Source organism: Callorhinus ursinus, unplaced genomic scaffold, assembly GCF_003265705.2.
Source record: "Callorhinus ursinus isolate GAN/ISIS: 27379988/994484 unplaced genomic scaffold, GSC_fseal_2.0 scaffold25, whole genome shotgun sequence".
Classification (NCBI taxonomy): Eukaryota; Metazoa; Chordata; class Mammalia; order Carnivora; family Otariidae; genus Callorhinus; species Callorhinus ursinus.
This window is the reverse complement of record NW_027397087.1, coordinates 11,918,016-12,032,321: the sequence shown is the minus strand read 5'-3', so window position 1 is coordinate 12,032,321 and position 114,306 is coordinate 11,918,016. Positions and strand designations below refer to the sequence as shown.

Sequence of the window (114,306 nt, the reverse complement as noted above, 5' to 3'; positions counted from 1 at the left end):
AAAGAAAGAAAGAAAGAAAGAAAGAAAGAAAGAAAGAAAGAAAGAAAGAAAGAAAGAAAGAAAGAAAGAAAGAAAGAAAGAAAAGAAAAATCCTCAAGAGAATTAACATTTATTGCCTGTATCAACTTAGGGAAGACTCAGCTAATGTGAAGGCAAATGACCTTCTTAGGAGGTCCTGTTTCTTACCATCCATAGAACCAGCAAATTCAGCACACGGGTGGGATAACATGATGAGGAGAATAAGCACAGCCAGCACTAGGAGCTTACGACAGAGTGTGTGAGAAGTCAAGTCAATTTCCATTTATTCAATCAATGCATGGATGAAGACTAGCAGATGGGAAGCCAGCCAAGGGACTCAAGGTTAAAATGTATACATTATGCAGACAATAATTCACAAGTTTTGGGCTGTTTCAAAGTGTCTGAACTAGAAGTTTCTCAAATCCATTGCTAAGCTAGGAATTCTATATACTAAGTTCATAAACATATAAGTGGGAGGCTGGGGTGGAGGGAGACTGCACGTCTCCAGAATGGTCATCCTTCATGTTTATGTGTAGAGGATGATCTGCTTCTTGGCTAACTTGATGTTAAGGATCTTTTTCACCCATTTGGTCAGTATCCAAGATGGCAGGCCGAACTGATTAGACCAGACTAACTCCTAGGGCCAGACGAAAACGAGCCAAAGTGCAGGGAAATTATCAAATTTAAAGGAAAGCAGATTCAAAATGGCTATTTTTAAATGTGGCACATCATTTTTGAAGGCTAAGGGGAAAAAATCAGGTTAGGGAAGGAGAGTAGGAGTACAGAGGAATACGCTGCTATTAGAAATTCCAACAAAATAACAGGATACCCATCCCCCCAAAAAATTTGAAGAAAGACCCAACTGGTCTCCCTGCTTTTGCCCCTGTGCTCCTACAATCTATTCTCAACACAGAATCCAGGTAATTCTATTAAACACAAATCGGATCATGCCCCTCATCTCTTCTAAACCTTCCAGTGACTTCTGACATCATTCAGAGTAATTGCCAAATCCTGTAGGGCCCCCCAAGCTATTTAAATGGTGAGAACCAGAACAGAATTCTCCACAGGACATTTCCCCCTTTTTGGCTCTCCAGTATCTGTACCTCCTTCCCAGCTAGGGGAAATCCTCTCTGCCCATATGGTTCTTAGAAGGAGGCAGGGCTACAGCCGTGAAAAAGGGACTGTTCCCTGTCCCCACTCTCCAACCAACAGAGCAATCACATGACCCAGGCTAGGCCAGTCTGGTCTGTATTTCTTTATTATTCCCTCAAGATTCAAAGATGGAGGGGTGCCTGGGTGGCTCAGATTGTTGGGCATCTGCCTTTGGCTCAGGTCATGATACCAGCGTCCTGGGAAGCCTGCTTGTCCCTCTCCCACTCCCCCTGCTTGTGTTCATGCTCTCGCTCTCTCTCTCTCTCTCTCTCAAATAAATAAATAAAATCCTTAAAAAAAAAAAAAGATTCAAAGACGGAAACCATTTGCAGTGATAGAATCAAGGATGCAGTGGTTGTCACGTTGTATATGGTGGCAGCACCCCCACCAACAGCAAGCTATCCATCTTCAGTGGTGCCACGGTAGCATCTCAACCAGACTGTTCTTGTGCATGACCCTGGTACATTCTTGCCTGCTGAGCTTTCTTTGGGTCCTGCCCATTTTCTGAGGCTAGTTCTATGACCTCTTCTCTGATTCTGAGAGTTGCTACGACCTTCCAATAAATTCCTTTTCTGTTTAGGTTAGCCAGAGTTGTTGTTTAAACAACTCTGTTTCTGTTGTTTCTGTTCAGAGTTTCTGTTGTTTAAACCCAAGACTCATGACAGGTAAAATAAGCTTTGTTGCACATCGATCTTTGAATATACAAGGGAAAGGCTAAAGTCTAGTAGGGTGTGCAGAAAGCCAGCTGGCTCTGAATAAAGTAGACAGAATTGAGTTTCTTGGGGCACCCAAGGAGAGGTGGCCTGGGATGCAATCTTGAAGGAGAGGGGAGTCTGAGCAGCAGGGCTGAGGAACCCATGAAAGAAAGGGATTAGGAAAACAATTCCAATGAGCAACAAGAGGAAAGGCAAAGGAAAGTGAAATGATAAAAGCTTAATCTAAATAGCCTTACTCTTAAGGCCCCTGGGTGGCTCAGTCAGTTAAGCTTCTGCCTTTGGCTCAGGTCATGATCTCAGGGTCCTGGGGTCGAGCTTCACATGGGGCTCCCTGCTCAGCAAGGAGTCTGCTTCTCCCTCTCCCTCTGCTTGCCCTCTCTCTCTCTCTGTCAAATAAATAAAATATTTTTAAAAAATTATAAATAAAAAAAATAAACAGCCTCATTCTTTAGAATCCCACCACCTGCCCTGCATCTTATCTGCCCATAGTTCCTTTTCTTACTGGAACTGCTCAGTGAAAGTCAGCAGCTCCAAAGCTTTGGGTGAGATGTCATTTGCTACAGCTGAATTAAAAAAAAAAAAAAAAAATCTCTTTTTAATCAATACCTAGGTAAACCTGACTTAAGGAAAAAAAATGCAGTGGAATATAGGGCATGTATTCTGCTTCTACAGGACTATCGATGGGCTTTGTCATTTGGTTGAGTAATTGATGTATTTTATCGCTTCTGGCCATTATTCAGAGATCGATTTACTGAAAAATGAAACTTTGGAATGGTCAACAAAGAATGCTGCATTTATGAGGTGAGTATTGATAGGAACTGTGTGAGTCCCTGTGCTATTCAAGTCTCGTGCCCTGCATCCCTCTCTGGCCCTGTCTCTGTCCCTCAGTGACTTCTCCTGGGCTCTTCTCCATGTCCCTGCTTCCTTCCGTCTGTGTGTGTCTGTCTACCTCTGCCTGGTTCTGCTTTGTTAGTTCCTCACCTCATGTTCAAAAAGGCTTTATTGCGTCTCACAAATAGCAAGATAACATAGATTCAAAGTAGTTAAGAAAGGGAAAAAAAAGGAAAGAAAGACACAAACTCGGGTCAGAAATGAAACTAATACGAAATTGCATACTATGAAGCCCTGCTGACCAGCAACGGTGCCATCAATTTTATCCACGCTCTCCAGCAGTCACTTCAAAGATGTAAATACAATTGGTGTCCATAAGATAAAATTATACCAACTGCTCAGGCTTCCAAAATCTGCATAGTAACATAATTTATGAAAATGATGCATCACAATGACACAATTTGTCAGAAAATCCCTCCACCTCACAAATGGCCCCGCCACACTTAATAAGCAGAAATAACTGGCAGAGAGTTCACTCACCTTCCTTAGCTGGAAGAGCCGGTTTCCCAGTGTGCTTGATGAGAGTATTGCTTCACACAGCAGGTAATAAATTTGCAGAATTCATTACCCCCAGGAGGAGGTGCAGGCAGGAAATAGAAATGGATTTTAAAAGGATTGGTCAAATTTATAAGTGGTGAAGCCATCAATGGTTCTTATTTTGTTTGCATTTAATAATATTTGATACTGTGATCAACCCCATCCCCCTATCTGCTATCCTAAAATGCATCCTTACAGCTCCTTAACCTTTCTCTCCAGTGAGATTTCTGATGCTATATATAATACTTGATATATATTGACTTATATACAGAAATACTCTATTTTTATTTTTTGTTAGTAGAAATATATTTCAAATTTCAGTAACTTTGTTCAAATATAGATATTTTCACTGTCTCCACATTTTCAGTATATTTTATAACATAACTCAACACATAACTAAATTAATAATTACAATGCTGTAGTCCCAACAAATACCCTGCTTTAGAACAAATTAATTATGTTTTAACAACCCAACTGAAGTAAACCTGGCCTTGGGAACATTTTGGAAACTTTCTTATTGTTCAAGGCCCAAAAGGGAGTGAGGAAGGTAATTAGAGTTGGATTAAGCTCAACTGACACTTTGCATGGGCGGGTAGGTTAAGTCTCTGCTGTGTCCTGTAGACGTGGGTGCCTCTCTATCCCACGATCCTGCGGGCCTGAAAGAAGGGAAATACATGGTCAGTCTTTGCAAGAAACCAGCACACCTCTGCTATGACTGCTCTAAGGATCACCCATCAGTGTGCAGTGTGGCACTTCTGGGAACCAGGCACTCTTCAGCCACACCCGGACATCGGACATCCGTTCAAAAGGCTCTGAGCAGAACAATGGGAGACAGGACTCTGCTGTGCGCTTCAGGTCACTTTCTTCTCTTCAATTTGGGGAAATTCTGGAGTAATTCTGGGGAAATTCTAACCAAATCCTTGAGTAAGCTGGGAAAAGGTAACCGGAAGCCACAACCTCATTGGTTTTTGAGGGAAAGGACTTCTGGGTGCCCAGGGAAGGAATCGGTTTCAGGGTATGTTATTTATACCAGGAGGGACTGAGGCCCACATTGACGGGGTTCTTTGGCCCTCCTGAATGGGATGATTTTTGGAGGTGGGAATGAGTGTAGTAAACAGTTTTGCAGCAATAAAAGTATGCTTTTTTGATGTGTTGGGATTTTCTGTAGCTGTCACTAACATAGCAGAGACAGGTCTCATGACCTAGATACAAGCCAGGATAAAAAGAGTCCGGTACTGTCCTGTTGTACCTGCCCATTAGTTTCGCTGGGAATTGCTCTGAGCCCCATTAAATTGGAATATCACCTTGGACAAATTCCTTAGCTCTTCCACGTCTTCCTTATCCATAAAATCAGGCAGTTAGGCTAGGTTATCTTGAAGGTCCCCTCCAGCTCCAAGCTCCTGTCTCTCTGGCCTGGGCTCATGGTTCTGCTGGTATAAATGACAGTACTAAGGGTGCTCCTGCCTACTACCTGTTAAATTTGCATGATGCTCCTAAGTACAATTTTTCTCCGAGTGGCAAGAAAGCAATGCTCATCTCACCAGAATATTCCTGAAGAAATGTAAAAGTTAAGTTTCTACACACTAACATTTGTACTGAGCAAGAAGTGTTTGAGGTTTTTAGGACCTAGTAGAAGAGAGTTGGGAAAGCAAATGCAGGCTACTAACTTTCTTTCTCTTCAAAACGAAGATGGGGGGGCCCCTGGGTGGCTCAGTCATTAAGCGTCTGCCTTCGGCTCAGGTCATGATCCCAGGGTCCTGGGATCAAGTCCCACATCGGGCTCCCTGCTCGGTGGGAAGCCTGCTTCTCCTGCTCCCGCTCCCCCTGCTTGTGTTCCTGCTCTCACTATCTTTCTCTCTCTCTCTCTCTCTCCATCAAATAAATAAATAAAATCTTTTAATAAATAAATAAATAAATAAATAAATAAAATGAAGATGAGGGGCACCTGGGTGGTTCAGTCGGTTAAGCAATGACTCTTGGTTTCAGCTCAGGTCACAATCTCCGGGTGGTGAGATAGAGCCAGCCCCACATCAGGCTCTGTGCTCAGCCTGGAGTCTGCTTGTCCCTCTCCCTCTGCTCCTCCCCTCACTCTCTCACCCTCAAAATAAATGAATAAAATCTTTAAAAAAATAAATAAAATAAAATAAAACAAAGGGACATCGGGTTAGCTCAGTTGGTTAAGCATCTGTCTTAGGCTCAGGTCATGACCTCGGGGTCCTGGGATCCAGCCTGGTGTCAGGTTCAGGCTCCCTGCTCAGCGGGAAGTCTGCTTCTCACTCTCCCTCTACCTCTGCCCCCCTCTCCCCACTCATGCCCTCTCTCAAATAAATAAAATCTTCCCCCCAAAAAATAAAATAATAAAATTTTAAAAAATGAATAGGACACCTATCCCAAGATGGGGTAAGGATCAAATGAAACCATATTTAGCCACCGCAGTGTCCTGTGTAAATAATGCTATGGTGAGCAATATCATGAGGTGGCCATGATTACCTTTGCACAGAAGAAAAAACTAAGGTTCAGAGAGGTGAAGAAAATTCTCCAAGGTTACGTAACTGACATGGTAGACTGGCTTTTTTTTTTCTTTCTTTTTTTTTTTTTTTGGTACACTGGCTTTTAAACACACAAATATTTGACTCCAAATCTCATGCTCTTAACCCAGTATCTATATGAATTTTTGGCTTTGCAGTCCTCAGTGTGTGTGTGCTTTGTAGTCAGACAGACAGAGATGTAAACAAGTGATGACTAGCACACACAAGCAATGACTCTAGACAACTGAACTCATTTTGCTGGGTCTTGGCTTCCTCATCTGTGAGGATTAAAAGAGACTATATATATACATATAAAGCACCTAACACATAGTACTTTATAACATGGTAGATATTCGACAGATGGTGGTTTTTATCCTGAAATTGTACGTCCCTAAAACAAACCCTGAGAAAAGGGTTTGGATGCAGTAGTTTATTTGGGAGGTGATCCTCAGAAGTACAAATAAGGAGGTGGGCAAAGCAAGACAGGGAAGCGAGAAGGGTCAATAAAGGATGTATTAGTGGCTCAAGCCCATCTAGGCTGTCTGAGAGGGGCACCTGGGTGGCTCAGTTGGTTAAGCTTCTGCCTTCGGCTCAGGTCATGATCCCAAGGTCTTGGGATTGAGCCCAACATCGGGCTCCCTGCTCAGTGGAGAGCCTGCTTCTCCCTCTGCCCCTCCCCCCACTCATTCTCATTTGCTCTCTCTCAAATAAATAAATAAAATCTTAAAAAAAAAAAAAGTAGACTGAGAAAATGTGGGAAAGCCAGCTCAGAATTATCCCATTAAAGCGGTGGTTCTCAGACTTGAGGACACAGAAAAATCTCCTGGAGGACTTGTTAATACAGATTGCTGAGCTCCATTCTCAGAGTTTCCCATTCCGTAGGTTTGGGATGGGGTCCAAGAATTTGCATTTCTAACAAGTTCCCAGATGATACTGATATTGTTAGTCCAGGGGCCACACTTTGAGAACCACTACACTAAAAGATGGGAGGCTCGGGGGCAGGGGGGCAGGCATCAAGCCACTGACTTGTCCCCTATTGTTTGAGACGTTCCATTGTTTGAGAATGAATCTATCACACACATATTTCCAGGTTGACCTACAGAGCTGAAGCAAATTTGAGCAGCACCAAAGCAAGTTTTCAGGCACAGCAAAAGAGAAATAGGTGCTACAAGTAAGAAGCCACTGTGTCCCATAGAAGTTGATGATCCCAAGTAAGATGAGGGGTAGAGGCAGGGCATCAATAGTATCTGCTATACTTTCACTTCATTATTGTTGCTGCATTTGTGGTCATTATTAGTCTCTAAACTGAAAGACTATGGTCTCAAGGTCACTGGTGGAGAAATCTCTGAACCCAGGGGCTATAAAGGTGGAAAACTCCCTCACCCTGAGCCTGATAACAGCCATGAATGACTCTTCCGGGTCAGTAATTTCTTCATAGAATCAAAGAAATGAGGAGGAGAGGAGTGAAGCAAGGCTGAGCAATTATCAGTGAGTGACTGCAATGACAAGGAGACCCACTGTGACCCAACACAGCCTTCTGACCCCACTGAGGCACTTCCAGGCTACAAAGAGGACACATTTTACATGCAAATCATGCAGAGCTCAGTGCTCTCCCACATGCTCTTTGTGCCCTGTGGAGAAAACGGCTAACACTGGTGATAAAACGGGACTGCTCCATTATCCTGTTCCACATGTACGTTTAATTGTTAACATTGCAATAGCTTTAACTGCAAATAAGCACAATCTCATTGCCCATCAATTGTTTGATGGGAGGAAAACAGGCAATTTGGATATGATTCTGAGATGAGAAACATCATTATTATCTTTTCGTATGAGGTTTTGTTTTCCTTCTTCACTTCCCTCACCCTCTCCTCAGTGATTATATTTTTCCACAAATTCAACATCAAAATACTACAGCCAATACAAAATATTCCAGCATTCATCTGAGTCCTGAGGGTTTCATTTACTAATTCCAGATATCTGTAGTAGCATTTTTTTTCTTTTCTCAAAATACTTTATATCTCTTAATCCATTCATCCTCATAACAGTGACTTGAGCTTGGGGAGTTGGAGTACTATTTGCAAATGAGGAAACTGAGGCACAGAATAGCAAAGTGACTTGTCCAGAAACTGACTGGCAGTGATAGAGCTGATTCACACTAAACTGCAGAGTGTTGCATTCGATTTTGTTCATGCTGTTAGAAAATCTTTGGATATATTAATCAATGAATATAGAGAATTCCTCATAGTTCCTCTTCCCTTTATTCAAGCTAGTAGCAGAGCTCTGCTCAATGGCCCAAGGAAGGTATGTAGTTCAAAAAATAAATTATCCCTGGAGAATTCCACAAGTTCCCAGAAGAAGTAGGAAGGAAAGTAGAAGAGCAGAGATGGGGTGTCAGAAAGGTGTGTGTAGCAGAAACATAAAAGAATAAAAAACAAAAACAACAAAACATGGAGGGAGAAGACTCCCCCCAGACTAGAAAAGGACTCCCTGAAATTCAAGAAGAGTGAAAGAGAGAGCTGTTTGCTAAATCAGCAGGGATCCAGACTCCCACTTCCTGGCATTGCAGCCAGGGAGGAAGCAACATGCTAAGAAGTGCTGTGGGTACATGACACCCTATGTACGGACCCTGTACTCACAAAGGTTTTCACAGCCCCAGCATATTCAGGAAGCAACAGTGTCCCAACACTTGAAAGGATCATGAGGACAAAGGCATAGGATGTCTCAGCTTAGAGGCAGATGGCCAACCATTAGAGGTCCCCCAAATTCTCCTTATGTCCCAAACATGGCACTGAGTAAGACCTGAAACACTGAACCAAATCCATGAGGCAGAGGCCAGGGGTGGGGGGCAGTGTAAAGGGGGAATTCTCAGAATGGTTGAGTATTAATTACCTAGCAGAGGAAGAATGACTGAATTACACAATATAAAGTGATACTTCACACACCTGGAATTTGGGGCTAAGCTTCAAATCTGTTATGGTATCTGTTATTGCTTTGGTACCAGCAACATTCTTGAACCAGGGAGAGTTTTAGGGAAAAGAAGTGAAGAGGCACCAGGGTGGCTCAGTCAGTTAAGCCTCCAACTCTTGATTTAGGCTCAGGTTATGATCTCAGGGTTGTGAGATCAAGTCCTGAATTCGGTTACATGCTGGGTTTGGAGCCTGCTTAAGATCCTCTCTCCCTCTCCCTCTCCCTCTACCCCTCCCCTGCCCACATGCATGCATACTCTCTCTCTATCTCTCTAAAAAAAAAAAAGATAAAGAAGTGAAGATTTCTCTGACTCTTCTATCCCAAAATGCTGGTGCCCCCTCCAGGTCTTTCCTCTGCTGCCTCCTGGTTCCATGGCTGCATCTTCCTGGATGTTTGCTCAAGATACACCTTCCACTACCACCATCCAAACACCACCATGTAGGACCAACTGGATTATCTAATAGTCATTTTCAGTCTTCTCCCCACCCAAACCCTAGGAGATATAACACACAAACTTCCATCAGAAGTAGTTGATCACTCTGCAGAAATTCTCAGATAAGGATGTAGGAAAGGAGAAATGTAGGGATCTAAATAGAGAGGAACAGTGGTAAGGTATGAGCTACTAAACCCATCCAAAATGGAAATGGGTTTGAACACTACCACCCCAATACAGTACAGAAAGACATCTTCAAACTCTAGACATGGCCGTTGGAGTGCTGTAGACATATGAGCCAGGCAGGACAAAAGGTTTAGAACTACTGCATTAAGTCATAAAGCTTTGGAACTATGGAAAGCCAGGAAAACAGAATAGATCCCAACTCTACCATTTACATCTGTGTGACTTAGGATGAGAGTCACAGATAATTGTGCTCTCACACAGTAATACTAACATTAGCAGCAGCAGCATCTCATCATCATCATCATCTCAACTACATCATACTACTACTTGCAGCTAGTACTTGCTGGCAACTTCTCATGGAACAGATATTATTTTAAGTGCCTATAAGCTGCACACAAACTGTTTGTAGTATCATTTTGATCACTAGGATCTAACCACGGAGAGGTTAAATGGCTTGCCCAGCAAGATAGTCAGTTGCAAACACAGACAGCAAACCCCGTAGTGTGAAGTGATAGCTCCGAACCACATGCTATACTGTGTAGAGAGATGTGTGGAGGATTACAGGAGACAATCCAGGACCACGTTACATATATTAGAAAGCCAAGCAAAGGGGATATAATCATGGGAAAACCAAGTTCCTTCCCAATCCATGGAGTGCTAGTCAGGGTTCTTGGTTGCAAATATGTATCCTATCCCTGCAAACCTAAGCAGAAAGAGAATTTACCCAAAGGATATTGAGTGACTGAGAGTCACAGAAGGCCTGGTAAACAAGACTAGGGTGAACACTAAGGGCAGTGAGCTATAGTGAGAACCCTGCCATAGGAACAATCCACTCAGGACCCACCAGCAGCACTTGTTGGCCCCAACCATTGACCAGGGCTCATCAAGCTTTGCCACCCCAGACACTCCCTGCCATGCTGCCTGACTAACCTAGTCACGGCCACCAGGAATAATGTCTTTGTCTGACACACACCACCCACACCCCACTTTCTGCCTCTCCTTCAAGTTCTAAGGGCTCATTCAAAAGCAGTTGATCGGCCACACTTAGGTCACAGGCTCACTTCATATCTTGCTTGAGATCTGTAGCTGTCAGCTATTGCCACAATAATGCTGTATAACAAAGCACCCCAAAACCCAAGAGCTTATAGCAACAAGCATTTACTTTCCTGGCTCCCTACAGTTCAGCTGGAGTAGCTCTGCTTCAGACTGCAGATCAGTCAGGGTGAGGTCTGCTCCATGAGTTTCTCATCCTCCTTGGACCAGAGGCTATATGGCGCATGTTTTTCTCGTGTACAATATCATCAGTGCAAGTGCATAAGCTGAAATACATGATGCCTCTTGAGGCCCTGGCTTTAAACAAGCATACTCTGCCACGTCCACAGATATTCCATTCACCAAAGCAAGTCACAAAGTTGTATGACCAGTCCCAGCATCAATAGGGAAATACACTCTCCCCACTTTAATGGAAGAGACTACAAAGTCACATGATAAAGGGCATGGATGTACATAATTCTAACACAAAAAGGTGTAGTGTATTGTGAATTCACTCTACCACATGGGCCAAAAAGAAGGAATGTGCTTCTGTTCCCCAAGGAGTAGAAAGGGTGTTCACCTTCTACTCAGCCAAGATCAAGCAAATCCACTACTCATTCCAGGGAAGGAGCCTTCCAGAGACAAGGTGACCAGACTAAGAAACCTCAGAAATGAGAAATCCTCTCACTTCACACGGTGAGTTATAATCTCAACACAAGGTCCAGTTTAGGGTCAAAATTTTATTGCAAGTTTTTGAAGATGTGGACTTATTCAGCATGTCTCAGCCTGTGATACCCATCAATTGTGTTATTTCCCTGGGCGATTCTTTTTTTCAATTTTTATTAGAAATGACAGCTCTTTTATTAAAAAAGCAGGAAATATTATATTGAAGAAAAATACAAACAGCAGTAATCAGGTGTTAAAGGGTATGGAAAGTTCTATCTTGTGATAGAAAACTAACTATATCTTTAGAGGATTTGTGGTTTGAATGGTTTATTAAATCTGACACCAGGCCTACAATTACCACCAATTATTTGGTCATAGTGTCAGTTCCATTTAAAGTGAGAAAGATAGTGATGGCAACAGCTTATTTTTAATAACTGATTTCAGAGAAAACCATTTTATGGCCCATTGCTACTTCTTCACCTCCTGATCTCCAAATAAAAGACCTGTACCTGTGGGGTTACTGGCATGAACCCCAACCCAGGAAAGCAGTCACAAGATGCTATTATGGGCTGACAGTAAGTTATATATTCACTCCACTGCTCATGCATCCTACAAACACAGAGGTGCACCCATCCGGTGCTCACCCCTGCAGTAAATTCCTCCTAAACAGGCTGCATTCAACTGAAATGCTGAATCTGAAAAAATCCCACCACGTTACTAAGAGGGCCTTCATCCTCAGAACAGGAAGAGACTTCATAGTGTCTTGTGTTGTGGTGCTTATGTATGAGGAAATGCATCCTTCCAGGTCTACGAATCCACCCCCTCTTTACTCGTTTAATAAAGAATTGGGTGTGTTTATTTGGCTGCTTATCTTGAAAGCTATGATCTTTGGGATGAACAAATGGCTCTCAAATCCCAGGAATGCTAGCAGGTCAGCATCTTACCCCTCACATGTTAGCCCCTGCCAGCAGGGGAGTATAATTCCAAATACAAAGTTGCCCAATTTAAATGAAGTCACTTTTTTAAAATCCACATCTCTTGGGGCGCCTGGGTGGCTCAGTCGTTAAGCATCTGCCTTCAGCTCGGGTCATGATCCCAGGGCCCTGGGATGGAGCCCCGCATCGGGCTCCCTGCTCAGCAGGAAGCCTGCTTCTCCCTCCCCCACTCCCCCTGCTTGTGTTCCCTCTCTCTCTGTGTCTCTGTCAAATAAATAAAATCTTTAAAAATAATAATAATAATAAAAATAAAATAAAATAAATAAAATCCACATTTCTTTCTATTTTAAGATACAATCTCCCACAAATTGCATTAAATGTATGTAATTTAGGGACTAAGTATTTTATACTTTATGTACTTCTACTTCTAGGCACTCGTGTTTGTTACTATGTTCAAACCACCCCCCCCCCATCCCACGCACTCACCCAAACACCCAACCACCAAGTTTTTGCTTGACTTGGCTTCAGTTTTTCCCCTACTCCCTTAACTTACTTTTATGATTCTGGAATCAAAACCACAGCAACAACAAAAACCCAGAAAGCGTAAATTTAAGAAGTTTTAACCATCCAATCTACCAAGGTGACTGGATAAATAAGGTGTCGAGATTCAATTTTGACATAAGGAGTGACTACTGGTAAGAGACTCGACTGAGGTCATCTTTTCCAAACGTTGTCAGTTGTGATGGAGTGGGAGAGAAAGGAGAGATGAGGGAAGGAGGAGGATATTGGGGAGAAGTCTGTATATTCTTACTTAAACAGACAAGCAAACAAAGACTGAGAGGACCTTTAAACCTTTTGGTAAAGGCTTCTCACTTGAGGCAACACATGTCATCGTCTGTCTAAAGCCCCGAGCCTCTCTTCAGTGTGAACACAGCTGCTTCAGAAGACAGAGACTGAAATAGAAAACCAGCAATGGTGATGAAATGTGACAACTTGCTTGAGAAAAGACATGTTTGACATGTTTTCCAAGTGGATGTTTCTAAAATTTATGGCAGTTTCAGACAAGATTTCCAAAGAAATCCTTTCTCTTACTCATTTCAAGCCTCTGAATCTGTAATACCCTTATCACTGCTACAGAGAGGCACCAAAGAAAGTTTCTTCCCCACCGGTTTCACAAATTACATTTCAGTCTTCAGATGTGTCTCTCCTTGGCAAACTCAGGTATCTCTCGCACATCGCTCTCTCTCATCTTCCCCAGCATTGTAGGTAAATTACTTGCTTCCTCAAGACTCAGTTTTCTCATCTGTGCAATGAAGAGGTTCTGCTAAACAATCTGTAATGCCCTTCCACGTGTAACATCCGGGGACCCCAATTTTACCACCAACCTGAAAGCATTTGAAGGGTTCGTTGCATCCATAATAGTGGGAAGAGGGACCTTCTAGAACATGAAGAGAAAAAACAAAGATATGGTTTTTTAAAAGATTTTATTTATTTATTTGACAGATTGAGAGAGAGAACACAAGCAGGGGGGGCAGCAGAGGGGCAGGGAGAAGCAGGCTCTCTGCTGAGCAGGGATCCCGAAGTGGGGCTCGATCCCAGGACCCAGGGATCATGACCTTGCCAAAGGCAGCCGCTTAACCAACTGAGCCACCAAGGCGCCCCCAAAGAGATATTTTAAAACAAGGATTGAGCTTCTAGTAATAGCCAAGTAAACATCCTGCTCCATGTAGAATAAACCCTCTACATAATCCACATGGAATAAGCCCTCCACAGATAGATATTATGAAATATGAACATATACAAGAAGCAGTTACATGGAGGCACAAGAGAGTGAAGGAAAGTAGATTCCAGTGAGGAGTCCATGCATGAGAGAGGACATTACATGGAATAAGTACTCCATTTTGCTGCTTCTCTCATAACCTGAAGGGAGGCTCAGTTAGCATATACAGAGCATCAAGCATGGGTGGAAAACTGCCATTTCTGGCCTAGGGAATCAGAGTACTGAGTCCAGGGTAACGGCAGTCATTGGATAAAGGAAAAATTTGGGGAGGAAAAGAACCAGAAAGGGAATACTCAAATTCTGCATCCCCACATGTCTGGCTGACTCTTGAGCCATGTATGCAAGGAGCAGGCTCAAAGTACCTCAGCTAAAGGTAAAAGATTAGAACCGAGCTGAGTGTGGAACTGGAGAAAAGCAGAGTTTGGAGTTCATATCTAATCAAGTTTACTAGAATGAAGAAAACATGACTCATTAGAGGAAATGAACAACAACATTCAAAATCTCTACAATATGACATTCATAAGGTACATGATACAATCCAAAATTACTCAAAATACAACAAATGAGACAAATGGAGAGCCTCCGCACAACAGACTGAGGTTGGAGAGGAAAGCTATGATATTTACTTTCTTATCTCCCTTCCTGTGAGGTCTGGCTATGTCGGGCCATCCCATAATACTTTAAATTATCCACTCCCTTCATATCCCTCAATCCCAAGAGCCATTTTATTTATCTAAAGTTTGTATTCAATGAACTATTCATTTCAGGTGATAATAAGGGATTCTTTTCACCACCTCATGCCCTGAGCGCCCAGAAGACCATCTCCTAATATAAAGGGATTTTCACCAACTTTTGCCCCCAAATAGCAAGGCTGGATCCATCACCTTCCCTTGAGGAATGGTTGCTTACAGTCTGCTCCCAGTAGCAGTATTGTACCACCAAGATTCTTGATTGCAAACCACAGAATCAAATTCTGGCTGATCAAAAAGAAAAGACATTTACAGGAAAGAACCAAGTAGTTCAGAAAAGTAAGAAGGAGACAACTTCTGCTTCCAGCCATGGGACAGTAACAAGAAACCCACTTTAAAGATAAAGACACTGAAGTTAAAATCAGAGGATGGAAAAATATACCATGCAAACACTAAGCATAAAAAAGCTAGAGTGATCATGTGGCTACATAGCATGTAGGCAGCCATCTGCAAGCCAAGAAGGACTTGTAACTTCCAGCCTCCAAACTGTGAGAAAATAAATTTCTGTTATTTCAGCCAGAAAAAAAAAAAAAGAAATTTAAGATGATGACAGTAGAGCATTAAACAAAGCATAGAATCCTCTGTGACTACACAGGTCACACACCCACAGAGCACATCTATAAAGGGGCACACCATGAAGGCACATGTCCACAAAGGCTACTTGTAAATCATCGAAGCCATCCTGCACAAGGAAAATCCTGTACATATAAGTTGGGGGCTTTTATTATAATATTCTTTGTGTCACTGTATAGCACTTCTGATGGTATTTCTCTTTGTGTGTTTCAGAATGCTTCAAAAGACCGACCCATGCCATTTTTTGGTAATTTTATTGAGGCATTGTTGAAGTCAACTAAACTGCATATATTTTAAGTCTAAAACTTGGCAATTTTCAATATATACATCCACCCAAGAAACCATCACCACAATAAAGATAACACATACTTCTCTCATCCCCTCATAACAAAAAGCAAGACTATATCTATCTATCTATCTATATTTTATATAGATTTTATAGTTTATGTTTTATATATATTTTATATGGATAGATAGATACATGTATGATAAACACATATAGATAGATATATACATATATATATGTAAAATCACGGTAAGGAGGAAGATTCCCAATATAATGACAAGTGGAAAACAGGATCCAAACCCATCTAGAAATTATGATACCAAATTAAAAAAAAAAAAGGAGACAGTGTTAAGGTATGAGGTTTTTTATTTACTTCTTTTTAATTTTTTCTGTTTTCCAAAAATATCTAGAAGTAATGCATGTTATTTTTGTAATCAGACAAAATGTAGTTAACTAAAAAGATATTTCTACTAACAAACTTACAATACAATGATAAGAAGCAAGACCCTTATGAAAAGGGAGGAAAAAAGGTAAATAGCATATTTTCATGGATGTGCCATACTTGAATCAACAAGGAGTTATTGATCCTTTGACACATGCCAGGCAGTATTCTGGATCTTGGGGACATAATGACAGAAGAATTTGTCTTCAGAGACCTTACCTCTGCTAAGATAGTGAAACTTTGGGTTGGAGTATAGAATTGGGAGGGAAGGGACAGTGGCTGGAATATGGCTGTCCACAATGGCATTTGATGCAAGTTATCAGTGTTATCAGTGTTTATGGTGTGCATAAGAGCTGAGAGCAGTGGACTGGAGGGAGCATGTGCTGAGACTCTGCCTCATGTTGCAAAAAATCCGAAGAATTGGAAATGTTGTCAGCATTATTGCTGCTCTGGGATCTAAACCCAAAGTGTTAGATCTGCATACAGTATGAAAAAACAGGAGACCAAGCTAATAGAAAGTCTTACAAAATGAGTACTGTACATAGTAGCTGGCAGGGGGTTGGGGGGAAGGGTGGGGAAGGGAGGCAGACAGGATTAAATTTATGTGCCTCTCACATAATAGGTGTTCAACATATTTGATATTGATTTAAAAAGCAAATAAACTAAACCTATTATACTGGTTTAAAAAAAAAAAAGATAGTAAGTACAACTGTTATCCTAGGACTGATGTCCTACAAATGTGATTAGTTACCTGAAACCTTTTTTTAACACCATAAATTAGATATATTTTTTATAAAAATTATAGGCTACAGAACCTTTATGGCAAAAGCATCAGGAAGAAATTAAGCAATGAGTCACAGCACCATGTAAAGACAATCAACCAGAACCAATTCTCAAGCTTCTGTTGGGGTGGTATTCACAGTATGTGATAGCTGGGTCAGTCCCCTTTGAATAAGAGCCATGCACTAAGTCCTAATCACCTTTCCCAAATGCCTGTTGGCAGGACCCAGATCAGCCTAGCATCAAGTGCTACTGTGTTATGTTAAACAGCTGACGCAGAGAAGGCCTGAGGTAATGAGGGTAGGTTGGGGCTTTAATGAAAGGAAGGAGATGTGACCGTCATCCATCTTGGGTGCTGCACATCACTTTCTGTCTCTAACTCAAGCAACCAATGACACAAGAGATCTACCTCCAACTGAAAAGATGCTTAAATAAATCTATAACTACACTGAACACAAAACTCCACAGGTTTCCTTTCTATGTTATGTGAGGTCTGTTTTCAATCTGGCTTTACACTGTTAACAAAAAAAATTCCACAAATATAGACTTTTTGAAAACAATGTCAGTTGAAAATATTCTCAGTCAGCTCTATATTTTTTAAAGAAGATATATTTTTTAAATCTTGAGTGATTTTATTTAAAATACAGCATAGACATATTATACCTCTGGAGCCAAACCAACTGAGTTTAAAGTCCAATTAAAAGTACATGCAGGAGTGCGACCAGAGACTGGGAAGATGGGATTGATTGACTGCTTTTCTCTGGGGGCTGAGGAATGGGGCCCCGAGTTGTTGGCTCCTCCAGCCGGAGATTGGGAGGCCGCCATTTTCACTCTTGGCCTCCAAAGCTGTACGGAGAGCTTACAGGGAAAAAAAGCTCCCGAGGGAAAACCTGAGAAGATTACTTAGCCTGCCCTCGGCAAGGGGGGTGCAATTCCACCTCCTGCAAAGACATCTGAGAACCTCTGTGACAGGCCCCTCCCCCAGAAGATCAGCAACAATAGCCAGCCAAGAACAAATTTACCGATCAATGAGAACGGCAGAACTCCAGCACCAGGGGAATACAGCACATAGAATTCATGGCTTTTTTCCACCTGATTCCTTAGTCTTTCAAAGCTTTTTTTCAACTTTTTTTTAAATTTTTCTTTTTCCCTTTTTCAACCAACATCTTATCAATCCCTTTTTCAAAAAATCTTTTCTATTTTTCATTTTTAGAATCATATTCTATCCCTTCATGGCAGTTAACCTTATTTTTGGTACATATATAAGTTGTTCTCTCTTTAAAATTTTGGGATACAGTTTCTTCTAACAGACCAAAATATACCCTAAATCTCTAGTGTATGGCTTTGTTCTAGTCCCCTGCCTAATCACATTCTCTCCCATTTATTATTTTTTTAAATCCTCTTCTGTCTTTTTTCAACCAACTTCTTAACAATTCCTTTATAGAATCTTTTATAATTTTCATCTTTACAGACATATTCCATCCCTGCACCGTATTTACCCTTGTTTTTGTACATATATAAGGTTTTCTTTCTTTAAAATTTTGGGAGGCACTTTCTTCTAACAGACCAAAATATACCCAAAATCTAGTGTGTGGCACTGATCTATGCACCAGCCTGATCATATTTGATCATATTCTGTTTTTTTGTTTGTTTGTTTGTCTTTATCTTTTTCTTTTTTCTTTCTTTCCCTTTCTTTTGCCCCAATTTCAGGTCTCTTCTGATTTGTTTAGTGTATATTTTTCTGGGGTCGTCGTTACCCTGTTAGCATTTTGTTCTCTCATTCATCTATTCTCCTCTGGACAAAATGACAAGATGGAAAAAATCACCTCAGAAAAAGGAACAAGAGGCAGTACCAACTGCCAGGGACCTATTCAATATGGACATTAGTAAGATGTCAGAACTAAAGTTCAGAATGACGATTTTAAAGATACTAGCTGGGCTTGAAAAAAGCATGGAAGATATTAGAGAAACCCTTTCTGGAGAAATAAAAGAACTAAAATCTAACCAAGTCAAAATCAAAAAGGCTATTAATGAGGTTCAATCAAAAATGGAGGCTCTAACTGCTAGGATAAATGAGGCAGAAGAGAGAATTAGTGACAGAGAAGACCAAATGATAGAAAATAAAGAAGCTGAGAAAAAAAGAGATAAACAACTACGGGATCACGAGGGCAGAATTTGAGAGATAAGTGATACCATAAGACGAAACAATATTAGAATAATTGGGATCCCAGAAGAAGAAGAAAGAGAGAGGGGGGCAGAAGGTATATTGGAGCAAATTATAGCAGAGAACTTCCCTAATGTGGGGAAGGAAACAGGCATCAAAATCCAGGAGGCACAGAGAACCCCCCTCAAAATCAATAATAATAGGTCAACATCCCGACATCTAAGAGTAAAGCTTACGAGTCTCAGAGACAAAGAGAAAATCCTGAAAGCAGCTCAGGACAAGAGATCTGTAACCTACAATGGTATAAACATTAGATTGGCAACAGACCTATCCACACAGACCTGGCAGGCCAGAAAGGACTGGCAAGATATATTCAGAGCACTAAATGAGAAAAATATGCAGCCAAGAATACAATATCCAGCTAGGTTGTCATTGAAAATAGAAGGAGAGATTAAAAAGCTTCCAGGACAAACAAAAACTAAAGGAATTTGCAAACATGAAACCAGCCCTCCAAGAAATATTGAAAGGGGTCCTCTAAACAAAGAAAGAGTCTAAAAGCAACATAGACCAGAAAGGAACACAGACAATATACAGTAACAGTCACCTTACAGGCAATACAATGGCACTAAGTTCATATCTTTCAATAGTTACCCTGAATGTAAAGGGGCTAAATGCCCCAATCAAAAGACACAGGCTATCAGATTGGATAAAAAAACAAGACCCACCAATATGCTGTCTGCAAGAGACTCAGTTTAGACCCAAAGACATCTCCAAATTGAAAGTGAGGGGGTAAAAAGCCATTTACCATGCTCATGGACACCAAAAGAAAGCTGGGGTGGCAATCCTTAGATCAGACAAATTAGATTTTAAACCAAAGACTATAATAAGAGATGAGGAAGGACGCTATATCCTACCTAAAGGGTCTATTCAACAAGAAGACCTAACAATGATAAATATCTATGCCCCTAACATGGGAGCAGCCAATTATATAAGGCAATTAATAACAAAATCAAAGAAACCCATCAACAACAATACAATAATAGTGGGAGACTTTAACACCCACCTCACTGAAATGGACAGATCATCTAAGCAAAAGATCAACAAGGAAATAAAGACTTTAAATGACACACTGGACCAAATGGACTTCACAGATCTATTCAGAACATTCCATCCCAAAGCAACGGAATACACATTCTTCTCTAGTGCCCATGGAACATTCTCCAGAATAGATCACATCCTAGGTCACAAATCAGGTCTCAACCGGTAACAAAAGATTGGGATCATTCCCTGCATATTTTCAGACCACAATGCTTTGAAACTAGAACTCAATCACAAGAGGAAAGTGGGAAAGAACTCAAATACATGGAAGCTAAAGAGCATCCTACTAAAGAATGAATGGTCAACCAGGAAATTAAAGAAGAATTTAAACAACTCATGGAAATAAATGAAAGTGAAAACACAACTGTTCAAAATCTTTGGGATGCAGCAAAGGCAGTCCTAAGAGGAAAGTATATAGCAATACAAGCCTTTCTCAAGAAACAAGACAGATCTCAAATACACAGCCTAACCCTACACCTAAAGGAGCTGGAGAAAGAACAGCAAATAAAGCCTAAACCCAGCAAGAGAAGAGAAATAATAAAGATCAGAGCAGAAATCAATGAAATAGAAACCAAAAGAACAGAACAGATCAACGAAACTAGGAGCTGGTTCTTTGAACAAGATTGATAAACCCCTGGCCAGACTTATCAAAAAGAAAAGAGAAATGACCCAAATCAACAAAATCATGAATGAAAGAGGAGAGATCACAACCAACATCAAAGAAATACAAACAATTATAGGAACATATTATGAGCAACTCTATGCCAGCAAATTAGACAATCTGGAAGAAATGGATGCATTCCTAGAGATGTATAAACTACCAAAACTGAACGAGGAAGAAATAGAAAATCTGAACAGACCTATAACCAGTAAGAAAATTGAAGCAGTCATCAAAAATCTCCCAACAAACAAAAGCCCAGGGCCAGATGGCTTCCCAGGGGAATTCTACCAAACATTTCAAGAAGAATTAATACCTATTCTTCTGAAACTGTTCCAAAAAATAGAAATGGATGGAAAACTTCCAAACTTGTTTTATGAGGCCACCATTACCTTGATCCCAAAACCAGACAAAGATCCCATCAAAAAGGAGAATTACAGACCAATATCCTTGATGAACATGGATGCAAAAATTCTCACGAAAATACTAGCCAATAGGATCCAACAGTACATTAAAAGGATTATTCATCATGACCAAGTGGGATTTATCCCTGGGCTGCAAGGCTGGTTCAACACCCGCAAATCAATCAATGTGATACATTAGTAAAAGAAAGAACAAGAACCATATGATCCTCTCAATAGATGCAGAAAAAGCATTTCACAAAGTACAGCATCCTTTGTTGATCAAAACTCTTCAGAGTATAGGGATACAGGGTACATACCTCAATATCATAAAAGCCATATATGAAAAACCCACAGCAAATACTCTCAATGGGGAAAAACTGAGAGCTTTCACTCTAAGGTCAGGAACACGGCAGGGATGTCCACTATCACCACTGCTATTCAACATAGTATTAGAAGTCCTAGCCACAGCAATCAGACAACAAAAAGAAATGAAAGGCATCCAAATCGGCAAAGAAGAAGTCAAACTTTCACTCTTTGCAGATGATATGATACTTTATGTGGAAAACCCAAAACACTCCACCCCAAAACTGCTAGAACTCATACAGGAATTCAGTAAAGTGGCAGGATATAAAATCAATGCACAGAAATCAGTGGCATTCCTATACACCAACAACAAGACAGAAGAAAGAGAAATTAAGGAGTCCATCCCATTTACAATTGCACCCAAAACCATAAGATACCCAGGAATAAATCTAACCAAAGAGGCAAAGAATCTGTACTCAGAAAACTATAAAATACTCATGCAAGAAATTGAGGAAGACACAAAGAAATGGAAAAACGTTCCATGCTCATGGATTGGAAGAACACATATTGTGAAGATGTCAATGCTACCTAGAGCAATCTACACATTCAATGCAATCCTTATCAAAATACCATCCACTTTTTTCAAAGACATGAAACAAATAATCCTAAAATTTGTATGGAACCAGAAAAGACCTGGAATAGCCAGAGGAATGTTGAAAAAGAAAAGCAAAGCTGGCGGCATCACAATTCCGGACTTCCAGCTCTATTACAAAGCTGTCATCATCAAGATAGTATGGTACTGGCATAAAAACAGACACATAGATCAATGGAACAGAATCGAGAGCCCAGAAATGGACCCTCAACTCTATGGTCAACTCATCTTTGACAAAGCAGGAAAGAATGTCCAATGGAAAAAAGACAGTCTCTTCAACAAATGGTGTTGGGAAAATTGGACAGCCACGTGCAGAAGGAAATTGAACCATTTCCTTACACCACACACAAAAATAGACTCAAATGGTTGAAATACCTAAACGTGAGACAGGAGTCCATCAAAATCGTAAAGGAGAACACAGGCAGCAACCTCATCAACCTCAGCCACAGCAACTTCTTCCTAGAAACATCACCAAAGGCAAGAGAAGCAAGGGCAAAAATGAACTACTGGGACTTCAACAAGATCAAAAGCTTTTGCACAGCAAAAGAAACAGTCCACAAAACCAAAAGACAACCATCAGAATGGGAAAAGATATTTGCAAATGACATATCAGATAAAGGGCTAGTATCCAAAATCTATAAAGAACTTATCAAACTCAACACCTAAAGAACAAATGATCCAATCAAGAAATGGGCAGAAGACATGAACAGACATTTTTCCAAAGAAGACATCCAGATGGCCAACAGACACATGAAAAAGTGCTCAACATCGGGGCGCCTGGGTGGCTCAGTTGGTTAAGCAACTGCCTTCAGCTCAGGTCATGATCCTGGAGTCCTGGGATCGAGTCCTACATCGGGCTCCCTGCTCAGGAGGGAGTCTGCTTCTCCCTCTGACTCTCCTCCCTCTCACGCTCTCTGTCTCTCATTCTCTCTCTCTCAAATAAATAAATAAAATCTTTTTTAAAAAAAGTGCTCAACATCGCTCAGCATCAGGGAAATCCAAATCAAAAGCTCAATGAGATACCACCTCACACCAGTCAGAATGGCTAAAAGTAACAAGTCAGGAAACGACAGATGTTGGCGGGGATGTGGAGAAAGCGGAGCCCTCCTACACTGTTGGTGGGAATGCAAGCTGGTGCAACCACTCTGGAAAACAGTATGGAGGTTCCTCAAAAAGTTGAAAATAGAGCTATCATATGACCCAGCAATTGCATTACTGGGTATTTACCCTAAAGATACAAACGTAGGGATCTGAAGGGGTATGTGAACCCCGATGTTTATAACAGCAATGTCCACAATAGCCAAACTATGGAAAGAGCCAGGATGTCCATGAACAGATGAATGGATAAAGAAGATGTGGTATAACTACTGGGTATTTACCCCAAAGATACAAATGTAGGGATCCGAAGGGGTACGTGCACCCTAATGTTTATAGCAGCAATGTCCACAATAGCCAAACTGTGGAAAGAGCCAAGATGTCCATCAACAGATGAATGGATAAAGAAGATGTGGTATATATACACAATGGAATATTATGCAGCCATCAAAAGGAATGAGATCTTGCCACTTGCAACGACGTGAATGGAACTGGAGGGTGTTATGCTGAGTGAAATAAGTCAATCAGAGAAAGGCATGTATCATATGACCTCACTGATATGAGGAATTCTTAATCTCAGGAAACAAACTGAGGGTTGCTGGAGTGGTGGGGGGTGGGAGGGATTGGGTGGCTGGGTGATAGACATTGGGTAGGGTATGTGCTATGGTGAGTGCTGTGAATTGTACAAGACTGTTGAATCACAGATCTGTCCTTCTGAAACAAATAATGCAACATATGTTAAGAAAAAAGAAAAAGAAGAAGATAGCAGGAGGGGAAGAATGAAGGGGAGTAAGTTGGAGGGGGAGATGAACCATGAGAGACGATGGACTCTGAAAAACAAACGGAGGGTTCTAGAGGGGAGGGGGTGGGGGGATGGCTTAGCCTGGTGATGGGTATTAAAGAGGGCACATTCTGTGTGGAGCACTGGGTGTTATGCACAAACAATGAATCATGGAACACTACATCAAGAACTAATGATGTAATGTATGGTGATTAACATAACAATAAAAAAATTTTTAAAAAAGATATGGTATATATATACAATGGAATATTATGCAGCCATCAAAAAAACGAAATCTTGCCATTTCCAACGACATGGATGGAAATGGAGGGTATTATGCTGAGCGAAATAAGTCAATCAGAGAAAGACATTTATCATATGACCTCACTGATATAAGGAATTCTTAATCTCAGAAAATAAACTGAGGGTTGCTGGAGTGGTGGGGGGTGGAAGGGATGGGGTGGCTGGGTGATGGAGATTGGGGAGAGTATGTGCTATGGTGAGCATTGTGAATTGTGTAAGACTGTTGAATCATAGACCTGTACCTCTGAAACAAATAATACATATGTTAAAAAAAAAAAAAGAAGAAGAAGATAGCAGGAAAGGAAAATGAAGGGGGGGAAATCGGAGTGGGAAATGAACCATGAGAGACTATGGACACTGAGAAACAAACTGAGGGTTCTAGAGGGGAGGGGGTGGGGGGATGGGTTAGCCTGGTGATGGGTATTAAAGAGGGTAAGTACTGCATGGAGCACTGGGTGTTATATGCAAACGTTCCATGAATCATGGAACGCTACATCAAAAAATATATATGTCTATATATAAATATAGAGAGATATATATATTAATAAAGTGGGAAAAAAAGTAGGTGCAAACCTGGGGAATTGCTGACCACTCTGACTCAGAGTCCTCAACTAAAAAAATGAGAAGAGTGATAGTAACTTCCTCATGGGGCTGTTATGAGGACTAAATGAGTGAATACCCTTCAAGTTCCTGGTACATAGTAGGCACTTTCTTAATATTGCCTAGAATTCTTATCATTTATGTGTTATAGGATTTTTAAACAGATTTAAACTACTTCTACTCATAGGTAATAGAGACAGTAATCTATGATAAAATTTAAGAGATCTTTAAAAACCCATTGCCCTCAAAATATATATTTATTTAAAAACATTTATATAAGTGAATATGATATGGCCTTGCCCTTGAGAAACCAATCTACAAAAATAACTATAATATTAATAGGATATGTTTATTAACAAAAAGAAAGAAAATATACAAATTTTCTCTTATCATCCATTGGTGCAGTATACCGGGCATTTGAAACTTAGGGAAGACAAGCAAAACTACAAGGACAATGAGATTAGGTAGTTATTGTCAAGGTGCATTGATGTTCCTCAGAAATAAACTAGATGCTAAGGAAAATTAACAAGCAATAGGAAATCAAGTGTGAAAGCCAGAGGACTGCTTTGGTAGCACAAAGAAGTCCTTATCTCCTGCAGAGTAATGAAAGAGAAAACCAATGTTCAAGGCCAGGATTTAATGGTCCAAGTGCCTGAACTCCAAAAAAGGTCAAATGCCCAACAATGGTGGGTCTATTATACCAAGGTCAGGGCAAGGTCTCTCTACCTACTTGAGAAAACCTGGTAACTGACATGCACTGAAGACATCTGGCAGAATGTCCCGAAGATTTTGACTCCCTAGACTCCTCTGAATTTTCTGAGCCAACAGAATGGCCCATCCCCTATTGAGAACTAGTATTACCCTTTCCACCTTATCCTGGAAGACAGTGCAAAGACCTCTTCCCAAGAAGGCAGTAAGATCTGCTTCACCTACCCTCCTTGCCGCTAGGCCTATCACAACATAACCCAGCTGGAAATACGCTGGGCCTGATAAGGAAAGAAAGGGATGATGCCTTCAAGAAAGCTGCAGCCCAAATATACTACCATGTACCAGCATGTACATATGTGATATGTGCATACAGGACTGGATTCTGAGAGTGTTTAATCAAGGTGACTGGAACTCAAATTAAAATAGAAAAGTGCTAAAAATAAACTCAAAATGTATGCTGGGTGATGTGGAACATTTTTTCATGTGTCTGTTGGCCATTTGTATGGAGAAATGTCTGTTCATGTCTTCTGCCCATTTCTCTGCAGACCTAAATGTGAGACAAGAATCCATCAAAATCCTAGAGGAGAACACAGGCAGCAACCTCTTCAACCTCGGCCACAGCAACTTCTTGTTAGACGTGTCCCCAAAGGCAAGGGAAACAAAAGCAAAAATGAACTATTGGGACTTCATCTAGATAAAAAGCTTCTGCACAGCAAAGGAAACAGTCAACAAAACTAAAAGGCAGGGGGGCCTGGGTGGCTCAGTCCGTTAAGTGACTGCCTTCGGCTCGGGTCATGATCCCAGGGTCCTGGGATTGAGCCCCCCATCGGGCTCTCTGTTCAGTGGGGAGCCTGCTTCTCCCTCTCCCTCTGCCTGCTGCTTCCCCTTCTTGTGCTCTCTCTCTCTGTGTCAAATAAATAAATAAAATCTTTAAAAAAAAAACTAAAAGGCAATCTATGGAGTGGGAGAAGATATTTGCAAATGACATGTCAGATAAAGGGCTAGTATCCAAGATTTATAAAGAACTTATCAAAATCAACACCCCCCCAAAAAAAACAAAGAATATTGTCAAGAAATGGGCAGAAGACATGAACAGACATTTCTCCATACAAATGGCCAACAGACACATGAAAAAATGTTCCACATCACCCAGCATCAGGGAAATACAAATCAAAACCACAATGAGATACCACCTCATACCAATCAGAATGGCTAAAATTAACAAGAGAGGAAACAAATGTTGGTGAGGATGTGGAGAAAGGGGAACCCTTTTATACTGTTGGTGAGAATGCAAGCTGGTGCAGCCACTCTGGAAAATAGTATGGAGGTTCCTCAAGAAGTTACAAATAGGAGCACCTGGGTGGCTCAGTCATTAAGCATCGGCCTTTGGCTCAGGTCATGATCCCAGGGTCCTGGGATTGAGTCCCACATCGGGCTCCCTGCTCCATGGGAAGCCCGCTTCTCCCTCTCCCACTCTCCCTGCTTGTGTTCCCTCTCTTGCTGTGTCTCTCTGTCAAATAAATAAATAAAATCTTTAAAAAAAAAAAAAAAGAAGTTACAAATAGAGCTACCCTATGACCCAGCAATTGTACTACTAGGTATTTACCCCAAAGATACAAATGTAATGATCCAAAGGGGCATCTGCACAGCAATGTCCACAACAGCCAAACTGGGGAAAGAGCCCAGATGTCCATTGACAGATGAATGAATAAGGAAGATGTGGTGTATATATATATACAATGGAATATTACTCAGCCATCAGAAAGGGTGAATATTTACCATTTACATCGATGTGGATGGAAATGGAGGGTATTATGCTAAATGAAATAAGTCAATCAGAGAAAGACTATTATCATATGATTTCACTCATATGTGGAATATAAGAAACAGCACAGAGGATCATAGGGTAAGGGAGGGAAAACTGAAGGGGAAATCATCAGAGAGGGAAAAAAACCATGAGAGACTCCTAACTATAGGAAACAAACAGGGTTGCTGGAGGGGAGGCCAGTGGGGGGACAGGGTCATTGGGTGATGAGCATTAAGTAGGGCACGTGATGTGATGAGCGTGCTGCTATATGCAACTGATAAATTACAGAACACTACATCTGAAACTAATGATGTACTATATGTTGGCTAATTGAATTTAAATAAAAAATTTTAAAGAAATAAATTTTAAAAAATAGGAAAGTGTTAATCAACTTGGAAGTGGTCTCCAAGGATACAGAATTTAACCCTTAACAAGGACCCCAAAAGACAGTGTGAACTTGCTGTGAAAATGGCTCCTAGAACAGTAAAAAAAAAAATGGTGGTGATCCCTGAACAAAGTTGCAATACCAGGATTATCATGGCACATGGTGCAGGAAGGGATTTAAAGACTCACTGAAATGGCCAAGCTGAAATGGAGATACTATGTATGGCCAGAAGACCTACTCAAAGATTGTGTTGCATAGAAAGGCCCAGAGGACCTACCATTTGCCAAAACTGTAAAGAATGAGGTGGAGAGAGGGGCACCAGCACTAAAATGTTCAGTTATGTTGGTCCTCCATAGGCCACAAGTAATGGTAGGCAAGACTGTTATGGACTTGGCTCCTTAATAGCAATGGGGATGATGGGGCCCCAAAACAATAGAGAACAAATGGTAGATGTAAGCAGCTCAAAGCCCGAGGATTGCAGTCATGGTGATGAATGGCAGGGCTGGCACAGCAGTCAAGAAGCCTGAACTGCAGAGAGTTATACAGATGGTTAATAGAATACCAAATACCTAAAGGCAAAATAGATGGGTACTACTAAGTTTATATCAGCAGAAGAAATCAAGGATGAATGACCGGGACACTGAATACAGTCTCCTCAACAAAAAGCATGATCCCTTATGGAGTTTCCAGATTTGAACCAATTTTCAGATCCAGAACCCACTGACTGAAGAGGCTGCTTAATACCCAGGAGGAAGGACTTGGTAATATCACAGCAGTATAAACTATAATGATTGCTCCAACTCCTCCCTCAAAGGGACCTATGACCATTTATTTGGGTAAATGTACACTGGAGAAAGGGAAACAGCCAGGACTATCGAACATAGGGTTTGAGGACCTAAGCTGATACCTGAAGACCTGAAATATTATCATGGACCCTTATTAGAGTAGGGAAAAATGGGAAACAGGTAATAAATGGAGACATAGCCAGGATCTGGCTTACAGTAGGTTCATTGCCCCACAGATTAACCTGGTGGTGATTTCTCCAGTGCTAAATTTATAGTTAGCAATTGGCATTACCCAATACAGAGGGGGAGGTTGGGCAGGGAAGGCGGAAATTAGTGCTTTCTCAAAGATCTAAAGGATCATGTGGTAGTTGCCCCCATAATATCTCCATTTAATTCACCACTCCAGCCCCTACAGAAACTAGATAGATCCTAGATTAATGTAAACCAGAGGTCAGCAAACATGTTCTATAAAGGGCCAAATACTAAACATTTTAGGCTTTGTGGGTCATACAGTCTCTGTCACAATTCAATTCTCCCATTGTGATGTGAAAGTAGTTACAGACAACATGTGAGTAAGTGTGGCTATGTGTTCCAATAAAACTTTATTTATAAAAACAGGCAGCAGGTCACACGTGGCCCACAGGCTATAGTTTGCTAACCCCTGATGTAGACTACCACAAGCTCTACCAAATAGTAGCCCAGCTGGAACCATATATCAGATGTGATATCTGCTAGAACAAATTAGCATGGCATCAGGTACATGGTATACGGCTATTGATTTGATTTGATGAATGGATCAGAAAAGAGAATCAGAAACATTTTGCATTTGTGTGAGAAAGATGTTATTTATTTATAGTTTTCCCTCAGGACGATGTTAACTCTCTGTACTTTGTCATACTACAATCCAAAAAGATCTGAATCATCTGAACATCCCATACAATATTGATCCATCACACTGATAATATCATGCTGATTGTATTAGATACACAAGAGGTAGCTATCACTTAGACTTCGTAAGACACGCACATTTCAGAGGGTGGGAGATTAACCCTATGAAGATTCATAAATTGATTCATAAAGTGGGGTCACCACTTTAGTAAAAAATTTAGGGTCTAGAGAACAGGACCACACTGGACATCCCCTCCAATAATTTATTTAAAAATAAAGTATTGCCTCCTGTACTTCTTACCACAAAAAAAAAAAAAAAGGAAAATACATGCTGAGCCCTTTCAGATTCTGGAAGCCATATGTTCTGCACCTGCACTATCCAGTACAGTGGCCATTAGCCACACGAGGCTACTTAAGCTTAAATTTAAATTAAATTAAATTAAGTTAGAATTTCAATTCCTCGGTCGCATTAGCCACATTGCAAGTTCTCAATAGCTACATGTACCCAGTGGCTACCATACTGAAAACACAGATATCAGATATTTCCACCAGTGCATAAAGTTCTACTGGAAAGCACTGTACACCTACAAATAAGGACTATCGTTCTGATCCGTACACCTGGTGACCAAAGAGCAGCCAGCTTTCGGTGAAGCCCAGAGCAGGAAAGAGTTCAACAGGTTTAAGCTGCAGTGAAATAGCCCTGCCACTTAGGCCATACAATCCAGCAGACCCTGTGATAACACAGATAGCAATGGTGGGCAAAACATTTCTTGTTGGAGTTTGTAGCAAACTCCAATGAGAGAATCACAGTGTGGGTCCCTGGGATTCTAAAGCTAGGTTATATCATCTGAACTAGAGGTTACTGGTGAGATTAGACTTGGGATATGAACTGGGAAGGGGTGCTGTTAAAACAATGGTGGGTGCCATAGTCTGGGGTTCTAGAGCAAGGCCATGCTGTCTGCCCTAGAGAATTAGGTGCTATTTGGAAAACAACTCCTGGCATGCTACAGTGCCCTGGAAGAACCAGAAAACCTCTTGATCCTGCTCGTGATCATTCCCAGATGTACCACTTTCATAATACAGTAGATAGCGAGGCCCACCTGGTCATATGTGTTGGTAGATCTGATGGAACCTAACCCATGATTGGCAAATCCGAATGCATAGTCACTTGGTATTTCATGGTAAGACATTTCTTCTGTGCCAGGATTAGGAGTAGGTTCATGATCACAAAATCCATTGATCACATCCTATTCCATAATACCCAGAGCTGCAGGCCTGATAGAGTGTTGGATAAGCGTACAAAAGTCACAGAGAAAGTGTCATCTCAGAAGCAATGCCCTGACAGAATGAGATGCCATCCTCCAGGACACAGTACAGACATTAAATGAAATATCATGACATGACACTGTCTTCAGTGGAAAGAATACGTGGGTCTGGGAACCAGAAGATTGAAGTAAAAATAACTCCACTTACCATTACTCCCAATGACCGAATTAAAAAATTTGTGTTTCCTATCCCCACAACTCTGTGTCCCACAAGGATTAAGATGTGGTCCCCAGAGAAGAAATGTCTACCAGAGGACTAGCAAAATCCCCACTGAGCTATAAGCTGCTGCCTGGTCCCTTTGGGTCCAGGCAGAAGAGGAGTCTCCATCTTAACAAAGCAATTATCCCTGTTCATGAGAATAAGGTAGGACTATTGTTACAAAATAGGGGCAAGGAGGAATATGGGTGGCATTCATGTAATTCATTTGGATACCTCTTGGTCCTCCCTTGCCCAATTATGACCATAAATGAACACATACAACAACCCCTGCCTGAGAAGGGCATAGTTACCAAGGTCTCAGACCCCCAAGAGACAGGTTCAAGCCACTGCTTAAGCCCCTGAGGCTAGCAGACCTGGTCAGTGAAGGTGAGAGAAATCTGCAATGGACAATATTAGAAGGAAACTAATATCAATTGCAGCCCCAAGACCAATTGCAACAGCAGAAGCTATAGCTCCTCCCACTAACCTCCCTCTTCTAAGTTTTATATCATGAGGAGAGTCCCACTGGTATTCTGGGGGAACTTCTTCCCCAAAATATATGAAGAAGTGGAGCCAAGGAGACTGTGGACTGTGGTAGACCAGAGACGCACCACATAGATCCCTCTTCAGGGAAGGACTTGCTACCCAACTTCAGGGACAGCAGGGATCTTTCAGGCGTGCCTCAGTTATAGAGAGCTGCCTGGCTAAGGTCATGTCCTTCTCCAGTGACTGAGTGAGATAGGGGTACAAAGGCTCAGCCATTTCAACCCAACACAGAACAACCCTGATGGGCAATACTCACTCCAGAGCTCCCCAGTGAGCTGGCTGAGTCTTTGTCAGACCTGCACCATAGTTCACTTTCTCCCTCTGCCCAATCCTGCTTCTTCCCCTTTCCTTTCTCAGGTGTTGATCCCCAATAAGCATCTTGCAACCCAAATTCCATCTTAGTGTCTGTTTCTAAAGAACCCAACCCACAACTGTGTGACTGTGTGTTTGTAGGAGCCCAGGCAGGTAGTACAACCCAGCTGGATGTAATAGTAATAATATAGAAAAAATACCTTCCCCTTGCCCCTCCAAGAGTATCCTGAAAAACTGTTCCCGAGCTAACATGTACATCATTCCAAAAGTCACTTTCTTCAGTGGTCAATGACTATCCCAGGCTGTCGGACCACCAGTGTCAATGGCAAGTATGCCCACATCACCACAGACCTTTTGGTACTGGTCAGGTACAACACCGAATCAGTATCATGTGGCATCAAGAACAGCAACAGCAAATAAGTCAGTGAGAGAAAGATGAATACCATATGATTTCACTCATATGTGGAATTTAAGAAACAAAACAGATGAACAAAGAAAAAAAGAGACAAAAAAACAGACTCAACTCTACAGAACAAACCGCTGGTTACCAGAAGGGAGATGAGTTAGGGGAGGAGTGAAATAGGAGAAGGGGACTAAAAGTGCACTTATCCTGATGAGCCCTGAGTAATGTATACAATGTTGAATCACTATATTGTACACCTGAAACCAGTATAACACTGTATGTTTACTCTACTGGAGTTAAAAGTAAAAGAAAAGAACAGCGACAGCCAAGAGAATGGAACTGTTCACCTGACTACTCAGAATCTCCAGTCCTTTTCCATGGCAGGACAGTGACCAAGACGGAGTCTGAGAGTTAAGCAAATACCCTTGGGGTTTTTTTTTAACTTCATGTGTGAGCTCAAACTCTGAGATAAGAAAGAAGGAGAGAGAAATGAATGTAAGATATTCTGTATATTGGAGCCACAAGTTAATTTGACTAGAATAATGAGGTAATATGAACTCATACCTCTAAACTGATAGAACAAAACATACTGAGTACAACTACGAAATGAAAAAAGCAGATTATAGAATAGTATGCATAGTGTGAGCCCACTATTTATGAAATATATATCAATACGTTCATTTTTAAAAAAAAGAGGAGAAGGCCAAGATGTTGTTAGCAGTGGTTATGACAGAATGGCGGGGTTTTATTGCATTATTCCCCTTATCTGTATTGTCTGAACTCTCTGATGAGTTTATATTTTGGTAACAAGGAAAAAAAGTTGTTTTTTCAAATTTACTGAAGTGGTAAACCTGTTTTCCCCCAACAGCTTTAATTTTTTTTTTTTTGAAAAAAGAGTGGTGTGTGTTCTTTTCCTAAGAAATATGAACATTCTCCTTTCAGTTAGAACAGGACTGCCAGGTTGGAGGCCATTCCCGATGTCAATCTACAAAGCAGTCTAGAAATGCAGGAAATAAGCCATGGAACATTTTAATTGCTTTCATGACCCTGATTACAGAAAGGAGACATCTCCTTTGTGATTTCTGCTTCGGAGAGGAAGGTGTTATGGCCAAGGGCTGAGAAGCTCACAGAATCCCTCACCCCTTTCCCTGAGTATTATTAAAGAGAAGGTATCACACTGAGCAATTGTGAGCATAAATATGGTAACCTTCATCTACTCTGTGAGCTCATCTAGTCCAAAAGACCATCCCTTCTGCAAGATCACTAATGGCTGTCCAAGCAATGCCAGCTTGAACATCTCTAGAATGAGGAAATCAACCCCTATTGGCAGTCCCACTTAGGTAGACTGTAGGTACTTTGAGCCCAAACTAAATTTACCGCCTTTTCTCCCCCAAACGGTGCATTTTTTATTTGTTCTATTGTTGCCACTGCCCTGACTCCCAGCCTACTAGACTGTGAGCAGATCACTCACCCTGTCTCATTTCTCTGTAATACCAGTGCCTAGAACAATGTAGATAATATAGTAGTTGCTCGATACATGCTGCGGAATTACTGTTGAATGAATAACAGCTGCCCCAAAGATTTTCTTTAAAAATCCAAGTCCCTTGGCAAGCTTTTGTTTTGATCTGTTCAATTTCTGCTGCCCTTCCTTTGATTGTGACCCTGTGCTATCTTGGAAGCAGTTGGTTTCTGTCAATTTTCTTTTGCTAATTATCTCAGTGCCCACAACCAAGGTCATCTATTTCCAGGAGCCTGTGGGATGTCAACATTCTACATATAGTCATATTCCTCGGTTAACCCTCCTAAATAAGATTTGGCAGAAAAAGGCATTTTTGAAATTTAAGGGTGAAAGAGTAGCTCCATACAAGAAAAGCTCAGTAATTTGAACTAAGTGCAGAGAAGGTCAGTCTGACAGGGAAAAGAACAAATTATAAAAACTTTTTTTTTTTAATAGAGAGTGACTGGTCTCATGTATAGGAGGGTTACAGACCAAATTCAAAATGTACCTTTAAAAAAAATTAATGGTATATTATGGTTGGAAAGAGAGAGGAAAAGGCAAACGCAACCCGAGGCAGAAAGAAGCAACTGGGCTCAAGCTAGGACACAGGCCCCTGGGAAAAAGCCACCCATTAAGAATGCAACCTCTCTGTAGATGCTGTTGGACTATCTAGAAAGATGAGAGGAAGCTGAGGAAATCTGAGGGAGGGAAGGTCAGCCATGTTTTGACCTGACCTGAAGTGATGACCAAGAATGCCACAGAGGCAGCATTCCAGGTGAGGCGGACATCACACACGGCCGTGGTGAGGAAAGAGGACTGACAGTGAGCTGTGAGCATCGACTTGACATCTAATGCAGGCCTCCGTGCTGTGCCCCGTGCTTGAAGGACCATACATGCCATACAAGTTTCAGGCATAGGACCTATGTGGCTCACCTAGGCCTCAATCCATGTGAGGACAAATCCCATCTCTCCTGAAATCCGGAAAGAACTAAACCAGACCCTATGGCAGCACATGATAGGACAGCATGTGACATCGAAGATACAGTCCGACCATGGAAACCAGGACTTTGGGGCCCAGTGGAAACCGTCATGGAGGACATGGATCTCCCGTATTGTAGGATGGGTAGGATTTGGTTAGAAAGAGAACTGGAGGGAAGCAGGTTCAGTGGGAGAACAGTGTGAACACAACCCAGAAGTGAGGAGGGGTGTGGACCGGGTGGTGGATGACAGCTGAGGGGATGCTGAAGGCTCGGTGCAGGGAACTGGAGGGTCAGAGAACCGAGCTGCTGAGGCGGGAGGGGATCGGTATATAGTTCCTGGGTACCAGGCACTGCTCACAGCAGCAGGCAGACAGCTGTGAACGAGACAAACAAGGAACTCAGGCACCCCACGGCCACCACTGGGTAGCAGACATCTTATTGAAAAACTGGTAGTGAGATGAAAAGCACACATAAAAAAAAGAGGAGAGATCCAAAGAAATCTACCTCACCCCGCAAAACCCACAAGTTTTATCCAGCCAATACTGGCCAGAGGAAGGGAAGTGGTTACATAAACTGGTGAAAACAACCAGCTCTGCACTTCTTTCCAACTCTGAGTAACCTGGCAAGATAGGTGAATCCCAACGAAACAAAAGAGGAGGTGAAAGTGGAAAAGAGCCTCCAAAATAATTATGTCACTTTCAAGAGGCCACCAAATCAGAATAAACATACTATTGATTCTTTGAGAAGTGCTGACTCATGCCTTAAATTATATTTTTATTTACTTATAAAATAATGTGTCAAACACTGGCAAATCAATCTAGTTTCTAGGAAGAGAATTTCAAATTGAATGTTTTCTCATTTGCATGGAAAAGCTTATCATAGGGCAAACTAAGTTGAGAAAAATCAGAGGTTTTTAAACACCTTTCTTCCTATTTATTCCTTCTCTTCTTACCAAAATTAAAAAGGGTTCATCTCAATTTTCGCTGCAAATATTATTTTAGAGAGCTACCACCAAGTGTAAACATCTTCATTCACTTTCCTTTAAACTGCACTATTTTATTGAATAAATTATTCAGTGTCAGGGACCTAGACAAGGGACCACATTACTCTGAAAGAAGTTGAAATATGGTATTAGAGCCTGGCAAGCTGTCATGGCAAATTGGGCATGACCTACCATCCCTACTCCCACCCTAGCCCCTACCAAACTCCTTCAGCTTCTGTGACCGAATCATAAGTCTGGAAAACTCAATTTGGTAAGTGTGGGAAGACAGATCTTAATTGAAAAGTTCATTTCTAATAAAATGCGAGGTGGTAAAAGGTTGGGCTGGCAGGGTAGATCATTTGAGTCTTTATTAATAACATCAATTCATTTTAATTCAGTGAAGCACATAATTGGCATCAAGCTTTTCAAGTTCACCACACATTCCTGTGCCCGGAATCCCTAATATTAAAAAAAAAAAAAAAACTTTTCTTATTTAGTAATAGATGTTCTAATAATTTGCATTTTAACAAGAGGTTACTTGTAGCTGGCTTATACTAATTATAAGTATGTTGAGTTTTACTAAAGCCAGTGGTACCCACCGGCCAGTGACAAATCTTTCTTAAGTCTTAACTGGAATTCCCTGTAATTATTCTGCAGTCAGCTAAGACTCTAGCAACGAGATGAATGAGGCCCCTTGAGATTACTGCACCTTGAATAATCACAGGCGGTCGGCGGGGTCAATTACTGTTTTAGTTTGTTCAGCAGCTGCAGCATGTAAATCCGTTTACTAGGAGCTTAGAGAAAGTCGTGAGAGCATTAGTTTCATTGCCTTTATCTCTGCAACTGCAGTCATTCTGTGATGCAAGACCCTAAGGGCGCAAAGGACCATCTCCATGGGAAGTGCGGGGCGTTTGCAGAAGGGCTGTGTTTTTGAGAAGGAAACCAAAGAAAACTTTCTCTTAGTCACAGTATGAAAGAGAGGCGGAATTGCTGGCTTAGTGAAAAGGACTTAGGACTGAGAGCCCAGAGACAGAGTTCCCTAATCCTCCTTGGCAAGATAACCAACCAGCCAACCACACCAAGACGAGCTTCTTCTGGGGCCTTGTACTGTCACGTAATTCTCTACAGCAAGAAATACGACGCAGAGTAGCAAAGGAAAAAAGTCAAGAATCGAAAGCAAGAGGGAGAAGGGAGAAGAAGCCCTACCGTGAAAGTAAAAAACGGGAATAAGGAACCCAGGAAGCTCTTGTCAGTGTAAAACCGAACACACCATCGCCTTCGTTTGAACTGAATAAATGTGCACAATGTTTCTGGCTTCATTTAATCATAACTTATTAACACCTACTGGATGTTACTGAGGTTGCAAAGATAACTAAGAATAGCCACTGCCCTCATTTGTGCAAGCTCATAGACAAAAAAGACATACGCAAAGAACAATATTAGTGAACGAACGATGTGGTTAATTGTCGCTCATTCAAATAAGGTTCAAAATTTTGCAAGATTCAGGAAGTCAACTTTAGAACTCAGAGGAGTCTAAGCCTGGCTGTGCATTAGAATTAGAACACAAACCTTTTTTGAAAATATAGATGCCTGGATTCCAATCCAAACTTCAGAAGCTATATATATATTTTGAAGATTTTATTTATTTCTTGAGAGAGTGCGCACACAAGGCGGTGGGGAGGGGCAGAGGGAGAGAGAGAGCATCTCAAGCAGTCTCCCCGCTGAGTGTGGAGCCCGACTCAGGAGCTGAAATCAAGAGTTGGATGCTCAACTCACTGAGCCACCCAGGCACCTTCAGAAGCTTATGGACATATGGACAAGCTTCAGAAGGACATATGCTATTTGCATTACGAGGCTTGTGTAGAGTGGGGTGGGGGTGCAGGTCCTAGCAAGAAAAGAAGCTGGAAAAGGAGCAAAGGAAAAAAAAAAAAAAACAGCTTTTTTTCATGGGGTCCCTTTAGTTTCCCTGTCCCCATTCTAACATTCACAGGCCCTTGTGTGAAGCCTATTTCAATCACCTCCAAATGAGTATCTCAACACCCCCACTCCCACCCTTTCTGTCAACCCTCTGTCCTGCCATGGCCAGAAAAATGTGTCAAAGGCAGAGAGCTCCGATAATGCACCTTCTCCCTCCATAACAATTGCCAATCAAATTAGATGTGCATTTGTTTCCTCTTTTTCACGTAAAGCCTTCCATATTGTGGTCTTCCCACCTACCTTTCCAGCCCCTTCTTTCCCACCATCCCCCTGTAGCTACAGCTTCCTGCTTCTGCATCTTTTCTCATGCCACGCCCTCTACCCAGAAGCCTTTCCCCATAATTTCTGGTTAAACTCCTGCCCATCTGTGATACTGTGATTTATAAGAAATCTGAATGACCAAAATTTCTATTTCTCATGTGTATTTCACCTTCCTCCACAGTTTCTGGCTCACAATTCCCAAAACCCTTGGAATTTCCTATGACAAGGGCACTAAAGATGTCTTTTGTTATGTTAATGAGATGGCTTTTGGAAAGCCCTTAGATAACCGAAGAATGGGGGGCTGGTTTGCCAGGAGAAATGACCAGGTGATTCAAATGTTTGAAGTTTCAGTCCTACTTCCTGCCTATGAAGAGAGAGGCTGGATTTTGAATCAGCCAATGGCCAGTGACTTAGTCAATCGTAACTTTAATGGAGCCTCCATCAAAACCCAAATGGACTGGGTTCAGAGAGCTTCCAGGATGGTGAACACTTGGAGGTGTGGGGAGAATGGCCCACGTGGAAAGCTCCACACCCTTTCCCTGTACCTGGCCCAATGTATCTCATCTGGCTGTTGAATCATACTCCCTATTGTATCCTTCAATAAACTGGTAAATGTTAACTGTTGCCCTGAGTTTCTGTGAGATGCTCTAGCATATTAATCAAACCTAAGGGAGGGGGAGTCATTGGAACCTCCAATCTATAATTGGTCAGAAGCCCAGGTTACAGCCTAGGGCTTGCAACTGGTGTCTGCAGTAGAGGGTGGAGGGCAGTCTTGTATGACTGAGCCCTTAACCTGTGGAATCTGATGTCATCTTGGGATAGAGTGTCAGAATTGCGTTGAATGCTCAGACACTCTACTGGCTTCCGAGCATTATTTGGTATTGTATGTGGGGGAACTCCCCTGCCCCTCCCCTGCCCATGTTGGAATGGGGGCTGGGAACCTTAAAAGACCATCCCATAAAAAATCACCATAAATACCTCTTCCTTATTGAGCCTTTCATAATGCCATTCACCGCCCCCCCAATTGTATCTCCTTCACCTGAGTTCAAAGTCATTCACTTGTCACACTTGCCTTTCTTAGAGTACATTTTGCATTGTTTTTGTGCTTATATCCTATTACCTGTGCCCACCCCCAAATCCCAAGCCCTTTGAGATCAGGAATCATATTCTACTCATCTTTGGGCTCTGTTCCTCCTCTCTCCTAAGCCCTGTTTCCCTAGCATGTACCACAAATGTCTCCTATCAATTAGCTGCTCAACAAACGTGTGTTAAATGTAATTAAATTTTGTGGGTCAGGCAGAGAACAAGAGCCACAATTGTCTGAATTTTATGGTAACTTGGGCCAAAGTGAAGTAAGAGGCCTGAAATGACATTTGCCTTCCCTCCTGGATGTAGCACGTATGTGAGTAACTTTGGTGTCATCCAAAACTCCCCTCGTGATTGTCATTACTTGTTTTATGTCCAGCCTTCCGCTAGAATATAAGCACCGTGAGGGCAGGTACCCTGCTTTATCTGATTCGACTCTGTATTCCTAGTGCATAGTGCTCAGCATATAGTAGGTGCTCAAAAAAGAGAACTGAATTAAACTGAACTGAATCTTATCTACTCTGATCCAACCAAATGGAATCTAGAGGGAGGAGGCTGGTAGGTAATGGGGTACAGCCTTGCACTACATCTCAGTCAGCTGACTCCGGTCAAGAGAGGGGCCCAAAATAAAGAAAGGGGCATGGTCTTCCTAAGAAAAATTCCTTAATAGGAAATGACCCAAGCAGCTGAAGCATTGCCTTGGGGCCACAGCTGGCAGGGGGGAAAAGCATGCAGGCTAACATTTCCTTAAAGGAACCAGGTGGAGACAAGTAATGTTTTGCTGAAGGAAGTTCCACCCTCAAGCCCTTCTGTCTTTTCACTTTTGCTTAAAATAGTTTTAAATGAAGGACTGCAGTCTAATCTTGCAATTCCATAACAATTAATTAAGAGAAGAGCTAATCTTTGCAGGAAGCTGAATAAACCATTACTCATTTGGTAAAATTTAAAGGTCACTAAGAAGGCTCCCCCCCAAAAAAAAACTCAGAAATATATTTTCTGATACTAATTATTCCTGTTTCCCACACATTAATTAGGTGACTTCTCTGGACTGCAGAATGAGATGTCACCCAGTCCTGCTTTGCCCTATTACAGATGAACAAAATCTGTGGCTGCCTTCGAATGCCAACACCCTACCCTGAGAGATCCATTCCAACACCCTACCCTGAGAGATCCATTCCAACACCCTACCCTGAGAGATCCATTCCAACACCCTACCATGAGAGATCCATTCCAACACCCTACCATGAGAGATCCATTCCAACACCCTACCCTGAGAGATCCATTCCAACACCCTACCATGAAAGATCCATTTCTTTTGGTTTGGAAGGCATCTTGTTCTAAAGAGATCATTTTAAAATGCCAATGGCCCTGGAAAGGGTTGTGTTATTGTTTTTGTTTGTCTCTGCAAAGTTTTCTGAATCCAGTTGAGAGGGAGGAGTGTAGAAACAGGAAAGTTAGAAGGTAGATTATCCGAAACAAGAGAGATGCTTGAGAGAACCAGGGGTGGAGGAAGAGATGCTGACAAAAAAGAGATCATGAGTTGTTAATGATTGCCTTTGTTTCTGCAATTTCCCTTATAGCTGGGACAACAAGGAAACTTCTCAGAATCAGTATGACTTTCTGTAAGGAAAGTAGTTTCAAGGAACCTATTACTTTTTTTAAAGGTAGCAACAAAATAACCTTCTTCAACTTGTGGCAAAAGCCTTTTCAAAAAATTAGTATCTTCTAGAGATTAAAGTTTATAGACAAATAGATTAGTGGGACACACAGATACATACATATAGGAACATTTATTTAAAATAAAGGTGGCCCTGGGGCACCTGGCTGGCTTAGTCGGTAGAAGATGCGACACTTGATCTTGGGGTAGTGAGTTTGAGGCCCATGGTTGGGTGTGGAGTTTACTTTAAAAAAATAAAAAATAAAAACTTTGAAAAAGAATAATAAGAAAGGTGGCACTGCAGAGCAATGGGGAAAGGACAATATTGTCACCAAAGGATGACAATGGAATGTCCATATGAAAACATAAAATTCGACTCCTACTTCATTCTATGTAAAACTCAAATCCAGATAGATTGTAAGCCTAAATGTGAAAGACAAAACAAACAGCAACAGAAAAACTTTTAAAAGAGGATACAGGGGCGCCTGGGTGGCTCAGCTGCTAAGCGTCTGCCTTCAGCTCAGGTCATGATCCCAGGGTCCTGGGATCGAGCCCCGCATCGGGCTCCCTGCTCGGTGGGAAGCCTGCTTCTCCCTCTCCTACTCTCTCTGCTTGTGTTCCCTCTCTCGCTGTGTCTCTCTCTGTCAAATAAACAAAATCTATAAATAAATAAATAAATAAATAAATAAATAAGGATATAGGAGATTCTTGTTAATCCAAGTCAGGAAAAGTTTTCTTAAAAAGAACACAAAAAACATATACTATAAAAGGAGCAAAGATGGGCTTGATACAGTTGACTATCTTTGAATTAAGAACTTAGAGCCATGCAAAGACACTACACAAGAGTATCAAAACAAATCAAAGAGTGGGTAAATATATTTGCAACACATTTCAACAAAGGGCCCTATCCAGAACGCAAAAGTAACTCCCACAAATCAGATTTTTTAAAGGCAGACAGCCAGAAGAAAACTGGTCAAGAGATTTGAACAAGCACACCTGAAGACAGAATATCCAGACAGCAAGAATAAACACATGAAGAGGTATTCAACGTCAACGACATTGTTATTGAAGAAATACAAAATAAAACCACAATAAAATACCAATGTGCCCACCAAGGTAGATACTTTTTTTAATGCCAAGCATGAAAGAGAATGTGAAACAAACAGGAACTCTCCTGTACTGTAGGTGGGAGTGTCCGTTAGAATAACCATCTATGAAGGGCACGATCTACTAAAGACAAACATACACATTCCTTCTAAGCCAGCAAGTCCACTCCTAGGTGTATACCCGACAGAAATGTGCACACACACACCAAGAAAGCATGCACACTTAATGATAATAGCAACACTATTCTTAAGAGTCCAAATGATAATGACCTAAGTTGTCCACAAACAGTAAAATTAAGTATATATTTATATAATGAAATAACAGACAATGAAAATAAGTGAACTATGTCTATGTTAAATTATATGGTTGAATCTCACAAATACTGATTTTTAAAACACAGAGACAAAAGAATACATGCCCACAGATCCATTTATATAAAAATCAAAAACAGGCAAATCTAAAGTTTAACATTAAAAGTCTAGATGTCAGTTATCTTTGGGGAGAGGCAAGGTTGATGGTTGAGGGGGACACGAGGGGAAGGCTTCCAGGGGCTGGCACTGTTGTTTTATGAGCTGGCTGGTGACTAAACATGAATGTTTATGATGTCCACTTAGCTCAACTGTCCACTTAGATTTTGTAGACTTTTCTATATGTCGTACTTAACAATAAAAAATGTTTAAGTGACTATCCTTTAACCCAGCAATTTTACTTCCAAAAATTTAACAAAAAAAATGTAACCTAAAGTTGACGTAAGGTGTAAAAAGATATTCATTGCAGTGTTATTGATATGGCAAAAAGTTGGAAACAATCTAAAGATTCAACAATAGGATACTGGATCAATAAATTAGACAATATCTCCCTAGTGGGTATGACACATCTATTAAAATTGTTGCTGTGGATCTGTATTTGTTCATGTGGAAAGATGTCAGGTTATACTAAGCGAAGAAAATGGTTTATAGAATAGTATAGGTAATCTAATTCTAACTTTGGAAATACATGCATAGAAAATTATGGTAAAACAATCCATATATTAATAGTTATTATCTCTAGGTAGAATTTCAATCACTGCTTTCCTAATTTTTCTGCAAACAAAGATTACTATAGTCATGAATAATAATAGCTACATGTATTGAACAGTAACTGTGTGACAAATAGTGAGAAAGATATAAAACATAGTTTTCTTATTTAATCCTCACAAAAACCCAGGAAGATAAGTACAATTATCTGCATTTTGCAGCTAAGGAGACTGAAGAGATGTAAATATACAAAATCAGATAACAGAAAGTGGTCCAAGTCTTTAGCCAGAGCTTGTCTGGGTCACAGCAAACCCTCTACTCCACCACATCACACAGTAAGCTTGTATTAAGAGTAAGTTTCATAATCAGAATTTGAACCTGAGTCTCTTCATTCTGTTTCAAAGCAAGAATTTCTACAAGTTCATAAAGGAGCACTCATAAACCAGCTACAAAAATAAAACCTTCATAGATGCTAGATGTGATGTAAATAGGAAGCAATAATGCTACCATTTATTAATGATGGCCATCTGCAAAGTACTTCCAAGTAGGATCTCATTTTAACCTCCTTTAACCTCATTATCCTATCCACCTTCCAATTTGCCTTGGCCGACAGAGTATTAAGCAATCAGGGCTTGAAAAGCGCTTTTGTGTCTCTGCTTGCTGTCCTTGCCCTCTGTTGTCACCATGAGACCATGCTAAAGCTAGCCTGCTGGTGGATGAAAGACAGGTGGGGCACAGCTTGTCACCCCAGTCAACCCAGATGAGGCCACCTGAGATTAGCCAGTAGCCAGTCAACATCCAGCTGAGTGATCAAGCCCAGTCAAGATCAGTAGAACGGCCTCAGGAACATCCATGTGACTCCAGACACATGAACAATAAATATTCTAGGACCCTGAGGTTTTTGTGCTTATTTGTTATGCAGCATTATTGTAGCAAAAGCTAACTGATAAAACCTCTGGGAGGTCAATAGTATTATGATTGTTCCTATTTTACATGGGAAGAAACTAAGGTTCAGAAAAGTCACACAGCTAGTAAGTGGTGGAGCCAGGATTTGAACCCAGGTCTGTCTTAACCCAGAGGAACTGCCTTTATATACAACATATATTCCCTCTACAAATGCACTCCCAGGTATAATTTTAAATGGAGCTCCAGTAACGTGTGTGTGCATGTGTACATACGTGCCCACAAGTCTTTCTCCACAGCTGCTCACGCACTAAAAATTTAAAATTTGGAAGCAGTATTTCTGATTAATATCTGAGCCACATTGAGCACTTTTAAAAAGCTGACTGATCATAGTCCTTGTAGTTTAAACCAACGATTCTGTGCATGAGGACTCTCGTATCTTTTTTTTCTCTCTCTCTCTTATACTCTCTCATCTGTAGTCCACAGGCATTTAATTTCTCACAGATGCCCTCAGTGCTGACATGTATCGCAATATTAATTTGTGTGCTTCAAAGATTTATCCTAAAAATGCTGATGACACCAATAGAAGATGTAAAATCTGACCTTCACTTACACAATGATTGGCATTGACTATAATTCCTTATGAGATTTCACATAATCAACATGCTGATGTGTGCAGCTAAAGTACATAATCAGTTGTTCTATATCAAAAATCACCTTGCAGTTGGGGAAAGGAAACAAATTTTCATATTATATGGTCAGGAGAAACAGGTATTAGATATACAGCCAACTTTCGGGGTGCCTGGATGGCTCAGTTGGTTGAGCGTCCAACTCTTGATTTCGGCTCAGGTCATGATACCAGGGTCATGGGATCGCGCCCCACGTTGGGCTCCACGCTCAGTGCAATGTCTCCTTGTCCCTCTCCCTCTGCTTCTCCCCCCATTGTCTCTCTCTCTCTCTCTCTCTAATAAATAAATAAATAAAATCTTATTAAAAAAAGATTGGCTCAGTCGGTTAAGCGGCTGCCTTCAGCTCAGGTCATGATCCTGGAGTCCCGGGATCGAGTCCCACATCAGCCTCCCTGCTCCGCGGGGAGCCTGCTTCTCCCTCTGCCTGCTGCTCTCCTGCTTGTGCTCTCTCTCTGACAAATAAATAAATAAAATCTTTAAAAAAAAAAGATATACAGCCAACTTTCAATAGTCTGTGTTAAAAATATATAGGGATAAGAAGTGGATAAATGATATATCCACCTGAAGTTTTGCTTCCTCACCAGAAATCTTCAATACATAGGGATCAAACAGCAGCAGGCTCGCAGGTGGTTTGAGACTGGGGGCCATGAACTTAGATTCTCCCCTCCAGAGGAAAGCATAGCACGTGGACAAGTAACGAGAGGGGTGTGTGGAGATGTGACCTCCAGTCCCAACCCCACCTGAGACTGATGGGTGTGGCAGACACCTTCCTTTGCTTCCCAGACCTCTCCTACCCTCCCCCAACCTACTTGGTGCTGGAAGGTTGCCAAGTATAGACTTCCTCACCTCTGGCTTCCAGTTGGGATTGCTGGGGAGAGAGCTCTGGCAACAAATCAGTGGGTGGGAGGGAGGAGAGGGAAACAGAAATATTCGTTCCTCTAGCTTTCCACCTGCAGCGTCAAAAAAGGGGTGGCTGGATCCCTCCACAAATGTCTCCGTTCTTTTCAAGTGGCCCCTTCACACATCCCTCCCTATCTCAGGGTTCTGCTAATCGCTTCAGAACATTCAGACCTCTATAGCTCTAGAATCCGCATTTCCTCTTAGAATTTTTCCCTACACCATGTGCAAACCTTTGTAAGTGATCTCTTCATTAAACCTCCCTTGAATTATCCTGCTTTAAGTGAGCTAGGACTGATCCATTCTGGGACCTTTGGCACATACTCTCACTGGTGTCATCTTCCCAATCTACAGAATGAAGACAATCCCCCCTTTTACGGAGAGTGGGCAGATTTTTCTTTTTTAAGATCTTAATGCCAACATCCTTGATTTGTTTTGTTTTGGGTTTTTTAAAGATTTTATTTATTTATTTGTTTGAGAGAGAGAGTGAGCAAGAGAGAGAGCATGAGCGGGGGACGGGGAGCAAAGGCAGAGGGAGAAGCAGGCTCCCTACGGAGCAGGGAGCCGGACGCAGGACTCAATTCCAGGACCCTGGAATCATGACCTGAGCCGAAGGCAGATGCTTAACCGACTGAGCCACCCAGGTGTCCCAATGTCAACATCTCTGAAAGCGTTAAGTGCTATAGAATGTAAAGATATTATGACATCAAGTCAAGTTGACATCTTAAAGCCTTATTGGGTTTATAGAAAAGAACTGTATGTCAGAAATAGGAGGAGAGATGGAGGTGTGTAAAGTATCTGATTAAACATAGGGTATGATGTGAAGAAAAAAAAAAAAGACGGAGGGATGAGAAGAACAGATATTGGACTTCCTTTGAGCTATGAGCCTTGGTAGGACCGGTTCTGAGAGTGAATCAGATGTCCGACCCACCTTCTTGTTTTCTGCTCCTCTTCTTTATCATCTCCCACTTGGCGCCCAGTCAGGAAAGCCTTTGCTTTGTTGAAAATTAAGGTATGTTAAACTTGCTGACATAAAAGGTGAATATACTTGATGGGAGAGAATCTGGATGAGAAGTGAAAACTTCGCTGGTATCAACACTTATTGACATCATGCCCCAGAGTTCCCCCTGGCTCTCTTGCCTGACCTAAGGACCTGGTCTGTGTCCCTAAAATTGTGCCCAACTGGGCCTTTCATATTATGTTAACTGATACTGTAAATTTTTAATAACATTTGTTTATTCATTCAGCCTCATTTATTAGATACCCACAGTGTGATAGGGGCTCTCCTAGGCAGGGGTGAACAAGAAAGACAAGGTTCCTTTTCTCTTAGAGTGTATATTCTAGTGCCGTAGTCCCATGGGATATGTATAATTTTAAAAGAAAGTCTTAGATAAAATAAAAGCACACACACTGATTTACAGTATCTTTTACATATATGCACAAACATAAAGGACTAATGATTATTCACAAATAGAATTTCAGATCACTAAATCAAACCCCAAAGGCCTCATTCTCCCACCTCATCCCACCCCACCCCCCATACAGAGAAGACAGACTGTGTGACCTTTGATAAATATCACCACCTCTCTGTTCCCTAATAAATGACAGACCCAGCACTAGATTCCAGGCCTCCTGAATCCCACCATGCTTCATCCTTGAGAGCTGATTTCTCTTGTCACTCTTGTGGCAGCTGGGAGACCACCTTACCATCTCGGAGAGTCATCTCTCTCATCATTGCTGTCGGAGCACTCCTACCTGTCTCTATCCCTAGCAAGCGATGGCTTGCTCTCCTCCTCAACGCTCCCCAGGGAAGCTTCTCAGGACTACCGGACCAAGCTGGGAGCGCCCCCCCCCCCCCCCCATCAGGCGCATCTGCAGTAACCCTTCCCCCCCCCACTGGCACTGCTCATCATTCACAGGTCCTAGTTCCTGACTGTCCTGCCCCACTAGATGTCTCTAAGGTCCCCGAACACGTCTCTCTCCTGTGCCCAGCAGATGGCAGGCCTGCTAAAAGCGTCTGTGAAGAAATGTAACTCTTATTTAATTTATAAAGGAAAAGGGTGAGAAAACTGGGGTGTGTTCACAGAATTTTACATGAAAGAAAACTCTTAAGAATGAGGCAGTTCTACACCTTCATGTTTTAAGTAAAAATAAATGTGATCATGTTTCTGAATAAAAGAAAACAGAAGGCTACCCTCTCTGCTCTTGCTGAGGAAGGCACCACATCCTCCTTCCCTCTCTTTTCTCCATCCCCTCGGACATCAATCCCCTCTCTTGTGCCAATACTAATTAACACAAAACAGTCCCTTTCCTTCCCTTCATCCAGAGCAGAGAAGAAAAGGTGTCTCCCAGCCTAGGAAAAAGCAATTTCCTCAACGAATCTACTCACGTGGGAGAAGAACAGAGGAGTGAAAGGGAGGAAGCCTTTCCCCTCCAAGGCCAACGACTGCACGGTCCTCGGGGTGGAGGAAGGACTAGGGAAAAGCACAGATGGTACCCTGGCAGTTCGATGAATTAATGTGATTGCATCCCAGGAACGTTTCAAGTGAGATATTCATGTAATTCATGCAGATTCAGAAATAATTGAGGTTCATGTTTCCAGGATAAAGTCATGGCATTTTGCTTTTACTTGAACTACCCCCATAAAGGGTCATTCTTATTATTCTGTATTCAATTATTCATAACCACACGCTCGTGGATTTTAGAACCATAAAAGGTCAGCCCTCTTTGATTCTGCAATTGTTTTCCTCTGAAGCCGGGAAGCGGCGCATGAATATGCACACGCACACCATCCTGACACTTCCCTCACTGTTCATTAACAGTGTGTTCACTGTATATTTCAAAGTCAAACAAATAATACCTGCCATGAACATGAATTTTTAATATCTCCTATATTTCATTTTAAATGAAATGTCAAAATGATGGGAAATATTTCCATGGAAGTTTGGAAAGGGCAGCGTCACACCAGCGCTGCCTTGCGAGATCCAGCACCGGTGTGAAAACATCGCGGAAGCAGGTCCACTACCGCTGGAATCAGATTTATTTTTATTTTTTTTATTTTTTTTTTTTTTGGTATTTTACTGCCTTTGTCATTCCTGGGAAATGTCAACGTGAAATCTGTTTGCCGTGTCAATATGCTTTGGGGACTGAGGGGACCCACTATCCTCTTTTCATCTGAAAATGGACACCGTTTGTTTACAGCCTGTTCAATTCCCTGCTTTTTGGTTCAAACTACGTTTTATTTGTGTGTGATGTTCCGCTTGGCATATGTACCATTGGTCCCTCTTCGTTCTTTGAACGCTACTGCCCATTCTCAATGGCAGGGAAATCAAACGGCTCTGACCTCCCTTTTCTCTAAAACCCTTCATCAGGGGGCGCCTGGGTGGCTCAGTTGGTTAAGGACTGCCTTCGGCTCAGGTCGTGATCCTGGAGTCCCGGGATCGAGTCCCGCATCGGGGTCCCCGCTCGGCAGGGAGTCCGCTTCTCCCTCTGACCCTCTCCCCTCTCGTGCTCTCTCTCTATCTCATTCTCTCTCTCAAATAAATAAATAAAATCTTAAAAAAAATAAAACCCTTCATCAGAATTTCTTAATTTCAATCTCCCATCTACCCTCCCAGAAATAGCCTATTTCTTTCTCTAGAAACTGTTCCCTGGAGATTGGCACAGGTCAAGGGCAGAATGCAGCTGAGCTGGGGTAAGGGAATGAGGGCTCACAGTGGCAAGAAATGACCAGCAAAGTGTCTCAACCTCAACACTACTGATATTTGGGGGCCGGATAATTCTTTGCTGTGGGGCTGTCCTTGTGCATTATAGGAGGGTTAGCAGCATCGCTGGCTTCTACCCACTAGATGCCAACCGCACGCACCCTCTTTCAGTTCAGACAACCAAAAAGGTCTCCAGATATGCCGAAAGTGCCCAGGAGTGGGGTTGGAGCGGGCGGAGGCAAATTCCCCACACCCACTGTAAGCCGCAGATCTACAAGTACAACCACAACTGATTGTTTTCCCCTCTCCGCATTAAAGACGGCAGGTGCCCCAGGAGCTCCAGCAAATTGCACCAGTACTAAAATCTGATATCCTGAGAAGCAGAGGTTTTCTAGAGATTTGGCCAGGTAGACATGGCCTGAGACTATGACTGTGACCCTCTACCACCCCCACCCTTTTGGACAAAAGCAATTTTCTGGTCTCCAACCTAATAACACATATCCTATCATATAAGAGGCTATTTTAACCTATTTATGTGACCCTACCCTACCACTGCCCCATCCTCTAAAGAAGACTCCGGCCTGTCCATCATCCGGCTCTTCTGCCTGACTCATGGGGGAAGTGGTAGGGTAGAGTGGGATAAGCGCAAGGAAATCGGGAATGACAATTTGTGTCCTCTTCGTGCTGTTCAAGACAGACAAGCAAAGGACCTAAGTGAGGGTCTTGGTTGTGTGAATCATGTCTTTTCACCCCCCAAAAAAACTAGCTACTCTAAACTTAACCACATGGGTTATGGATTTTATAATTATTCTATCTTTATTTGGATGGAATTTAATTTATGCAAAGAATCTTTGGAAAATGTTATCTCAGATGGAGTAGAAGAGATACTGTAAACCCCATTTTACTGATCAGGAAACTGAGTCCCAAAGAAGTCAAAGAACACCCATACATAAACTCCAGCACCCTTGTGTCCCATTTCCAAGTCTGCTTAAAACACCACCTGTGAGCCAAACGTTTCTTGGCACACAGAAACCAAACATTTTCTGAGCTTGTGATATCTTTTTTGTGCTTTTTAATTAGTCTATTTATAATATATATTAAAGAAGTATGTCTAATGTGTCGGAAAAGTTATCATCTCCATAAGGAGAGAAGATTCGGTCTCAATAGCCTCGGTTTACCCATTAGTAAATTCCTTCACGGGACAATATGGTGGAGAACCTGCTGCCATTCCAATGGGCAGACTTACAAGAGAGGGCCAGGCTGGAGGGATGTGGTGATGAGTGGTGCTGGGATCCTGTGCCACACCTGGGTCTCCAAACATCAACACTTCACAGGAGAAGGCCTGGGGGGTATGAACCAGTGGGATAGAAAAGAAGGTTCTATAGCAGCTTGTTTTGTTTTGTCAAAGCTTCAGTGAGCTCACTCTACAACTGTGACTTTCAGGTGCAAAATTAAAATTGAAAAAAAAAAATGCACAGACTCCCTCCCCTCAACACACATTCCCAAAAGGGAAGAGGGATGGGCAAGAATATCATTTTCAAATTATTCCACTACCGTGCGTTGCTTTCTGAGAATTAAACAGAGGTTCTAGTTCATCCTCTGCAACCGACCTTGATCAAATCACATCTTGCATACACTCTATAGATGAGATTTAGAAAAGGTAATGCCCATCCCAGTTGTCTCACGGGGAGGGAATGCAAATTAACGTCAGATGTAAAAGTGCTTGCAAATGGGAAGGTATTTTATAAAGCATAACGACATTGCCAAGTGAATGAGGAACTGACTTCCAGAGGAAAGGAGGGTGATGCTAGGTTTGACCAGTAGAGTGGGCTGAATAGTGCCCCCAAATCCAAGAGCACCAAGGACCTCCGAATGTGACCTTATTTGGAAAGCAATTCTTCACAGACATAATTCAGGTAAGGCTGGAGATGAGATCACACTGGATTAGAGTGTGCCCTGAATCCAACGAGAATGTCCCAGTCAGAACCAGAAGGGACACAGAGACACAGAGGAGAAAGTGGTGTGAAGAGGGAGGTGGGGATTGAAGTGACCCATGTACAAGCCAGACAACACCAAAGACTGGGTGTAAGCCCCAGAACAAGGAGGAAGCCTGGGCCGTTTCTCCCTCAGAGCCTCCGGAAGGAATCAGCCCCACAGCAAGTGGATTTCTCACGTCTGCCCTCCTCGACTATGAGAGAATGCAGTTCCACCATTTTAAGCTTCTAGCCTGTGGGAACATGAATGGAAGCCCGAAGAAACTAACTAACACAGCCCCCTCGTGTCTAAGGGACTTGGACTTTAATGTTCCCTCTGATTTGGGCCAGACCAGCCCCAGCCTCACAGTGTGTGTTGGGGGTAGCCACTAACAAACCCTACACCCCCTACGATCAGGGTGAGACATACATGAAGAAGGCTTGCTCTGTCAGCCCAGCATGGAATGCAATTAAAGAACCCAAGTAAACAGCTGTCTAAGGATGCTGCATGTTTCAGTGCAAACCCGGGCTTGGAGGAAGGGTTTCCCTTTCCACTTTCTAACTTCTAGATCGCCGGCATGTGGGAGTCCTCCCTTAACCCTAAGCGTACCAGACCAAGGGGTCCACAGGGAGACTCCACAGGCCCAGTAGAAGACTTAGGCTGCCAGCGGAATCCTAATTGTATACACTGCTGCACATCACCCCACCCCTGCACGGGTACCTTTAGGAATGCTTGGGACAAATCTACAAGGGCGTGTGTGCACATTCTTCCCCACGCAACTCCGCCACGATAGGTAGCTATGAGATGTTTCTGTTCCCTAATAACAGGGCCTCGCACAGAAAGGGTGAAATGAGATCTATTCTGCATGAGAAGTCGGTGCAAAAGGTAGAAAGGCGTAATGTTCACTTAGCAACTAGTCTCTGCAGGGAACTTTGCACATGGGCCCCCCTAGTACCTAGAACATAGCAGGAGGTCTGTGGTAACAGAACCACATAAAGGAGAAACACTGACAGACCAGGGCTGGAGAGGAGGGTTGGGAAGCACAGTGGCAGGAGCAGGAACCATGGAAATTGTACATGGAGGGAGAGAAGCATGAGTACCACAGACAGCAGGACAGTGAAGCCGATGGTAAAAGAAGACAATGATGAAAAAAAGTCAAGAGACCCAAAGAATCCTGTGTCGTCAAAGCCGCAAGGGGACTGGTCCAAGTTCACTTAATGAGAACCTGAATGATTAAATGTTCATCAACAAGGAAAATTAAAATCTTCCACTCTTCTAAGAACAAAAGTCTCCTTCCTGACTTCATGATTTAAAGAACAGCTCCACTGGGAGGCAGTCAGCGGCCACCCATCCCGCATAGCCCATAGGGACAGATGCCATTTAGCGGGACAGCTAGGCACAGGCAATGACTGGCTACCTGGTCTCAGAGAATGTGGAAGACAGAGCTGTGTCCACAGGGATTCCTGATCTGTTCCTAAGGACTTCTCTTATAAATCTCCCTACCCAATATTGTGTTTTGGCAATATTTTTGATCACCAAACAAACTACACTTGCTAGGTCATGGATTACTTTGCTTCCCCCATTTTCCTATTAATTATTGATATACCTTAGAATCACACACAGCTTCTGATCAGTGTTGGATAGTCACTGTTCCCACACTCAAGCAACAGAATCCTAGGCAAAAGCAAAGAGGAATGTGTTCCTGCCAGTCCATACAGCCATTTCAGAGAGCAATGCATGATTTCTGGCTTTCAGAGATTTAAAAAAAAAAAAATGTTCATAGAGTCCCAACACAATAACATCGACCTCTAGGTCAAAAGAGCCTCGGCTGGAAACCACTAACTATGATTTTGTCTAGAAGCTGCTTGACCCCTGGTAAACGTATAGAGGGGTTCCCTCCAATCCCCAGTTTCTATGGCTTTTTCCCTTTCTCTCATCTCCCTACCAACCCTCCTGTGGATATCTAATATCTCCCACCACGTCAGAACTCTGTTCACTCATTCTTTTCCCTTTTTGATAACATTATTACATAGGTCAGATAATACTACAGAATAGTACAAGAGAGACTCAAATTCTTAAAACTGGATATGATTATTTTCTATATCATAATCATATTTTTTCCATTGTAGTAATTATAGACAGTGCCTCAGTATTCAGGTACAAGGAATGTCACATTTGTTTTTCTCAAGGTTAGTCCAAGTCCAGTATTACCTTCCAGAGCTCTCTATTCTCCTTTGGTTGGTTCAAGGCCCCCAGGAACTTACACAGCTCAGAAAGAAAGCCCCTTCCTCTTTCTCTCTGGGCAAGAAGGACCCTGGCGTCCGTTCTGGCTGCCTTCCCTGCCCTTGCTCTTCTCTGCCTCTGGGTGGTGCTGTCGAGCCTTCTTCAGACACGGTGGTCCCTGCAGCTTTGCTTAAGCAGATGCCAGCCCGCTCCATTTCCTCCGCAAGAAGCAATCCGGGCTCTAAATACCACCCCAATCAGTTGTCAACCCTTTCAGAGCCCAAGCACTCATCCTCTGAGACCCTGCTGCCTCGAAAGTGATATGCCAGCAGGAGTCCAGCACCCCCCCCCCCCCACCCATTCTTGTAGGACTTGCTCCTCCTCTCCCAGGGGTGCCTCTTCATCCCCCTGAAACCAAAGTGTCATGCCATTACCTTAATAAGACTGTAGGAACACAGAGGCCTGTTCACCCCTGTGAGGATCAAGGGTTGAAGAGGGGAAGAGGAGGCTGGCGAGCAAGGAGGGATTTCCCTCCACTTCGACCTAACGAAGTATCCACAGACATCATGGCTTCACGCAACAACAGTGAAAAGAAAACTGACGTTGTTTTCAGCAGGTCACACATACACACACACACACACACACACACACACACACACACACACACTGGGTATGGACATCCTACTGCCCCAACTTCATAATTTCAAGTGAAATTATTAATATATTTTCCAATTATAAATATATATTCACTGTAGGAATTTAGAAAATAGAAAAAATTAAAATAGTCTCATGTAACTATGGATTCAATAAGATAAGAAGGCATAGATTAGTATAAAGAAGATCAAAATGGGATTTTCCATTCAGAACATGCTAAGGAGATTGCCCCCAGACAGCAAAAGGACTGCTAAGAATCCTGTGTAGGATTATAGTCCCTCATCCATAATTCTGACTTCCAAAACCAGGATCTTTTCTTCAATTCATTGGGCATCAAAACCTGACCTGACTAACATGGGGCTATTTATACTCTTTATCTTATTTAGTGTGAATATTTGTATTTTGCTATAGAAATATTGATGCTTTTGAAATTATTAGATGCTTTCCCAGATGGGACTGAAAGTATTCCATAATACATGTATTTCCAAAATTCTAAGAATTCTGAATTCTGAAATCTATTTGCCCTAGTTTTGGGAAAAGAGATTGTAAGCCTACAATATCCCAGTCTTTAAGGAAGAATTAGGACTAAAACACTCATTTCTTCACGATCTTAAGCAGGATATTGTTTTAACATTGGGTCATCTCAAAAGGGTTAAAATTTAAAACATTAAAATGCAAGCCTTTTTTCTTTTTTTTTAAACAATGTGTTTTATTAAGATTTTATTCATTTATTTGAGAGAGAGAGAGAGAATGAGAGAAAGAGAGGGAGAGCACGTGAGAGGGGGGAGGGTCAGAGGGAGAAGCAGACTCCCGGCTGGGCAGGCAGCCCGATGCGGGACTCGGTCCCGGGACTCCAGGATCATGACCTGAGCCGAAGGCAGTGGCTTAACGGACTGAGCCACCCAGGCGCCCAAAATGCAAGCCTTTATTTCACCAAGATCTGTGCACTATAAGCATTCTTCTCTCGTCTCTAAGCTCCTCTTACCTCTGGGGAATCTTGGGGTGAGATTCAGGGACAGGAGGAGGGTGGAGGTTTGAAAATCAGGAATGGAGTCAAGGTTAAAGACATCATTTTTTTTTTAAGTTCAATAGCTATTTTTTTACGGTCACAAATAGATATGAATATCACTACAGCAACCAAATGGCTATACCAAAATGTCATGAGCCCCATGAAAGAAAGAAGGAAATCTTTATAGCTACTAAAGGGGAAATTGTAGCTGCTCCCAGGAGGTCTAAGACCTCGGAGAGATAAATGGCACCCAGGAGTCTGGCCAATGAAACACCGTAAGCCCATAGGTCAGAACTGGAAAGCTACAGGTCTGCTTTGTTTACATGGCACAGCATTGATCCTCATGGCTTTATTTTGTTTTGTTTAATGTGAGTAGCTTGCCACCATTAAAATTTGGAAGTTTTCACATAAATACCTTTGTATCTGTCTTCTTGTGAGAAATCTAAAGACCTGGCAACATTGGGCCCATGTTCAGGCATGGCAAAAATTGTCTTGAGCTCAAGACAAGCCATTGCCCCATTTTAAGCAGACATGATCTCCCCATTTCAGCACAGTCCCCATATTCTCCTGGGAGCTGCACGTGGTCCCTGCCAGCATTTGGAAGTGAGACCCGTGCTCTGGCCACCACCTCTGGGGTACCTGCCGGGAATTCTGCGACGTACCAGTGACACGCTGGGGTTACACATGGCCATGACAGGGACAAGCTAGTCTTTCTCTGCAGGGGGGACACTGGCAATCTTGCTCTAAAGCACATGTTTGAGCAATAATGACTAGTAAAATGACCCAGGGAAATCACAAAAGGAAGCACTGAGCAGAACTGGGAAGTCAGTGTGGGGTTTTGCATGAGTAAAATAGTGATGTTGGGGAGCGGTGGATGCAGGTACTCTTAGCTGAAAAAAACCTTAGGGAACTACTAATATAATTATTTTCACTAATTGGAAGTTTGTTGCTCTTCTCCCAGCCAGACACAAACATCCCTAATATTTATAGTATACCTACTAAATACAGGTGATTTATATATGTTGCCTTATTTACTATTTACAACATCCCTGGGAGGCAGGTACGTCAAGTTTAGAAATGAAGAAACTGAGCCCTACAGGTTTTTAATAACTTTACTCAAGGACACCAGCTTGTAATTGTTACAACTGAGATTAAAACTTGGGTTTTTATGACCCCCCAAATAATTCACTTCCCATTATACCACTAGGCCAAAAGCAAATGTTTTTATCTTTGCCCACCAAGAAAGTAATCCTCAATTAAGACATCTTCATTGTTTCCTCTCTCCTCTTAATAAAAATTACTCGCAGTACCTGACATGGGCCAGTCATACTTTGGTATCATTTAAAGTCATTTTGGAGTCTTAATGGAAACTGAAAGATTTTTCACCCAAACAAAAGGAAATTAATAGAGAAGAAGAGCCCTTCCTGGTGTCACTGAAGTCACATTAGCCTTTGTTAACCATACTTAGGTCATTGCCAAGCTTGCAAATATGATCTGGGAGGCATGCTTGGGGGCCACGTGTCAGTTTTCTCTATTAAGCCCTGATCAGGGCAATCACAACCTCCTGGCAAGGAGGCAGTCTGGAGAAGGATAAAGCATTGATTTTCCAGGCAGTACAAAAGTCTCTGGCACCCAGGTCCCTACCGCATGATCTCAGAAAACCCAATTATTAATATGAGCCTATGAACATCATTTTGTTTTGATTAGATTTCACTTTAATTTAGATTTTGTTAAAGCCACAAGGGAGTACAGAAACAGTCTCATGAAATAAACCAGTCAGTCTCAGTTTTATTTCTCATGTTTGCAAGCCAGGATTGTTGGCAAATCTTATCAGTCAGGCGGCAAATTACCAGGAACTGCATTAAAAATGTGTATAGTCATTTTCATTTTTGAAAGATTCAAGACTATAAATAATTAAATGCATTAGACATCTGTTATTTATGAGCTGAAATGACAGTTTTAATTTAGTTCTTCATTTAGCTGAGCCTGACGTATTGTGACTCTAAAGGAAAACACAGGAAATATCTAAAAATGACATTTTTCTAAGTCCGCAGTGACCATAGGTACAGATCAAAGCCTGGTTATTTTCACTTCCCTTCAAGACCTGTCAAGACACAATCTTCGTCCGTGACCTTGTGTTGTCTATCCTCGGGAATTCTGATTGGCTGGCAGACCAGCCCCGCACCTGCTAGCTTCACAGTGTAAATCAGGCAGCTTAGTAGGAGCTGTGAATGGGCTCCTAGTTAATTATACATGGGGAACTAAGTCACCAGATCAGATCTGCGGTCCACTTCAGGGAGATGCCGAAGAATTCAAACCCCATGCCTTTGCCTTTCCCTATACTAGACATGTTATTTGGGTTTCCCAAAGATGTGCAAAACTCATGGATTATGGAAAGGAAGAGGCAAGAAACAGATGCAGGAGTCGTGATTTGGAAGCCAAGGGACAATATGTTAATAATTAAGATGCACTGCAGTCACTAACTATAGTCAGAAAATGATGGAATCGTTTTTGGAAATGTAGGCTCCCTAATCACACAGCTCCACAAACACGTCAGCCACGTGCCCTGTGACAAGATACCCTCGGATTCCTGGCTCAGAGGAGGTGCAATTTTCTGCAGCTTGGAGCATTCCAGAATTGCCGTGAATCCTGAGGTGACCCCGCCGAGAGTGATGGGGAATCACAACACCCTGGCCTCTGCCAGAGTCACTGGAAATGTGACAGGTCACATTACCCATGCTCAGCCAGCTAAGAAGTGTGCCGTTTGATTGAGCACATTAAGCACTGGCCACAGGCTACAGTTTGGAAATTACTGAATATTTAATGTTAGCTTACTGACTGCAATCCATAGATTGACTGATTTGCAGTTTGTCGATTTTAAACTGTTTGCCTTGTGAGTTTTTGTCTATGTGTTTGTGTTTCATGTGTGTGATGCTTAAAGCACTAGGACTCCAGTTGGAAAAGACCAGCACAGAAGTGGGCGAATTCTGAGTGCCCAAAAGTGCTTAACAGACTGACATGGATGTATGATTTCAGGATCATTTGCAACACCATATTCTCTTTGGGGAAAGGTAGATTAAAGTGTTGCTTTTTTCCAATATACAAAATATAAAGCAGGGAGCAAACGAATGCTTTTCAGCTGATATACTACACAGAGGTGACAACCCCCCTGGCTCCCCAGTCCTGCAAGTTTCCAGACTCCCAGTTGGGACCACTTTGCCCTTCCTCGGGCACTGAGGCAGACCCTGAAGTCAGAGAAACGGAAGGACCACTGGGGCTCAGGGACTCACATCTGTGGAGCCAGGGGGTGCACCTGCCCCAACCTTATATCCCAGATCCAGTACCAGAAATTCTTCTTGCCTTGCTTCGTACAACAAAAACCTGCCTTATCTGCCAGTGTCCGCGTTGTTCCCCGGAACTCCAGAATCCTTGCCTCCTTCTCCTCGAGGTCCTCTGGGAGCTGGAATGAGCCTTACTTGTTCCCTAGAAACTAGTGTCTTATCCTTTAAACCTACTGCCAATAATGAGGTCAGACTCTTGTCATGCACCAGCCTGGATACCTGCCATGACCCTCCCGAGGCTCCCCAAGCCACCAGCCAGGACAGCTACCCGATTGTCTCTGCCAAAACCCCCCAGGGTCTGCTTCGACTCCCTTCCTCCTCACCGGCTCTACCCAGCTGGGTCTCCCAGCCTCCAGGGCTCGTCCCTTCTCACAATGGCTTCTCAGATCTGATAACTAGGCATTTAGCTTTTCCCTCTGCTCCATCCAACAAGCCTGACTGACAGCTTTTCAGGGATTTCTGACTTCCCCAGCTGCTAATCCTGCTCCTCACCCAGCTCTGTATTCCCCTGTTCAAATTAATCTAGGCAGGAGCTGATTTGGCTTGTAATGTGAGGTTAATTACAGAAGTGATAACATTTCTAAATAAAAATGAGCTACTCAATTTTAAAAATCCAAATTAAAATTAAACCAGAAGGAAATCGTTTCTGGTTACAAACCACAACCCCAGTTCCCCGCTCTTGTGAGCACGTCTGCCAGGGACAACTTGTCCTTTTCAGCAGGGCCCCTTCATGGATGTCCAACCCGAGCAGTCACTGGGGGCCCTGCCCACAGAAGGACCCTGTGCTTTGGTTTAACGCTCTGCTGTTCTTGCCTAGAGATTCTTGTCTTTGAACTTGTGTTTTGGAAGTGAAGCCCCAATGGGACAATGGAGCATGCATAAGGGCAGAGGCGATGTGCTTGATCTACATATTCTGTCATTCCTTGCCACCCCATCAGCACAGAGCATTCTTGATGCCCCATGAACATGGAGTTTGTGTGGACCCATGATGCATCGATGAGACTCAAAGTGACTACAAGGTACATGTTATGTCTACAACTGAGTATATGGGGGCACTGACAGCCCCCAGAAGCCACACTTTTCATTCAAACCAGAACTTGCTTTGAACACAGAAAGAAGACAAGGGTGTTCCTAAGAAAGAGGAATGACCAAGGAACCTTATCACATCCTTCCTTATTAATGTTACTTGTGTTCCTACCAGTAACTTCCAACTACTCCCACTGAAAATAATGACATAAAAGAAAAAGGGAAAGAAAGGACAACCCACAGTTCCCTTCTTCTCGGTCCCTCCTTATGACTTAGTAAGGAAGAAGTAGACTATGTTGGTAGAATGTGCACATATCACAAAGTGAGTGAAAACAGTTGAGTTAGTTTCATGTGGTGTTCGCCCTGTTCTGGTCAGGATAAAATACATATGCATGTATTTTGCATGAAATACAAATTGTGTAATTGTGGTGATTCTACATATGAGTTGAATGCTCTTATATTTGCATTTAAAACTGGCTTTGCATAATATGAAGCTGAACAGTAAAATCTGTGCTAATAATCCCAAATTTCCATTTTGGCTTGACTTAAAAAGACATTCAACAGCAAATAAAAATCATCATAACATATTTTAAAAATAAAAATAAATCATCACGACAAGTTGTGAGAGAGGCCACTGGAGAAAAGAAAAAGCTTTCTATTTTGGTACTTTTAACATCACTCTTTCCTGCTTTTCGAACAAAGGGCCTCACACTTTAATTCTGCACCAGGTCCTGCCAATTATATGGCTAGGGGCAGGCTAACTGGGCAGGCAGGGAGGACCCTCCTTCCGCAGCTTAGACTGGCAAGAGGGCAGCGCGGGGGCCCCTACTTCTCCAAGCCTGCATGTTCATCTCTGTGTTTGCATCCTCCTTCTGGGACACCAGTGCTGTGGCTCTTCGGCCCCAGGGTTGAGTTCCAACTCTCACCTGATGGACTGACCTTGAGTTCTGTGTGGCTGACTCTGCTGTGTGTGGCACAATTTTGACCACTGTGCCCAGGCCACCAACACATGAGGCCTGGGCCCCATACCACCTCTCCATCTCTATCCACCAGGATATTTCTGCTCAGCCACTTAACTCTGCCCCTCCATATCCTCCATCTTACCAACCTCCCTCTGTACTTCTGCGTCCCCCAGCAGTCTGGTCTTGTCACCAGGGTCCTCTGTCCAAGCAGCAGGGCAAGGTCTTGGCCACATGAAGCCCCTTTACTGGTTCAACTACCCTCTTAGGTTTCCTATCACCAGGGATATACTCCTTGGGACTGCCTGGTTCTCTATCAAACTGCTAACCCCTGCAGATGATTAGTGCAGGGGCCAGGGGAACAGTGCTGTCTGGGGCCAGTAACCATCACAGAAGGAGGCGAGCCGCACTCCAGCCTCAGAGCTCCCTCAAATGTTACTTGGTTGTCTCTGACAAAACCAAAGTCCAGTCATTCAAGAGAGCTTCCATCAGAGGTTCTCTACCCTTCGTTCATTACAACAACCTGAGGAGATTTTAATAAAAACCGACGCTGGGCTCCCATCCCAAGTTCTAGTTGAACTGGTCTGGGGTCAGGCCCAACATCATCATCAAAGGACTCGGACAATACAGAGATCCAGCCGTAAAATAAATTGCTGAACTGAGGTTAAAGAGTAGAGCTAGGAAAGGAAGACAGGACCACCTGGTTACCTCAAGATCACTGCCTGTTTCCACCTCTCGCGTGGCTCTGGGTGAATCACTCATGTCACTGAACATCACTCTTTCCTGTGCAAAACAGAAATCATTTCCTATATTCCTGCCATTGATGCTATAAAACAGGATTAGAACAATAATACATTCCTCACATGTGCCTAGTAGTTTACAGTTTCACTCATTCTTTCACAGTTATCAGACCCTATGATAATCGGGGCACACTTGGGAGACACTGCGTGATGCTATGGACTGAATGTTTGTGTCCCCCACCAAAATTCATATGTTGAAATGTAATCCCCAATGTGATGGTATTTGGAAGTGGGACCTTTGGGAGGCAATTAGGTCATGACAGCTCCACCCTTATAAAAGAGACTCCGGAGAGATTTCTTGCCCCTTCTGCATTGTGAGGTTATAGCACCACCATCTACAAAACAGGAAATCAGGCCTCACCAGACACCAAAAAAGTGCCGGCGCCTGGATCTTGGACTTCCTACCCAATTTATGGCCACCCAGTCTGTGGTATTCCGTTAGAGCAGCCTGAACAAATTCGAACAGGTAGGAACATGGGAAGCATGTAAACCCGGTTAGTGTCAGAAGCCACAGGCTGGTGTATTTTACTCCATCTCTGAAAACTTCTCCAGTGTGACAAATACTTTGATAAATGAATATGTTAGTAAGACACAAACCCAAACTTATCAGCAACATTCTCGATTATTCCTGTTACCTATTTTTTAAATTTATCCACTTATTTATACATAGACTTTCTATCAAAGTTTAATGATCCCTTCAGTGGGTGAACTGCCTGATCCTGTTCTTTCATTTAAAATATCTCAGTCAGGAACTTTAAGGAGACAGGTTTTGAAAGTGTAAAAAAAGCCTACCTTGTCACTGGGTTCTCACTTTTTTCTTTTTCGTTTCCCTCTTCCTCCCTCCCCTACTTCTCTCTCGCTTCGGCCTTCTTTCCGTCCACTTCATCTTCCCTGAGGGACTCACATTAGAAGAGACTTTTCGCAAGGTGTCTAGTCCGATTCCGTGGCTGATCCCAGTCTCGCATGACTCTGCTGAACATGACAAGCCGTCCACCTCCTGAGGCAATCCTGTCACCTGGTCTCCTCAGGCGCCATGAGAAGCCTCAGACTGTACAATGTCAGCATTCCCCTGCAGCCCCGGACACTTTCTTCCATAAGGACAACTGGCTTCCAGCGCACCTATAACAGCCCATTGGATATCTAGGGAAACGTTTCCTGTTTCTTCTCACCCCTTTCTTACTAAACATTGTGCCTTCAAAAGGACAGTGGTTTTCCTCGATGTTCTCAACTGTCATTTTCGTATGGCCATCACATGGGCAGCTGAGGGTCATTCTCTGCAGCCTGCCTGATCCCGGGCTACTTCTTGAAGTTGGTTGCAGGTGGTGTCAGGTGGTTGAGCCTGGAAATCGAAAACGATGGCAATGAGGGCAGGCCTGGGCCTTGGCAGGCAGTTTATGGGATCAAGAAGAACGTTTTCCTCTCAGAGGTGGAGCATCTCTCATCAGCCCAGACTGCCCTGGGGCCATTCCCTTTTATACCTGCATTTGAAAATGCAAAATGTTATCAGAAAAGGCCACAAGAAGGATATTTGCTTTTCTTGCTGTGCCTTTTTCCTAATTCTTTCACACACACACACACACACACACACACACACACACACACACATTCCAGACCAACACACTCTCTATATCTCTTTACAATTTTTCCTCCTCAACTTCTCTATTCCTTTTCCTTCCCATCTCTCTCCTTCCTACAATAATCACTGAATTTAATAAAACCTAAGTATATACATTGTCATGAATTGGTAAGATACCTTAAGATAATTAATTGTAGTCATTGAGGAAAATAAAAACACTCACCTGTATCAGGATGCACTTTTTTTTAACAGATTATTTTTTAGAGCAGATTTAGGTTCACAGAAAAAAATGAATGAAAGGTACAGAGAGTTCCATATAGCCCCTGCCTGCACACACGCAAGAGATGCCCCCATTATCAACATCTCCTACCAGAGAGGTACATTTTACAGCTGATGAACCTACACTGACACACTATCATCCCCCAAAGTCATTAATTTACCTTCGGAATTTTTTTTGGAATTATATATTCTATGGGCTCTGACGAATGTACAATGACAGGTATCCACCAGTATAGTATCATACAGAATAGTTTCACTGTCCTAAAAATCTTTTGTTTTCCATCTCTGCATCCCACCCTCCCCAGTAACCCCCAGTAACCACTGATCATTCCACAGTCTCCAAAACTTTTGCCTTTTCAAAAATGTCACATAGTTGGAATCATACAGTATATAGACTTTTTAGATTGGCTTTTTTTACTTAGTAATATGCATTTATGTTTCCTCCATGTCTTTTCATGCCTTGCTAGCTCATTGCTTTTTTGAACTAAATAATTTTCCATTGTCTAGATGTACCACAGTTTGTTTATTCATTTACTTACCTAAGGACAAACTGGTTGCTTCCAAGTTTGGGCAATTATGAATACAGCTGCTATAAACATCCATATGCAGGTTTTTGTGTGGATATAAGTTTTCAACTCCTTTGGATAAATACCAAGGAGCAGAATTGCTGAATCATCCAGTAAGAGTACATGTAGTTTTCTACAAAATACCAAATTGTCTTCCAAATTCACTGGACCATTTTGAATACCTACCAGTAAAGAATGAGAGTACCCATTGCTTGACATCTTTGCCAGCATGTGGTGTTGACAGTGTTCTGAATTTTGGTCATTCTAATAGGCTTGTAGTGTTATCTCATTATTGTTTTAATTTGCATTTCCCTAATGGCACATAATGTGAAGCATCTTTTCATATGCTTATTTGCCATCCATATATCTTCCTTGGCGAGGTGTCTGTTCAGGTTTTTTGCCGATTTTTTAATTGGGTTGTTCATTTTCTTATTGTTGAGTTTTAAGAGTTCTTTGTACATTTGGTTAGTAATCCTTTATCAGATATATCTTTTGCAAATATTTTCTACCACTCTGTGGGCTTGGCTTTTCATTATCCTGACAGTGTCTTTTACAGAGCAGAGGTTTTTTATTTTAATGAAGTCCAGCTTATCAATTCTTTCATTGATCATGTCTTGGTTGTATCTAAAAGTCATTACCAAACACAAGATCATCTAGATTTTCTCCTATGTTATCTTGTAGGACTTTTATAATTCTGTGGTTTATATGTACGTCTACGATATGTTTTGAGTTAACTTTTGTGAAGAGTATAAGGTCTATGTCTAGATTCTTTTCTTTTTTTTTGCATGTGGATGTCCAATTGTTCCAACATCACTTGTTGAAAAGATGATCTTTACCCCATTGTATTGCCTTTGCTCCTTTGTCAAAGATCAGTTGATTATATATGTGTGCGTCTATTTCTGGGCTCTCTGTTCTGTTCCATTGATCTATTTGTCTATTCTTTTATCAGTACACCACTGTCTTGATTACTGTAGCTTTATAATACATCTTGAAGTCAACCTCTGACTTTGTTCTTTTCCTTCAATATTGAGTTGGCTATCCTGGCTCTTTTGCTTCTCCATATAAACTTTAGAATCAGATTGTCAATATCCACAAAATAACTTGCTGGGATTTTGATTGAGGCTCCATTGAATCTATAGATCAAGTTGGGAAGAACTGGCAATATTGAGTCTTCCTATCCATGAACATAAACTATCTCTCCATTATTTCATTCTTTTTTGACATATATCATCAGAGTTTTGTCATTTTCCTTATATAGATCTTATATCTATTTTGTTAGATTTATATCTAAGTATTTCATTTGGGGGTGCTAATATAAATGGTATTGTGTGTTTAATTTCAAATTCCTCTTGTTCATTGCTGGTATAAAGAAAAGCAATTGACTCTTATATATTAAATACAAACCTTGTATCCTACAACCTTGCTATCACTTACTAGTTCCAGGTTTTTTTGTTTGTTTGGTATGGGTCTTGACCTATGGATAGTGATGCTATTGGTTAGAAATGCCTGGGGTTACTCACCTGGGCCCTGCATCTCCTTTTAGAACCAATGTAGTGGTTGGACTGGTCCTTGCGGTTTTTATTATGATTGCAAGACACCCTCAGCAATAACTGTCAGGAAATGTTGAATGACAACGTTATAATTCCTAAGGCCGGGAGAGTACACAGCACACCTGGGCCTGCACAGTGAGGTCATGGGTAGAGAAAGAGAGTGTGGACCCTGGGTTCTGTTTTTATTGGGGTGGAGAGTGAAGGCCTGGGGTTTCACGACTTCCCTCCTTATTGGTGAATTTAACATAGGGGTGGGAATCAACACATGAGAAGGGAAAAACAGAAGGCCAAATGGTATGTTATCTAAGTCAACCAGCAGTCTCTAAAACAAAATGAAACTGGGGGGTGGGAGAGGAGGGGTGGTCTGACTCTATCTGGTCCTGTGGCTGGCAGTGTGTTTATTCGAGGTAGCCAGCGCCATCTTTGAAGTGGATGCCTTAATAATCAAAAGCTTAAGTCAGGCACTTGCATAACAATTAAAAAAAAAAAAACACTGTCAGGCACTTATATTTGTCAGCCCTTTCAGATTTTCTATATAAACAATCATATCATATTCAAACAAAGACAGTTTTATTTCTTTTCCAACAATATACTTTTGGGGGGTGTCTCATTGCATTAGCGAGGACTCCCAATACAATGTTGAAAAGGAGTGATAAGAGGAGACATCCTTGCTTTGTTCCTAATTTAGAGGGAAAGCTTTGAGTTTCTCCCCATTGAGTATTATGTTAACTATAGGTTTTTGCAGATATTATTTATCAAGTTGAGGAAATTCCCCTTTATTCCTCATACACTGAGTTCTTATCATAAATGGATGTAAAATTTTGTCAAATACTTTTTCTGCACCTATCAATGTGATTATGTGATTTTTCTTCTTTAGCCTGTTGATGTGATGGATTACATTAATTGATTTTCAAATATTGAACAAGACTTGCATACCTGGGATAAATCCCACTTGGTTGTGGCATATAATTCTTTTTATACATTGTTTAATTTGATTTTTTGGTATTTTGTTGAGGATTTTTGCATCTACATTCATGACAGATACTGATTTATCATTTTCTTTTCTCCATAATGTCCTTGTCTGGTTTTGGTTTTAGGATAATGCTGGCCTCAGAATAATTTAGGAAGTATTTCCTATGCTTGTATCTTCTGAAAGAGATTATAGAGAATTGGTTATAATTTTGTCCTTAAATGTTTGGTAGAATTCACCATGTGGGCCTGATAGTTTCTATTTTAGAAGTTTATTAATGATTGATTTAATTTCTTTAATAGATACAGGCCTTTGGGGATTGTCTATTCCTTGTGTGAGTTTTAGCAGAGGGTGTCTTTCAAGGAATTGGTCTGTTTCATCTAGGTTATCAAATTTGTGGGCATAAAGTTGTTCATATTCCTTTATTATGGAATCTTGTAGTGATGTCCCCTCTTTCACTTCTGATATTAGTAATTTGTGTCCTCTCTCTTTTTGTTAGTTAGCCTAGCTATAGGCTTATCAATTTTATTGACCTTTTTTCAAAGAACCACTTTTTGGTTTTGTTGATTTTCTCTATTGATTTCCTATCTTCAATTTCTTTGACTTCTGCTCTAACTTTTATTATTTCCTTTCTTCTTCTTACTTTGGATTTAATTTATTCTGCTTTTCCTAGTTTCCTAAGATGAAAGCTTAGATGATTAATTTTAGATCTTTCTTCTTTTCTAATATATGCATTCAATGCTATAAATTTCTCTCTAAGCACTGCTTTCACTGAATCCCACAAATTGTCATAAGTTTTGTCTTCATTTTGTTTAGTTCAAAATATTTTTTTAATCTCTTGGGATTTCTTCTTTGACTCATGCGTTCTTTAGAAGCGTGTTGTTTAATAACATATGTTAAAAAAAAAAAAAAAGAAGATAGTAGGAAGGGAAAAATGAAGGAGGGGAAATCAGAGGGGGAGACGAACCATGACAGACTATGGACTCTGAGAAACAAACAGGGTTCTAGAGGGGAGTGGGTGGGGGGATGGGTTAGCCTGGTGATGGGTACTAAAGAAGGCACGTACTGAATGGAGCACTGGGTGTTACACGCAAACAATGAATCATGGAACACTACATCAAAAACTAATGATGTAATGTATGGTGATTAACATAACATAATAAAATTTAAAAAATACATGGATGTTTAAATGTTCAGGTAATTTTCTATATGATTGATGGATCAATTAATCTAAATCAATAAAAGCAGCATTCTGCATGTAAAAAAAAAAGAAAGAAGTGTGTTGTTTAATCTTTGAGGATTTTCCAGCTATTTTCTGTTGATTTCTAGTTTAATGCCATTGTGTCTGAGAGCAGACATTGTATGACTTTTACTCATTTAAATTTGTTAAGGTGTGTCTTCTGATCCAGAATGTGGTCCACTTTGGTGGATGTTCCAGGTGAACTTGAGAAGAGTGTGTATTCTGCTGTTATGGAACGAAGTATTCAACAGATGTCAATTATATCCAGTTGATTTGGGGCCCTACTGAGTTCAGCTATGTCCTTAGTGATTCCTGCCTGCTGGATCTGTCCATTTCTGATAGGGAGGCATTGAAGTCTCCAACTATAATAGTGGGTTTATCTGTTTTTCCTTGCAGTTCTATCAGTTTTTGCCTCAGATATTTTGACTCTCTGTTGTCAGGTGCACACACATTAAGGATTGTTACATCTCCTTGGAGAATTGACCCCTTTTTCATTATGTAATGACCCTGTATCCCTGATAACTTTATTTTTTCTGAAGTCTGCTGTAATGGATCCACTCTTTAAAAAAAAAGTATCATAGCATGACAAGCAAGACCTCCCCTTGGTATTGGCACTTGAGTAGTGACTTGATAAGCGCTCTAATCATGGTGAATGACCAGGACATATGCACACCCTCACAACACAGCACGAAGAGTCAGTTTCATTTTGTAAACCATAGAGTGTTGTGCATTTTAAATATCTATGGACAGACCTGAATCTGCTGACCAATTCAGTCTGTTCTTTCTAAATGGCTAGAGCAAGGATTTTGTATTCCTTCATTCCCTCCCATCTTAGTTACAAAACATGAAGGCAATCCCTCATGGCACAGTCCTTTAGTTCCTACTAAAGACACAAGCTCACCTGAGGTGAACAATGGGCTCCATCTGGGCAAAACAAGAGTTCTGGATGCTTGACTGTTCCTAGCACACTGTACGTATTAATAAGTATAGACTTTGGAGTCACAGACAACCATGTTATATGACCTTAGATAGCCTGAGTTTTCTCATCTGTAAAATGAGAGAGGAAGGAGAAAGGGGGAATACAAAAATATACTTCTTCATAGCTTGTTGTGAGAATTAAATGAGGTATAGTACGTGAAATATCTCATATACCCTGGTACTTAGTAAATGCTCAGAAAATGGCAGGGAAGTATCTCCCTAAAATTATTCACTAATTACTAAATGGAGACTAGTAACTTCACAGTAGAAAAACCTGAGACACCATCTTACCAAGTGATCAATGTTAATATTGCCAGTAATGAGACAATCTGACATCAAGTGCCTCCTGATGCGATGCATTTCTATTATATTCCTGCCAAAAATGTATAATTGAATCTAATTATGAAGAAACATCAGACAAATCCAAATTGAAGGACATTCTACAAAGTAACTGGCCTGTACTCTTCAAAAATGTCAGGGTCATAAAAGACAAAGGTTGAAGGACTGTCCCTGATTAAAGGACTAAGAAGACATGACAACGAAATGCAATGCATGATCCTGTGTTAAATTCTAGACCAGAGAAAATAATAGCCATAAGAGACATTAGGACAGTTGGTGAGGTTTGAATATGGGGTGTGTATTAGATCACAGTATTACTGCAATGTTAAACTTTCGGAATTTGATCACTGTGCTGAGTTATGTGACGGAATATCCTTATTAGGAAATCTATGCTGCAGGGGCGCCTGGGTGGCTCAGTCGATTAAGTGGCTGCCTTTGGCCCAGGTCATGATCCCAGGGTCCTGGGATTGAGCCCCTCATTGGGCTCCCTGCTCAGCAGGAAGCCTGCCGCTCCACTGCTTGTACTCTCTCTCTCTCTGACAAATAAATAAATAAAATCTTAAAAAAAAAAAGGAAATCTATGCTGCAATTATTTAGAGGTAAAGGGACATCATGTCTGCAGCTTACTACCAATTGGTTCAGAAAAATAATCATTTTATCTAGGTAGGTAGATTGAGAAAGAGACAGAGAAAGCCAGTGTGGTAAAATTCTAACACCCGGCGCATCTGGGTGAAGTATAGACAGGAGTCCTTTGTGCAACTTTCTGTTCTGTGGATTATAACTTTCCTGTATGTTTGAAATTATTTCTTTTTTTTTTTTTAAAGATTTTATTTATTTGACAGAGAGAGAGACAGCGAGAGCAGGAACACAAGCAGGTGGAGTGGAAGAGGGAGAAGCAGGCTTCCCGCTGAGCAGGGAGCCCGATGTGGGACTCGATCCCAGGACCCTGGGATCATGACCTGAGCTGAAGGCAGACGCTTAACGACTGAGCCACCCAGGCGCCCTGAAATTATTTCAAAATAAAAAGGTTTTAATGGCATGGAAGATTATTTTTCATTGCTATTTGGAAAAAGAAATCAAGGTACACTGCCACTCTCTCAAGAGGAGGAAGATCCTTTGGTAAGGGTTTTCTAACCTCAGTAGACTCTTACCACAGAAACACAGTGTCTGAGGAATCCCACCCAAAGCAACGCTCTGAGATTTGTCCTGGCAAAGCACTTCCCTCGGTTAGTGGTCCTCCAGGTGTGTACACACACACACACACACACACACACACACACACACACACACACACACACCTGGGGAGCTGGAACCATACCCCAAACCAGATCTAGAATCAAGATGTCCAGGGTGGGGCCCCTCCCACCTCCATTCACCCAACAAGTTCCTACAAATACAAGGAAAACAACATAAAGATGCAACTTCCTCCAGAGCAAGCAGCCAAGAATCATGGTGGTTTTATTTATTCCCCTTTTGGTCTATCAGCATCTGAAGAACCAGAGTTTTATATTATCTGTCTGACAGGTACTATGCTAGATCCTAGCAGACTCATAGCGGGACCTCAGGAGGTAACATGAAGAGTTGCTCTCTTTTGAGTAGCATATATACATTAGACAGTTTAAGTTTTACCTTATTAAACAAATCATAACAATCCTTCAAATCAGATATTATTATTCTCATTTTATAGATAATGAAACTGAGGCTCTGGAGAGTAAGTGATGTGCCCCAGGTCATATGCTAGTAAGCAATAATGCCAAAACTTGAGCTCAGATCCATCTAATTCCCAAGTCTTTGCCATTTCTATGTTCCCCTTCTAGGATGTCTCATGTTTGTTTAGCAGATATACTCAAAGGCAACATCTTTGACAGCTCTTTTGTTACATAATTCCCAACCCTTTCAAGCAATTAACAAGTTCTGGGAGAAGCTTGTATATTTCCTTAGCACTGACATCAGAAACAATCTGTGGATGTGGACAGAGTAGATAGCCCTGGGCACCAAGGCTGAGTGTCCCCGGGCATAATCCCTGCCTAAACCTGCACTTCACACAACCGAGCAGAGGAGAGAGTACATGATAGATGGCTTCTGAACTTCCTAGTGTGTAGATCTCAAATGGCAGGGGACGGTGAGTGTCCTAAAATGCCCAAAACCATGTGGAAATTCATGGCATCTCACGTAGAACTTATATGTGCTCCAAGTCTTCCTGTGGGTTGCAAAATAAGTAGGCCATACTTGATAGTGAAGGTAACTTCATAATGTTGGGAGCTTTGGGGAAAAAAATCATTATTCTCAACGTGCTTCTGACGCTTGTCTGTAAACATTTTATCACCTCAGAACTCCGGCGATACAAGGCCGTGGCTGATGCTGTGAAGGTTGTTGACTATCAGAATCTCATGAGTGCTAAATGTGAGGCAGTAAAGCTGTCCAAAGATTAATTCGCACCTGTGGCAAAGAATATTCTTGTACCAGGCAGTAGCTTGTAATTCTAAAAATACTAAGGTGGAAAGGCAAGATTGAACACTCTGGCACAGCCTTCTAACAGCTACACTTCAGTGAAGGTGAACAAGTGTGTCTGCATTCATTATCCATTGCCGTGTTCTTTAAAAATGCACACTGTTGTCTCATGGCTTCTGTGGGTCAGGAACCCAAGAGTAGTTTAGCTGAGTCCCCTGGCTCAGGGTCCCTCACAGGCTGCAGTCACAATGGGAAGACGACCACGTCCAGGCTCCCTCACACGGGTGTTGGCAGGATTCGGTTCCTTGAGGGCTGAAGGACTAAGGGCCTCAGCTCCTCACCCACTGTTGACTAGAGGCCTCCCTCCCTTAGTTACTTGCTATGTGGGCGTCGCCATGGGGCAGCTCACAACAGGGCAGCTGGCTTCCCTCAGAGCAAGCAAGCAAGAGAGCCCAAAGGGGGAGCAAGAGGGAAGCCACTCTTTGTAACCTGAGCTCAAATGTGCCACGCCATCACCCTTGCTCATCTATCATTATTCTATCAGTCAGAAGCGAATCACCTGGTCCAGCCCACACTCAAGGGGAGGCGATTACCCAAGGGCCTGAATGCTAGGACTTGGGGGTCACTGGAAACCAGCTTAGAAGCTGCCTACCCCAATGTCATTGGACTTGGTACAACAGAAGCATTCAGGTCAGGCTTTAGATTGACTCCTTCCCACCCTCACCCTATAAACAGCCGCCCCCACTCAGCCCTGAATGATGCACGAGTTACTAGCAGGACCTATTCCAGAAGGTGGGCTTTTGTTTTTGTTGAAACAACACTGTTGTTTCCACCTTGTCATATTCCCTGAAAACCTCTGCTTCATCTTAATAGAGTAATACCATGGAAAACCACACACACATTTAGAGTGAGCAGACACACACATACAAATGACAAATGTTCTCATTTTTTTTTTTGAAGGTAGACTGAGTAACATCCTTAAAGAATTAACCTCATAAAAGTGGTGAAAAAGAAAAGGCCCTTTAAGTATCAGACAAGAGACCTGAGTTCAAGTGTTGCCTTCGACGGGGAGTCACTTAACCTTTCCTCACCTACCAAAAGAAAGAGAGAAAGAAAAAGGCATCCATACAGCTCCTTTCCTAAGAGAATTCTCACAACTCCTCCTTTAGGGGTCTGCCATGCTGTAACTTATAAGAAATATATATATTTGGGCATTCAGATGACCAAAATTTATTTCTCATATATATCTGTTCTTCATCCACAGTTTCTTGCTCACAGCTGCCAAAACCCTTGGAATTTCCTAAGTTTAAAGAGTGACAAAGGCATCTCTTGTTATGTTAATGAGGTGACTTTTGGACCCCACCTAAGGATCAGACATCTGAACTTTAAGTCCCTATCCCCTCACCCACCTCCTGCTCCAGCCCCAGCAGGGGAGAGGGCCTGGAGGTTGACTCAACTGCTAATGGCCAATGAATTAATCAGTCGTGACTATGTAGTAAAACCTCCATAAAACCCCAAGAAGATAAGAGTTTGGAGACCTTCCAGGTTGGTGAATGCAGGGAGGTCCTGCCCTTTCCCCGTATTGTCCGACGGGCTGTCCCTGAGTATGTATCTTCCCTCAGGCTGTCCCTGAGTATATATCTTTTTTTTTTTAAGATTTTATTTATTTGACAGAGAGAGACACAGCGAGAGAGGGAACACAAGCAGGGGGAGTGGGAGAGGGAGCAGCAGGCTTCCCGCGGAGCAGGGAGCCCGATGCGGGGCTCGATCCCAGAACCCCAGGATCATGACCTGAGCCGAAGGCAGACGCTTAACCGACTGAGCCACTCAGGCGCCCAGTATATATCCTTTTCTACTAAATTAGTAATCTAGAAAGTAAAATGTTTCTCTGAGTTGTGTGAGCCACTCTAACAAATTAATCAAACCTGAGGAAAGGGTCTTGGGAATCTGAGTTATAACCAGTCAGTTGGAAGCACGGGTGACAACCTTGGCTTGTGACTGGCATCTGAAGTAGGGGGGTGGGGGAGCAGTCTTGTAGGCCTGAGCCCTCAAACTAGGGATTCTGATGCCATCTCCGGGTAAATACTGTCAGAATTGAATTGAATTATAGGACACCCAGCTGGTCTTGGAGAATTGCTTGGCGTGTAGGGAATCTCTCTCCACACATTGGAAATCAGTCTCAGAACACCAAAAGAGGGCCCAACATCAAAAGAGGTCATTTGCCCTATTTTCACACCCCAGGACACCCAGAAACCCTGTCGGCCAATCACTTCTGTCTCTGCATTCAAATTCCCACAGTAGCCAAAGGTGGGTTTTTTCCTCATGGATATGATTTTAATTTATTGATGATTAAACTGAGGCACTAAGCGATTCAATACCTTGTAGGACCACACAGTAGCAGGGACCAGGCTACCAATAACCCCAAGAAGTGTGCTCTGAAGTGTCAGGCCTCTTATAAAATGACAGTTAGGGACAAGGAATTCCAAATGTGGATATAGAGCAATCTCATTATTAATGAATATTCTGAAATTAAAGCTGACTTCTAAAGAAATTGGTTCTATTTTTAAAATAATACATCCAGTGATGCCTGGGTGGCTCAGTTGGTTAAGCGTCTGCCTTCAGCTCAGGTCATGATCCCAGGGTCCTGGGATCGAGCCCCATGTCGGGCTCCCTGCTCGGCGGGAAGCCCGTTTCTCTCTCTCTCCCTCTGTCGCTCCCCCTGCTTGTGCTCGCACTCTCTCTCTGACAAATAAATAAATAAATAAAATCTTTTAAAACATACATAAATAAATAAATAAAAACATACATCATATACAATCACCACCATACCATTTAGCTTGTGTGTGTGAAAATTAATAAAGGGAAACCCCACTACAATGGAGTCGGTAAAATAACTGGAAACCGGTCGGGGTTCTTTTTTTTTAAGACTTTATTTATTTATTCTAGTGAGAAAGAGAGAGAGTGCACATGCGTGTGTTTGCGGATGTGGGTAGAGGGGTGGAGGGGGAGGGAGAGGGAAAGGAAGAGAATCTCCGCTGAGCCAAGAGCGGGACACAGGGCTCCATTTCATGACCTGAGACCATGCGTCAAGACCAAGAGTCGGATGCTACACCTACTGAGCCACCCAGGAGCCCTTGGAAGTTTTATTTTTAAGGTAAACATCACTCGGTGACCTGTATGGGGATCCAGGGAGGACCCCCAACACCTCTGAGACTGGTGAGCAAACAGGGGCCAGTACCCACAGAGCCCATTGGGCTCAGTGCATTCTCACCAACCCCGGGGTTTGAGGGTACGTTTTTCTCCTGGATTTTGAGTTCCACACTTTGTGTTTGAGCTTTTCAGGCTTTATTCAGAATCTGTTTTAAGGCCTGGGTTTTTGTTTTTCTCTCTGAGAGTGCTCATTTGGCCTTCAGTCCAGCTCCTTTTCAGAATCTGCCTGTTCCTGATGGAAATGTGCAGGCCCAAGGGCACGTGGATTAGGTGACCGACTCCTGGTTTCACCTCAGGTCGTGATCTCAGAGTTGTGAGATCGAGCCCACCACTGGGCTCTGTGCCGGGCATGGAATCTGCTTGAAGATTCTTTCCCTCTGCCCCTGACCCCCCCTCAAATAAATAAATAAATATTTTTTAAAAAAGAGGGGCGCCTGGGTGGCTCAGATGGTTAAGCGTCTGCCTTCGGCTCAGGTCATGATCCCAGGGTCCTGGGATCGAGTCCTGCCTCGGGCTCCCTGCTCGGCGGGGAGCCTGCTTCTCCCTCTGCCTCTGCCTCTCTCTCTCTCTGACTCTCATGAATAAATAAATAACACATTTAAAAAAAAAAAAAAGGAAGGAAGGAAGGAAGAAAGAAATGTGCAGGCCTTAAGTCTGAGTCCTGTTTGGAACTGGACTCTTCCTATTGAACTGTGCTAGCCTTTAGTCTGACTCCCTTTTTAGAACCAGACGATTCCTGTTGGAACTGTGCCAGTTTGAGCTATGCGGGCCTTTGGTCTGACTCCCTTTTGGGACTGGACTCTTCCTTTGGAACTGTGCCAGCCTTCAGTCTGATTCCTCTGGAACCAGGCTATTCCTACTGGACCTGTGCTGGCCTTGAGTCTGATTCCTTCTGGAACCAGGCTGCTCCTGAAAAACCTCTAAGCAACAGGATCCCTGTTATGAAAATACTTTGAGGGTGTACCTCCCCACTGGGACTCTGGCTGCTTTTATGTTTAAAATCTATAATCCCTCCACATGCACACTTATAAATAAATGGACTGCCTTAGCCAAAAGTAACCCAGAACTTCAATGGCCATTCTGTGGAACTTTGAATCTCCCCAAACTTGTTTTATTCAAAATTAAAAGAAAGCCATGGCTCCTTAAACAAAAAAAGAAAAAAAGAAAAAGAAAACAGAATGGGATGCCTATTTTAGAAGGTACGTTGAGGTTTCCAGATGGTTTCAGGATTCTAGGTTTGTGTCTTTGCAAAGTACTTTGTCTAAATTAACTAATGTAAATAACAAAAAAAAGTCAAAATGTCCCCTGAGGCTTCTTTTCCCCTCCCCCATCTTCTCTGTCTACAGACACGTGGGGGCCCCCTTGTGCTCAGAGCCCGCCTCTGGTGCCACTTTCCTCAATTCTTTCTACTGATCTTTCCTTCTCCTCCAAATCTTTCCCCACGCCTTCCTCTCCTGAATCTATTAAAACCTGCCTCTTTATTTTTTTTTAAAGATTTTATTTATTTATTTGACAGAGAGAGACACAGTGAGAGCAGGAACACAAGCAGGGAGAGTGGGAGAGGGAGAAGCAGGCTTCCCGCCGAGCAAGGAGCCCGATGCGGGGCTCGATCCCAGGACCCAGGGTTCTGGGATCATGACCTGAGCCAAAGGCAGATGCTTAACGACTGAGCCACCCAGGCGCCCCAAAACCCGCCTCTTTAAAGTTAAGTCTTCTGAGAGTCTAAATAAACCTCAAGTTCCTTATGTTCCCCAGACTAAGGTCGAATTATGAGCCATAGTTAAAGTGTATCCTAAAGTGAATGAGGACCCCCGTAAGTTTGCTGAAGAATTTAACATAGTTATTCAAACTTACCAACCTGGTTTCTCAGGTTTATATCATATAAGTCCGCATGCCTGTTGGTGAGGACCAGGCCAAACAGTGGGTGAAATTAGCCAGAAGAGAACATCCCAAAAGGAATTTACAGAAACAGAGCCCTAACTTTTGGCAAGATGCTAGAAAATGCACTGGAAATCTCAACCAAGCAATAATAATCGCTTTACCCTAAGCCTGTTGATCGGAACAAAATTCAGGCTTGCACACAAAAGCCTGATGAATCTGTTCATGATTATTACCATCAACCTCAAATTATCTTTTAAGAACATTCTGGTCTTCCTTGAATGTTGAATCCAGCTGGTAGCACAGAACTCTATGTTTATTAACAAGCTGAACCTGTATCTTTGTCTTTTAGTTAAAAGAACCAGGATGGAATGGGAAATTATGTCCACTCCAAATTCAATTAATTAAAATCAGCTAACTCGCACCCTAGATGAGTCACCTAGAGGAAAGACTGCTAAAATTTTCAATATTCAAACTCCAGCAAATGAAGGCCCCTAAACAAAATCAGAAACCTAGTTTCTGCTATTATTGCAATGAAGCAGGACGTTGGTGGGAAAAAAAATAAAAGATAGTTAGAAATGTAAGCACTCCAGGTGCCTTCAGCCCTCTAGCCAACCTCTCCAATGTCCTCCTCATTCCCAATGACGGGGCTTCCAGGAACTACCGGGGCTCTTCCCAATCCTTTCTCTTACTTGGCTCCGACAAACCATGCTCCACATTGGGAATGAATATCTCTCTGTCCTTGTTGACAAGGGAACTACACTCTCCGTGTTTAACCCCACTGCTATAAAGCAGCCCCTTTGTCAAGAGTACAAAAACAGTTTCAACAATAGTGAGGGTCTTCAATAAGCCTCAACAGACTCCTGTCTCTAGGCCTATTCTATTTTATCTAGGCCCTTTGAGAAATACACATGCCTTCTCCTTAGTTCCTCTGCCCCTCTTCATTTACTGAGCCAAGATTTCTTAGTAAAGTATCATGTTGGAACTTCTCCCAAAAGGAGGAAGCAATTCTAGAATTTGACGGTAGTAACCAAAATAGCCCACAAGGGGAAATAAATGACCTTCAGCATCTTTTCTATGTTCTGACTCTGATGGCACGCACTATAGCTGAGTCTGGGGGTACTGATCATTTATTCCTGTTGGATCAGCTACCATCCTCCTTATGGGCAAAATCCTCAGCTCCTATTGGCAGAATTCACAACATACCTACCATCAAGATTCAAATAGATCCCTCAAAACCTCTTCCCATAATTAATCAATGCCCTACAAGTAAAGAAGCCCATAAGAGACAATTGGAAGGCTCAGGGCCTTATTATCCCCTATACTAATCTCTATAACACCCATATTTTACCTGTGAGGAAACCCAATGTCCATGGATGGACCCCTTGGCAATAAATAATATTGTTATCCTTTGGCATCCCTGTTGTTTCTAACCCCATATGCTACTGACATCCACGCCCACTGAAGGCAAATTTTCCCCGTAATTAATCTATGCAGTGCATTCTTAGTATTCCAGTTGATGAGGATAGCCAGCATCTTTTTGCTTTCACATGGGAAGAACGGTAATACACCAGGACAGTAATGCCCCAGGGCTAAACAGAGAGTCCTTCTTACTTTTCACAAAGCTTAAAGGCTCACTTGGATGGTAAAAGTTTTCTGCAGGCTCTACCTTGTTAAAATATGTAGATGATTACCTTCTCTGCTCCCCTTCTCAAACCTCTTCACAGAAAGATAGCATCCACCTATTAAAACTTTTGGCCTTAAGGGGGAGACGAACCAAGAGAGACGATGGACTCTAAAAAACAAACTGAGGGTTCTAGAGGGGAGGGGAGTGGGAGGATGGGTTAGCCTGGTGATGGGTATTAAAGAGGGCACATTCTGCATGGAGCACTGGGTGTTATGCACAAACAATGAATCATGGAACACTACATCAAAAACTAATGATGTAATGTATGGTGATTAACATAACAATAAAAAATTATTTAAAAAAAAAAACCAAAAAACTTTTGGCCTTAAAGGACATAAAATCTCCAGAGAAAAATTGCAATTTGCCCAAACTCAGGCTCACCTGATCTCTGAACAAAGACTGGATTTGGATCCGGGTAGGCTTCATGGAATCCTGAATTTCCCCAAACCTAAAACTAAGCACCAATTATGAGGCTTCCTTGGACTGACTGGCTACTGTCAAAATTGGGTTCCAAACTTCTCTCATATGACTCAACCTTTATATGCCTTACTAAAAAAAAAACTTAACCCTATTATTTGGGAAGAGGGGCATAATATAGCCTTTGAGACTTTTAAGAAAAGCCTAACAAAGTCCCTTGCCCTTAGGCATTCTAATTATCAACTTCCCTTTTCCCTCTTTGTATGTGAAGGGAAGGAAATGCCCTTGGAGTGCTCACCCAAAAACAGGGAAACCATCATTGGCCAACAACCAGACCCTGTAGCATAGGGATACCCCTTGCCTCAGAGCCCTTCCTGCCGCTGTTCTTTTAGTTCAGGCCACTGAAGAAATAATCATGGGGTCCCCTTTAACCATCCTTGTACCCCACACAATAGAAGCCCCCCTAAATTCTCATCATACTCAATACTTCACAGTCAGTCGCCCCACATTCTATAAAATCCTTCTGTTAACTCCTTATATAACTCTCATTTCAATAACCTTAACCCTGCCATCCTTCTGCCCTCCTTCAGAGATGAAACCCCTTATAACTGTTTAAGACTGACAGATCACCTTTTGACTCCTTGTGACAATTTACAGGAAACTCCTCTAACCAATGCAGATTTGTCATGATTTACTGATGGTTCTTATTTAAAGGATAAAAATGGTAAATATCAGGCTGGATATGCTACTACAATTCCCTCTGAAGTCATTGGGACAGCACCTTCACCTCTGGCTGCTTCAGCCCAACAAGCTCTTATATGCCTTGGGGCATATAACATCCAGGCCGTCCAGAGGGATAAGCCTCTCCCTCTGCCTGCGGCTCCCCCTGCTTGTTCTCTCTCTCTCTCTCTATCTCTTTGTCAAATACTTTAAAAAAAGAAGAAGAAGAAGAAGAAGAGAACAGAACAGAAAAGATACCTCCAGACTCTTCGACCTCACTGGAAAGGTCCTTATCAGGAGCTGCAAACCAACCCTTGTGCCCCCAAATTCCAGGGAAGAGACTCCCAGATTCACATGACACTTCTAAAGAAGGCACCATGCCCTGACTGGACCTGCACGTAATCTGGTGACCTGAACGTAAAGATTTCCTGGAATTGAAGCAGATGACATCTGATGAGACATCTATGTCTGATGTCTGGACCAGGCCTGTATACCTTTTTCTCACTGTTGCTTCTCTATTCCTTTTTTTTTTAAATATTTTATTTATTTATTTGTCAGAGAGATAGAGCGTGAGAGCACAAGCAGAGGGAGCAGCTGAGGGAGAGAGAAGCAGGCTCTCTGCTGAGCAGGAAGCCCAGTGTGGGACTCGATCCCAGGACCCTGAGATCATGACCTGAGCTGAAGGCAGATGCTTAAGAGACTGAGCCACCCAGGTGTCCTGCTTCTCTCTTCTATGAGAAGACAATGCCCCTGTCTGCATTTCCTAAGCCCTTGCACAAGGGGGAAACGTCCTCTTCTTTTGATTTTGACCTTTCAGAAACAGGTCTCCTTATGTATGACCCCAGGACAGGTCAATTTTCACTTGCATTATCTAAAGGGTTAGAGGGTTCAGGATTCATAAAAGTTCTTTTTTCAATTTAAACGATTAACTGATATTGGATTCTTATTCAAATTCATGATCTCTGAATTTACAACTTTACAGACTGTATTATTTGATAACATTTGTTTTCAAAACAATTCTTTTGAGATAACAGTATTTTTCTTTACTGTATCTTTGAAGTTTTGCTATTCTTGCAAGAAGTTCAATAACTATTGCTTCATGTTTATACTTGTACTGTAACTTCCCAGATGTGTTTGGTTATTTCATTCAGTGCTCTCTCGCAGTATTTCACCACTTCGCCTCATGGCGACTTTCAGAGCTTCCAAGAAGCATGCGTGACCCCAGGTTTGCCTTCACAGGGAGAAATCTTTCTTCCCTAAGCCCAAGTAAGTGCCAGTAGGTATTTTCAGTTGGTCACTTCCAGATGTAGGGTCCCAGTTTAGAACCAACACACAGTTCAGAACTGTCATGTTACTTTCAACACTGTACCTACTGTCTATCGATCGCTTGTAAAAAGGATGTACCCAATACGGTGATGGTGGCTAGACACTCCCAACCGGTTGAAGATATAGACTTCAAATGGGAAGTACCTGAGAGTTCTCTCTCCTAGCCTTCCTCGTTTTTCAAATGTGCCCTGAAGTGGTTTCCAACTGCTATGAATTTTCCCTCTGACCGAGGACATGACAACCAGAAAAGGTCCTTCCCGGCACTAAACCACTAAATATAAATAAAGATCAGCAGTACTTTCAAAGGAAGATCTTGATCAAAAAGGGGAAATGTGAAAATTAGTAAAGGGCAACCTTAATAAACTGGAGTCAGGAAGTTCGGCAGAGGGAGTTCTCGTGCTCTACCACTTGTCCTCGATTACAAATCCAACAGGAAGACACAGACTTTGCACGTGGATAGTGCTTTACTATCCGGGTAAGAAGAAGAAAGGATTTTCTCTTGCCCCGGCAACAGCCTGACCAATGAGAGACAGTCACAATTCAGCCAATGAAAAACCACTATACTTCCAGCTCCCACTTTACTCCAATGAACTTTCTCTTTAGAACAGCCTTCCCAACTTCCCAGGTTCCTCCCCTTTGTCCTCTGGACTTGCCTATGGTTTTTTTCAGTAACTTCCTTGTCCCAGGTTGAAATTCTCTGCTATTCCCAAATAAACCCCTCTTTTGCTGGTAAAATAACTGGAAGTTTTGTTTTTAAGGTTTACAGGTGTGACTTTGGATAAATTACTTAACTTTCTCAAACTCAGTTTGTTCATGGTAAAATGTGGGAAAGAATTGACTGGCAATTTGTTGTTGGAGTATTAATTAGATTGAATATCTAAGGTGCCTGTCATGGTACATGCTAAAACATTGTATCTGTATTTATAATATATTTTATAATTATATTTTTATTATAATTATTAGTTCTCTTGACTGGCTCATAAAGAAAAATCCATGTAGTCTGTTTGAGTGATGGAATTAAACTTTGGGGCCATATCAGACAGACAATAATTTCTCTACTCAGATGAGCATCTATCTGTTCTTCTTTCAAGGACCAAAGAGTTAATCTGGAAACATTTGGGATTTGTCCCCAGGAGCTTCCAAAGGCTAAGGAGCCTAGAACCCCATTAAGGCTTTCCCCTGCTATTCAAAAGGAGAGCATTCTTATGAAATCTTTCGTAAGCTGAAATGCCATAAAGTGAAGAAACTATTACCATTAGTTTATATGGAAAAGTTTTCGAGCATTCCCAGACCCCCTCCCCCCAAAAAATAACCTCTCATAGACTTTTCTGATACCTTAGAACACATCTTGCTAGTGGATGCACAAAATAAACTGAGATAAAGCACAGACGCCCCCAGACACAATTCAAAACTCTGACAGCTTGATGCTGAGATGTTTACAGGGTGTTGTTTTTAGAAACTAGAATTCCCCCTCCCTTAGTATAGGTAACCTTGATAACCTTTCTATTTCTCTAAATTCTGTACGTCCTCTCTGTTTGTCACCCAACTCCCAGATGCATATTTTATGTTTTCTCGGGCAACTAAATATAATTTCACTCATTAATTTTTTCTCTTAATCTTTATATGTAATACTTAGAATATATCTCCAAGTCTTCCACATTACTTTTATTTTATAGCAAAGAACCTTCTGATAATGAAAGTATGAGCTGTGCTCATCACAGTGCCTGGCATAACATTTTCAATGAATGTTGGCATTAGTGTGGCTGCACCAACAAGAGCTAGCTAATATTTATTGAGAACGAATTCTGTGCCAGGCACTGTCAGCCAAAGGCTTTTTTGTGGGGCTGGATTATCTAGGATCAATGTATTTACTAGGACATTTTTAAACCACTTAATTGGTATTCAAATTGATGGTCCAGATTCTTCCTCACAAAAACAGGTGCCGGCTGGTGCACCGGACGCGGAGATGTTCCTGTGGAGGGTATACTTTAGAAAAGCTCTTGCAATCTCATTACTCCCAGCAGCCTCACACATAAAATTTTTGATAGCTGACAGTTTAACACATCGAACCAGAAACAAATCATCATCATTAAGCATCGCTGATAGGCCATCCACTAAGCAGATGTGCGAGAAGTTGTGTTGTAATTACCTACGGAAGAGTTGTCAGCACCTATTGCCCCAGAAAAGTTTTTCAAGCACACAGGAGTATTTTATATCTATTGTCCAATATGCCAGGAACCAAAGGTACTTTAACAGCAGTATGAGCAATCCAACTCTCTGTAATAACCTCTTTGGTGCCCTGAGTCTCAAATCAGTACCTCTCCCAATTACTCTTGAGGCCTAAAGTTTCACTGTTCATCGGTGGTTGCAACCATATTTCTGATCCATCAAAACTTGGGAATGGATGTTAAATAGCCCACCTCCCTGCCTCTTTATTCCCCTTAAGAATAGTACTAAAAGCCCGGTGCTTATATTACCCATGTATGCAGAGTCCTTCACACTAAAACCTTGGAATGGGATACACCATACTAATTCATCCAAAGGCAAACCAATCCCTCTCAACATTTCCCGCATTTCTGTTCCTCCCCCTAACACTAGCAGGGCCTTCCTCTTTGCCCCAGTGACCCACAATCCCCATCCTAGGCTCAAATAACTGCACATTTTTCTTTCACACTTCCTTCGACCCCCTGCAACTCTACTCCCCCCCTCCCCAGGGAGTCAAGCCTTCACTTCTCTCCCATCATGTTCAAATCAGAAGACAGGTTCTTTGAGTCCATCTGCCACTCATCCTCCACATCTTGTCCCATTCCACTTCATCTTCTCCTTCGCCATGCTCTCCAAGGAAGACCACTGTTTCCCCTACTCACTCTAACTCAGACCCAGAAGGAAGGACCCACATACTCCTCCTTCTGCAGTCTCCTTCACCAGCTCCACTCATATCCTCTCGAAACAATAATTCCTCCCTCTTCCCTTCCCTTCCCTGACCTCAGGGACTTTCCAACCTTGTTTCCATCCTTGTAGCCAATATCCCCTTCCATCATCCTCAGAGATGTGAACATCATTCATGCTCTTTAAACACCCAGTAGCCTTACCCCCTTCCTTCAAACGAACACCCTCATGCACTGTGTGAGCATGACCTGCTTTATCTCCACAACATCAAGGTAAGTGCTGTTGCTCTGAAAGTTCCATCTGACTGCTACCTCTCCCCTAGGAGCCCAGGTCCCTCTCCCACTGAGCCTGCTCTTTGCCCTCATGCAAGCATTTCAGTCGAATTATCTACTCAACCAGCACCCGCTGGACTAGCCAGTCCCCAAGCTCAACCACTTCACTCTGGTTCTACTGATACCCCAGGATTTGACTGCTCTTGACCTTCCACCCACCTGCCTATTCACACACCTGGGGGACCCTCCACTGGAAGAGAATCAGTATGAAAGCGTGATGGTACCAGGCTGTTAGCATTATGCAAAGTCAGACAGTTCAACCACACCGGGCACTGACTTGGGGTGAAGTGTTGAGTGGCTGGACTATTCCCCAGCCCTCAGCTGCATCCAATTGTTTTCAACCTACTCATTCTTGGTCCCACCCTCTAATGCTCAGAAGATGATCTCAATTCCTATTTCACTGAATAGAGCTACTTTTTTAAAAAATAGTTTCCTGGGGCGCCTGGGCGGCTCAATCAGTTAAGCGTCTGCCTTCAGCTCAGGTCATGATCCCAAGGTCCCGGAATCGAGCCCCACATCGGGCTCCCTGCTCAGCGGGGAGTCTGCTTCTCCCTCTGCCCCCTCACCCTGCTCATGCTCTCTCTCACTTTCTCTGTCTCTCAAATAAATAAATATTTTTTTATAAAGTCTTTTAAAAAAATTAAAATAAAAAATTGTTTCCAATGAGATATAATTGACAGTTAACATTGTATTAGTTTTAGGTTCATGACATGATGATTTGATATGTGCCTACACTGCAAAAGGATCACCACAATAAGTTTAGTAAATATCCATCAACTCATATAGTTACAAATTTTTTTCTTGTGATTAGAAATGTTAAGATCTACTCTCTTAGCAACTTCCAAACATACAATACAATGTTATTAACTATAGTCACCATGCTATACATTACATCTCCAGAATATATTTATCTCATAACTGGAAGTTTGTACTTTTTGACCACCTTCACTCATTTCACCCACCAATCTGTTCCCTGTTTCTCTGAGTTTGGTACTTTATATTTGACAGAAAAGTGAGCTCATGCAGTATTTGTCTTTCTCTATCCGACTTGTTTCACTTAGCCTAATGCCCTCAAGGTCCATCCATGTTGTCCCAAATGGCAAAATTTCATTCTTTTTTATGGTATGAAAGAATTCATCCTTTTTTATGTGGTGTGTATATATATATATATATATATATATATTCTTTATCCATTAATCCATCAATGGACACTTAGGTTGTTTCCATATCTTAGAAAATGTGAATAATACTACAATAAATATTGGGGTGCATATATCCTTTCAAGATAATAATTTCTTTTCCTTCAGATATATACTCAGAAGTAGAATTGATGGATAATATGGTATAACTATTTTTAATTATTTGAGGAATGTCCATACTATTTTCTTGGCTGCACCAATTCCCACCAACAGTACACAAAAGTTCCCTTCTCTCCACATCTTCAACAACACTTGTCGTTTTTTGTCTTTTTAATAATAGCTATTCTAACAGGTGTGAGGTGGTATCTCATTGTGGTTTTGATTTGCATTTCCCTGATGATGAGTGATGTTGAGCACCTTTTGATGTACCTGTTGACCATCTGTCTGTCTAAGTAGAGCTAATTTAACTCTTCCTCCCATCCACCCTCATCTCTCTCCACCCCTACCACCTGTGGAATTACTTTCCCATATGGTTTTGGCCCAAGATGTTTGCATAGTTTGGACTGTTGCTTGTGCCCTACCACAACCCCAGATGGTTGAGTTACAGAGCAACTGCCGTAACATTACTGCAAAAGAAAGTGTTAAAGGCAGGAAGTGCAACATGCCAGGCAAAAAGTCAAGGGTATCTCATACCTATGCTGCCTTTTTTCATCTTGCCAAAAATCTCCCTCCTACTACAACAGGAGATACCCCAGCACAGGGACCCAGGCCTACCACGGGAATTTGTAATAGATAGATATTATTTTTGTGGTTGTGAGATATTTGTCTATCAGGCAAACATTCTGGGTCTATTACAAAGCCTTTTAGCTTTTTCCTTTGTTATTATTGCTAAGAATTTTGTTGTTGTCTTGATTTGTGCTAATTTAAATTTTCCTTTCCTTTACTCTTACTTTATTATCTAGGCCTTTCAGTTCAAGCTTCTTTTATTTTCTTTTTAAAATACTTTCTCTTGGGGGCCTGGGTCGTTCAGTCAGTTAAGCATCTGTCTTTGGCTCAGGTCATGATCCCAGGGTCCTAGGATGGAGCCCCACATTGGGTTCCCTGCTCAGTGGGGAGTCTGCCTCTCCCTCTCCCTCTGCCCCTCCCCCCTTTCTCGCTGTATCTCAAATAAATAAAATCTTTTAAAAAAATTTTTTTTCTCTTAATCCTCTCTGTTAAAGTATTAATACTCAAAAGAGCATTCTTAACTCCTTATCTTGTACTTAAGCTCCAAACCCATCGGCTTTTATGTTTTTAACATTTTTATAGCGTGTCTTTCCATTTTTAGTCTGTCATTCTCTCAATATTTTATCTTTTACTTTGATGTATTTACCCTTTCACCTTGACCTTGTTGATTTATGTTATTGTATCTTTTATCTTAAATCTTATTTATCTCATCATTATTAATTCTTAATTTTTATTTTTTAAATTTTATTCATAGCTTGCTACTTTTATTTTTTAACTTCAACCTAATTTTGGCTTTTTTTTTTTTTTTTGCTCCTCTCACTTTCTTTCAATGATTCTGTCTGTTCTTTTATTTCCTTTATCTTAAGACTTATTTAATTTATCTCTCATGACTATTCTAAATCTTTTTTTTAAAGATTTTATTTATTTATTTGAGAGAGAGAATGAGATAGAGAGCACGAGAGGGAAGAGGGTCAGAGGGAGAAGCAGACTCCCCGCCGAGCAGGGAGCCCGATGCGGGACTCATCCAGGGACTCCAGGATCGTGACCTGAGCCGAAGGCAGTCGCTTAACCAACTGAGCCACCCAGGTGCCCCGACTATTCTAAATCTTAAGGTTTTATCCGTATTTGGCTTTTATTCTCTTCAAATATTTATTCTACTCTTTTTCTTTCAACTTTCTCTTACCAAGCCTCAATGTTTTTATTTTAATATTATCTTAGCCTTCTATTCTGCTTTTATTATTTCACTTAAGTTTTCTCTGTTTTCTCTCTTTCTTCTCCTATATTTTTATTTATTTTATGACTTGGTTTAAAATCACCAGCAGGAGTAGTAGTGAGAGAAAAACCCTACTTCCCTCAGGCAGGAATTGGAAAGCTTCTCCCCCAGGGAGTCCTCCTTGCAGCTGCCCCCAGACCCCATATCTCATGGATCCCCCAGCCATTTTAAGGAGACTTGAGAAACCCTCCCTCTAACTCTCTCCAAGGCTAACAGTCTCTGAGTGGTTGGGGGTGGGGCGGTGGGCATGATGAGTTTACTCAAGGGCATTGCTTCCTGACATTGAATGTTCTCCCGCATATACATATTTTTTGAATCCGTGTTGAGCCTGCCTCAGCCTACGTCGAGGCATTTTGAAAGAAACAGCCCTATGAAAACAGACAATGGGGGTTGCTGAGTTGAGGGCCCATAAGAGGATCATTTTCCTGAGCTTGGCATCAAGAATAGGAACAGTGATACCAGTTCCCCTCTCTTGTATGAACTGCTCACCTTTCCCTCATTGTGTTGGCTACTAGAAGTCTTAATGCCAAATGTGTGGCCTACGCCAGGCAAGTTCCCAGAACCTGAGGGCAGGCCCTGTGCACACTAACCTCCCACCCATTTCATCCTCCCTTTCTCTCAGCTACAATTTTCTAACCTACTTATTTTACTCTATTTTGTGGCATTATATGTATTTTAAAACATCATACATAAATCCTTTCTAAAACCAAGCCAGTTTGAGTTACTACCTGAGTGACCTTAGGCAAGATGACTGTTCTCTCTGTACTTCATCTTCCTTCTGTGAAATGGAAATAACTCACAGCTGATTGTGAGAATTAAATGGAGATTATGCATAGGAGTACTTAGCACAGTGCCCAGCATACACTAAGTGTTTAACAAAATTGTAGCTACAATCGAGAAAGGGGCCTGAGAAAGAACTGGAATAAGAAGCTGAAGAGAGGGCTATATGAATGAGTTACAACAGATCGTATTTTCTAAAATTGGCAACATTTTCCATTTTCCACTCCACCTGCTCTTCTGCAGTGTGAACTTGCTACTCCCCCATCATGAGGTGGAGCCTGTGAAGCCTGTGTCCCCAACACCTTGAATCTGGGCTGGCCCTGTGGCTACCATTAAAAAGTGCTACTACCCTCAGATCAACATACTCTGAGAATCCCAAGACATGTGGGAAAGCCCTGTAGGATGAAGCCATATAGAGAAAGAGAAGCCAAGGAACCCCCGAGACCCCAGATATGAGATGAAGAGTCCATCTTGGGAATGGATCCTCTCAGCCCCCAGCCACCCAGCTGACACTCAGCTGAGTCCTTTTGGAATTCCTGACCCAAAAAATTGTGAGCAAAATGGAACAGTTGCTTTAAGTCACTAAGTTTTAGGGTGATTTGTTATATGATAATAGATAACTGAAATGGAAATGGAAGTTCTTTGTGAAATATATATAACCTCTTTGGATCCTCAAACCAACTCTTTACAGGTGAGCAGAATCAAATTAAGCATATTGTTGTAGTCATATGCTAAAAGTCAACTTCCCAGTGGACAAACAGTGTCTGACACTTCCATAGAAGGCCTCGATAATTCCTAAATTCTGAGTTGGGCATTGTGGTATAAAGGCCACATGTCCAGTATGCAGGATATTTATTCATTCATTCAACAGATACATGTTGAGTACTTACTATGTGTCCAGCACCGTTCCAGATGTTGGCGATACGGTAATGAACATGTCAGATCAAGTCCCTGCTCTCATGGAGCTGGTGCAGATACTTCCCCAAGCTGATTACACTTCATCCACCCACCAGATCCATTCTCCTTCCTTCTCTGTACACTGGAGGCTGACCTCTATGGTCTGTATCACTTGAGCTCCTCAACCTCTGGCTTTCTCATTAAACTGCAGAGAATTTACTGAAAGTTCTGTTCAGTAAATAGGGCTCAGACACCAGCAGGCACTGAAAGGTCAACGGGCAGAAGGAGAGAAGGGTCAGGATGTTTGCTCCTCCAGCTGCCTCTCTGCTCCATCTCCCCCAGTTGTGTCCCTCAGCCTAAGGCCCAGTTCCTATAGCAGGTCCCTCTTCCAGGTCTCCCGTTCTTCCCAGGATCCTCAAACACCGTTCCTCCTATCGGCATCAGGCCAGAAGATGAGAATTTATTTTCACTTGTACTAGTACCTGGATGCTTCACCATTCCTCTTAGGGTTCCTTGATCCTGCCCTAAACCCTGTCATAGCCCCTTCAGTAAATCCTCTACAGTTCACCACTTTGGGTGTGCTGTTTGTTACCAGTCAGGATCCTGGCCCATTCTCATTTCAAATACTCAAACTCAACAGGACCTTTACAGAGAACCCATTTCAAATTCAAATTTAAGGCAGCATGGCCACTGTGGGCTTCCAGACGTACTGACCACCAAGGTATCAACTTTACTACGACTCTAAAACCCAGCATTCAAAGACACAGATAATGAATCCCAATCATTATCGACTATGCATAAAGATGATAAAAGAGGTCTCATTTCATGTGCGAATGCCAATTAGTTGGAAGAGGCTGCCTAGACCACTGTGTTGAGAACTGCAGGACCATACCTGGGCTCCGTAGCAATTAGTTCTGTGATCAGTTATCAAAGTCTGCTGTCAGTACAGGATGGGGAGTGACAGCATGTGAAACCCAGAGTTCAGGCCTTGGTTCTAGTATCACTACTGCACCACTATATGCCATTGGTGTCTTCCATAAATATCTTTTTAAACATAAAATAATACATGAAGACCCTCATAAGTTCAACCTGAACCTTGTCTTTTGAAAACAAAAAGCTAAGCATCTGACCTTTTAGATCTACTTTGCACTAATCTATTTTGCACAATAAGTAAATCTACTTTGCACAAATCTATTTCCATGAGTCAGAGATTTTTTTTTTTTTTTTTTTGGTCAGCTAGGGGATTGAGAAAGTGAGCAGAACTGAGCCCTATGACCTTGAACCCATCCATATAGTGCTCTTCCTGAATCAAACAAAACTTCAAGCTACAAAGACTGTATATACTCATAAAATCTGTATTTATTTGACTGTTTTGAACTATCACAGTGATTTTTTTAAATTTCTTTAGCAAGAGAATCTTCATTTAAATGAAGTCTCACACAGAACCCTGAACAGATAAAAGTAGAGTTGCTCTCATCAAAGAGAGAAAAGCCAGAGGCTCACCTTGTCCGTGACACCCACCAGAAGCATCTTAGCAAAGCTCTGAGACCTGGAGGGCACAGCTTGAACATTAAGAGGAACCCTCTTAGGTCCGTTGAGAGCCTATGTGATTGTTGCAGTAGAATATTTTGATGTATTAACCAATTCTTTTCACCTCCAATTCCCAGTTACCCTGTGAGCCAGCCCCATTCATGCATTCAGACATGAAGCATCCCTTGCCTCAAGGAGGATTTCTCCCATGGAACTATAGATCTAAGAGGTCAGATGCTTAGCTTTTTGTTTTCAAAAGGCAAAGTCCAGGTTGAATCAGTCCACCTGATTCATATCGAGCTATCCTACAGCAAAAACCAAAGCAGAGACATCAGTGGCTTTAGCACAAGAAAACTTACTTGAATTGGGCCTTCCTCCTCAATCTTTAGCAACATCATCTAGAACACATGAAGGTCAGTACAGCAAAAGAAGAGAAAGAATGGGGAGCTCACTTTAAAATTTAAAATTCAGGGCACTTGGGTGGCTCAGTCAGTCGGGTGGCTGCCTACGGCTCAGTTTCTGATCCTGGAGTCCCGGGATGGAATCCCTTAGTCAGGCTCCCTCCTCTGCCCAGAGTCTGCTTCTCCCTCTGACCCTCTTCCCTCTCACACTCTCCCTCTCTCTATCTCTCTCATTCTCTCTCAAGTAAATAAATTTTAAAAATCTAAAAATAAATAAATAAAATTTTAAATTCAATTTAAAATTCTTCAGCCTACGTATTAGTCTGCTCTGGCTGCCATTAACAAAATATCACAGACTGGGTGGCTCAAACAATAGGAATTTATTTTTCACAGTTCTGGAGGCTAGAAATCCAAAATCAAGCTGTCAGCAGTTTGGCTTCTCCTGAGGCTCTCTCTTTGGCTTGCAAATGGCCACCTTCTTGTTGTGTCCTCCTTGTGGTCTTTCCTCTCTACGTGCACATCCCTGGTTTCTCTTCCTCTTCTTATAGGAAGCAGTCATACTGGATTAGGCGCTCCCCCCCCTTATGATCTCATTTGACCATAATTATCTTTTTTTATTATTATTATGTTATGTTAATCACCATACATTACCTCATTAGTTTTTGATGTAGGGTTCCATGAGTCATTGTTTGTGCATAACACCCAGTGCTCCACACAGAACGTGCCCTCTTTAATACCTATCACCAGGCTAACCCATCCCCCCACCCCCTCCCCTCTAGAACCCTCAGTTTGTTTCTCAGAGTCCATCGTCTCTCATGGTTCGTCTCCCCTTCAGATTTACTCCCCTTCATTCTTCCCCTCCTGCTATCTTCTTCTTCTTTTTTCGTTTTAACATATAAAGTATTATTTGTTTCACAGGTACAGGTGTGTGATTCAACAGTCTCACACAATTCACAGCGCTCACCATAGCACATACCCTCCCCAATGCCTATCACCCAGCCACCCCATCCCTCCCCCCCCCACCACTCCAGCAACCCTCAGTTTGTTGACCATAATTATCTTTTTAAAGGCCCCATCTCCAAATACAGTCACATTCTAAGGTATTGAGTGTTAAGGCTTCAACATATCAATAGGGGTGGGGTGAGGGGATGGGTACAGAGTTCAGTCCATACTGCCTTGAACCAGTTAAGTACCATTTCCATTCATATTTTGTTGGCCAGAACAAATCACATGGCCCTACCTGACTATAAGAGCGGCTGGAAAGCTTCATCTTCACATGTGCCCAAGAAGGAAAGAAGAGCCAGATGTGAGTGAGCACTAGCAATCTCTACCTCACAAGAAGACAAAAGGTTTAAGAAAAATGTGTGATTGGGCACAAACACCCCTAGGGTACATCTTCCCCACCCCTAGAGTGAGTGATGGGAAAGGAGGAGGGAAGGGTGAATAAGGGAAGTGATGTGGGGAATTGACAAAGGGCCTTCGTTTGGAGAGACATGTGGACAGAAATATAGGCAACATCCAGAGATATGTCCCCACCTTCCCCGGCATTCAAGCAGCAACCACCAGCACCAGAAAAGCACATGGAAGCTGGGTTCATGTCCCCAAATGACCCAGACTCCATTCTATTCAAGTAGACACTCTATACCCCAGGTCAGAGCAGCCGTGCTAGTCACCCTTTCCTCTGCCACCTAGGGACGATCTGTTATCGACAGTAGCCAGCACACTGTCCCCTCACGATCCAGAAGGACTGCCGCCCACAAGCCCCAGACTTCGTATCCGACTGCTCCATCCTCTCACTACTCCATGGGACAACCCCTCTCCACACACACTCATTCACACACAACCCGAGGCCCTCAAAAATCCAGGCACAGGGGGCAGAGATGCTGATGGGGGCAAGGGGCGGGCGACCCTTCATCCACCATTCTCCTCACCTGGGGGACTGAATGGCACAGCCCTAGATTTCCCCACTGGCCAGGGCAGAAGTGAATTAACCTCATATATTTAGTGGCACCAAACAAAAACGTGCGCCAACTCAAGGAACGCCATAGAGCCATCTACTGGTCACAAGTAAGAAGAGACGTCCTCCGAAAACAATAAACAGGAAAAATAAAAATAATCAAATTCAACTTTAATAACTTCATTACAGAAATGTGACGGGAGGTGTCGTCTCATTCCCGTCGATGCAAGAAAATATAAGAGACACTCCAAGTTAGACATGCCTTTAGTAGATGTGTTGAGGGAATTTGAATTATGATATACTATAAGGTCATCTAGCACACCATTCTGAGGTGCTTTCCAATTCTCCCGGTTCCACATGTTCATATTCTATAAAAATAAGACGTGGATTCATTTTCTGAAACCTGAAACCTGCAAGTTTAAATTAAGGAATTTGAGATCCCGCAGCTTGGCTGACAAATGACCCACCCGGCACCCCGCTATTAGGTGCGCGGCAGTACACAATCACAGAGCTCACACAACGTCTGAGACAGAGTTTCCTGAATGGTCACGAAGGTTTTTACCAACGACAACAAAAAGCTCCAAGACTTGGGAGCAGGGTAGGGGCAACAAAGACCTCATTCAAGTAGGTGCCCACTTTCAAGGGCAATATTGGATTCAGAAATTGAGCTATGCCTCCTCAAACACCAAGCAGCCTTGCTGCTTAAAAGGAAGCTGATGAGCTGTGTTCAACCCAACTCCTCCATCCTCATGGGATTAGAATGTGACTCTAATGTAGAATGTGACTCTAATGTAGTCTCTGCTTCCACGTACAAAGCCCAGAAAAGGCTGTGCTCCCAAGAAACACCTCAGGGTAATTTTCATAGCCTACGGGCGTAATTCCAAAGCCCAGCGTGGGACGTGATCCAACCTGCGGTGAACGCTGCATTTGAGCACATAACAGCTGACCTTCCGTTTAGGGTCAGAAATCGGCTAATCTGTTTCTCAGACTTGCTCCACAGAAGCTGAGCAGATAAGATCAAGTTTAACTAAAAAGATGCCGGACGCCATCTCCAAAAAGAACCTCTTGGAGACACGAGGACCACCATGCATCGAGTCCACAGCGCCACCTACAGCACTATCGGGGCAATTCATCGTAGCCCTCTTGAAAAGCAGCGTTGGAAAAGCAGAAACAATCTGGGAAACACCTCAGGGATTCAGAGCAGAAAGTAGCCTAAACTAAATTTGGCAGATACTATGTTTATTTAAGGGTAGAAAAAAATAGAAAACTCCAATAATGTGGAAGAGTTTGGGCTAATTGATTATAGGCTTGTCTGTTTGCTTTCTTGCTTGCTTTAGGCTAACACCAATGAATTCTGACATTGTGATTTTTCCCCCCCATAAGGTCTGCTGCAAGAATTTACCAGGAAGTAAAATCAATCAGAAATAACCGTCAAGAGCAGCTGACATTGAAATCTGATGTGAAACATTCAGTCAATCATCTGCCATCTCTGAAATTTAGAAAATAAAACCCTAGTAGAAGAGACTGCGAGTCTTCAAATCTACAGAAGCTAGAACTGGATGCAATCACAGCTCAGCATTCCGGAAAGCACTGCTCCAGTAACCACCCCACTAACTCCTGAAAGTCTCACCATCCTTCCCCTCTTTTGAGTCCAACTTCACTGATTCTTTTATTTATATTTTAATTTAAACTGATGTACAGGGAGAGAGAAGATAGAAGACGGAAAAACAAATATAAAGATGAGATTAGCTCTTAACCTCAAAAACCTGTGCCATTTATACTGCCGAGCCTAATTTTATCTCTTTAATATAATGTGCTCTAATATACAGATCCATGTTTTCTACCAAGCTTTATTTGCTCAGAAAAGGAAAGGTCACTGTGTTTGGGAAATCAAGGAAAACTTCATGCAGAGGGAAAAAAATCTCACTCCTTCAAATTCAAGCTCAAATGCCAACAGGAAGCAGCATATGAAACAGAAGGAATGACGCAAGCAGTCATGGAGATGGGATGAACCCTACATAAAATAGCCCTCACGGCTGCACACAGACAGGCAGAGAGACAGATGCACCTTCACTCACACAAAACCCGCTCTGTCTCATTATCCTGCTTTGTTCTCTCGCACAACATGTATTATCAGCTGATTTATACATACTCCTGTGATGACTTTCGGTCTCCATGACAAGCTACACAACAGCAAGAACTTTGTTTCATTCACTTCTGTATTCTCAGTACCACATCTGGCACATTGTAGCTTCTGGATAAATAAGGGAGGGAGGGAGGGAGGGAAGGAGGGAGGGAGGGATGAAAGAAGGAAGGAAGGAATGGAGGAAGGGGGGAGGAAGGAGGGAGGAAGGAGGGAGGAAGGAGGGAAGAAAAATAGGAGGAGAAGAGGTGCTTAGGACACCCACTAGAAGCAAATGAGGAAGACCATGGGAAATTAGATACCAGGATGATGACAGAGTATGGGGTGTCTTGAATGCCAGGTGAGAAACTTGGGTTTTTTTCTGCTTCTTCAGAGTTGCCAGTTTGTTCAAAAGATGACAGTACGCTAAACTAAGATTTTTGAAGATTGATCTGGTAAAAGTATAGGATGAATCTGAGGGGAGACAGATTAGAGGGGAAAGGAGCAGTTACTGTGAAATAAATAATGGTAGTGATGGGTTACAACCACTGAATAAAATGGGAATCTATAAGACCTTAAAGATACAAATAAATAAATGAGTACAAGTCCAAGATGAATCTGGAATATTTTGTTGTGTCAGAAAGTAAGGAAGTGCTCAGAGGTTAATGAAGATACGTCAAAAGGACTAAGGAGACAGCTTGAAGGGGGTTGCACTAGCCAAACTTGGACATTTTACACTTTAAAATAAATGATAGTGATGGTTTACAGCCCACTGAATAAAATAAGAGTCCATGAGAGCTTAAAGATAAAAATGGATAAATAAATAAATAAATGGGGAAGAAGGGAAAGCTCTTTCTTACGGTAGAACGCCAACTAATAAATGTAGATGGAATGATGGAAATAGAAAATCACCATTTGGCAACCAGCATGGGGCAAGTTATTAGTAATTGCTAAGGCAGGTGAGTGGAGATTTAATGAGGAAGAGGATATTGGTGTAATTTCAGACTATCTTCCCACAAAATATTTACTAATCACAATGGGGAGAAATGGTGGCTTTAAAAGGTGGAGAAATCTGGCAGAAACCAACTTGACAAGGTGGTCAGGATTAATCCTACCAGATCCTAACGGGAAGAGTTACCATCAGTCACCCGCTGGTCTGATGCACCAAGAGCACAGCACCCCGCCCACGCAATTCCTGCCAAGAACGTACGGCGCGAGTCTGCTCATGAGAACACAGCAGCCAGACCTAGACTGAAAGTCAGCCTCCGGAATGGAAAGGTCACCACTTCGTAAATCTTTCTAGGTCATGCAAGACAGGGAAATACTGAGGAACCATTCCAGACTGAAGGAGACTAAAGAGACACGACAACTTAATACAGTGTGAGCCTGGGCTGGATCCTAGACCAGAAAGGGGGGGAAAAAATGACATTGTTGGGACAGTTAGGAAAACTTGGATGGAAATGTATTAATGTTGATTTTTTTTTCACTTGGAGGATGGTAGGGTGGTTACTAAGGAAAGTACTATTTGGGGGAAAGATCCACTGTAGTATTTAGAGGTGGTGAGGTTTCATATCTGCAGCTTGCTCTTAAATACTTCAGGGGGAAAAAAGGGTAATAACAATGATTCTATATAATCACAAAATTTTATTTTTAATTACAATAAGATGGTATATAGAAAGCACCTGGCACATGGTAGATTCTCATTACAAGTTAGTTGTGTTCCCCAAGAAAGAGGGAGAAAATGTTAAGTCTGTGTCTACAAACTCTGTCCAAAATAAAGATATCACGTAAACTCTCTCTTCAACTTACAAGGGGGAGGCCCACCCAAAGACAGCAATGCTAATAACAGGTATTGAGCAACACGCAGTATAACGATAGTTCTTCTTGGATTACAAAACATTTTTGAGTTCATTATCTCATTTTTATCTTCACAGTACCCCAAGGAGACAGGCAATTATCATTATTGTTGCTGGTTTTTTATACTATTATTACAGTTATTATTATGAAAAAATGGCAGTTCAGAGACCTCAGAGTCGGGCTAAATAAATAATAATTAAAATGATGGTTTACCTTTGCGGGGAGAGAAGCAAGATTATACTCATAACTTGCACGCACTCATATATACAATCACAACCTAATATTCTGTGGACCACAGAGGTGTCTCTCAAGACCCAAAGGAAAACGCTATGACTGTGTACTCACTCTGGAGCTGGTCCAGCCTGACCTTAACATGCCTGCAAATGGGCTCTACAACCCTCAGTATATGGTTTCTACCTCTGCACCAGTTAGAGGATGAATAAGTTCTGGGGATCTACTGTGCAGCATAGTGATTATAGTTAATAATATTGTATCATGTAATTGAAAGTGGCTAAGAGAGTAGATCTTAAATGTTCTTGCCACAAAAAAAAAGAAACGGTGATTATGGACGTGATGCAGGTGTTAGCTAACGCTAGGGTGGTCATCATTTTGCAGTCTATGAGTGTATCAGATCAACACCTTGTACATCTAAGACTTACACCGTGTTACATGTCCATTACATCTCAGTAAAGATGGGGGGGAAATGTCGATGTTATAAAAGACAAACAAAGGCTAGGGAAATGTTCCAGATTAAAGAACGCTAAAGGGACATGACAACTACATGTAATCCCTGCCACGACACTGGATCCTACACTAGAGGGGAACATGCTCTAGAGGGCATCATTACATCAGCTAATAAAATTGGAATATGAACAGCAGATTAGGTAAAACACTGTATCAGTGAAACTTTGTGAGGTTGATAACTGCACTGTGAGGTAAAAGACTACTCCTATTGCAGTATTTAGTAGACCTAGTATTGTAGTATTGAGTATAATGCAGTATTTAGGGCTAAAGGCCATGATGCATGTAACTTACCATAAATTATTCAGAAAAAATGCACATACACATACATATATAACATGTATACATATATGCATATGTATACATATTTAAATGTATGTACACGTATGTAAGTGTGTCCATACAAATATTCCACATATTTACAGAGAGAAGAAAGGTCAAGAACACAAATGATAAACAGGAGCAAAATGTCCTGATAGGTGAATCTAAGTGAAGGATTTACAGGTGCTCCTTGCACTGTTTTATGTTGGCAACATTTTGTAAGTTTGAAATTATTTCCAAATAAAAATTAGGGGGAAGAGAAAGAAAGGAAGGGTAGCCCTGGCCCCCACTGCTGGATTCTGGAAGAGCTAATAGGGAAAATTCAGTTCTGTCTTTGGCCCTCTTCAGTCCCTCTTCTGTGCCATTAAAATAGCTGATGCTTTTTTTTTTTTAAGATTTTATTTATTTATTTGAGAGAGAGAGAGAACAGAGGGAGTGGGAGAGGGGGAAGCAGGCTCCCCACTGAGCGGGGAGCCCGATGCGGGGCTCGATCCCAGGACCCTGAGATCATGACCTGAGCCGAAGGCAGACGCTTAACCGACTGAGCCACCCAGGCGCCCCAATAGCTGATGCTTTAACAGCACTCTGGTGCTTCTCAGACACCGCTTTACGGGCCTTGTGTATACGAACTCACTTAATAATGGTTCCCACACTGTGGTCCCACTTGATATCAAAAGCCCAATTTTACAAATGAGAAAAGAGCATAAATGAGTAAGCCAGTACCTCTTTCTGAAGGGAGGTGACCTTGGGCAAGTGGTGAAGCCAGGACTCACATCTGCCTCTTTCTGCTCCACATGCAATCCTCTTTCCACCCTTACAGGGTTCCCAAGCCTGGGCGAGCACTCCACTCACCTCAAGAGGTTTTTAAAGTACAGGCTCCCACGTCCTCCCTCAGATTCACTGGTCAGAACCACCAGAGAGGGGATGTAGAGACCTATTTCTGGGTTTTGTTTGGTTATCTGCCGCCCTCTTCTGCCCCCGTTAAGCTCTTCCATTGCCCCTGCTCCTAGATATCTGGTACCCCACTGAACACACCCTCCCAGACCTGTGCTCCTACTCATCTGGCCTCTAGCCTATGGCCTCCTCTAGGGAATCATAAGCATCCAGAGTCCCTGGGTGACTTAGAGGCCCTACCTCATGTCAGAGCTGACATCTGTGGCCAGCTGATTCCAGCTGAGGGCTAAAAGCCACCCGAGGCCATTCCGGCCTTTTATTTGGCTCCTATGCAATATGGGATATGGTAGGCCCAGATGATTCTGTGCTCAAATGCTTATTATCACACCCCCTTCACTGTAAAAAGAGGCCTCTGGTATGAAAAGCTGTTATGTGGGATCCCTTGTCAGAAGCAGACACTCGGTGAACCCTTGATGATACCAGCAGAGGCACAGAAAGGAAAACAGATATTTGAGGGGACCAGTTCCATAAAGGATGGATCACTGTCCCCTGTAGGGTGATAAAGGCCTGATGGCGTCAACTTGCCAGTAAATCTAGCTAGATTCCTTAAGAAGTGGTGCCATTCCTTAAGAAGCTCATTTTTGGTCTCCGCCACCGATACACTGGATAATCAGCAGTGACAGTAACTGGACCAGCTTCAGTCAGAGGCAATCCCTGCAGAGCCTCTATCCCTGCTATTATGGCTCCACCACCCACGGACCCATTGTGTGAGCACTGGGGTGACCAAGGGCAGAAGCTGACAGACATCTACCACATGAGTCAGCTCGTCTACCTGGTTGTGGAGTGACTCTTCTGCTGGGTATTGATGGTCAACATAAAGATCTACATGCTTTGTGCCCCCTCCTGTGGTCCAATCATATGCTTCTCCAGAATCCTGGTCTCGGATCTTCCACACCCATTCCTTCCAGACCCCTAACCAAATTATTTGCTGCTGCCTAGGAGTCCGTGTAAACTACCTCAGGCCACCTCTCCTTTCATACAGAAGGGACAAACAGGGTACTGCTCACAGATCCGCCCATTGGAAGGATTTCCCTCACCACAGTCCTTAAAGCCACCCCTGAGTGGAGCAGTAGTGTGACGGTAGTCCATTTTCAACCCCTACCAACAGACTCACGCTCTTCTCCCAGGGTCAAAGAGACGCCCCACCCCACCCCACCTCATGAAGCCATGATACGAGCTGGGGAAAGCATCAGTGCAGCAGGGGTGGGTACCACAGGGATGGGGGCCACCTCTCCATGAAACACAGATTGCCAGGCTTGGGCTCCAAACTGATCTAAGCATGATCCCCAAGAAAAGGCTTTTAAAAAGAGAAGAAGTTGATTGTGATGTACCACCAGGTTTGGGAACCACAGATATGCAGGTACCTAGCATCAAGACCCAACACAGCTACATGGTAAGGCTTCAGTGCATAAAGTAGATAGGGTCTTTGCCCTCCAGAAGCCTAAAGTCTGACAGGGCGGGGGGGGGGGGGGGGGGTGGGAATCAGTGGCTACAAACTTCTTTAATGGAGGTTTTAAAAGTATCACTTTATATCATTTGATAATTAGAAACTAGATCATAGTACTTATCATCAGAAATGGTCTGTTGAAATGAGGCAATCAGAAATGGCCTCTCCCAATACTAATATTCCCCTCTGTAAAGAATAAGTAGAATTTCACAAAAATAAACTCAAAATGGACTAAAGACCTAAGCGTGAGACCTGAAACCATAAAACTCCTAGAAGAAAACATAGGTAGTAATTTCTTTGACATCAGCCTCCATAACATTTTTCTAGATAAGTCTCCTCAGTCAAGAAAAACAAAAACAAAAATAAACTATTGGGGCTATATCAAAATAAAAAGCTCTTGCACAGCAAAGGAAATGATTGACAAAATGAAAAGGCAACCTATTGGATGAGAGAAGATATTTACAAATCACATATATGATGAAGGAATTAATATCCAAAATACATACAGAACTTAGATAATACCAAAAAACCAAATAGTCCAATTTAAAAATGGATAGAAGATGTGAATAGCTATTTTTCCAAAGACATACAGATTGTGGCCAACAAACACCTGAAAAGATGCTCAACATCACTAGTCACCAGGAAAATGCAAATCAAAACCACAATGAGAGTATCACCTCATACTTGTCAGAATGGCTAGTATCAAAAAGACAAGAAATAAGTGTTGGTGAGGATGTGGAGAAAAAGGAATCTTTGTGCACTGTTGGTGGGGATGTAAATTGGTGCGGGCATTATGGAAAATAGTATGGAGGAGCCTCAAAAAATAAAAAATGGAAATATCAAATAATTTAGAAATTCTTCTACTGGGTATTTACCCCCCAAAAACAAAAACACTAATTCAAAAAATATGCTCCCTTATGTTTTTGCAACATTATTTACAGTAGCCAAGATATGGAAGCAACCCAAGTGTCCATCAGTAGATGAATGGATAAAGAGGATGTGGTGTATATATACCATGGAATATTACTCAGCCATAAAAAAGCATGAGATCGTGCCATTTGCAACAACAGGGATGGACCTAGAGGGTATTATGCTCAGTGAAGTAAGTCCAACAGAGAAAGAAAAATACCATGATTCCATTTATATGTGGAATCTAAAAAACAAAACAAATGAACAAATAAAGCAAAAATAGACCCATAAGTTCAGAAAACAAACAGGTAGTTGCCAGAGAAGAGAGTGCTGGGGGGATGGGCAAAGTGGGTGAAGAGGGGGCGGGGTGCAAGGTACAGGTTTCCAGTTATGTAATGACTAAGTCACAGGGATAAAAGGTACAGCATAAAGAATATAGTCAGTGGTATTTTGATAATGTTTAGTAATAATGTTAATAACGGTAATTTAATGAAACAGATGGTAGCTACATTTGCATAAGTGTATAGAGTTGTCAAATCACTCTGCTGTACGCCTAAAACTAATGTAACACTGTGTTAAATATACCTCAATAAAAAAACTAAGAAATATTTTTAAGGGCAAATTGTATAGGTCTATATATTCCTTTGTGTTATTGATAAAAGCAGGGGGTGTGCAAAATAAATATTTACATACTCAAAATTTTTTAAAGAAAGAGTAAGTACAGCTTAGACCTGCAGAACCCTCAGTCAGACCAAGACTTGAGAGCAAGGGGAAACTGCGTGGGGCAGGGGTTGGCGGAGGAAGACTGGTGCCTTTAGAGTACCTTAGGCAGAGGAAAGCAGCTGCTCCGGACTTTAATCCTAAATGTTACCAATGCAAGGAAGAACCCAGGACTAACCTGACAGGAAGATCTAGAAAAGTGTGCAAGCTTGCATGCATACACACATGATGTGGCTTGCCAGCCATAACTCACAAAGGCCTCTGGTAACTTTACAGTTTCGTCCCGTATGGTACTGATGACCAACTTCCCAAATCGTACACGACGCCTAATTCAAAACTTCTGCCTCCTGTCACAACAGATGTAGCATAATTTCCAATTCCAGAAATGTGCTCATAGTACCTGCAGCCAGGTTCCCAATGCTGCCCAGTCCCTCCAATACATACATACATAGTGTGTTTACATACATACATACATACATACATACATTACATACATACGGTGTTTATGTGGGGTTTTTTAAAATGATTCTCTTTTTTTTTTAAGATTTTATTTATTTATTTATTTGAGAGAGAGAGAGAGCATGAGAGGGGGGAGGGTCAGAGGGAGAAGAAAGCTCCCCGCTGAGCGGAGAGCCCGATGTGGGACTCGATCTCTGGACTCCAGGATCATGATCTGAGCCGAAGGCAGTCGCTTAACCAACTGAGCCACCCAGGCGCCCCCTGCGCGGGGTTTTATAGGAGTTAAAATACAACGTGGGTTTTCCCCGGAAAACCGAGACCCGTAGAACATAGAAAAATGAGGAGTGCCCTCTTGTGGCCCTGGCCTGAACATTGTCGCTTCCTAACCACGAGAGGTGGGCCAATTGCTTCTCTGTAAGCCTCTGTCGTCGGTCTAAAACACGGGTAAAACGCTCTCCCATACGGTGATTGTGAAGATTAAACAAGAAACTGGATGCAAAGCGCCTAGCCGGGTGTCTCCCTCAAAGTACTCAAAACTGTAGCAGTTGGTATTATTTCGATGAGGACTGCGACTATGGTTGCGGCTGAGCAAACTCACCCGAGCAGGAAATGGTGAGGCGAGGGAGCGCGGCGCCCACCCTGAGCCGTGTGGGGTGGTGGGCCAGGTGGCTGGAGAGACGCGCAGCTGCTCCCCGTGACGCGGGGTTCGGGCTCCTTCGCTCGGCGCTTACGGAGCGGCCAGTTATTCAGGCGCAGGTGGTAAACAGACACAGCTTGGCATCGCTTCACGCCAAGCGTTCCTAGGCCCGGTTTGTTACAAGATCGGGAGGGAAAGACGCCGGCGGAGAGCAGCAGGTGCCCGCGGCGCGCAGGTGCTCCAGTCCTCCCGCAGGGGGCGCCACAGCCCGGGCCGGAGGAGAGAGCGAGGCGCGCTCTCCCCTTTCCCGCTCGCTCTCCCCCGGCTATTATGACTTCGTGGTTCTGTACAGAACCCACTGAGGAGCCCCATGAAGCTGAAAGGGCCACTGTTGGCAGGTGCGGGCAGGAACCCCTGCAGTCAGCGACTTCCTGGAGGAGCTGCCGTTCCCCCTTCCTAGTCAGGAGGATGCTTTGCAAGTGACCAAGGGGACCCTTCCTGAGAACTCACGCTCCCTTAGACTCAAGCTCCTCCGGGGCCGGAACCCATCTCCCTCACCTGAGGAGACCCGCAGCTGGCCGGGCCTTGTACATATGTATTTGCGGAATGAATGGGTAAACAGATTAATAATGATGATGGAATAGAAAACAGGATGTATCCACCTTGTTATCCTTGTAATAAAGCTAGGTTTTTAACCCTAGCGTCTCATGGGAAAATCACTCCCCTTCCACACTCATTCTCAGTCCACGTGGCTCCCATAGAGCTGACACAATCCTCTTCCCCAAGAGTGGGCCCATGATTGGTTCAAGAAAATTCACAAACCCAGCTTGGACCATCAAATCTCTTCCCAGATTTTTCCCATTTCCACGGTCAGAAAAGAGGGACCGTTGCTTTAAGGACCAGGTAAGCCTGCCCCTGCCTGGGGCCACTTTGTCCGCAGGGGAGGTGGTGTACCTGAGGAAGTAACCAGCACAAAGGAAAGCAAACAAGAACAAGAGAGGAGGACTTTGAGCCTCTGGATCTGACCATGCCTGATCTCCTTCTCAGACTTCTAGATAGATGAGCCAAAAAATTGCTTTTTTGCTACTTGGAAAAGGAGAGGATTTGTACTAATGCTCTTCTCCTTTTCCTTTTATTCCTGAGCAGAAACATGATAAGGCTGAACCATAAGAAGCCTTCCAGTGTAATCCTGATACCAGCAATTTTTCCAAGACACTGGAAACAGACTGAGGTTCAGATCCCTGTTCTGCTTCTCATTTGTTATGTGATCTCGAAAACCTTTCAGGCCTTTGGACAATGAACACATAGTTCCTAGTCACAGATGACGGCCCATTTCTAGATTTAAAAATTGGATTCAGAACTTTCATCTTAACCCTAACCATTCAAATTACTATGTTTTTACAATTATTGATGTTTAAGCAGTAAACCCACAGTATTGTATTTGCACATAAAAACCATTTAGAAGGCATTCCTGATTTAGAAGACAGCCACTAATTAGTCAGACCTAAGGTGAATTAGTAGGATGTAAGGATGTATTTACAAGCTGGACTGCTACCAATTTGGAGAAAGTAAGCTAATAAAATCAGCTTTGCTGGAGCAAAATGGCACACCATGAGGTCCCTGAGTCTAGTTGCTTCCATTTGCTCAGATAAGGAAGGGGTAGGGTAAGGAGCGTTTTCTACCACAATCTTGTTAAATTTCAGAGTATGGCCCCCAGTCAACAACAGGGCTTCAACTCTGGGAGGAAGGGCCCTGGATGTCCACTGAGACCATAAACAAAGTGAGGACAGAGGCGTAAGGCTGGTCAGCAGTTGTCCCAACACCCTCTCTGCACATCCTCCCACCATACCATATGGGGGTTGATGACCTCACCTTTTTAGTGAGACCCATGCCCAGGTGTACCACTCTCTCTCCTCTACATCCTTGGCCTCACGACCTCTTCATCCAGTCTGCTCTTCTCACATCTTTGCTTTGCTTCGGGCCTCCCTCTGCCATTGGCAAGTACTCTGCAGGCCAACAGGGCCCTTGGGCCAAAGAGATTGCCAACATTTTCCAAGTCCTAGAAGGTCTCCCATAAATCTACTACAAGGAAGATTTATAACTGCTTTAGCCTTAAAAGCTGGATATTCATCAGCTGTGGAAAGATCCGTTAACCCCAGGCTTGGAATACCAATTTTTTTTATGTCAAAAGTACTTTATGGTTTTATTCCCTGAAAATCACTGAGTGAAGCGGTCTGAGTAAAATCCCACTAGGGTAGATGGCTGCCACTCCACAGTTGGCAGGGGTTTGGGAATCTAACCTCCTGGCAGTGTCTCCCTTCCGTCCAGAGTCTTCTCTTTAGCTCTTCTCCCTCTCCATGGTTGACATCACTACCCATCACAGTCACCCAAACCTGGGAGTCACCCCAGCCTCCACATCCCTCACCCCCTGAGAGTCGCCCCAAAGCCCTAGGCTTGTGTGCTCTCTCCCTTTTATACTCACCCCTGTATTAAGGAAGAAACCTGGGAAAAGACAACCAGTTTCATTTAGAGTCCGCCAGTGAGGGAGGGGCACTTGCACCAGATTGAAAAGCCAAAAAGGAGGCTCCCCCGTCTGGCCAGAGCGGGTCTGTATGTCTGCGTAGGTCTGCAAGCAACCACCTACTTCCATGTGCCAGACAGCTGAGAGCCATGGGGCCAGTATATCCTGCCATTTCTCGGCGTCCTGATCTCCTGAAAGCCAGCAGCAGTTTTCCCTGACCTGTGTTTCCCAATGCTCCAGGAGTCAGCAAACTTTCTGTGAAGAGCCAAATAGTAAATAGTTTAGGCTTTGAGGGCCGCATGCAGTCTCTGTCACAACTTCTCAGCTCTGCCATTGCAGTGCCAAAGCAGCCCTAAGCAATACATAAACAGAGGAGCGTGACTGTGTTCCAATAAAACTTTATTTATAAAAACAAGCAGTGGACCGGATTTGGCTCACAGATCCTAGTTTGCCGACCTCGGCAACCTTCAGTTTCTTTCTGCCTGAACTATTTATACAGTGGCTTCTGTCTGCCTGATACAATTTCCTAAATATCCATAAATTTTCCCCTACCCTCCTTCCTTAGTGCCTTAATTCAAGCCATCATCATCTCGTACTGAAGCTAGTTGGCCCTGGCTTTGGTCACTCCATCTGGAGCCTTCTCAATCCACACGTCACTCATGCTGCTACAATTCCCTGTCATTCCTGTGGAAACTTCAATGTCTCTGCCTCCCTTTTAGTTACCTTAAGTCAGGGGCTCAGTCGGTTAAATGTCTGCCTTCGGCTCAGGTCATGATCCCAGGGTCCTGGGAGGCTCAGGTCATGGGATTGAGCCCCGTGTCCAGCTCCCTGCTCAAAAGGGAGTCTGCTTCTCCCTCTCCCTCTGTCCCTTTCCCCATTCATGCTCTCTTGCTCTTTCTCAAAAAAGTAAAATCTTAAAAAAAAAAAAGTTACCTTGTGTTAGTTAGGGTCCTAATAGGGAGGAGATGACAAGGTCAAGTTAGCACCATTCAAGATAGGCTTATTTACACAGATGGCCTAGTTTAGGGGAGCCACAGACACAGTATGGTCATTTGGGGTTTGTACTGTGGGGCTGTTTCCACCTTTAGGCCCATAGGGATGGTGCAGGAATGGTCAGAACCCAAAAAGAATCATGCAGAAAGACCAGGTTTGGAGTTTTTGTTTTCATGTGTTTGATTTTTTTCTTTTAATCTAACTCTTCTCAGACTAGTACTTTTATAAAATACAGTCAAAATTTATTAGAAGAAAAAAATATTTGAAAACATAAAATACAAGCTCAATTTTTTATTATTAGATTCAACAGATATAAAATACATCTATCAAATTGCTATAAAAGTCTATAAACTCTTACTCTCAATTTCTGTTATTACCTCATCATGGGGCCAAGACATCCCTGCAGAGAGGGAGCCAGCCCCACCTGGAGCTCTCCTCCCTCTCTTTTATCCCTACCAACAACCTCCACGGGCCAAACCCAACCAACCACTAGACGGCAGGAGGCGCTCTCCACACGGCCCATGCCGGTCAGTCTCCCAGGGCAGCGGGCAGGCTGCAGAAGGTAAGGGTGGAACTGGAGGGGCAGAAAGCAACATAAATCCCATCCCTTTCACAGAACTAGAACAAACAATCCTAAAATTTGTATGGAAACACAAAAAACACCCTGAATAACCAAAGCAGTCTTGAGAAAAAAGAACAAAGGTGGAGGCAATCATGCTCACTGATTTCAAGCTGTATTACAAAAAAGCTATGGTAATCCAAACAGGATGCCATTGGCATAAAATGAGACACAGTGGAACAAAATAGCCCAGAGATAAACCCATACACATATGGCCAGTTAAATTACAACAAAGGAGCCAAGAATATACCATGGGGGAAAGGACAGTCTCTTCAATAAATGGTGTTGGGAAAACTATACAGCCATATGCAAAAGAATGAACTAGACCACTATCATGCAGCACATACAAAAATGAACTCAAAACGGATGAAAGACTTCAGTGTTCAGACCTGAAACCATAAAACTACAAGAAAACCTGGGCAGTAAGCTCCTTGACATCAGTCTTGGTGGTGATTTTTTGGATTTGACACTAAAAGCAAAGGCAACAAAAGCAAAAATAACAAGTGGGACATCAAACTAAAAAGTTTCTGCACAGCAAAGGAAACCATCCACAAAATGAAAAGGCATCCTACTGAATGGGAGAAGATATTCGCAAATCATATATATGATAAGGAGTTAATATCCAAGATACATAAAGAACTCATACAACTCAAGAGCAACAAAAAGAGAAAAAATCCAGTTTAAAAAATGGGGGTGGGGGTGCGGTTGGCAGTGCACCTGGATGGCTCAGTCAGGGGATCGTGCAGCTCTTGATCTCGGGGTAGTGAGTTTGAGTCCCATATGGGGTGTAGAGATTACTTAAATAAATAAAAGACTTAAATAAATAAACAAATAATTAAATAAAAATGGACAGAGGGTCTGAATAAACATTCTTCTAAAGAAGACATACAAATATCCAACAGACAAATGAAAAGATGCTCAACCTGGCTAATCATCAGGGAAATGCAAATTAAAACCACAAAGTGGTATTACCTCACACTAGCCAGAATGTCTAGTATCAAAAGACAGTAACAGGGACGCCTGGGTGGCTCAGTCTGTTAAGCGTCTGCCTTTGGCTCAGGTCATGATCGAGCCCCACATTGGGCTCCCTGCTCAGTTGAGAGCCTCCTTCTCTCTCTGCCCCTCTCCTCTGCTCATGCTCTCTCGCTCTCTCTCTCTCGCTCTCTCTCTTTCTCTCTGTCTGAAATAAATAAATAAAATCTTAAAAAAAAAAGACAATAACAAGTGTCAGCGAGGATGTGGAGCAAAGAGAAGGCTTGTGCACTGTTGGTAGGAATGTAAATTGGTGCAGCCACCGTGGAAAACGGTATGGAGGTTCCTCAAAAAATTGAAAATAGAAATACCACATGATCCAGCAATTCTACTACAGGGTATCTGCCCCCAAGAAAACAAAAACACTAATTCAAAAAATATATATGCACCCTTATGTTTATTGCAGCATTATTTACAATCGCCAAGATATGGAAGCCCCCGAATTGTCCACTGATAGATGAGTAGATAAAGGTCACACACACGCACGCACGCACACACATACACACGATGGAATATTATTCGACCACAAAAAAGAATAAAATCTTGCCATTTGCAACCACACAGTTGGACCTTGAGGGCATTATTCTAGGTGAGAATAGACAGAGAAAGACAAATACCATATGATCTCACTTATATGTGGATCTAAAATGAAAAAAACTACAAGAAAACATGGGCAGTAAGCTCCCACCTGGAGCTCTCCTCCCTCTCTTTTATCCCTACCAACAACCTCCACGGGCCAAACCCAACCAAACACTAGACGGCAGGAGGCGCTCTCCACACGGCCCATGCCGGTCAGTGGCTCAGGTCATGATTGAGCCCCACATTGGGCTCCCTGCTCAGGGAGCAAACAAAAAACAAGCTCATAGATACAAGGAACAGACTGACAGTCCCCAGAGGTAGAGGGTGGCAAGTGGGTAAAATGGGTAAATAGGGTCAAAAGAGACAAACTTCCAGTTATGAAATAAATAGGTCACAGCGATGTCAGGTACAGCATGGTGACTGTAGTTAATAATACTGTGTTGTATATTTGAAAGTTACTAAGAAAGTAAATCTTTAAAATTCTCACCACAAGAAAAAATTCTGTAACTATGCCTGCTGACAAGATACTAACTAGATCTATTGTGGTGATCATTTTGCAATATATACAAATATCAAATCATTACATTATACACCTGAACTAACATGATGTTATATGTCAATTATATCTCAATTTCAAAAAATAGCCCCAAAAAAGAAAAAGACAAAGAAAAAAAAAAGATCCCAGCCCAAGCTCCTCCATTAGCCCATTTTCTACCCTGTCTTCCTGTGGTCCAATATTCTGTCCATACCCAATTATCTATAGCTCCCTCATCCTCCCACCTCCATCCCTTTATACATATTGTTCCCTATGCCTGGGAAGCTTCCACTCTTCTTCTCCTGGGAAAGTCTTGCCCATGTTTCAGGGCCATAGAGGTATTAATGGTTTGGGGGTGCTCAGAATATTTTTCTACCAATTTCCTTTTGTTAACAAACCCTGCTCCTCTAGATGTGAGTGAGCACACAGCCAAAATTTAGCTGGTTAGTTCAGTTACTCAGCAAATATTTACTAAGAACTTACTTTGTGCTGTTCTAGAACATACTCTTCTAAGTACTGTTAATATGGCACTGAACAGAAGAAGACAATTCCCTGCAGCCATCCAGATAGGGGAAACACATTTGTTTATTAGATGATAATCGTAATTTCCCCAGAACTGGTTAATGGACATTTAAAAAGCGAAGTTCCTCTTTTTCCTCTAGGGAAGCCAAGCTGGGAGTACATGCATTACACAGTTCTCTTTTCTAGCCACACTGAGAAAGCTTGTCTGCCATTGAAGATTGACTCAGAGGGAAAAAGAATTGGGAGATGGAAAGAGAGAGTTACCTTGACTATATTATTTGACTCCTAGATCTAGCCAAGCCTGAAGTCTACCCGTGGATTTCCTAGTTACATGAGCCATTAAGTTCCCTTTTTTTTTTTGCTTCGACCTATTTGGGTTAGATTTCTGTCACTTGCAACCAAATGAGTCTTTTTTTTTTTAAGATTTTATTTATTTATTTGATAGAGACAGACACAGCGAGAGAGGGAACACAAGCAGGGGGAGTGGGAGAGGGAGAAGCAGGCTCCCCGCCGAGCAGGGAGCCCGATGTAGGGCTCGATCCCAGGACCCTGGGATCATGACGTGAGCCAAAGGCAGACGCTTAACGACTGAGCCACCCAGGTGCCCCGCAAACAAATGAGTCTTAACTAATGCAGGGACTCTGCCCAAACTTTACCTTCTTCTGGACATTTTCCCTGAATGACTAGTATAAGTCAGTGTGGCATGTTCTGAATCCTATGAGCACATACAAATGGACATCTATCTTGGCACTTGACATAAGTAATTAAACAGAGCTCACTTAGGACAAAGATTTTCATCTCTGAATCCCCGGGGCCTTGTATATATTAGATACTTCCTAAATGTTCGTGGGAGTAATTAATAATGAATTCTTACAGTTAATAAATCCCTGGAGAGAGAGATTGATTGAGATCAAGAGAGATTGAAAACAAAGGGGACTTCTATGATCTAAACTAACTGGAATCAACACAATACAACTTAGGTCAGACCAGCTGCCCACAGGACCCCTCCAGTAAAGGAACCCATCTGTTTCTATGGGATATCTCATTACAAATCACTAGGAAGCAGTCAGTCCACTTTTTTATTGACTTGAGGCAATAAAAAACTTATACCTAGAGCAGTGCTTGCTATTTGGTGAACACTATGTAAGAGTCCTCACAATGACCCAGGAAGGTAAATACTACTACAATCCCCATTTTATAGGCAAGAAAACAGGGCCCAGGGAGTTTCCCCTAGATCACACAGCTGGTGAGACACTGGCTGGATCTAGATCTGTGCTCTTAGCTACTACTGCGCATTGGCTTATCTGTAACACCGGGAATCTTCCAACTCTGAAAGTCTGTTGAAATGAGGCAGGGAGATGTAGTATCGAGTAACAGAATCCACCTGGCTTCCGGTTAGGACAAGGATGCCGAGGACCCCTGTTGTGACCCCATTTCTCCCAGGCAGTCAGGAATTCCTAGTCGAAGGGGACGTTGTATTTCTGAGGGCTTCATTCAACTACCAGAGTTAACAACAACATAATCTTCAGGCTCTGTGCCAAACTGCTGAAAGCTACACCCTGATTCATTTAGGGCTTACATCAATTCTATGAAGCAGGTGTTACCACCCGCTCTTCAGGTGACAAGGTGGTGGTTGAAAAACTTCAGTTGAATGCTGAGATGCTAGTGAGTGAGAGAGCCAGGACCCGAATCCAGGTCTGTAGCTCCAAGTCCTGTGTTCCATCGGGCTGTCCTTCAGGAAGATCGGAAGCCAGCGCGTACAAGTGTAGCAACCAGAGTTCCTGCCTTCCTGCAGCTTCCACCCTTCTGTTGGCCTAGATGGGGCCCCACAGTGTACCTGAGGGATGCCATCGCAGTTCTACTGCATGAAAATATGGGACGCTATCACTTAATTTGGGTTTTCGAAGTGTGCTCTATTCCAAGAAGTTAATTTTAAAAATCAATATTGAGGGAGAAAACTGTCCAGTATTTCACCATCCATCTTTCTCAACTGTTTCTTGTGATCTTTCTACCTCTCTGTTGCAAAGTATTAACCTTGACAAGCATTCTCCTTAGCTACTTGGCAGTTAATCTAACTAGAGAGTCCTGGTTTTCACTAATCCATTCAAAAAGCTTCAGCTTGGGGCGCCTGGGTGGCTCAGTCCATTTAGCATCTGCCTTTGGCTCAGGTCATGATCTTGGGGTCCTGGAATCGAGTCCTACATCGGGCTCCCTGCTCAGCAGGGAGTCTGCTTCTCCCTCTGCCCACCCCCACCCACCCCCACCGCTGGCTCTCTCTCTCAAATAAATAAAATCTTTAAATAAATAAATAAATAAATAAATAACAAAAAGCTTCAGCTTATCCAAAGCGTTTTTCTTGTTCCTTCCTTCCCTGAGTTGATCACAATGAGTCCATCCTGACTGAAAGCTCCAAGTGTGGTCTTAGGGCGTGAACAGGGGACTTTGTTTTAGAATCAGACTGGAGTTATCCAGTGGATTGAAACAATCTGAGAAGCTACTCTTAAATGTTGGATTACAAAAGCCACCTTCCTCAAAAAGAAAAATATTCCATGTCTTTGATAATTTTGTTTGTAGCCTTGTTGTAGGATTATGTGAGAAAAGTATCAAGTACTAACTATACCCCAATTCCCTACTAGGTAAGGGACATACATTTGTTACATTAATTAATTAGCAATTCTCTCAGCCAACACAAAGGATTTGTGCTCCTCATATAATTAATTACTCACAAATCTACTCCTCTCTACAACCAACCTGTGGGTCTTCAACACATAGGAAGTATAAAATACAAATAGTACTTGCAGTGTGATTCTTTTTGTTTCCAAGAAGTTTATAAGTGATATGTTAGGTCGACAGAGAAAAAGACACCAAGATTTATTAGTTGCTATAACTGGGGGATGGATTTGGAGTAATTTTTATTTTTGTTTATCTCTGTTCCCTAAATTTTCTACAACAGTCAGACATAAGAGGGCACCTGGGTGGCTCACACGGTCACGCCTCTGCCTTCAGCTCAGGTAATGATCTCAGGGTCCTGGGATGGAGCCCCGAGTCAGGCTCCCTGCTCAGCAGGGCATCTGCTTCTCCCTCTCCCTCTGTGTTGCTCTCTCTCTCGCTCGCTCGCTCTCGTTCTCACTTGCTCTCACTCTTGCTCTCACTCTCTCTCAAATAAATAAATCTTTAAAAAGAAAGTTAGACATAAGAAAAAAACACTAAAAATGTTCTTAATAGCAAAAAAATTTCTACTAAATCTGAAACCATTTTCTCCCTGATGACAAGTCTCACTTCCCTCCCTGTAGCCCAGTGGTCCCTAAGCTGCCACCCCAACTCTGCTATTATACTCATAGCTCACCCAAGGCTAATGCCAAGGCAGGAATTTCAATTCCCGGGAAGAAGCTCCAGGGACAAGGGGAGAGAACCAAGGAGAGATTGCTCAAGTCAATAGTTCTAGCCCCCGGTGTCACTTCTGTATTCTGAAGGCATCTGCCTCTGTGAGACAGAGCTCTCCACAGGGTGGGACCTGCAGCCTCACTCCATCAGAGGCCCCACCATTGGAGAAACCACCCACCTTCGTCTCTATCCTGGTCTTACCCCCTCTTCTGCTGCCTGATCCCAATAACTGGAGGCAGTCCCAAGGGAAGGTCTCTCCCTTGGCCAACCCCACGTTTGTGGTTAAGGAGACAAGGTTTCAAAGGCCAAGCTTTTCTGGAATTTTGGCCAATAGTGGTTACCGCTCCCTCCAGAATTTGGCAACAAATTCTGCCCAGCGTAATGTGAATCCAGAAGCAATTCCCTGATGCTTGGAGCTTTATTCAGAATGCATGATCATAAACAGACCCAGGAGGCTCCGGTTCACCCTGCAAGGGATTTCAAAGTGACTTGACCTGGAGCCTCCGCAGCCATTCCCAGAATCCCAGCCCGTCCCTAAAAATGCAGAAACCGGCTTCACCAGCACTTTCGTCCACATCAGACAGAACGTAATGGCTGGCTATTCCCAGGACCTCTTGGATCTTGCAGAGGAAGGTCTTGTGAGGTGAACAGCACCCAGCGATCCCTGATCTCGTACACCTGCCGGAATGGGCAGCCCACTAGGAGCCAAGCTGCAGCCACCTCAGGGAGGGACTCAGAGTACAGAGCAGAACAATCCCACCCCTGCCCGCTTCACAAGCACCATGTGAATGCACACGAGGTGATGGGCTCCTTTTGTGTCTCTGCTCTCCCATTCTAGGACTGGGGTGGGGGGTCAGAGGCGGTGAGTGCCCCCACGAGAGTGGTCAATATATTGTCCAAACAAGACATTTTGGAATGAGAGGGGGTACCATTAATAGCTATGCCAGGATAACAGAGGTTAAACAGAAATACTGCAGACAAGCCAGATGTGTGGTTACCAAAGAAAACATCTTCCTTCTGCTCCTATTGCCAGGTGTCTGCTGCCGGAGTGGTGCCCTGTTCTCTCCCGGAACATGTGCCCCTGAAGAAAGTCTACTTCCCAAACCAACCAAGGCCTCATCCAGCAAGCCCCCTGGCATCCCAAGAAAAGATGAGGAAACTATCACATGAACCACAAAACTGTGGGCAGAGCACTCTCCATCTGGGTCACCACTGCATCTCCTGGCCCCAAATCGCGCTTGGCAGGTAGTACGTGCTCAGTAAATATTTGTTGAATTAATGAACGAGTGCCTGATCAGTTTCTCAAGTCATCAGAACTCCAGGAAATCAGAAAGACTTGGCAGTCCTAGGTAACATTGTTACCGAAACCAGGTAACTGTTTAGGTTTGAACTCCAAACTGTTGTAAAAATCTAAGGCATTCATCAGAAAGGATGAATACCCAACTTTTGCCTCAACGTGGATGGGACTGGAGGAGATTATGCTAAGTGAAGTAAGTCAAGCAGAAAAAGACAATTACCATATGGTTTCACTTATTTGTGGAACATAAGGAATAGCAGGGAGGACATTAGGAGAAGGAAGGGAACAATGAAGGGGGGGGAATCCGGAGGGGGAGACGAACCATGAGAGACTGTGGACCCTGAGAAACAAACTGAGGGTGTTAGAGGGGAGGGGGGCGGGCGGATGGGTGAGCCCGGTGATGGGTATTAAGGAGGACACTTAACGGTGACTAACATAATAAAATAAAAAATAAAATAAAATAAAGAAAAAAAATAAAAATCTAAGGCATTGCCTAGACTGCTATGCATTTCCCTTTGGTGGGGTTCAGTATATATGAAATGTACAAAGCTTTAAAATACCAGATGGAACTGAAACTGTAAGTTTCTACAAATAAACGGATTGGGAACAAATGATTTTGAAGCCACTGCTGAACTTCAAAGAAATGAACGATTTCCTGCAATATTCCCAATGTGAACTCATTCAAAATATTACTGGCCAAAATCGGGACTGAA

At 42.5% G+C, this 114,306-nt stretch overlaps 1 long non-coding RNA gene across 1 annotated transcript; it reads right to left on the bottom strand.

Annotated features, from left to right (window-relative positions):
* Positions 1–3,019: 3,019 nt before the first annotated feature.
* Positions 3,020–62,304, bottom strand: LOC141369996 (uncharacterized). The gene is made up of 4 exons (XR_012373618.1): positions 61,626–62,304; positions 3,892–3,970; positions 3,258–3,307; positions 3,020–3,130 (listed from the first exon to the last, which is right to left on the bottom strand). It is a non-coding gene; the product is annotated as an uncharacterized lncRNA (long non-coding RNA).
* Positions 62,305–114,306: the final 52,002 nt, after the last annotated feature.